Source organism: Erithacus rubecula (assembly GCF_903797595.1).
Source record: "Erithacus rubecula genome assembly, chromosome: 14".
NCBI lineage: Eukaryota > Metazoa > Chordata > Aves > Passeriformes > Muscicapidae > Erithacus > Erithacus rubecula.
Window position 1 is genome coordinate 19150010 of NC_136666.1, and position 134570 is coordinate 19284579.

Sequence of the window (134570 nt, forward strand, 5' to 3'; positions counted from 1 at the left end):
GGGACCCCACAGAGAGGAGCTGCCTCTGTGATGAGCACAGCCCCAACAGGCTCTTTTTGGGGGGCCGTGGATCTGCGAGGGACTCGGTGAGGCTCAGTGAGCTGTGTCTGCAGCTTGGCCACAGCAGGAGGGGGTCCCAGGTCCAGCCTGGCCATTCCTGCACCAGAAGCATCGCGCTCTGGCTGCAGAGTGCTAGACACAGGGGCTGCAGCTGGACCCCAGGCTGTGATGAAGGGACTGAGCTTTATGCTGTAGGAAAGGGGTGTAAGGTCCCCAGCCTTTCCACATGCACACAACCCCCCATGCAACCAGTTTCTGAATTAGCTACCCTGGATGCACATGCCCAGGTGAGAGACATCCTCTGCCTGTCCCCAGCACACCTGCCCAACCCTGGCCACAGCCCACAGCCAGGGAAGGGCAGTCCCTGGCGCTGGGGAAGGGCTGTAGGCAGGGCTCCATCCCAGCCCCACACAGAGATCTGGGTGCCCCTGAGGCCCATAGCCCCCACAGCCAGGCACTGCCCCAGCTGGGGCACCCATGGCATACAGAGCACAGGCAGCGGAGCTGGTTTGCATAGTTCTGAACATTTAATAACTCAGTCTCTCTAGCGTTATATCCACATCCATTAAATTAAAAACAGGCTCAGGAGGCAGCTCCCGGCTGATTAAATTACAAGAAAAAATTACTGTGCACCAAAAAGTTGTTATAGAAAAATAGTCCTGTGGCCCCTGGCCAGCGGCTCTGTCCGTGCTGGCGCAGGTGGAGCCTGCACCATGGCCCCGGTGTGCGGCGGCGGACGGCAGAGGGGCCCGTGGCACTGGCCCCCAGCCCACAGGGAAGGGGCAGCGAGGGGAAGGGCTCCAGCGGGGAGCAGAACAGATTGTCACCAAGTGGGGGCAAGGCACGTCGGGGGCGAGGGCTGCAGGAATGCCGGGCGCTGCCCAGCACAGGCAGGACGCAGGCAGAGCTGGGGCAGTGCTGGCACTGGCGCCAGCCGACAGTCCCAGCCAGCAGCACCTACAGCCCTGCCCAGGGGCAGAACACGAGGGGCCAGAGGCAGCCCCCACAGCAGGGATGTGCGAGGGGTCCCTGCCCAGGTGGGCGCTGTGCTGGGGCACAGGGGCAGGCGGTGCCCAGCCTGGTGCCCCCCGGTGCCAGGGCCCTGCCCGCCGCAGCAGCGGCGCTGGGACAGGCAGGCAGGGGCAGCAGCAGCTGAGGCCTGGCCGTTATTGCTGTTGAAGGGCACGGGTGGAAGCGGACAGGCCCAGGGGAGGCGGCAGGGAGCTGGGACACAACAAACTGAGCCTGGGACACAGCTCTGCAGGGGCCGAGGGTGGGAGGGGCAGGGGGACACTGTGGCACAGGCTGGGCTCAGCCCTGGGGGCAGAGCCACCCCGCCCCAGCCAGCAAACCTTGAGCCGTGGCAACCCAGGGCCATGACACGCTGCCCACCCTGGAGAATTCACAGGGCCTCAGCAGCAGCCAAGTACTCAGCAGGGCACCACTGCCACCAAACACCTGGCATGGGGCGCAGGGTGGACGCAGGGGCAGCAGAGATGGCGCAGGACTGGGACGGTGTTGTGCTGGGGATGGTGCCTGCAGGACCCTGCCTGGCCACCCAGACTGGGGCTGAGGGACGGTGCCAGTGCGTGGGAGCCCCGGGCTGCTGCAGTGCAGGAAGAGGACAGGGGCAGAGTCCAGGGCCCCTCAGCCTCACTGCGCCAGCCCTGCAGTGCTGGGCAGGGAGGAAGGAGGGGCAGGAGGGCTCATCAAAGGGCACTTTGGTCTCTGATGAAGGCAGTCCTCTCGCTGTGGGCCTCATAATCCTCACCGTCCGACTCAGAGGGACCCTCCTCCTGCCAGATGTCGGAGGGGAGCCCCTTGTAGGAGATGATCCCGCTGTCCAGGGCATACACTTTCACACCCCGCAGGCTGAAGCCTGAGCGTGCTTGCAGCACCAAGAAGATGGTGACGAAGATGATGACGATGAGGATGCAGCTGAGGCTGGCGATGAGGACAGGCAAGTTGACCGGAGGGGGGGCCTCAGCTGGTCCCTCGCCATCTGCCAGGGCGGGGGACGCACGGCTGCTCTGTGTCTGGTGGGAACAGGAGAAGTCCAGGCTGCTGAAGTGAGAGTGTGCAGGACAGGTGAGGCACTGGTTGGGGCCAGGTCCCGCACAGGTGGCACAGGAGGGGTGGCAGGGCAGGCAGAGGTGGGGTGCAATGGGCTCCACGCTGTTCTCCAGGTTGTAGTGCGTGCTCTGGACGCCGGGTGCGAAACCAGGAGGGCAGCGCTTCAGGCAGCTCTTCTGGTGCAGGTAGTAGCCCTCCTCACAGACTATGGGACAGGCAGGGTCAGCACGGGCTGGGGCTGCCTGCGCCCACACTCTCTCCCTGCTAGCCCCATACTCACCCACACAGGTCTGGCTGGGGGTCAGGGTCTTGCAGCCACTGCTCTCCAGCTGGTTGGAGAGGCTGGGGGACTCGGTGGCCGTCCCATACAGCACAAGTGTGAACTTGGTGAGTGTGCCTGCAACAACGCAGAGTGAGCACCACAGAGCTGCCCACCAGAGCACCCACGCCCACGACAGGCACAGGGAGGGGGCTCATGCTGGTCCCCCATCCTGGCTGCCAGGGTCAGCAGGGTTGTGCCCAGCACCTGGGAGAGTGCTCCTTGTGGGGCCATGCCCCTGCACAGCAGCCCCAAGGGGCACGGGGTCATGTGAGCTGGCATGGGGTCTCCTTCTGCCTGGACTCTCACTGCCCCAGAGGGGCTGCAGCACCATCCCACACGCCCAAGTCCAGCCTCTCCCCAGCCAATCACCCAAAACGGATATCCAAGATGCTACTGGCTCAGCTCAGGAGCATGGGGGGAAGCCGGGTGAGCATGCAGCTCGCATCCCACACTTGGAGGGAGGCAGTGGATGGGGAAGCACACCCCTACCGTAGTTCTTGGCATCACTGGTGTTCTCGATCTCTAGCACCCACTCCCCAGAGGGGTCCTCATCCCACGAGTGCGTTGTCATGAAGGCCCAGTCATTGAAGCCATCGGCCGAGAAGTCGTGGGGCCTGAGGCACAGAGGCAAGACGTGGGTGTTAGCACACCCCAAGCTGAGCTGTGCCAGCCTCGGCCGGGGCGCCCCGCAGCCCAGCACGCACCTGGCGGCCAGCAGGGTGGAGCGGGTGCCCATGGGGCTGACCAGGTGGATGGCCAGGTCCCCGCGGCGGTTGTAGGACAGCGTCAGCCTGGCCTGCGCGTGCTCCAGCCGGCTGATGTAGTTGGCTTTCCCCAGGCAGGCATCCACCTTCCGCCGCACCTCCAGACGCTTCCCGATGTCCCTGCCGAGGACAGGCGCCTGTGAGCCAGTCCCAGACCAGGGGACATACCACAGTCCACATTCCCTGCTGTGGGGCCCTGCAGCTGTCCTGGGGACTGGGCACCAGGGCAGCTAGAGCGGCAATCAAATCTGCACTGAGTCAGAGTGGCACCACCACTGTACCTTCCCCAGATGGGTGCAGGCAGGAGAAGGGGTGCCCCAGCTCCTGGGCATGGGGGAAGGGGGAGCTGCACTACCCCGTGCTGCCTCCCCATGCACCACTCCATGCCAGCCCTGAATAGTCCCTTTATTCAGGCTCTGCAGGCCAGCTACAGCCAGCACAGCACAGCCAGGGATGGGATGGGCAGAGCCATCCCCATCCTGCTGCTGGCCTGTGGCCGCTCCCCCCTGGTGAGCACAGGATGTGCTGCTGTATCCACACAGGGCTGGCTCCCCAGAGGGGACAGGGCAGGGCCCAGCCCTCGCTCCCTTCATGCACAGGAACACGATCCCCCCACCCCGGAGCCCCTAGGGAGTGCCCTGGCCACAGACAAGACTGCACATGCTGCACTGTGGCAGCAGCAGCCAAGCAGGAGTCAAAGGAGCTTCTGTCTGCCCCCTGAAAAGCCCCTCTGTCCAGGATGACTCGTGCTGGCTGCACCCCAACCGCAGCGCCCCAGTCTGCCCACATTCACAGCCCAGCCCCATGGCCAGGAGGCTCATTGGTGACAGCAGAGCAGGATGGCTGGAGGCGCCTTTCCCAGCTGTCCCCAGGCTCTCGCAGCAGGATGCTCCAAGGGTCCCAGCAGCAGTTCAGTCCCTGAGATTCACCCCACTCCCTGCTCTGGCCCAGAGGCTCTCAAGCCCCTACGCAGAACAGATGCTGAGTGATCCTCTCCTGGGCTCACCAGCCCATACCTGGGCTCTGCAAGGATGTCAATGACACACTTCCTCTGAGGTCCCACCGTGGTCCAGTTCTTGGCCAGGCTCACCATGGCCCCAGCATCCAGCAGGCCGTAGCCATATGAGTGGCTCACTGTGGACAAAGAGGGGGTCAGTGCCCTCCTGGGGGTACCCAGTGGGGGATGTTTGCCTGGCCACGCTGCATGCTCACTGGGCCCTCCTGCCTCCTTCACCCACAGGGCTGCCAGGGCACTCTGCCCAGCACCCTATGGCTACTGGCACACATGGGATGGGAGGCCCTGGTCCCAGCTCAGCACCGCAGTACCTTTGCGGCCAACGCCGTTGGTGACCCAGTCATTGGCATTCAGGTGAGCAGGCTTCGAGGTCTGCACCACCAGGTGCTGCATGTCCCGCCACGTCAGGTTCTTGCTGCAGGAGACACGGAGCTCAGTCAGTGCCAGGTCCAGGTCCAGGGCTGGCACAGCCCCCCGTGCAGCCCCCTCAGTGCTGCCCTTACTTGGCCTCCAGGGCGAGGGCGATGATGCCCGCGGCCAGCGGCGCCGAGGCCGACGTCCCGGTGTGCAGCTCGGTGCACTTCTGCCTGAGGTCAGTGGTCACCTGCCAGGAGGAGCACCAGGGCAGGGAATGCTGCAGGCACATCCCACCCCCCAAGCCCCTGGCCCGGGACGGCTGCAGCCCCCACTCACAATCTGCTTCTCGTTCTGGTTGCCACTGCTGTAGGTGGTGGCGAGGGTGGAGGAGCAGGCCTCGCTGTACCAGGGCACGTTGCCGTACTGGGTGGTGCTGCTGATGGACAGCGTGTAGATGCTGTTGGTGTAACCGTCACAGTTGCAGCTGTCGTGCTCGCGGCCCCCGTTCCCAGATGCCCAGACGAAGATGGAGCCCAGCCCGCCTCGGCCCTGCCAGCAGAGGCAGGGTGAGGGCAAGCACCAGCACTGCCACACACAGCAAACCCCAGGCTGGAGCTGGGGACAAGTGGATGGCGCCAGTCTGAGTCCGACAGACAGAGCAGATGCAGCTGGGACACGGGGGACAGCAGGACACCCCAGTCATAGCCCACCAACCTGGGCACCCTCACCACCACTGTGCCCAGCACCTCGGCAGAGGCTCCAGGGCTGTCCCAGTGGATGATACACCAGGAGCAGGAGGCCTAGACAATGTCAGGCTTCCAGGAACTCGAGTCTTTTTTTGCTCATAAGTCACCTGGCCTGACTCTCTCTGTGTGTGATTGCCCAACAGAGCTGTGGGAGCCCCAGCACAGTCCCATTTATGCCTCAGCACCAAAACGTGGCAGCTACCCTGGCAGAGGAAGTGACAGAGTCAGCATGGCACCACATGCATCTCTGTAGGGAATCCTGGGCAGAACATGACACAGCTCCCCAGGCAGGTGACACTGCCAGCACAAAGAGACAGTGGAGATGGGTGGGTGGAGGAAGCAAGGGTGAGCAGCTGGCACGAAACCAGACAAGAACCAGGAGAGGGCTTGGGAGAGCAGGGAGAGAGCATCCCACACAGGAGCCCTCACAGCAGTGAGATAACACCACATGGGAGTGGTCCTGACTCAGAACCATCACACAGGAAGAACAAGAAAAACTAACAGAGCCTGATCCTGGAGATGGCTCACCCTGGGAGGGCCAGGGTTACAACCAGGGCAGGCAGAGGGAAGGGAGGAGGGCAGGAGTAAGGCCAGTGTTCCCCCAGCAAACCCTCCTTCTCACCTGGTTGACCCCACGGAAGAAAGCCTCCTCTGCCAGCCGGGCCGGGCCATCCACGGTCTTGCCGTCGTCCTCAGGGCCCCAGCTGGCACTGTAGATGTGGATGTGGTTGGGGTTGAGACCCAGGGAATGGGCCTCCACAGCATCAGTCACTTCCCCATCCAGCATGCGCACACCTAGGGCCAGGGAGCAAATGTCACTGGGGCAGAGTGCCACCTCTGAGAGCCCCCCAAGCCCTGCTGCACCCGTGCCACAGGCTGTCACAGGCCTGCTGCAGCCAGCAGTGCCCCCAGCTCAGCTGCTGCTGTGGCCATCCGAGGCCCAGGGGAGCCAGGGCAGGCAGCACCCACCTCCGATCCGGGCATTGTAGGCCACGCCAACACCACAGATGCCATTGTTTGCCACAGCTGCCACCTCCCCAGCACAGCGTGTGCCATGTCTGCAACAAAGCAGAAGCGTGGTCACTCGGGCTGTGAGGAGCACAGGGGTGAGTATGGCTGCAGCCCCAGCAGCCCCACCCAGGCTGCTTCTCATCCCCTCCAACCAGGGAGCCAATGAAGGCTCCTCCATCTGCCTCCTGCTCCAGGGCCCGGCACTCAACAGCCCACACTGGCTCTGGGCAGAAAAATGATGCTGCTCATGCCAAAAAAGGTTCCCCATGGGGCTGGAGTATGCTGCCAGCCCCACAGCTTCCAGTGGCCCATATGGGGGGGCACTGCATTAACTCCCTTCTACACTAAGGCTCTGCATCTTCCCTCCCTCCTGTCTCACCTGTTGTCATTCATCTGTGTGTAGCGGGGCTGCGGGTCTGGGTCCTGGTCATTGACATCAAAACTTGCCCCTGGGTCCTGGAAGACAATGTGAACACTTGGAGACTGTCTGCCTTAGCCACCGAGCCCCAGTGCCCCTCACACTGAGGCTGAGCTCAGCAGGTGGGGCAGGCTCCAACCCCACCTCCAATGTCCCTCCATGGTGGGCACCAGATCTGTACCTCACAGCTCTGGGGCTGCCCTGCATGGACACAGGTGCCCAGAGCAGCTCCCACAGCACTCTGCCCCACACCATCACCCAAACTCACATAGTTGGCCTCCAGGTCAGGGTGGTTCTTCTCGATGCCATCATCCAGGATGGACACCACTATGCCCTTGCCTGTGTATCCCTGCTCCCAGGCCTGGCGCACGTTCAGGTCCCGCTGGTTGGTGTTGTACTGCCAAGAGAAGCCTTGGCACTAGGAGATGTGTCCAGCCATAGCCAACGTGATGGGTGTGTGCCCAAAACCCACCCAGCTCTTACCCAGCTCCTCTGTGGGCTGTGACAAGGAACCCCAGGGACCTGGGCACAGGGCTGAGCACAACTAGCTGAGAAGGGCTGCTCTGAAAGCAAGACTGAGCCCCAGACAAGGCACCCTTTGCAGAGATCAGACTTGTTCCCAAGCAAGCAGAGGCATGAATCCATTACTGGGCCAGGCTAAAGGCTGTACCTCCTAGGCCAGCTCCCCCAGCCCTCCCAGCACTCCAGCCAGGAGCCACAGCTCTGTGAGCAGAGCCCCTTCCCTGGGGTGTTCCCATAACACTCACTGGGTGCCTGCCCCAGGCTTTCCCCCTTCTCCTCCCTCTGCCTGCCAGCAGTCCTTAGGTGTCACATCTGTGTCCCCAGACTCGCACACTCCCTCCCTTGCCCGACACTCACCAGGTACCACTGCTGCGGGAACTTGGGGTCCGTGGGCTCCATGAAAACGTCTCGCTTGGTCCTGCGCTTTGCCACCTGCTGCTCCAGCCACTGCACCTGAGGGCAGAGAGGGCGTGGGGTCCCCTGCCAACCCCTCATGACACCAGCTCCTCATGACCCCAGCCCTCAGCCTGCCTGGAGGGGCTGTCCCTGGGAAGCTCCCAGTCAGCTCTGGCCCGCCAGCATATTGGACCTGTCAGAGCTGCTGCCACCCCCAGTCTGGCCCTCCAGGCCCCCTGCCTGGCTGTGCCCTGCAAAGGCACAGCAAAGGCTGTGCTCCAGTGGAGCAGGACGGTCAGAGTGCCAAGCTGCACTGAGAGCTGCTGAGAGCTGCCACACCACACGCCTTCCAGGGCCTGGGCTGAAGCCAGAGGATGGGGAAAACAGCAGCCCCCACACGCTACTGCTCTGGTATCTGTTTATTGCCCTGCACACCTCGTGCTGTGTACAGCTACACGGAGCTCTCCTGGGAACAGAGGCTCTGCTGGGCCCTGGGGCCGTAACAACCCACAGGCCACTGACACTGGCTCCACCAACCCTGCCCTTGCCAGACACGCCGTGGGCTCCCGCCTGCCTCTGCCAAGAACGGTTAAGGCAGCTCAGCCTGTCCCGTGCCCAGCAGTGGCTCACGAGCCCCTGCCAGGCGCCCCCCGCCGTACCTGCGGCTCCCGGGCCAAGCGGCTGTGCCAGGGCTGGTGCGGCGACAGGGAGCGCTTCACCACGCCTCGGTGCCGGAAGTGGTAATAGTCGCCAAAGATCTGCAACACAAAACTGCTCGTGGCACAGGCACCGCTGCCCCGGCCCTCCACACCCGCGTCCCTGGGCACCCGGGCAGCCACGCACAGGCTGGGCCCACTCCAGAGCGGCTGCTGGCGCTTGTGCCCAGTACTCTGCCAGCACCTCCTGCGAGGAGCCGCAGCTGGTCACAAGGCAGCTGGGGTAGCAGAAATGCAGCCATTGCACACCCCACTCTCCCTCAGGTCCCACATGGCAGCAAGTGTCACACTGTCCAAAAGAGCTACTGCCCTGGCAGGAAGGCCCCAGGCAAGCAGAGGCACAGAGGGACAGGCCCTTCATAGCCAGCCTGTGAGAGACACCAGACTCAGGAGACAAAACCACTGCTTCTCTCCCAGTGCCAAACAGCTCCTCCTGGAAGGAGGTCCCGGCAGCTCCAGGCCCCACACACCCAGATGTTCCCAGTCAGGGCACGGTCTGCAGCAGTCTCTGCACCTCTGGATAGGCTGTTAGCTTCTCCCCAAGTGCCCCACTGGAACAGCCACCCAGTGCCAGCCTCCACCTGGGGCACAGCCAGTTTCAGTGGGGCAGAGCAGGGGGCACGCAAGCGTCCAACCCCCAGTGCCCAACAGCCGTGCTCACCCCAGCTGCACTCCCATGGGGACACAGCCAGACTGAGAGCCCAGCACAGCCCAGCAGGGGCAGGATGGGAATCCAGCACAGCTGGTGGGGCCAGGAGGCCATGCTGCCACCCAGATGGTTATTTTTAAACCCCAAACCCTCCCCATCGCTGTCATTTCCGTATCCCCTCCCGCACGTCCTGGGGCTGAGGACACAATGGCCCCACCCTGGCTGCCCAGGGCCTCCCAGCCCAGCAGCCTGCCCCAGCTGGGGAGAAGGGGCCAAGCAGGCAGCCAGCCCCCTGTGAGTCACAAAGCCCAGGCAGCAGCCACAGGCAGGATCCAGCTGCCCAGGCTGTGCCAGAGCCGAACGGGCTGGGCTGCAAGGGCTGTAGGAATATGAGGACATCTCACCCTCCTCCATCTCAGGCTACCTCAAAACAGTCTGTTTGGGACTAACAAACCACCCCGGCTGTTTGGACAGACTGCCAAGCAAGGTGCACCCAGCTGAGCACCCCCAGACCCAGGGCAGCAGCCAGCTCTCCCAGGTACACACCTGGTACCTGCTCCTCTGGCACACTGTGCTCCCCCAGGACAGCCCAGGATGCCTGTCAGTTCAGAGCCCTGAGGAGGTGTACAAGGTACAAAGCCTCTGCACAGGCCTGGTCGGGGAATGCAGGCTGGTTGCCCTCCCACAGCATCCCTCACCCCCTCCAGGATATGGACAGAGCCCAGATTGTTCCTGCACACACCACAGCTCTGACTGGTCATCCAGCTGGATTAGGTCTGCACTGACACTGTGGTGGCAGCCAGGAGCTGGCCAGCCCACACACTTCCACCCTAATCTCCACCATCCCTGTCCTCAGCAAGGGCAAAGCCACCCCCCAGCACCACGTGTCCCTGGTGCCAGTTCAGTGCTGCTGCCCTGGCCACAGCTCCCAATTACCCCAGCCAGTCCCAGGGCTAGAGGGCTGCCTCTGTGCCTGACCATGGCTCTGGGAGTGGAGCAACATGCTGGACCTGCAGCCCAGCAGTGTGGGAGACAGGACCACCCCCTCCCAGGATGGCACTGTCCTGCCAGCACAGCCCAGGGATGGCACCATCACTGCCCTTCCTAGTGACCCCAATCCCAGCAGCGGGGGGCAACGCCTGTGCCCCCTTCTCTGCACAATCCCACAGTGCAAACACCCCCACACACCTCACTCACTGCCACACACAGCCCCCACCTCTGACCCACAAGCCCCCCACTGTCCCATGTCCTCCTCAAGCCCTCCCCACAGCCACTGGAACCAGCCATGGGCCCTCTGCCCAAAGTGCCACTGGCTCCCACTCCGCAGGCAGCAGAGGAGCTGGGGATATGCCAGGACAGCAGAGCTTTGGGGACAGTGTCCAGAGCCCAGGCTGAGGCCAGGATCCCCTCAGATAAGGGCTGAGACACAACCCCCACAGTTTACTCCTATGGCACAAACCCTGGAGGGCTTGGGGCTCCCTGACCCAGGGGCCCTGAGTACCCAGTGCCCATGCACAGGACTCCTTTTCGGCAGCAGGACAAAGTCCCTGGCTCCTGCAGCAGCCACCTTCCCACTGCCACTGCTCCCAGCAGCTGCTCACAGTGAGGTCCTGACACCACAGCCACCAGTTGTGCAATTTCCTCTGGGATTTCACCCTGCACTTCCTTCCCAGAGAGACAGCTCCCTCCCAGCACAGCCACGCACACTGCCTGCTCCCTGGCTGACGGCAGGGAAAGCTGAGCCTTGGGGGACCTGCTGACACACCTTCTGCCAAGGACAGTTTTGGGGTAAGAATACACAGCTGCTGAGAGACCCTGTCCTGCTCAGCCAAGGCCATGCTGCACTGGGCAGCTTGCTCTGGGGAGCAACAGTGGAATCTGGAAGCCTTTTCATCTACCATCACACAGCACCTCCAGTCCAGTTCCTTCACGCTAGGATGGGCTTTTCCTCCTTCCTCATCCAGCAGGCAGAGTGCTGTGCCACTTGTGCCATGCCATGTCACCAGGAGGTCACAGTGACAGGGGGAGGCTCTGGCTGCATACAGTTAATTGCCACCATCAAGTCAATTGGCTCCACACAATCAATTGCCACCATCCAAGCAAATGCGGGAAGGCCACAGCAAACAGGCACCAACACAGTGACCCTGCTGCCAAAAAAGAGGAGGCCCAAAGCCACCTCTAGGACTAAGCTCAGCACCTGCTCAGACCATGGCAGAGAACATTAGCTCCATAAGAAGAAGGAAGCAGGAGACTTACCGGGCCTAGGTTGAGGAATCCATGCTTCCTGGCCAGCCTGTCAGCCTCCTGGGGTCCTGCAGGGACGAGCACAGCCCAGGTGTTGGTATAAATATGCTGGGCCAGCACCTCCTGGTCCAGGAGAGCGAGGGCAACCACCAGAGTCCAGAGCAACAGCAGCGAGCAGGGCCTCAGATCCATCAGAGTATCGGGGTTCCTCGAGCTGGGGAGCAGGAGGGTCCTGGGAGCAGCAGGTCCAGCAGCCTCCCAGCGTCAGCACTCCGAGGCACACCGGCCTCTCTGCCCTGCTGGTCCCAGCTCAGCCCGAGCCCACATGGGGCCAAGCCCACAAAAGCACAGCAACAGACCGTCCAGGACAGAAGCACGATCTGCAGAGAGACAAGACAGTGGTCAGGCCCAGGGCACCTTTCCTCAGAGCTAGGGAGGGCAGGCTGCACCGGCTGAGATGTGGCTCAGCCACTGGGCTCAGGGGCCCTGGCACACAGCCCCCGCTGTCCCCACGGCACAGGGACAGCCACGGAGCCGCCTGGCTTGGCAGTGTGCCCACACCTGCCCCTGCACAGAGACGCTGTTTGCCTTGCCTATTACCCAATGTTTGCTTATAAACAGGGAATCAACCAGCAGGAGAGGAGGGCACCAAGAGGTGAGGCCAGGGACACTGCTCTTCCTGCTGCCACTATCACTGCTCCAACTGGGATGGGACTATCTGGGTACAGAGGTGGGAGCAAATGGGATGGGAGGCCTGCCTCTCCAGCCCCAAGGGGAGACCAAAGGAGATGTCCCCAGGTGCTATGTGAAAAATCCTCGCAAAATGAGAGACGGGAAGGAGGAAAGTCAAGGGGAGCTCCTGACCTGCAGCCAGCACAGCCCCAGGCTCTCATCTCCCCAGCCATTGACCAGACAGCGCCTGGCAGCCATGGCAAGCGCTGCGCTGCCTGTCACCAGCAGCAGCTCAGCTCTGCCCTTCCTCTGGAGCACAACATGGTGACACCGCTGTGACTCATCCCCGCAACCCGGTGGAAACCAGGACCAGGAAAAGGGGCACGCTGTCACCTCCAGCATGAACCCAAGGATGCCCAAGAACAGCTCCCACGCGTGGGAGGGCAAACCCAAGAAGCTTGTAGGAAAGAGCAGGGAGTGACCAACCCAGGGTAAGGGAGCCCACGATATGACGATGCCAGGGTGAGCTCCACAACCAGAGCCCCAGAGGGACTCTGGAACATCTGGTCATGCTTCAGACACAGCTGGAAAGGTGAGAGCCGGCAGTACCCAGAAAAAAGAGCCACATCCCGCTCCGTCTAGAAGCGGCCAGAGCGAGCCGGCAGCCTGCGGTGCTGCCAGAGGAGAGAGCTCCTGGCAGCCGCCGGAGACCCCGCCGTAGGCACGGCATAGACAGTGCAGGACTCTGGCACAACGGCGTTTCTTCATCGGCGACCACAGCTCGGCCAGCCCCGGGCCAGACCGCCCCGCCGGAGCACGCAGAGCGGCGAGCAGCCGCCGGAGCCCCGGGAGCCCCGGGAGCCAGACTGCCAATGCCCACAGCACATCACGGCACAACGGAACGCTATCCGAAGGGTCTGCCAGTGTCCGTGCCCACACCTGGCCCCCGAGCCGGGCATCTCCCCGCCTCGCTGGTACCGGCGCCAGCAGCCACCCGCTCCGGCGGTGACCGCCGCACGTGGGGCCAGCCCGGCGGCCGGGGACAGCCGGGAGCCCGCGGTGCCCCGCCGCCAGCGAGCTCCGCGTGCCGGGACAGCGCGGCCCCGCACCCCGCCCCGAGCCGCGCTCCGGCCCCGCGCCTCGGCCCAAGGACCCGGGCCCGCACAGCCCCAGCCCGGCGGGCCCGGGCCTGCGCCCGCGGGGCGGCTCCAGCGCCGGAGCTCCGGACGGCGGCGGCCGGGCCGGGCCGGGGCGGGACGCGGCCTGGCTTCCCCTCGGCCCCCGGTAGCGGCGGCTCCGGCCGCCCCCGCCGCAATCCCCAGAGCGGCCGCCTGGCCCCGTACTCGCTCCCGGGCACCGCCGGGCCCCAGATCCCCGCCGGCGGCGCCCTAAGCCTGGGGCTGCCCAGCGCCCGCGGCCCAGCCCCGCCGCCGAGTCCCGTCCGGCGGGGCCGCCGCAGCTGTCAAACCGCGGTCACCGGCGGGTCGAGCCCTTCCGGACCGGTGCCGCTCCCGCGCCCTTACCGCGCGGCCTGCCCGCTGCGCTCCGCTCCGTCCCGTCGGCAGCCGGGCCCGTCTGTCGGCGGCGCCGCGTCACGCCGCGGGGCGCCCGGAGCGCCCGCCCCGGAGCCGGGCCCGGCCCAGGCAGGGGCGGCCGGGGCGGCCGCGGGGCCGCTTGTTTACGCCGCGCAGCTGTCAGCGCCGCCCGGCCCCGCCCCGACGGCCGCGCCACCGGCCCCGCGCGGCTCGCTCGGCACGGCACCGCTCGGCACGGCCCGGCCCGGCCGCCGCTCCGCCGGGCGCCGCCGGATGCCGTCACCGCCGCCCGCCCCTCCCGGCCCGTGCTGCGGCGCCGGGGCCGGCACCGACCCCCGGCGGCCCCTCCGCCCGGGGCACCGCCAGCATCGGCGCCCTTCCCTGTCGGCAGTAGCGGGCACGGCTCGGGGCTCTGCGCGGCCTCTCCTGCAGCCGAGCATGGGGCTGTCCTTGCCGCCGGGGGTTCCCATGGCAGCCCAGGCAGGGGAGCCGCTCTGCGCTGTGGCAGCTGCCAGCCCCGCCATGGCCGCGGCACCGGCCGGGTGTCAGGCTGCCTGCCGCCAAGGGCGCGCAGAGATGCCCCGTCTCCCACCTGGCACAGCTTGGTGCGCTGGGCTGCCACACGGGGCTGGCAGGACACGAGCCCCGCCGGATGAGCCTGTTCAGCCCTGGCAGACCGCGGAGCGGGGAGCTCCCCAGCCGGGCTGCGGGAACCGCACTTCCATGAGGTCCGTATCGTGGGGCTGCAAGCCCAGGTCGGTGTCCAGCAGCCTGACAGAGAAACTGTCTGGTAAGGAACAACACAAGGAAAGTCTATCAGCCCCGTTTCTTCCACCAAGGAAAAAAAGGTAAGAAGTGAAACACAGCTTCAGTCATTTGTAAAGAAAAGCCCGCTGTGGGCACGGGACCGTGTCATTAGCAACACAAATGCAGCAGAACCCAAAGTGACCTGAACCCAAACTGACCTGAATCCTCCACACCTCGATGAGTCTGGCAGCCCTCGGCAGGAGCAGGTCCTAGTGCTCTTTACAGAGAAAAGGAAGTCACTCAGATACCATGGTCGAGATAGTGAAGCACAGCAATCACACAGGAAACAGTCACCTTGGTAACCGAGATGCTGAGAACAGCCCAGAAAATCTAGCACAGGGCAGGTTGCTGTGCTAAACTGGGTTAGTTCTGCAGGTATTTAGGATGGGCACCCAGCCCCAAGTGCTGCACCAGAGACCCCCAGCCACAGGGGCTGTGGTTGCCCAGGCCCACCGTCACGGCCACGGTGCTGCAGGGGGAGAAGGCACCCACCAGACAGGCAGCACTCACCCAGAGTCACTGCAGCACACTCAGGAGTTGTCCCTGGAGCTGGCCAGCCCAGGCCAGCCCTTGGGGAGCCAGCTGTGTCCCACGGGGTTATATAGAGGATGCATGGACAGGGAGCTGGAGCCCGGAGCCGCGGTGGGTGGGAGGATGGGAGGCAGGCTGCCTGCCCCACCCATGAACCTTACCTCTGGATGCCTCTTTTGGGCGCTGGCAGCCGTGCCTGGGCAGGTGAGGAGCTGCTGCACCCGGCCCTGTGACACGGGAGCTGAGAGGAGCTGACAAAGGGCCCTTGTCCCACGGGCAGGCAGGAAGAACCGCTCTTACATAACCCTGGCCTGGGACCCGCGCTGACCCCGCTGCCCTGCCAAAGAAAACGCCTGTGCCAGGAAGCACCTGGCTGCAGGTGGCACAGCGCCACGGACGGGAGGCAGAGCCGCTGTCCCCGAGCCCCCTGGGGCACAGCTGCACCAGGAGCAGGGCCTGGGGCCTGCCATGGATCTGAGCAGCTGCTGTGCCCCACTCACCTCAGTCTGCCGGGCACCCCTGTCTGCCCCAGCCACCACGCAGCGAGGGGGTGAAACAGCTGCTTCTGCACATCTGCCAGGATCATGAACCCTCCCCCGGAGGAAGGGACCTTGGGAACCATGGCTCAGAAGCACCAGTACAGCCCAGGAGACACCAGCAGCAGCTGCTCCATGCAGCAGTGCCCAGCAAACTGGCAGCACTACTGCCAGCCAGCCCTACTGTCCCGTCCTGGGAGGTGTGCCCTGCCTCCTCTGGGGCTCTCACTACAGCCCCAGAGGCCAAACTGCTCATGGGGGTGGGAGGGAGTCCCCCACACTGCTCTTCACTGAGCATATTCTGGTGTGGCTTGGCTGCACACACAATCAATAGAAACCCACTTTCGTGGAAAAATCAGGTTCATTTTAGCTTTCAGGTTGCAGAAGACAACGGCCCATCTGCCCAAGCTCCCTGGAAAGCAGAGCAGCCTGGGGCTGCACCCTTGCCTGCAGGCACCCCAGCCTGAGGAACCCGCAGGATTGCAAGGGAAAGCAATGAGTGGGCAAAGTGAGTGGGCAACAGCAGGGAAAGGGCAGAGAGCCCACACAGAGAAACCAGCAGAGAAAACCAAGTAACAGGCAGCAACAGCAGGCAGAAACATCTGGATGGACCAAATTAATACCAGAAGGTTTACCCAGCACAGAGCAGCCTGCTCTGCCCCCCATGCCAGCAGAGGCGAGCCCACAGCCCCTCTGCTGTGCTGTCCAGCCCCCTTCCTACACATCCTCACACTCTCCCGAAGCTAAGGCTGCAGTTTCTTCCCTGGAATCTCTCCAGTCCACCCTGGATACTAGCAGCAGGCCCTTTGGTGCCCAGGGAGCTGGGATTGCCTGGCCCAGGCAGGATCTGTGCTCCACAGGGTCCTTCTGGCTCCAGCAGCTCTATTCATCTCTGGCTCCCAGACACAACATCTCACTGCGGCCACATATGGGGACTCAGGCCCAGCCCAAACACCCTGACCTTGTCCTTGAGATACAAACAGCAGCTACTCAAGGTGGGTTCTGTAACTCCCTGCCTTAGGCTTTGTCAGCAGCAGTTGTAATGCTGCCAAGGTATCAATTCACAGCCTAGGCTGGCTCTGCCCTGCTCTGGGCTGCAGGACGTGCCCTTCATCACATGTCCTGTCATAGTACCCTGTCATCACCTGCTGTACAGGTGCAGGGATATCCTTGCCCAGCCTAAGTCCAAAAGGTGCCTGTGGCCCTTGGGGCGTGCCACATGAATTGTACACACAGGAACACAAGCACAGAGGCAGGGAACACCAGGCTGGAAGCCCACCTCCAGCCCAGCAGTAGGAATGCCACACGGGCTTCGGTGGGCTGGGGAGGGGGTGCTCACAAGCACGGACACACAAACCCAAAGAGCAGCAGGTGTGGCTGGCATCACACTGAGGGGCAGACTGGCCCTGCCCCAGGCTCACTCGTGGAATGGCTGCGAGCCTTCCATGGCCTCACACCAGCCCAGGAATGGGGGCTCAGCCCCACAAAGTGCCTCCCACCCGCTGCAGCCCAGCTGCCAAGCTCTGCAGAGCCAAGGTGTCAGCAGCACTGCACTGGGGAAAGGGAACATGGGGCAGAATCTTTACAGTGAAGTGCATCTTCCTGCCCTGGCCTCCAGCCCCTGCAGCCACAGAACTGAGCCAGGCTTGAAGGCATTTCCCTGTTTGCCCAGGTCTTTAGTTTTGCTTCACCTGTATGGGACAGTGTCTGCTTTATGTGCAATCCTCAAGCTTCCCCTTAGCTTCCGTGGCCAACTGTTCCTCTGAGCCCTGTTAAAGCCCATTCCTTGCCACGTGGCACAGGACTCACCAGGTGGGAACATACTGTGACAACCCTCAGCATTAACAACATAAACACAGAGCGGGTGCTCTGGTTGTGCCTGAACACAAAGGCCAGAAGCACACAGCTCCACTCTTGCTTATTCCTGGCGGAGGCTGTAGGTGCTGAAGGACTATAAAGGTGTTGTAGGATTATAAAGGCACTCATGCCTCAGTTGCTCAGGCAAACTACCTGCTTCAGGGCATCAAGGGAGCCCTGCAAACCATCTCACACAGGGACACACTGAAACAGGAGAGCCCTGGACAGAGCCCCCATTTCTGCCTGTGGCAGAAACTGGTCAGAATGGATGGCACTGCAGGGACATCCTTCCCCAGAAGTAGAGCAGGGACTGAGTCAGAATGCCAGGCACAGCCAACTGGGGCTGCAAGGGGCTGGGCCCACCTGCCCCCACGCCTAGACAGCCACCTCCACCTGCAGCCCAGCCAGATCGCAGCCACCCAAAGGGATCTGCCCAGCCCTGGCATCTCTATAGGCCAAGGAGAGTCCCCCAGGAGAGAGCCAACCTCCATAGTGATCTTGGCACCACAACAGGGTGGTACTGCTGCAAAAAATCGGGTCTGCTCTCCACTAGACTGCAGGAGATGCTGCCAGAGGGATGTCTCTCAGCCCAGACCAAGAACACCAAAACACTTCCCTGCACTCCCTTAGGGATCGTGCTCCAGTGCTGACCCACCAACTGGAAAAGCACGTGTGCTTTGGGCTTTGCTAGCTGCCAGAGCTGGCCTCACCGCACACGGCCTCTGCCACACAAGGATGAGACCATCTGCTCCACTACCGCCAGTGAGCTGCTAAAGCTTGGCTCTCCCTCCTGCTTCCTAAATTTCCCTGCCAGCAAGCAGATTTCATGGAAGATAAAACCTCTTCCTTTCTTCGTAGAAGAACAGAACGTGGCAGATGTGGCTGTAGTGGCTTGTGACGCAGTTTTACCCAACTTAGGAGAAACTATTATCTTGTGCGGCAGGATGCGCACACAGGGACATCCTGCAAGCAGCCACCGGCTCCGACACTGCGAAACCTCGCATGCCTCGGAAGCTGAGACATGCTGACGCAGACAGCAGCCGGCTGCTTATGGAAAACCCCCAAGAGGCAGCCGCGGTCCCAGCCTGTCCCCACGTTACCGCAGCCACGGCAGCGGGATTCCCGGAGCCGCCGCAGCCCGGCCGTGCAGCACGGCGGAGCTCCTGCTCCCCCGGCAGCGGGCACAGCGCGCACGAACCGGCCCCGCTGTGCACCGCGGCGAGCAGCGTTTCCCAGGCTGCGCGGGGGAACGCGGCACGGGAACGCGCCGTTCGCAGGACGCTCCCCCGGCTCAGCGAGTCACGGTGACCCGCGGCGCCGGCTCTGAGCCGGGCCGGCACGGAACGCTCCCTGTGTGGGGACACGGAGGGTGGGCACGCGGGCACGGCCGGGCCTGCAGGGTCCCTTCACACACGGCCGGAGCAGCGGGGCTCTATCGCGGCGCTGCCCCGCCGGCCCATGGCCCCTCGGCCGGTGCCTCGCCCTGCGCCCGCCGGGGGAAAAGCCCGCACGGTGCGGGAGGGAACGGACCCTCTCCCGGCCGAGGGCGGATGGCGAAGCGAGCGGGGACTCCGCTGCCCCCAGCCCCAGGGCCGAACACCGGCACGGGCACGACTACGAGCGCCAGGCCCGGCCCCCGGCACCGACCGGCCGAACGTCACTTCCGGCCCCGGCACGGTCCCGGTCGCGACGGAAGCGGCGGCGGTTCCGGTTCCGGGTGAGCGCTCGAGGGGCCGTTGTCAGCGGCACCGCTCGGTTCGGCACCGCTCGGTTCGGCTCGGCCCGGCGCGCCTCAGCCTCCGCCCGCCGCCACCATGGCGGTCCCCAGCGCCCTCATGAAGCAGCCGCCGATCCAGTCCACGGCGGGCGCCGTGCCCGTCCGCAACGAGAAGGGTGAGCCGGGGACCCGGGGCTCCGCGGGGTGGGCGGAGGGCAGGGGCTGAGACCGGGGCGGCGGGGCGGCGGCGCCGAGACCCCCGGTGACGCCCCGGCGCCCGCAGGCGAGCTGTCCATGGAGAAGGTGAAGGTGAAGCGGTACGTATCGGGCAAGCGGCCCGACTACGCGCCCATGGAGTCCTCGGAGGAGGAGGACGAGGAGTTCCAATTCATCAAGAAGGCCAAGGAGCAGGAGGTCGAGCCCGAGGAACAGGAGGAGGAACTGGCCAACGACCCCCGGCTCCGGCGCCTCCAGAACCGCATCGCTGAGGACGTGGAGGAGCGGTGAGTGCTGGGTCAGGTCCGGGGCCCGCGGACTGGGACTCTGCCGTGCTACAGGTAGAAACTGCGCAGGGCAGGAGCTGGGAACATTGTCCAGGCAGTGCAGGAGTGTCTGGGACTTTTCATATCCACACTGCCCTGTGCCTTGGGCTGCTTTCCAACCAGGAGCTAGCCAGGTGTAGCCCATGTCCAGGTGTGTTTGGGTGCACAGTAGATAAAACAGGCTCCCAAATAGAAATTAGTGTAGCATGCTGAGGCTCAGGGTAGTGAGGAAGGATGGTGTCTCATGAAGTGTACTCTGGGCAGGGAGCACTGAGTGCTCTTTGCCTCCTATGGAGCTGCTGTTGGTTTTGCTTACACTAACAAATAGAGTTCTCATTGGGAACTCCATTTTTCCTTGAAACATGGACAGGGAAGAGCTGCCAGTGCCCAGCCACTGCAGCCTCCTCCATCAGTTCTGGCATGTTTGGCAGTCCCAGTGCTTACCATGTCCTTGCTAGAAGTGGTTTGTGAACAGACCCTTTCCTGCAGCCCCCTTACGTTCCAAGTGCCGTGTGCTAACTGGGGTCTCTTGCAGGCTGGCAAGGCACCGCAAAATCGTGGAACCTGAAGTGGTTGGAGAAAGCGATTCAGAAGTGGAGGGGGGAGAAGCCTGGCGCCTGGAACGGGAGGACACCAGTGAAGAGGAGGAGGAGGAGATCGATGATGAGGTGTGTTTGCAGAGCCGGATAATGGGGCTGAGAAAGCTGGAAGGACACAGGCTGGGACTGCCTTGTGCATGGGTATGTGGGCTGGCTGATGTGTCTGGACAAGTGTCACACCTAGCCATGACTTAACTGGTGGGTCACCATGCTCTGGCATGGGACAGGACACTGGGGCAGGCCACACCACATCCACAGAGGCAGGTGCATCTTCTGAAAGCCAGCACTCCAGCCATGACGTGTGTTTCACAGGAGAGAAGTGGTGACAGGGCTGCCCCTGACTGCTCTGTGCTTGTCCCCTGTAGGAGATTGAGCGTCGGCGTGGGATGATGCGTCAGCGAGCACAGGAGAGGAAAACCGAGGAGATGGAAGTGATGGAATTGGAAGATGAGGGTCGGTCTGGAGAGGAGTCTGAGTCAGAGTCTGAGTATGAGGAGTACACGGACAGCGAAGATGAAATGGAGCCACGTCTCAAACCGGTCTTTATCCGCAAGTAGGTGATGGAAGTGTGTGGGCTGGCCCTGGACCGTGGTAGTCAGAAGCTGGGACCCAAGGCCTCGCTGCCATGGTGTCTTCTCACTGTGAGGAAGCCATTCATCTCCTTGGGGCGGGACGGGATGGTCACAGTCGGGCAGGGCACAGCTAGGGGCAATCCCTGCATCCACAGCCCCATATCAGCTACATTGGGTTGGTGTGGGATCAGGCTGTGGAGTCTGACCAGAGCTCTTGGGCAAAGGCCATTCAGTGGCAAAGAAATGTAGTAGTTCCCAGAAAGGGGAGAACCCTGGGACTTGACCTGTCCTTGGAGAGGGCAAAGGCTGAAAGCAGCTGCAGTGTGGGAGCCAGCGAGAGGCTGAGTGGCTGCACTCGCTCATGGGAGGGCTGAAGGCTGTCATGGCTCTGCTCTCAGGAAGGACCGGATCACAGTTCAGGAGAGAGAAGCAGAAGCCCTGAAGCAGAAGGAGCTGGAGCAGGAAGCAAAGAGGATGGCAGAGGAGAGGCGCAAGTACACACTGAAGGTGCAGAGGGGTGGGCTGGAGGCTGGAGGGGGCAGTCACTGCAGCAAGCTTAGCTTGGATCTCACTGCAGATTGTAGAAGAGGAAGCAAAGAAGGAGCTGGAGGAGAACAAGCGCTCGCTGGCAGCGCTGGATGCACTCGATACAGATGATGAGAACGATGAGGAGGAGTACGAGGCCTGGAAAGTCCGTGAGCTGAAGCGAATCAAACGAGACCGCGAAGAACGAGAAGCGTAAGTATTGTCTGGTGGGCAGGAGGCTGAGAGCCCACAGGCAGCTGAAGCACCTTTTCCTCAGGCTGCCCTTTGGCAGCAGGATCCCAGCTGGACTGAGTGCCCAGAGCCCCTCCTGCCCACCCTTGGGGTGCCTTTGCTCCCCAGCAGTAAACGTGTAAAGCCTGAGGTGGTAGCTGGTGACAGGCTCTCTCCCAGGAGATGCTGTGGGGACACGGGGTCTCAGGGGCTTTTCTCCCCCCCAGCATGGAGAAGGAGAAGGCAGAGATCGAGCGCATGCGGAACCTGACAGAGGAGGAGCGCCGGGCTGAGCTCCGGGCCAATGGCAAAGTCATCACCAACAAGGCAGTAAAGGGCAAATACAAATTCCTGCAGAAGTACTACCACCGTGGAGCCTTCTTCATGGTGAGTGTGCTAAGGGCCAGGCATGGCTGCTGTGAGACATTTTCCCTATGGGGAGCCTCCCCTCTCCCACTGTGCCCTGGGGCTGGGGGTGCCCTGGGGCCAGAGACAACCTTTAGAGGCAACATGGGGCTGAAGCTGGCCCAACTGACACCAGAGCATGTCAGTTGAAATGGAGCTGAAGCTGCAGAGATGTCCCTGTGCTGCTGTTTGGGCTGACAGACCCTGCCAGAACCAAGTCAGTTCTACATGGGCCATTGGAGAAGCAGCCTAGGGAACAATGCTCACATCCCTCACTCCAGCAGGAGTTAATAGGGCTGCAAGTACTGTGGCAGCCCTGGCAGAGCAGCAGTATGACCTTCAAGCAGCTTCCCCCACTGCTGCCAAGACTTGCTAGAGCCTTTAAGACTGAGCAGGTGTGTCCTCCTGCAGGATGAGGATGAGGAGGTGTACAAGAGAGACTTCAGTGCTCCTACCCTTGAGGACCACTTCAACAAGACCATCCTGCCCAAAGTGATGCAGGTAGGTGTGCTGGTAGAGGGTGCCCAGCCCATGCCAAGGGGGGAGTGTTGTGGGCATGGGGTGCAGCAGGTCCTGATCCCCCATGAACAGCTGCTCACAAGTTCTTCTGCTCCCCAGGTCAAGAACTTTGGGCGCTCAGGGCGGACAAAGTACACACACTTGGTGGACCAGGACACCACCTCCTTTGACTCTGCCTGGGGCCAGGAGAGTGCACAGAACACCAAGTTCTTTAAGCAGAAGGCAGCGGGGGTGCGGGACGTCTTTGAGAGACCCTCAGCCAAGAAACGAAAAACTACTTAAGGGCAGAGGCAGGAGGGTCTGGTGTGGCTGAGGCTGGCAGGAGGGCACTGCTCTGCCAGAGCCTGGGCAGGGCCAGAAGGGACATGTTCCAGGACTCCTGTGGTGGCAAGCCCTTCCCCTGCCTGTACCATGATGAGGTGTCCCACTCCCTGTGCTGAGCAGACACGGGTTCCTTGCCCACACAGTGTGGAGGATGATGGCCTGTGGTGCTGGCCAGGCTGGTGACCACACTATGTTCCAGCAATGGCCACCATGGAACTTTGGCAGTGCCTGGCACATTGCAGCAGCACCCTTGGCTCCAGCACATCCACTTCTGGAAGAATTACAGGACTTTTGCAAACATATTGTCTACAATCCCTTGCTTGTACTGTCCCTGGTATCAGTCTGGGCCCTGTTTTGGGGTGGTCAGCGGTGGCCCTACCTCCTCATGGTGGTCCTGCAGGGCTTGGCTTTTCTACCTGTGTGGGATGGGAGGGTTTGATTAAAGGTTGGATTTTCTTACACACTGTGGCTCCATTCTTCTTAAAGACATAGCCATCCTATTCTGTGCCTTCCTTGTGAGCCATGGTGAGCTGGAGCAGCACAGGAGGCACCAGCTTGGGCAGGGCATGCATGATCAGCTGCCACCACTGCCTCAGGCCTGTGCCTGGGCCTGTGCTGCCCTGGGGCAGAGATAAAAAGGGGACAGCAGCATGTCTCAGTGCTCAGGCAGGTCCCTTTGTCCTGCTCCAGTCGCAGGGGTGCCCAGCTGACACTGCCAACACAATGCCACATGGCTGGGCCCCACTCGTGGGCACCACGCACCCAAGGCCAGGGGCACGTCCTCAGCACTGTGTAGACCACAAAGACAGCCCAGTCCCAGCAGTGCCTTTATTGGTACGGCAAGAGCCCACGCCCGGCAGCCCGTGCCTCCAGCTCAGTTGGTGAGGGTGATGAGAGCCTCCACCACGTTGCCCATGTGCTCGCGCAGGCTGCGCTCCGCTGCGGCCCGGGATATTTCCATCTCCGTCATCTGCAGAGAAACGGCCACAGCCCCGTGCAGCATCGGCAGGGCCCCGCGGGCTAGGCGGGCCCGGGACACCCAGCCCGGGGCACACCGACCGGCCTCAGGCGGCGTGCCTCCATGGGCGCAGCTTCGCACCCGACACCTGGGACGCGTCACGACTGCCTGGGGTCCCGCCCCTACTCACAATCAGCTCGAGATCCTCCTTCTTGATGGTCACTTTGGCCAGTTCTTTCTCCCTAGGACAAGAGATGGACAAACCTCCGGTGAGCAACAGCCCCTGCTGGGCACTGCCCGGTGCTCCCTCGGCCACGAGGCGGGCAGGAGAGACCCCTGTGAGCAGCGCGGGGCTGGCAGGGGGCCGCATGTCGCACAGGGAAGCCGACGCCTGGGTCGTGTCCCGAGCGGTGGCGAGTTGCAAGACAGGCACTGTCCCGGAGTGAGCGCGGACGGTTACCTCTCCTGCTTGGCTTTCTGCTCCCGGGACCTCCGGTCTCCGATCACCGACATCGCCTGCAGAAGGAGCGCGGTCACCCCGCTGCGCGGCACCGACCGGGTCAGCGCCCCGCCGGCGGCACGGGCACCGGCACGGGCGGGCAGCCGCGGTGGTCAGCGCCCGGCTCGGCCCCGCTGCAGGCAGCGCCCGGCCTCCCACCCTGGCCCGGTCCCGGTCCCGGTCCCGGCCCGCCGCCGCACCGTCTCCAGGTTGGAGCTCTGGATCTCCTTCTCCTCCGCGTAGTCCGTGACGCGCTCCAGGTCCGCCGCGCCGCTGTCGTGCTTCCGCGGCTTCTCGGCCGCGCGGCCGCCCGCCCCATCGCTGCCGCCGCCGGAGCCGTTCGGCTCCGTCTCCAGCTCCAGCTCCACATCGCCCTCCGCCGCCATGCCGCCGCCGCGGCCCGCTTCCGGTCACGTGCGCCGCCGCCGGCGGTAGCGAGCGGCGCGCGCCGCCGGAACCGAGCGCGGGCGGGGCCGGTTCCGCCGCCAACCCGGGCCCGCCGAGCGCTCCCGGGGCCCGGGCAGGCCGGAGCTGGCAGTGAGGCACTCCCGGGCCGCTCGCCGCCCAGGCGCGGAGCCAGGCCGGGCGGGCGCAGCCCCGCCGTCGCATGGACGGTCGGACGAGCACGGCCCCGGGCGCTGCGGGCCCGGGCTGTGGCCGTGCTCCCGTGCCCGGTGCCGGCCCGGCGGAGGATGCGCCGCAGCACGGGCCCGGGCCCGCCCCGCCGCCTCTCCCATGTCCCGGGCCGGGCTGTGCCCCGGGCGGGATCTGTGTCCCCGCGGCCTCGCACCCGCCGTGTCGGCGCTCTGCCAGCACGGAGCCTGAAGGGCTGTGGCGCAGCTGAAGAAAGGCGATGCCAGCTCCAGCCCCTACAGCCCCTCGCCTGTCCCCAGCTCCCGCCGGCCGTGTGGCGTTCTGCTGCCCGCGGGATCTGCTCCCGCGAGCCGGCGAGGTACCGGGGTCCCTTGGGTGCCTCTGTGCCCGGGGCTGCTCCGGTAAACTCCACACCTCAGCCCCTCCACAGAGCTGTACGGTTCTGCTCTGGGATCAGATCATCCTGTGCAGACGCCCCGTGCCCCTCACGCAAGCTCATGTGCAGGCCATTGCCGGGGCCTCACCCTGCCCACGGGGCACCGGGGCCCAGGCAGGGATGCCCACGGCCGGGAGTCACTGGGCAGTGCCCATGGAGCACCCCAGGGTGGCTGCCCGAGGGAAGAGCGAGCAGATGGCAGGGCGGGCCGAGTTGACAATCCCCTAATCCCATCAAGGCCACGGGGGCTGAGCAGAGCTGAGCTGGGCCATGGCGGGCACAGCGGCACGCGGGCACCTCCTGCACCCGCTGCTCTTGCAGGTGGGACCGGGGGTCTGGCGGGGCTGGGAGGGGGCTGGGAGCGGGGCTGGGAGCGGGGCTGGAGGGGCAGGGTGGGCTGGGCAGCGCTGGCCCCTCGGGATCCCCGCTGACCGTGCCCCTCCCAGCTCTGCTGCGGCTGTCACGGGCTCCGCGTGTCCACGAGCACGCGCATCCTCTACACGCTCCTGCACGTCCTGGCCTCTGCCGTGTGCTGCCTCATGCTGTCCCGCACTGTGGCCCAGGCTATCGCCGAGAAGGTAACGGAGGGAACTGGGAGTTCTGGGGGTACTGGGGTGCCAGGCACCTCAGGGCACCCAGGGGTATACAGGGGAGCACTGGGTATGCCAGAATTGCCAGGGGCATCAAGAGCACTGGAATTCTCTGGATAATGGGACACTGGGATAGTAACAGGGCTGTTGGGAGTGCCAAGGGGGAAGTGCCAGGGGTACCAGAGATGCAGGATTTGCCTGGCATGCTGGGGCTCCCAGGGTACTGGGGAAGGTACTGGCAATAGTGGGAGTATTGAAGGTTTGGATGTGCTGGATGCCATGGGCACTGGGGGTGCTGGGTGGACACACCAGCAGCCCTGTCCCACCAACCACTGTGCCTGCCAGGTACCCTTCTCAGTGGTGCTGTGTCAGCACCTGCCCGGGGGCACAGACTGCGAGCAGCTGGTGGGCTCCTCGGCCGTGTACCGGGTCTGTTTTGGCACTGCCTGCTTCCACCTGGCACAGGCTGCCCTGCTGCTCAACGTGCGCTCCAGCTCTGATCGCCGGGCACAGCTCCACAATGGGTAGGGACGGGCCGTGGGGCTGGCTATCCTGGGGTGGGGCTGCCAGGGCCTCTGTCCTCCTGACCTGAACTGCCCTGCAGGTTCTGGCTTCTGAAGCTGCTGGTGCTGGTGGGCCTCTGGACCGCCAGCTTCTTCATCCCTGAGGACAACTTCATCCAAGGTATGTCTGTCCCTCCCCAGTCTGAGCTGGCACCCTGGGCACCCGTTTTGACCCGTCTGCCCTGTGCCATGTCTACCTCTGCCCTCTTCTCCCAGTCTGGCACTACACAGGTGTCTGTGGGGGCTTTGCCTTCATTCTCATCCAACTGGTGCTGATCACAGCCTTTGCACACACCTGGAACAAGAACTGGTGAGTGCTCGGGTGCTGGGTGGGTACCTGCCCACTGCCACCGCTCATCCACTCTTCTGCAGGCTGACAGGGGCTGCACAGGACAAGCGCTGGTATCTGGCCGTGCTGCTGGCCACAGCCACCTTCTACACCCTTGCCTCTGCCGCCTTCTCCTTCCTCTACAAGTTCTACACCCACCCAGCTGCCTGCCACCTCAACAAAGCACTGCTTGCCATCAATGGCAGCCTTTGTGGCATCATGTCCTTCATCTCCATCACGCCATGCGTGCGGCTCAGTGAGTATCACGCAGCACAACACGGTGGGGGCTGCCCTGCTGCCTGGCCAGCTGTGGTGGGGGCTGGGGGTGACTGTGGGACCCAGCTCAGGGCCAGCACAGGCACTAGAGGAGAGCCTAGCTCCCAGGGTTCCCACTGGCCCTTGCTATACCTTGGCTCAAGGTGTTAGACAGGCAGGTGGCAGGAGGGGACTGCTCAGGGCCCGCTCAGAGCCCCGCTCGTGGCACTGCACGAACTCCAGTAACACCTCTGTCCCCACTCCTGCAGAGCAGCCGCGGTCAGGACTGCTGCAGTCCTCAATCATCAGCTGCTACGTGATGTACCTCACCTTCTCTGCACTGTCCAGCCGCCCCCCAGAGAGAGGTGGGTGTCCCTGTCCCCCCAGCAGCCCCCGCTGTGCTGCATGCCCTTCTCACCTCCGCCTCCCCGCAGTGCTGCATAAGGGGCAGAACCTCACCGTGTGCTTCCCGGGGCTGCGGCAGGATGAGCTGCAGACAGAGGACACCACGGTGGCCGTGCTGGGCGCTGCCATCATGTACGCCTGCGTGCTCTTCGCATGGTGCGTGTCCCCTGCCCAGGCACAGCCTCCTGCGGTGCCAGGGGTGTCCTGAGGGCAGGTGGAGATTGGTGGGTGGACAGGGGCAGCACAGCAGAGCTCCTGTGACCATTGGGAATCCATGAGGCGGGCTAGGAGTCTAGCACAGGGTGATGGGTGCCTGTGTTATGATTTCTGCCTCTCTCCTGGGCACAGCAATGAAGCCTCGTACCTCGCTGAGATCTTTGGGCCCCTCTGGATGGTCAAAGTCTACAGCTTTGAGTTTAAAGTGAGTATGGATGCAACTGTGCTCCAGGTCCTCCTCGGGCAGCCCAAGGCCCCGTTCTAGCCAGAGAGAGGGGCAGGTCTGTGTGCCAAGCACAGAGGGCTGCCCACACCACCTGCCCTGGCATCAGGCATGGCTCAGCCTGGATCAGTGGCCACATAGCTGGGCAGTCACCACTCTGCTCTTCCTGCAGAAAGCTTCCTGCTGCTTCTGTTGCCCTGAGAAGATGGAGGAGGAGCTGAGAGGTGAGTGCAGTGTCTGTGTGGGAGAGAGGGCAGAGCCTGTGTCCCAGCCTGGGAGTGCCATGCCCCCACACTCCCCCAGGCACTGACCAGACATGTGAGCAAGCAGAGGAGAGTGCCAGGGGACAGTTCATCATCCAGGATGAGCAGGACCGGGTGGTCTACAGCTACTCAGCTTTCCACTTTGTCTTCTTCCTTGCCTCGCTCTATGTTATGATGACACTCACCAACTGGTTCAGGTAGGGCTCTGTGCTGCTGCCCAGCCTTCCCTGCTCTCGCTCCAGACCTCTGTGCCAGGCCGTGATGGCACGAGCTGGCACCTGCTGGGGATGCCCAGGGCTCTGTGCCCACAGACCTGCACTGCTCCAGTGGCAGCTGTGCAGCGCAGCAACAAGGGCTGGAGCGCCCTTGGCAGAAGGGACATGCCCAGGGGTACGTGGCCACTGGGACACAGGGCGACCTGGTAGCTGCAGCTGGCACTGGAACCCCCTGTGCTGGCATTCCTTGGGCACCCAGCCCTGCCCTCTCCCACCAGCTACGAGAATGCGGCGCTGGAGACCACCTTCACACACGGCAGCTGGTCAACCTTCTGGGTGAAGGTGTCCTCGTGCTGGGCTTGTGTGCTGCTCTACCTGTGGCTGCTGCTGAGCCCCTTCTGCCTCCACGGCTCCCCACAGCACCGGCACAGCACCGGAGCACGGATCGTGCGGCGCCGACGCACTCCACAGCGCATCAACGTCTCCACATAGTCCCTGCCAGGACAAACTGCCCAGGGCTGGTCCCTGCTGTGCCCTGTGCCTGTACCCTGGCCCTACTTGGTCCTCCTGGCCTCCCCTGTCCCAGGAGACAGCAGCATCTGAGAGACTGAGAGGAACATGGGAGGTGGATGCTCCCAGGGATACTGGCCCTGTGCTGAGCCAGGACCACCCTAAGGGCCAGAGCAAGCCGGTGGCAGGTGCTCAGCCTGCAGCCTGGTTGCCCTGGCCTCACTGGGAGAGCAGGGCTCTGCCCTGGCTGCCACTGCCATGGTGCATTCACTGTAAATACCTGCTTCAATACATTTTTATATAAACTCTGAATTGAGCCTGTGCCATTGCCCTGCACAGGCTGATGCCATGGAGATGGGGAGAAGGGCTGCGAGCCCTGTGAAACACCCCGAGCGAGCAGCACTGCTGCAGGTCCCTGCAGAGCCTGACCTGGGCGGGGGGTTCTGCCAGACCCCCATACTGCAGGCAGTACAGGCTGTCCTCACATCCGCACAGACCACAGGCGGCTGGCCATGGCGAGCAGCAGCTCCGCAGGGCCCCGCTGCCAGCCCCAGGCTACAGCTGCGTGTTCTGCGAGACCAGCGCCAAGGACGGCACCAAGGCGGAGTCGGTGCTGCATCTGGCTGGGTGAGGAACCCCGGCTGCCGCGGGACCCGGGCGGGCTGCCGCCACCCCTGCGGCCCTGCAGGGAGACGAGGAGCCGACGGGCACCGGGCTCAGCGCTAGGCTGGCCCCACCGCCGCCGGGCCGCTCGGCGCCGCGCCGGCCGGGCAGCCCCGCTGGGCCCGCCCCGGCCGTGCCGCAGCCGCAGCGCGGCTCTCCCCGGCGCGCAGGCCCGGCCGCCATCTCTCACCGCCGCCCTCCGAGCGGCCCCGAGCCCGGCTGCGCCCGGCGCCACGCCGGCCACGTTCGTCCCTCGAGGCTCCCGGCTCTCCCACCCGCCCCGCGGCGCTCGGCCCGCGGCCCCCGCGCGGATCCCCGGGTGCTGCCCGCGGGCCGCCCAGGCCCGACCCCGCCTTTGTTCCTCACCATCGAGATGCCGCTGCTGGACTCCGCCGCGGCCGCGCTCGGTCCTTCCCTCGGCGGCCGCGATGGCTCCGCCGGCAGTACCCGTGCTCGCCCACCCCCCGCACGGCGCACGGACCAGCAGACGCAGCGTGCAGGGCTCCACAGCTACTTTAATAGGGGACGGCACCGCAGGGCGCGGGGCGATACCGGGGGTCCCGGCGGGACCCGGCCTGGGGCGGCGCGGGGCATCCTGCCGGCGGGACCGGCCCTGGGGCGGCAGCCCGGCGCCTCCGCCCGCTACTTGTTGCCTTCCTTCTTCTCGTCGGCCTTCTTCTGCTTCTGCTGCATGATCTCCGAGTCCCTGCGGGGAGCGCGGCGGGGCTGGCGGCGGGGCCGGCACCGCCGCGGGGCGGGAGCGGGGAGCGGGGCGGGGGAAGCCGGCGGGGCCGGCCCGGCGCTCACCTCTGCTTGCGGGCGGCAGCCGAGAGCCCGTCGTCCCGCCGCTTGCCCTTGCCCGAGTCGCTCTGCTTCTTCAGGTTCTTCTGCCGCGCCAGTTCGCGCTGGTTGCCGCCTGGCAAGGCGCGGCCGCCTCAGCGCGGCCCGGCCCCGCTCACGGGACCCCCCCCACACCCGGCCCGACCGCTGCCCGCAAGGCGGGGCCCGGATCGCGACCTGACCCCGGCCCCGACGCACTCCTGGGCCCCAGAACAATTCCCCACCACCCCGGCCCACCACACTCGCCATCCTCAGCCCCTTTTCTTTCTTTCTTTCTTTCTTTCTTTCTTTCCTTCCTTCCTCCATTCCTTCCTTCCCCCCCAACTCACGGGTCATGGCGCCGCTCCCTCCCACCGCCACTCCACCGCCACGTCCCGCACTGACCCCCCCACGCCCCGCCCCGCGCCGCGCTTTAAGGGACGCCACAGCCAATCATTGCGCCGATCCATCCCCTTCTGCGCTCCCATTGGCGCGTCTCTCCAGCACGGCCCCGCCTGATTGGCCGCGGGCTATGGCCTCCCTTCTGCCGGCGGGGGCGAAAATCCCGGAAGGTTGGGCGCAAGCGCCGCAGCCGCCCCCGCGCGCCGGGATGCGTGGAGGGAGCCGCCTCCCCGTGACGTCACGAGGTGTGCGGGAACCCTGCCGAGCGGGGAGGGCGGCGCGGGCGGTGCGGGACGGGCGCGGCGCGTCCCGCTCCTCCCTCAGCCCTCCCTCCGTACAGTTCTCCTCCGCCCCGGGGACTGTGGGGCGATGCGGGGAGGGCGGGATGAGAGCTCTTCTATCTCCTCGGTCAGGCTCTGCGGAGCCGTTCAGATCGCTCCTTCTGCCGTGGGCGGTGCGGGGGATCTACGAAGAGACATGGCTATAAGCGCTATCCGGGCCGAGAGTGTGCGGGACGGGCATCCCTTCCTGCGTACGCACGCGGGGCTCGGCGGCGGCATCGGGTCGTGGCGGGGATTCTGCGGTGCGGTGCTGGGTGCGGGGCTCTGGCGCTTCGCCAGCCGTGAGAGCTCGGTGTGGATGACCTGCGGGCGAGGAGTGGCTGCGGTGGGCAGGGCTCCGGCGGGACATCCGACCATCCCGGTACCGGCTCCTGCGTGATCCTCTCCATCGCTCCTGGTACCAGGTCCCGCGGGACCACCGCCCGCCCTCGCCCCCCGCCTCCCGCACCTTGTTGGCCGGGTCCAGCTCCAGGGCTTTCCTCAGGATAAGCGTCGCCTCTGCGTCCCGGCCCTGCTCTGCCAGCAGCTGCGGGAAAGGAACGGAGGGTAGCTCGACAGCCGGGCCGAGGGGAGCGGGGCGGTGCGGGACGATGCGAGCCCCACCTGCCCGCGCCGGAGCAACGCCCGGTTGTTGTCGGGGCTGATCCGCAGGGCGGCCTCGCAGGCCGCCAGCGCCTCCTCCGCACGCCCCAGCTTCAGCTCGGCGGCCGCGCAGTTGTTGAGGCACTTCACGCGCTGCTCCAACAACTCCTCTTCCTCCTCGGGCCCGGGCGGAGCTGCGGTGCGAGCGGCGGCCTCAGCATCCCCAGCCCTGCAGCCCGGGCCCCTCTCTTCCGCCCGGTCTCACCGGTGGCGGGGCCGTCCAGGGCGCGCAGGGACAGCCGGTACGATCGCAGCGCCGCCGCGAAGTCGCCCCGCGCGAAGTGAAAGTTGCCCCGCTCCCGGCGCTGCGAGCCCAAGCGCAGGCGGACGGCGGGCGGCAGCGGCTGCGGGTCGGGGCCGTCCCGCACCTCCAGCAGCGTCACCTCGAACAGCAGCGGCGCCTCGGGCGGCACATCGGGCTCCCTGCTGGTACAGCACCGGCTGCCCCCGACCCTGCCCACCCCGGCCCCCTGCCCTGCCGGTCCCACCGGCTCCAGTACTCCTGCCCTCGCCTGTCCCTGTTGTCTGCCCGTCCCGGTCCCTCCGCCCTCCCGCCCCCTGCCTGCTCCAGTCCCCGCCCGCCCTACCTGCCTGGGCGGCCATAGGCGTAGGGAAAAGCGGCGAGGAAGAAGGAAACCTCCCCGGGCTGCATGGTGGGGACGCCCAGCTCCAGAGCCTGTGTACGGGCACGGCGGGGCTGGCGGGTCGGAGCCCCGAGCGGCGCTGACCCGCACGGCGTTGAACCGCGCACCGGTTCGGGCTCACCTGCACGACGTCCCCGTGACCCGGCACAAAGATGAGCCGCGGGTCCCGCTCCACCAGCCCGCCGTCCTCCAGGGCACCCAGCACCTTCACCGACACCTCCTGGCCCGGCAACGGCCGCGACCCGCCCGGCCCGGCCCGCACCACGCGCTTCCGCAGCAGCCGGTCCTCTGCGGGGAGGAGGCGCTGAGAGCCCAGCCGGGAGTCCCGCAGTTGGCGCCCCTCTCCCGACTGTCCCCGGTACCGGCCGTCCTAGATGGGCCGCCGGCCTGGCGCTCACCCGTCAAGTCGCTCCAAGCGTCGGAAGCGAAGAGCGGCCCGAAGCCGCCGGGCCCCGGCACCGCCAGCGCCTCCAGCCGCCGGTAGAAGAGCCGCTCCTCCTCGCGCACCGACGGCATCGCGATGGTGGTGTGAGGCAGCCGGAACCGCACCCGCCGGTCCCGGCCGGGCCCCCGCGGCCGCCCGCTGGCCCCCGTTTCCCTGTCCGAGGAGCCGCCGGGCGACGGGCCCGGCATGCCCGCCCCCGGCCCTCCTCGCCGCCCGCCGCTGCCTGCTGGCCTCGGTCCGGGCCCGCCCGGGGCTCGGCGGCGGGTGCGCACGGCCCCCAGCCCGCACCGGGCGTGCCGACGCCGGTCCCGCCGCGCCGCGACTCGCTCGGGCCGGGGACACCGCGGAGCGCATGCCGCCGCGCCGTTACCTAATGCCGGGAAGCGGCTCAGGGGATTAGTCCGGGCCGGCGGCAAAAATAGCCGGCCCAGGGCGAGCTCCGCCACGGGGCTGCCGCCGCTCGCCCCCCCGCTCCCCGCCGCCCCTCGGGACCGCCCGCCGCCGCGCTGTGCGGGCAATGCCGTGCCCGGCCGTCTCCGGTACCGAGCTGCGGGCCAGGGCTCTGGCTCAGCCTGCTGCACTTGCGGCTCTCGGCGGAGCAGGCAGGGCAGGCGCGGGGGAATCGAGCACCGGCAGGACTCAGCAGCTCTCGCTGCTGTTGCGGGGAGCACTGAGGCCCATGATGGCCTTCCAAGGCAGCTGGTGAGTGAATGAGGGAACTGTAGTGGGGCAAAGGGGAACCCGGGGTTGGGGACCAAAGGGACGGCCAGGGAAGCCAGGGCGGGGGTGAATGTACAGGGGAATCAGGGGAATCAGAAGAACGTCCTGGTTCCCACAGCCCAGTGTCGTGGGTGCTCCTGCCAGTGGGAGCAAGCCGTGGCAGGGAACAACTTGCAGCAGGAAGCTGCTGCCTGTGGAGAGTGGGATCCCATTGTTAGGTCTGAGGGGTTGCACCAGGACAGGGCCACCTGGTCTTAAGGGGGTCATTTTATTGTTCCACTTCTCCAAATGTACAAAAAAAATTAGAAAATAACTGTACCCCCACCCCCTCCCAAACCTCAAAACAAACCTGGAGAGCCCCACAACAGTGCAGCTAAGAGACGGCAGGAAATTAAACATTACTAGATACAGCAGCTGGGGCCCCTCAGCCTGCATGGCCACTGGCTCTCCACAGCCCAGGACTGGCCCCAGTCTGACCAGTGCTTCCCCAATTCACACAGATCTCATCCTGACAAGGTGGTAAGTAGGTATTTTACAAATCTTCCTTCACCTTCTTCTTGGATTTCTTGGATTTCTCTTCCTCTTGCAGAACGGGAGTGTTGGTTGCCTCCCGCTTTAGGTAGCTGATGAAGTCACTCACTTCTCTGCCACCCTGCAGAAAGCAAATGACAGTCAGGCAGGACCTGTACCCACCATGGGCTTCCCCTCTTCTGAGGGTGCCTGGCAGGAGACCCAGGTAACTGCAAACAGAGCTCTCCCCAGGGCCTGCAGCACAAAGCACAACACTCCCAGTAGGTACCATCAGGCACCTATGCTCAGGGTAACAGGAACACAGTGCCACCTCCAACTCCAGCACCTGGATGCTCTTCACTTCTTTACAAAGCATCAAGAACAGTAAAATACTCACCTCATACTTCTTTGGACTCTGCTTCTTGCCAGCTGGAGCAAAATAGATGGTGGGGAAACTGGAGAGAGAGAAGAAACACATGAGCTCCTGAGATGCTCTGATTTCTATCAGACCAGCCCCAACTGAAGGAACTCACGCCCCACATTGCCCTGGTGTAACATGGCACAGCTTCAGTGGCTCTGAGGCACCAGGTGTGGCCTCAAGAGCCCAGCCACACCCACAGATCTGGCTGAGCTCACAGGTTCAAATTTGCTAGATGAACTGCTTTTGGAACAGTAAGCCAAGATTTGTTTTCACATTGCCAGGAATGGAATCTCAGCACATTCCAAAGCAGCAGGACAGACCTCCAGGCAGAGCCAGGACACCAGAATCCCGGAGAAGCCAGGCAGATCAGCATATTTTGTTGTCACTGTTGATTTCTCCACTTCAAGCCATTGCCCAGCACCTAGCCGTAGCCTGGCACCCCCCATACCCCTCCCCGTGAGACTCTTTCAGCTCTTCAGCACTGTGCCCAAGGTCAGACAGAGCCTGACTCACACAGTGACATGTGTCAGAGCAGTCACACCTACCCTCGGACTTCGTAGGGAGAAGGCACATCATTGGCTGTGGCATCCATTTTGGCAATGATGATATTGGGATCTTTGCTGAGCTGTGGGTAGAAAGAACCCATCAGTAACCAATTCCAAAATCCAAGAACCCAGCAGTCAGCATGATCTGGGATAGTGGTATCAAAGGACAGTGCACAGGGGCCACTTCACCCTCTCTCACCACATGGGAGATAATCCTCATGCAGAGGGAAAAGATCTATAAAGAAACTTGGGCAGTTGAGGCCAGTCACTGAAGCAGGGAATATTCCCATGCCCTAGCCAAGAACACAGACTAAATACACCAATGTGATTGCTACCACAGATCCTGCTGCGAGATATCTGGATTCCACAAAGACACCAAAATTTGTAGTCCTCAGGAAGGCACAATTATTCCCCATTATCACAGAGGCTAGAAAAAACCTGCAGGATCATTTAGTGCTGCAAAATTCTCACATTTTCCGGAGTTTCAGACTTACCTTCTCCCCCAATTCTTTGTATTTGGGCTCCAGATTCTTGCAGTGGCCACACCACGGTGCATAGAACTCTATCAGGACATCTTTGTCTTGAGCATTAACTATTTCATCAAAGTTCTCAGCCACCACTACCTGTAAGGGTTGATCACACCAGTTAGTTCCTTCCAAGTCAGAGATGAGGCAGTGTGGTACTCATTAAATGCTCCACACACTCCACCCAAGCCTGGGTCTCCCACACCTGCACAGCAAGCAGCAGAACCAAACACAGCCCCCCTCATCTGCAGCATGCAGGTACAAACCTGCTGTAAGTTACCAGCACTACCTTGAAGTGAGGTCTGCATATAGTTTCCTCACAGGGAAATAAAGCCATTTCTTTTTAATCCCAGCAAGCAATCAGCAGGAGTGCCTGAGGCCATCCCCATTCCCCCCAAAACCATGACTTGACTCCTGTGTAGGGCTCTCATCAAAAACCCAGGCCAGGGAATGCTCTTAGTCAGGGCAGAATTGCCTGGGAGGACGAAAGGCAGGAATTATACCAGATCCCAATGATGAAATAAATGAGGAGATCCCCAAAATAGTGCAGTCACAACCAACAGGAAGACCATGCCATGAGGGAGCAAGCACAAAGAGAGCAGGCCTTTGTGTAATTCCTGGAAATCTGGATGCTGCTGCACTCACAAAGCATGTAACTGCTGTGGCTAAGCAGCAGTTACTATGCTGAGAGAAAAAATCAGAACCCAAACTGCAAACTGCAAGTCTCCCTCAGAAAGCTTCAGTGGAACAAGGGAGTGAGTAATTCCTCTATCACCACAGGCCTCTTGAGCTCCCAGCACTTCACACAGGCACAGGAAGCTGTTGCTGAGCAGTGTCTGAAGCTGTAAGCAGCACCCACCTTTACAGGGCCATCATTGCTTTCAGGGACAGGCTCTGATTTCAGGTATTTTTTCAAGTTTCCATCAAAGTAATCTTGCAGGAATCTCTCCAGAGCCTTTCCGTCACGGCTGAAAGAAAAGTGATGTTACAGCCATCAGCACACACACAGCATGAGAGGGGAAAACTTTCAAGGCTTATTTAAGCTACTTCCACCCACACAACAGATGCTACCTGCATTTCTGACAGCACCAGTCTGGGGCTGGCTTAGTAGACCCCAGAACGAGTGCAACAATATCCTTAAGGGCTCTGACAGGAGGCTGGATGCACATCCCATTCAAAGTTTTAGGCCTTCCAGCATCCTTCAGGGTTTTTTTTTTCAAAATGAAAGGTACAACTGATTCTACTGCCTTTTATTGCACCCTAATTCCTAAGCAGACATTTCAGTATTTTGAACTAAATTCTCTCCCTTTGTATAACAGGAGGGCAAGCTTTCTAGAGAGCACAACACATGAGCAGGAGCCATTTTGACCCAGCAATTACTTCTTCCAGCTGGAAGATCCACCTTTCCTGTTTCCTCGAAGCTAACAAAGCATCATCTGGTCAGAGACCTCTAGACCAAAGTCCACCAAGTGAGACCCAGTACCAGCAAGTTCAAGAACTCACGAGAACTCTTCTTGCATGACATATTTATCTCCTTTGGCAGTTCTGATGGCAACGACGGGGGCCTCACCCACACTGCTGTCCAGACCAAACTCAGAAAGCTCATGGCCAAAGGTTTTCCGACTAGCAACAGCATAAGACAGTTTGTGGCCAGCATCCAAGAACTTCTTTGCAATCATCATAACTCTGAGTGGAAAAAAAATAACAAAACCACAAAGCATTACTTCTTTCAATATTTTTTCTTCCACATGATGTAACACCCTTCAAGATGACATGCACACTGGACTACGAATTCAGCAGCACAATGTGCTCTTCAGAGCCAAGTCCTGTAGAAATGGTGGAGAAGCAGGCCAGTAAGCTTGTGGTGACTAAGCCAAGTGTTGTGTGTTTCCATCCTCCACCTGTGCAACCCCAGGGTGTCAGGGCAGAACTGCACACCACGGCAGTGAGGCAGTTTGTGGGTATGCTCTAAGTTCCTAAGGACCAGGGATCCAAGAGCAATCACACAGGATTTCAGAGGACTGTCACCCAAGCTGTGGAAGCACAGCACGAGGCTGATTTACCCGCCACCACTCCCACCTGTTGCGCCAGTAGTTGGATCCCTTCGCATTCTTCTCATAGTCAACGTCGTAGTAGGCCACCAGCAAGTCCTTGCCCTGGATCAAGTCTTTGTTGTCTTCAGTCATGTGTGGGCAGATGCCAAAGCTGTCAACAAGAGAGGTATTAGCAGAGTCCATGACCCCACAACACACTTGATACAGCACATTTGCTTCCCACCCGGGAGTTAAATGCCCGTGATCAATCAGGCCCCAGGAAGAAACACTTTGCTCATTCCTGCACCAGGTTATTCTGAGTCAAATCTCCATCTCCAGCCACATGAGTGGCTAGACCTGACCCAAGTAAGGCCAAAGGTCTCACAGGTTCAGTTTTTAAACAGGATCATGGTAGGAATATGGAGAATGCATGCCAACAGCCAGGTCAGGACTTCAGGAAGGTGTTCCCAAAGGGAAGAAGTGCCAAGACACACAGCAGGAAGTGGCAGCAATGAAAAAACAAGCTCTGACAGAGACAAAGCCAACAGGGGCCAGTCTGCCACATGTGTTGGTGAGGAATCGCTCACATGTTCTCCTGGATGAATTTCTTGATCTTTCCACTGGTGATTTTGTCTTCTGGATACTTGATAGAGGTCTCCTCAAACTTGTTGGCCAGGCGTGGAGGACGGAATAAGACTATGCCTCTGTGGGGAAGCAGGTATTGTGAATTAGTTCAAAGTGTCCCTGGGAGTCCATGAACAGCAGCCAGATGAGGCAAAAACCCACTCACCATTCATAGCTCAAACAACACTGTCTAGTTTCTTGGTGGCACTAGTGCACTAGGTGTACCTGTCAGAGTTTTCTCCATGATTCAGACAGGCAACAACGAGAAACAAACTTTTTCCATAACAAGGAGCATGGAAACAAAATGTCTCTGGTGAGATACATTCCACCCAGAGGCAGACATTTACACCTTTCTGTCTCAATTCAAAAGAAACACCACAGTCAGTTGGGGCAGAAAACAGACCTTAAGCTATGTTTAGGAACTGAAACCATTTAACTGGAATCTATGAACTTGTTCCCAATGGCTCAATAACAAGAAACCTTTGCATTAAGTAACTTACTCTGCATCCTGCCCGTGCTTCTGCACCAGCTGCTCCTCGGTGGTGTGCGCAAAGCGGTAGTTATCCCTGAGGCTGTTGGCTGCCTTCATGAACTCCGAGTAAGCATCCCCAGATGCATCACCAAAGAAACCTGCAGCAGAAAGGCAGACTGTGACCTCAAACCAGCCCAGCTGAGGACCCTCTGCAGCTCTCAGCATTCTTCTCCACAATGCACTGATCAATCCTGAATCCAGTCCTTCAGTGCATGTTGAGGTCTTTACGTTGGACAGCTTCTCTCCCATTTCTCAGGACCTCCTTGCACCCCCTCCTTTCCAGCAGCAGAAAGCTACTCAGGAGAAGCCCAACTTGGTATTTCAGCCAAGGACAACTGTCCCCTGAACACCCAGACATCCACTGGTGACTGTCTAACAGCCACTGGTACTTTAATAAGTTTAGGAATGCTGGTTAATACCCATGTGGTTATACCTACAAGACAGCACCTGATTTGCACCATGTGCTGTTGCCACGTGTAACCACGGACACACCCAAAGCCAACAGCTCGCAGATGCCACCAGAGCAAGAAATGCACCTTCCAGCAACCCAAAGCCAGCCAAGAGAGAAACAGCCTTTGGAAAACATTATGGTGCCAGGGGAGCAAACAAAGGCAGATGACCATGAGAAAAAAAAAAAAAAAAAAATTCGGAAGGAATACCCAGAAATCCTCAAACCCATCTCCCACTTGAAGTGGGACCAGCCTCAGACTAGGTTGCTCAGAGCTTTGTCAAACTAAGTTGTTGAAATCTCCCAGGCTGAACATTTTAAAATCCCTCTGGATACACATTCTAGGGCTTTGTTGTTCTCATTACCTGCAGTGGTTTTGCTCATGTTCATCTGGAATTTCTCTTGCTGCAGGCTGTGGTACTCCCTCTGATCTTTCCATACAAGCTCCCAGAGCCCAGTGCCCCCTCATTCCACGATGCACAACCTCTACTCACCCACAACAGAAGCATCTTTGTCGCCAATGAACTTCTCAAACTCAGCCACAGAACTGAGAGCCACCGAAGCAGGTCCCGCCTGTTTCTTGAGATGGCTGACAATCCCATCTTGAAAGATAAGCCAAATAATTAAAGGGATCAATAGCAAGTTCCACAAGACATTTTTCAAGCTTCCTGAACCAAAAATTGTTTCTGCAGAATCCATTCATATCTCCCATACAATAAATATGTGAACTGAAAGACTGCTCCCATCAGTTTCACACAGGAGTCTCTAGCATCCTGGGAACTAGGAGCTAATGCGGGACCTTCACCTTTAAAGGAGAGCTTTAGGGGAAAGTAAACATCCCAGGCTTTGCCAGCACAAAGAGTTCTGGAGAGGGTAAGGGGCTGGGGGGGTGTAGGTGGGAAGCTTCTCTGCATCCCTGGCTGTTACATGTTGCCTGTCACAGCAGAGCAGCAAGCCAGACACTGACAAACAGCTCTTACCTGCTGTTCTGGGCCCATCATAGGTCCCTGCCTCTTCTCCATCTCGAAAAATCTTTAATGTGGGATATCCACTGACTCCATACTTGTTACAGGTGTTGGAGTTTGCTGTACAGTCAACCTAAAGGAAAAGAAATCTTGCTAATCAGCCTGAGATCCAGCCCTAACACACCCAACCCAGCCAAGGGACTAGAGGGATCCATCACACACTGCCTGGTGCTGGACAGCCCAAACTGGGAAACAGAAATAGATCAATAACAGGTATATTGAGAGGCCCAGAAATATACTTGAGTAAATACTGGAAAGGCTAAGTAGTTTCAAATCCAACCAGACTACACACCGAAGAAATACTATAAAGGATAGTTTCTTACAATCAATCACAAGGAATTTCTCAGCACCTCATCAGTCCTAAAGTTTATATAACACTTGAAGAAAACAGGCTGACCTGACCAGAAGGCCAGAGTGCTAAGAGTCCATCCCACTTCCCGTAAAGGGAAAGAGAAACTCTGATTTTAGAAAACTCTACGAGTTTTGCGGCAGAGAGCTCCTAGTGAGGAGGCCTCAGTGGGTAGGTGCAGCACGGTGCTCGCTCTCAGCCTCAGCAGCTGCGCGCAGGCCCCGGCTGGGGCGAGCCCTCACACACCCTCTGCACAGCGGCCGCGCGGCGCGGCCCCGCAAGCACCGGCTCCCAGATTGTTTCAGGGCTCCGAGGCATCCCAGACGCCGTCCGCCAGGCCTGCGGAGCGCCAGCCCGGGGCTGGAGCCGCCGCTCACCTTCACGAGAGGCACGATCCCCTTCAGCCGCGTCGCGGCCGACTCGTACTCCGGCGCCAGCCGCTTGCAGTGTCCGCACCTAGGGGCACGGAAGGGAGTCAGAGCGGCCAAGCCCCGCTCCCGGCCCGCCCCGGCCCCGGCCCCCCGCTCCCAGCGGCCCCTCACCAGGGCGCGAAGAACTCCACGAGCACCAGCCCCGGGCGCTCGGCCAGGCCACTCTCGAAATCGGCATCGGTGAGCTCCACCACGTCGGAGGCGCGAGCGCCGAGGGCGAGCAGCACGAGCAGCAGCAGCGCGGCGGGCAGGGCGGGCCGCGGGGGCCGGGGCGCGGACATGACGGCGGAGCGGCGAGTCGGGAGCGGCACGGCCGGGAGCGGCGGCTGAGGGAGCGCCGGGGCCGCAGCCGGAAGTCCCGCCCCCGCATCCGGATCTGCCGTGTGGCAGCTCCTGATTGGACGGCGCGGCTGGGCCGCGCGCCAGAGGGGGCGGCCCGCCGGGGCCCGGCGGGGGCGGGCGGGGGCACGGGGCCGGTCCCGGTCCCGGTCCCGGTCCCGTTGTCCGTCCGCCGTGCAGTCCCCTCCCGCCGAGCTGCGTCGCGCTGACCGCAGCGCCTGCCCCTGTCCCGGCCCGTCCCGGGGGCCGTGGCGACTCCCCGGGGCCGCGCGCTGCCGAGTGCGCTGTTGGTGTCCCGGGGCTCTGCTGGCCCGACGGACGGGCATTAAGGCCATGGCCACCGTGTCCGTACCGCGCCGTGCCGGCCCGCCGGTGACGCGTGCCCAGCATATGCCTCAGGCCCACCCGCTGGACTCACGGCAGCCCCTGCCCCTCATGCTCCGGCCCTGGCGGATCCGGCGTTCCCCTCGTCCCGAGCCAAGCCCGGAGCGGGTCTTTGTCCCGTAACCCCGTCCGCCGGCACTTGCACCTTCTGCTGGGGTCTGCGGTCCGAAGGATCCCCGTCTGTGCCATCCTTGCCGGGGTGCTCGGCTCGCCGCCAGCTTCGGCCCGGCACAGCCCGCTCCCACCTCGTGCCGCCGTGGCCCGGTACCGCCAGGGCTCGGGGCTGTCCCGCACCGAACCGCGACTGGCACCCTCCAGCGCGCCGGGCAGCTCGAGTGCGCCTTGGCGGACAAGGCATCAGCTGGGGAAACGTTCCCGGTACCCCGCTTCCACCTCGCCACCCGTCCCTCCTCAGAGCCCGCGAGCCTTGTCAGCAGGTTCTCCCTCTGACCGCCGAGTTTTAGCCAGTATTCCCAGGGCTGATGATCGGGGCCAGCGCTCATCAGCTGCTCAACAGCCGCCTGGGCTGTTTCTGGCATTTTTATCACCAAAATTGAGATGCGTCAGCCAGTCGGCTGCGGGGAGTACCCGTGTGGCATCTCTGACCTGACCGTCGCCATCGCGACAAAGAGCCCTGGAGCGGGACTGCGTCCCGGGGCGCGCCGGCAGGGGGCGCTGCCCACCGCGCCTCTCCGGCCAGGCGGGGCCCCGGCCGGGCAGTGACCACAGCCCTGGGCAGTGACCGCAGCACTGGGCAGAGACCACAGCCCTGGGCAGTGACCAGAGCCCTGGGCAGCGACCAGAGCCCTGGGCAGTGACCAGAGCCCTGGGCAGTGACCAGAGCCCTGGGCAGAGACCACAGCCCTGGGCAGCGACCAGAGCCCTGGGCAGCGACCAGAGCCCTGGGCAGCGACCACAGCACTGGGCAGTGACCAGAGCCCTGGGCAGCGACCACAGCCCTGGGCAGTGACCACAGCCCTGGGCAGCGACCACAGCACTGGGCAGTGACCAGAGCCCTGGGCAGCGATCGCAGCCCTGGGCAGCGACCAGAGCCCTGGGCAGTGGCCACGACTCTGAGCAGTGACCACAGCCCTGGGCAGTGACCAGAGCCTTGGGCAGTGACCACGACTCTGAGCAGTGACCACAGCCCTGGGCAGTGACCAGAGCCCTGGGCAGCGACCGCAGCCCTGGGCAGCGACCAGAGCCCTGGGCAGTGACCACGACTCTGAGCAGTGACCACAGCCCTGGGCAGTGACCAGAGCCTTGGGCAGTGAGCACAGCCCTGGGCAGTGACCACAACTCTGGGCAGCGACCACAGCCCTGGGCAGTGACCACAGCCCTGGGCAGCGCCCTGCCGCCCAGCTGCCTCTGTCCAGGCTGGCTCCCTGTAATCAATAATGCAGAAGCTCGGCGCTGTTTGCAGTGTTGGGGCTGGCTGGCCTCGGATTAGAGCCCAGAACCTGAGCTGCTACAGACCCACCGTGGGACAGTGAGCAAGGAGGTCTGAGGGAAGGTGTGGATTGCACAGGCAATGTGATGTTGCTCTCTCCTGCAGCCTGTGCTCTGGGACCTGCTCCAGGACAGCAAGGGTGCTCCTGCCTTCGAGATTCTGGTGCAGGCACTGCCCATCCTGGATAGGCTTGTTGCAGCCCATTCACGATCCTGAGGAGCATGGGGCCCCACTGACTCCTGATCTCCCACTGCCTGGGTGCTCAAGACACATTTTTCACAGGAGTACCTTCGTTTGCCAGGGGAGGCCTTGCAGAGCATGCTGCTCAGTGTGGGACCTGAGGCCATGCAGCACTCCCTGGCTCTGCTGCACTGCTCCTGGTACCAGCTGGGAGGTGGCCAGGGTGGTTGGGATGGGGCAGAGGGTGCAGAGCCCGTGTGCAGTGATAGTGAAGCTTTGTGATGGGGGAAATCTGAGCGGTGCCTCTGCAGGGGGACAGGGTGCTGGGAGGCCAGCGGGGTGCCGAGTTCTGGGGTAAGAAGAAGCCTGAGCCAGGGCTACACTAGCGCATGTTTATGGGGTCTGACCTGGCGCATTGTGGGTTACAGGACGCAGCCACATGCTGGGCACAGAGATCGCACAAGCTACAGGGGGCCCTGGGTCCCAGAGCGCTGGCGCTGCCGCGTCCCCTCAGTGCCGGAGCTGCTGCAGCGGCGAGGGCACGCGGATGTCCTGCCCCTTCTCCAGCCGCCGCTCGCAGTCGATCAGGTAGTTCACGCCATCTATCACCAGCTGCACCAGTTCCACCTTCACCAGGAGCACATGGTGGGGATTGAGGGACTGTCCTGGGAGCCATGCTGCTTGGCCAGTCCTGCTGCACGCAGGGTAGGCACTGCTGCTCCCAGCACACGGCCCTGGGGCTGCATGGGCCCTGTGGGCCCGTCACGCATACACGTTCCAAACCTCCCTCCCCAGCTCTGTCTGGCACCCACCTCTGACTTCCCCAGGCGGTCCAGGTTGGAGATGTCAAAGACGCCACCTACGGCCGCCGTGTCCACACCACCCGTCCCACGCTTCTGTAGCCGGAGGTTCTCTAGGATCTTAGGGAAGCGGCTGTCCTGGTGCCCAGAGAAAGTGTCAGTGCTCAGCAGGACCAGCAGGGTCAGGGCTCTGTAGACAGATGCTCCCTGGGGCAGCACCCTGCTGCTCACAGGGTCCTGTCAGTGGGTCACCAGCACCACTCAGAGTCTTGCCCTGAGCAGACTCAGGCTGACACCTGGGGCTCAGACCCCTCTGGTCAGGAATGCAGGCAGGGGCTGGACCCCATTCCTCCTAGGGGAACCTGAGTGTGATCCAGAGCTGGGCCCCATGTTGTTCTGCACCTTTGTGGCTGAGCTCCCCACAGCCCTAGCCTGGCTCAACACAAAACTGGCCATGGAAATACCTTGCTGAGCAGTGGCAGCTTGATGTGGACACCTGCTCGCAGGCCTGTGCCCAGGTTGGAGGGGCAGGTCAGGATGTAACCCAGCCGCTCATTCCACATGAACTCCCAGCCTCGCTCCTGGATTAGCCGCTCCACCTGAGTTAAAGGCACAAGCAGTCATTCATCCCTGGCCAAGGAGCACCCTGCAGAGAGCCAGCACCACAGGAGCCCTGCATGCCCCTCTTTGCCTGTTTATGGGGCCAGCACAGCAGAAGCTGTTGGACACTCACCTCCTTTAGGCCCCGGCAGAACCGCTCAAAAACGCGCTTCATGTTGCCCCCCTTCTCCATGGAGATGACACGTGTGTGATCCTCCTCATTGATCCAGATCAAAAGGTCTTCTGGTGGTTGTGCCTAGGGGAAGGGCAGTGTTTGGCTGTGCTGGCAGCTTGCAGAGACCCTGTGCCCACTCAGCTGTGTCCTTTCTGGCCCCGCCACTGTGGTGTCAGCGCTGCGCTTGGTTGCAGAGTGCTGACTGTACCAGGGTGGGCAGCCAGGAGATACTCCTGGAGATGGGCCAGTGCCCCTCCACGTGTGTCACTGCTGGTGATGGGAGCTGTCTCCAGCGCCTTGGGTGGCAGCATGAAGGTGACCCAGCCTGGACTGCGGCCAGGAGCACAGCTTCTGCAGCAGGCAGGCAGCAGGAGGGGGCTTGTGAGGCGTGGGGTGTGCACTGGAGGGCTGGGTTAGGTGCAGCTGGAGCTGGGGAGCATGTGTGCTCTGGAGAAGTTTCCCATATAAAGGCACAGCATCAGCGAGGGTGGCATGGGCGGACACGTGTGCTGGCTGCTGCTCTGCGTGAGTGTGGGATGCTGCATGGCTGTGCAAAGATGCTGGCAGGGAACAGTCAGATGCGACTGTGGCAGGGTAGGCTTGTGTCACATAGAGTGTGCAGAAGCCAGGAGGAGTGCTGGGGATTGCCCTGGAAGCAGAAGGCAGTTACAGGTTTTTGGCAGCCTTAGAGTGCAAGGTGCTGCAGGATGGTGGGAGCGGGCAGGATTGACAGCTGGTACTGGCTCCACAGTCCCTCTTCCCTGTACCGTGCTGTGTTTGTGTAGGAAGCAGTAGACTGCTGACAGTGGTGCTCAAGGAGCTGCCAGGTGAGGCCACAGAGCCCAGGGTGGGCGTGGCCCGGGGGCACTGGTGCCACCTGCTAGGTCTGTGGCACAGCAAACCTGGGAAACGTGGGTGGCAGGGCTGAGGTAGATGGAGCAGTACTGTCCCCCCAGGGCAGGGCAGAATCTCACCAGATCCCTCGGGCGTCAGGCCAGTCCCGAGCCATTCCTGCTGCTGTCAGGAGCGGGGACACCGGCTTGTCAAAGAGGAAGTGGTCCTGGAGGGAGGCAGAGTTCATGAGCTCACCCAGGCTGCACGGCTGGAGCCAGGGCACCCTCACTGGTTCCAGTACTCCCTGTCCCACTGTTCCCATCTGCCATCTCTGCAGGAGATTCACCGTGGCTCTCCCAGGCAGGGCACCCGTGGGCAGGAGCCCTTGCTTTCCTGGCACGGGGGGCAGAGGGTTGCTGGTGCACAGCCCACCCTGTGCCAGGGGCTGGTGGGGCAGAGTGCCACGAGCCTGCCTGCCTCTGGCCATGGGCAGGGAAGGGGGGCAAGAGTCCGAGGTGGCCACGAGCTGCTGGCTCGCGAGGCTGAGCAGCACAGTGCTGTTGGGCTGCCTGGCTAGGGCAGGGGTCCTGCTCTGCCTGCCCCAGGGGCGGGGCGGGAGCTGCTGCTGACTCACGTCAATGAGCTGCTGCTGCTCCCGCTCCGTCATCTCGCTGAGGCGGTAGTAGCGGCCCGCCAGGTCCCCGGTGAGGCCGCTCAGCGCATCCACTGCCACCTTCTCCACCTCCCGTCGCTCGGCGCGCGTGCAGGCGGGCGGCAGGCTCAGGCCACGGATGCTGCGCCCGGTCCGGACCCGCGACGAGAGCACATAGCGCTCATCAAACTGGCCAAACTTTATCTGGAACACACAGGAGCCACGGGGTGTTGACGGGGCGGCCCTGGCGCTGCAGGGCCCTGCCCCAAGGCAGGACACCGCGTGCAGCCCCGTGCAGCTCCGGCACCTTTGAGGCGTCCAGGTCTGTGGGGTGCTTCATGGTGCGGGGGTTGTATCCGTTGTGCCGCTCCTGGATCACGGGGTCAAACAGGTCAGCAAACACCTGCAAGCAAGGGGACAATGTGCAGTGGACACAGGGCTTCGTGAAGCCCCTGCCACAAGCCTGGCAGGGCCACACTGCCAGTCTGGGGGACAGTGTGTCCTGCAGTGCAACTGCAATCCACAGGGCAAGTGGAGCAGGAGGCTGCTGGGCTCCGGGAACAGCTGCTCCAAAGGAGCCCTGTGTCCTGCAGGAGCACGTGGAGACTTTCCAGGGGTTGGAAAAGGCTCAGGCTGGGCAAGAGGAGGTGAGCAGTAGTGCCTCGGGCTGCTGCTTGTACCACTAGTGCTGGCACTCCTCTGGTTGCTGCAGGCAAGACTCTGGCTGCCACTCACCTCGTAGGTCTCTTCATCACCAGCTACGATGCCCACAGTCTTGATGAAGGGGTGGCCAGGGTTGTCAACGCCAGTCTGGATGCACTGGTCCAGGGTCCAGCCATTTGGGGTGGCCTTGTCACAGAGCCTGGCGTAGATGGCTGGCGTCAGGTTGCTGGCCATGCAGTTGTTGTGCTTCCGCAGGTCGGGGTACTCGGCGCTGCGGGAGGAGACACCAGTGAATCCTCTGGGGCCAGGGGACAGCTGGGGGCAGGCAGACAGCTGCAGCCTTGTGGGGCAAGGGCAGGGAGAGCCCAAACCCAGGGCTGGCACTGAACCAAGACGAGAGTCCACAGGCTAATCTGGCCCGGTCCTTAGGGAGCGGCTCCTTATCAAACACACAGCAGGGCCCCATGGTGGGAGAACCTGCCAGGTGAGCCATGGGGCCACGTGAGCCCAACCCCATGCTGAGCTGCCAGGGCAGCTGGGCTGCAGAGTGGGGTTCCACTCCCTGGGGTGCCCTGAGGTCAGCTCGAATGGAAGGGCATGCAGTCTGCAGGGTCTTGGCTTGTTTGAGCCCTGGACCCAGATGATGTGGGGCAGGAGATTGGCTGACCCTGATCTGCAGCCAGTGGGAACAGCACAGTCCCAGTGCAGTTTATTGTATTAGGGGGCTGCTTTCCTCTAATCAGCTTAGTGGGAGGCTGTCTCTCGACCTCATTCCCACTTTAGACAGGCTTTGTACTTGTTCTGTACTCACAGGGAAATTGGCAGGGCAGGACCCTGCCAGCGCTTGCCTTGGCCAAATCTCTCTTGAAGGTGCCTCCACTCACCTCAGTGGGACAGGACTGGCCCTTGTCAGCCCAGGAGACCACACTGGTGGCTGGAGCGAGTCCTGCATCCCTGGGGACACCCATCTGAGAGAGGCCTGCTTTGGGGGTGACATAGCCTGGGGGGATCCATGTGGGAGACAAGGTGCCTGGGCTAGTGCAGGTCTGGTTGTTGGAAGCACCAGTCAGACACCAGCACCAGTAGCAAGTCCTGGCACCCCTCTGCGCTCAGCTCCTGCTCTTGGGCTCATGCTGGGCATTGGTTCTGGCTGCCAGCACTAATCTTGTGCTGCAATGCAGAGCCCTGTGCCTGCCACTGCCTCCTCCCCTGTGTCTGCAGGCCAAGGAATGTGGCCCTTCGCCCACAGCTTGGCTACTGCTCAGGGCTTCCTGAGCTGGGCAGAAACAAAGGGAGGCAGGGCTCCCATTGCTTTGTGTGGGGCAGCACTAGCAGCTCCTGCCTGGAGGAGGCATTTGCTCTAGACAAGAACTCGTCCCATGGTTGAGTGGGTTGAGGGCTGCTCCCAACCCACACACAGACCTGTGCCCTGATGAGATGATCCAGCTAAGAGTCTGATTTGGCATGCATGGGGCACAGCCTGCCCTGGCCTCCCTCACTGCTTCTGCCCCTGTCATCTGCTGGCCACTGTCTCCCCTGGGTGACACACTTGTAAAAAGCATTTGCTGATCAGAATGGGACACTAGAACAGGTTCCTCCACTGCTCAGGCATGAGCATGCCAGGACCACTTGCTGTGCTTTGTGTGTGACAGAGGATGCCCAGGAGCCGTAGAGGCTCCTCAGGAAAGCCAGCTCACTCCCAGCAGGCAGGAGACTGCTACAGGCTGAAGCATGCTGTCTGCCACAGCTGTCTACACCTTCCCTGAAGTATTCAGCATCCAAACCCTCAGACTCCAGGCTCTGCCTGCAGCTGCTGTGCCTACTGCAGTGCTGACTGAGCATCCTCCCTGAGCAGCCCCAGACCACAGCCAGCAAAGTGGGGCAGCCTCTCTTCAGCCTTTCTAGAGCTGAACTCGGATGGATGCTGCCAGGAGCTGCTGAGTAAAGCAGGGGTGAAGCTCCTGAACACCTGGCACTGTGCTCACCATGGTGCCACAGAGCTGGTGGGGAGGCTGTGTCCAGGCTGGCACTGGAGGGCTCTGGCAGTGGCACCACACTCTCACCACGTGCTCAGGTTGTCCAGAGCTTCTCTGTCACCGTGTGAGGATGATGCTGCACCTGGGCTGCTCTGACCCCTTGGTTTTGGTCCCCAAGGCTGGTTTTAAAATTATGGCCATTTCAGCACCATGTCTTTTGTTCCCACAAAAAAAAAAATTATTTTGTGCCACAGAACCGAGTGATATCTTAAAAGTCTTTTCCCTCCTCAACAGTTCCATGATTCCACGGATCTGTGGTATTGTGGGCTCCTGCCTGGCTGCTGGGGCTGGAAGTGAGGATGACTGCCAGGAGTGAAACTCCTCACAGCAGCCACGCTGTCCTGTGCTCACCTCAGCCTGCCATCCTGCCTGTGACCCACAGAGCTGACCTCTCTGCCCTTGAGCAAGCAGGTGCCTGACCCCAGAGCACACCTGCTCAGCAGCCAGCAGGGATTATTACCCCATCATCTACTGACTGGGCAGCTTCTCCACAAGTGACAGCACCTCCCCTCAGCTCTTCACCTCCCATGGGCAGCGTCCAGTGCCCTTCTGGCATCACTGGCCTGAGGTGTCCAGGCAGTCCTGGCCCCACATGGGTTCTGGAGAGGCGTGGGGGTGTGTGGGGTGGGCAGGAGACCCTTGTGAGGCCATGGGAGTGGGAGCTGGCAGGCAGCCAAGCATGAGGCTTGCTTACACAGGGAGGAGAGGGCTTGGGCTTTGTCTGGGCTTCATCTGAGGACACTTTGGCTGAGAATCCCAAGGTGGTGGCCCAGTGTGGTGCCATGCCTGTCACAGGACCCACGTGGCAGAAGGCACAGGGTGCCTCTCTCTCCTCGAGGTGAGAGTGCCTGTACTCTCCCAGCATGGCCCTTTACACTGCAGTGCCTCTGCCAGGAGCCTGTGGAGTGTCACTCAGACCCTTCAGGGCTGCTGCCAATGTCTCTCCTTTTTTAACTTAAAAGACTAGAGAGGCAAAATCCTCGGGAGAGTCAGCTGCAGACTGAGGGATTGCAGCTCACCCCTAGGGCTCTGTCCAGGTTCTTTTCAAGTGTCAGAACTGTCAAAAAAACCATTCCCCACTGAACAGAACCCCCCAGGAGGTTCATTTTACAGCTTCTCAGCCACAGCCCCACCTTGAGTTCATCCCCTCCTGACCTGATGTCTGTATCTCTGCAGTTGTACAGAAAGCTGGAAAACATCCCCCTCTTGGGAGGTAAATAATCAATAGCATCTGCCTTTGTAATTCTATGAACTCACTCCATTTCTGTCCCCGATTTGTGCAGAGCAGCGCAGCTTGCCCCAGCCCCAGCCCCAGCTCCTCGCTCGCCCTCCACATGCCAGTCCCCAGCCTGCAATGCAGCACCGCCACACACCGCTCTGGCTGCCAGCATTTCTGCAGGGATGGCAGCAGCTGCTGCTGCTCGGAGCAGCAGCGTGCTGCCTCCTTCCACCCTGCTCCCTCCCTGTGCACCGTCTCTGCTGGCATTGGCATGGCCAGGAAAACTCAGTCCTCCCTTTCCTGGCCCACCTCTAGGATGTGCTAAGCCCAGCAGCTGTTGCCAGCATAAGGGTGGCTGGTGGCCACCGTGTCCCTCTCCCCTTCTGGCCCTGGCCCCGTTCCTGCTCTGCCGAGCTCTTGTGAGGCACAGGCAGCTACTGCGTCCAGTCCTGTGCCCCTCTGTGCTCTCAGGGCTGGCAGCACAAACACTGGGCTGGAGCAGCCTCTGTCTCCTCCACCCACTCGCCATGGCAAGCGATGGTGAGCAGAACCATGGGAATGTGAGGCACTTGCCCTCCTGACTGGGCAGCAAAGAGCGATTCGGAGGGGAGTGACATTCAGGGGGGAGTGACGTGAAAACTTCTGGTCTAGAGCTTGAACCTTAGCCTTGTGCTGCAGCTGTGACACTTATCTGGCTTAAGGGATCAGGAACCGGGTGTGCAAATAGGGCCAGGGCTCTTGCAGAGCCAGCATTACCTCAAAAGCACCCCTAAGCCAGCCTGTGGCCGTATAGGCACCCGCTTGGCCCAGCTCAACTCTGTGCCCACCTCCCAAAAGTCCAGATTGCAAATCTCATTGTCATCCAAAATCTATCCATGGGGCTGCTTGCTCAGCACCCACAGACCCCTCCAGCTCCCCCTTTAAAAACTGGCCCAGAGAGGGAAGAGCCACGACCTGCCAGCAAAGCTTTTCTTTTCAATAGAGACGTCCCTGTCCCGAAGGCAGGCGCGTGGTACAGCCAGATGAGGTTGGGCCAGGGGCTGCTCTGAAACCAGCTCCCACAGTCAGAGATCCTGGGTGTTCTGCCAGCAGAACAAAATGGACCCTTTGCGCCATCCTGTCCCTACCAGGACATTGGCCAAGTCTCCCCGGCTTCTGTTGGGCCGAGCCTGCGATATGTCCCCACCAGCGGTCCCAGCACTGCTGCGTCCTAAGCCGGCCCGTCTCCCAAACAACCCCCATCTCTGCCCTCCCTGTCATCCCGGGAAGTCCCTCGGGACCCCAATTCTACTGTCAAACATTTGTCCCCTCCCGCTCTCGCACGTTCCGGGCTGCAGCGTCTTGTCCCGATGCCCCGGGACCACCCAGGGCAGCTGGCAGCTCCGGGGCTCCCTGCCCGGACCGCGGCGCCCAGAGCCAACCCCCGGACACCGGAATGTGCCCGGGCGGCCCCCGCAGCCCTCACAGCCCCGACCAGCGCGAAGGGCCCTGCGGCAACCCCACGACCCCCGGAGAGCCAGGACCTGCGCTCTCCGGTCCCGCGGGACCGCGCCCGGTGTGCCGGTGTCCCTGTGCGCGGGACGGCGGGGCCCGCGGGGCCGGGGACCAGCAGCCCGAGGCGGGGCGGGTCCGTCCGACACGGCTGAGCCCCTGCGGCCGCTCCGTCCCCCTGATGGCCCGGGGCCGGACGGGCTCGGTTCGGGGCCTCTCGGTCCTTCCCTCCACGGACGAGCAGCGTCCACCGCGCCGCCCCCATGAGCTGCTCCGGGACCCGCCGCCCAGGCTGGAGCCGGTGCCGGTGCCGGTGCCGGTGCCGGTGCCGGTGCCGGTGCCGGTGCCGATGCCGCAGGGATAGTCCCCCGCCCGCCGCCCCCCGCCTGTGCGCCCCCGCCGCTCGCGCGCATTACCTGGGCGGGTATCGCCGACGCTGCCGGTCCCCCGCGCTGACCGAGTCCCGGGCGAGTAGGAAGCCGGCGGCGAGAGAGCCGGCGCCCACCATGGCCAGGAGGCCGGCGGAGCGGCGAGCGGAGAGAGCGCGGGCGAAGGTGCTGGCCATGGCGGAGCGGCGGAGCAAGCGCGCCGGGGCGGGCAGCGGACGTGAGGGGAATGGGAACGGGAATGGGAACGGGAACGGCGGCGGGGCGCTCGGGGGGCGGGGAGCCGGCGGGACACGGGGGGGCCTGGCGGCACCGCCACCTGCTTGGCTGCCCCGCCCCGCCCCGCCCCACCGAGGCCAACGCCGCTTTCAGCACCGCTCCCCGGACAGCGCCGGAGGGGCGGCCGCGCCCGGCCGGGCCGGCTCCACACCGGGACCCGCGCCTCGGAGCCCCGCGCCGCGCCCTGGGCCGGGCGGGCGCGGCCGGGTCAAAGTCCGTCCACCTGAAGCCGGGAGCGGTCACCACAGCTCCTCGACGGGATGCAGCCCGCAGTGGGTTGCGGGGTCAGAGCCCTATTCTCGGCGGTCACCAGCCCTCCCGCAATGCTCCGTGCCCGCCACACCGGCGGGGCCGCACTGGCGGGCTAGGGAGCGCGCCGCGTTCGCCACCGCAGAACCCCGAGGGACGGGAGCTGCTGGCGCACCGCCGGACTGCTCCGGCGCACAGGAAGCGGCCGCCCGGTAGAAGCGCGCGCCCAGCCCGGTACGGCCGCTAGTGCCGCGTGTCCCGCCCGGTGCGACCGCGCGCCCGCCGTTACCGCACGGCTCCGCGCGGGGCCCGCGCCCACGTGCGCGCGGCGCGCCCGGCCGCCATGCAGGTCCCGCCGCCGCCGCCAGGGGCCGCCACGCCGCGCCCGCTCGCGCCGCGGCCGGCCCGCCTCCTGCGCGCCGATTGGCCGCCTGCGGCCGTCAGCAGGCGGTGATTGGCCGGCGGCGCGGCTCAGCGCAGGGTGCGCTCGGAGGCCGCAGGTGAGCGGAGCGAAATGGCGGCGCCTGGCGTGGCGCCCCCTGCTGCCGCCGGCGGGGGCAGGGGCGGCCGAGGGGCCGGGGCCGCGGAGGGAAGCGAAGCGCACGGCGGGGAGGGGTAGGGCGGCCGGTCGCGCCGCTGCTGGGCCCTGCTTGCCGGCGGCTGTCGCGGAGCGCCGGGTGGGCGGCAGCGGCGGAGCCACAGCGAGGCGCGGCCCGGTCCCGTGCCGCCCCCGCCGCCGCCACTCGCCCGTGCCCGCCTGGCCCGGCGCCCGGCCCCGCACAGCGCGGGAGCTCCGCCCGGCCCCGGGGCTGCGGCGGGCGACGCTCGTCCAGGCCGCTCGGGGCCGCCGCGCTCGGCCTGTCGGTGCCGGTGCCTGCCCCCTCTCGGGGCAGCGGCCGCTCGCCCTTGGCGGCGCTGCTGGCGGTCGCGCCGCGCTCCGGCCCGGCCCCGGCCCCGCTGTCCGCGGCCGCCGTCTGTCCCCAGCCTGGCGGGCCGGTGCGGAGCCGCCGCGGTGCGGAGCGGCAGCGGCCCCCGCCATAAACTCGGGGAGCGCCAGCGTGTCGGGGGAGTTCCCTGTGCTGAGGCGTTTCACGGTTTACAGGTCTCACCAGTCCGGTGAATGTTTCGTTATGAACGATGCCGGACACGGACGGGTGTCGCCGCTCGGTGTGCGGGATAAACCGGAGCCTGCCTCAGTGCTCGCCCCCGCTCCGCCTTTGCTGCGTCCGGGCTCGCTGAAAGCGCTGCTTGGACACACTGGACTGAACTTGAGCTTCCTGGCTGTGAGCACCTGGAACGCCTGTGTTACCGGGGATTTCTCTGATACACGTGTCCAAATAGGTTCACTTACTAACCCTAAAATAGGTGATGTTTCGGTTCTGAAGCAATTAAGTGCCCATGATAAGAGTACAGCTTTCACCATTTTTAAGTATGGATTTAACCTTGATGCAAACAGCCCTTGTAACAGTGGAAGTAGCTGTCTGTGTGTCACTGTCACTGCTCAGGGTCTCAGCTTTCAGGGCTGGGTTCTTTGGACTGATGGGTTGGGTGTAGGACCATCAGTAGTTTCAGGTAGTTCTACAAGACATTGCCAGCATTAGTGTTTTAAAATACCAGCTCCGTGTGTACTTAGAAGTTGTGATCCTGCACGTACTTGACCTGGCTTGGCTAGGCTGTGGTCTCTAAGCTGGATCATGTTTGCAGGCTTGCTGCATGCCAGGGTGACCCGAATTCCTTCCACCAGCAATATGATGAGCCACGACCCTGTCTGTCAGCCCGGCAGTAGAGAGACTGCACCTGCATCTGCACCTTTTGTTTAAAAACCGGAGTGAAACAAAACCCTGACAACCCAAACACACTTTCTGGTTGGTTACTGCCACACTGAGTACAAATTTAAAACAAGACCTAATCACACCTTCACACCTTAAATGTCTGATACCTCAGAAGCAGGGAATGAAGAATCTCTTTACTTTGTGAAGAGAACAGCACTGGAATGGTCTGCTGGGGAACCGGAATACAATTATCATTTCTTATCACTAATACAGGGCAGTCTAGGGAGCTAAATCAGTGCCAGGCCATCAGAGACAAGGTCTGTGGCTCCATTTAGGGTTGTGTGTCAGCAGATTTGGACTGCTGATTGGGTAATTATGGGAACCTTTGGTATGACTGTGCAGCAGATCATAGCTGCCCTTCTTGGAAGTGCAGCAGGGAAGTCTTTAGCTGCAGTGGCTGTCATGTACTTCCTCCTGTATTTGTGACAGGACTGAATATTCTGACTCAAAGGCAGAATCATCCTTACCTTTTGTGTGCATGTGCCAGAGCCACATTAGTGCTTGTCTCCCATGGACAGCACAGTCGGCAGCATTAACTCAACACTGAATTTTCTTGCTGTGATTAATGAGAAGTGGGACCCATAGCACTCTCAGCACCTGGGAACTGGGTGAAATGCATGGCTTCTATTATCTCAGCAATCAGCAGGGACAGAACCATCAGTGTGCTGTGGTTGGTGTGAGAAGTGTGGGCTGTGTGCTCTGCAGGAACCTGCAAGGGTTCTGTAATGGCAATTGCCACCTTCCTGGCATATGAACCCCGTGCCAGTTCACAATAGAGCTGGCTCAGGGCAGGCTTCTGTCACTGTCCTTAGATACCAGAATAGAACTCCACTTGCCTGTGTCCATTTAAGAGTAGCAGTCTGAGTTTTTGATGCTTTAGTTATGCCTGTAGCTAAATTTTCTGTTTCATTGAGTCTGTAGTTGCTTGGTGTAAGTCTATGATAAGAAAAGCTAGGGAAAGGTCCCAGTTAGCTCTCTTCCCACACCTGAAATCATGAGACTTTCCTTAACACCGTGGGCATGCCTGTGCTGTCAGTGGCTCTTGGCTTCAGTAGAGCTCTGAGTTTTCACCTGATGTAAGTATGGTGTGTCGTGGCCTTGAAACAGAGCTATAGAGCAAGGAAAATACCTTTTTTCCTGGGATAGGGGGAGGAATATAGAGAAGTTGCTGCTTTCTGAGTTCTTAGGGCAAAGGTTTTCCTGCTGCTTTATCTCTATTTTTTTTTTTCCCCAGTAGGGAGGGGAAAGTAAGGGATTGGAGCAATAACCTTCCTCTTCCTTTTGCATGGTTTGCTTCACTTCATTAAATCAGCAGTCATCAAGCTGATAGTGTACTTGCTCAGGGCTCATTCTGCACTGATGTGCTGAGGCAGCAGGACACAGGCATGAAAATGGTTCCTGGGTATGTTGGGAATCCTGCTCTCCTCCTCTGGAGCTAGCAGGGCTATGTGGAGTGCACAGGAAATACCTCCATAGCCTGGGCTGTTCCTCCCACTAGCAGTGAGTGCTGATGGTGAGTATCAGCTCTGACTCTTGCTGGTCAAGACATTTCAGTGCCAGATGTGTGCTGTGCTTTGGGGGTTTTGTGGGAGCAGCAGCACTGGGCTCAGTGTATGGGGCTAGGATAGAAGAGATCATCTTGGTGTGGTGTGTACAAAGTGCAGGCTTGCTGTGTTTCCTCTGTGGTTTCTTTTGGGTTGTTGTCTGCTCCCCCAGTGGATCCAGCAGTGGATCCTTACACAGGAGGAGTGCTTTTGGCTACTTTATAATTAGAAAAGCCACAGTGAAAGATAGCTGCTTGATACTGTGTGTGGAGCTTAGGTCAGTGGTGAACAGCTGTGCCCTTGGCACGTGCAGGTCAGTTGGGTGGTGTGTCAGACTCTGTTCTCTCTGGAGCAGGCAGTGCAGCTCTTGAAGGTGACAGTGGAGGACATGCTCCTTTCCTGGTGTTTCTAACTCAGCATATATTCAGCAGCTGGTCAAAGCAGGTGATTGTTCCACTCTGTTCTGCACTGGTCACAGCACTAAGCCTGTCTGAGTTCAAGAAACATGTGGACAATGCTCTCAGGCATGTGGTGGGGTCCTTGGGATGTCTGTACAGGGCCAGGAGCTGAACTCAGTCTTGATGGATCCCTTCCAACCTGGTGTACTCTGTGATTCTATGCCAGCCTGCAAACCCAGATAACTTGACCTGCAACCTAAACTGTTGCTCCCTCTGTGTCCTCTTTCCCTGCCATTGAGTTTTCACTTGTTTTTCCTCCTCCCTGCAAACTCCTGCACCTCTCAAACTGTTCTCTCTGTTACTGTAGGTCTTCTTGAGCTGAAAGGATGAAAATTGGCAATTGGAAAATCACTGTCACTGACCTGAGCTTTATCCTGACTTCTGGAGTCCCAGTCGATGTCGTTGGCCATATGAGCCTGCAGGAGTGTCCCCTGTCCCTGTCCATGATTTAGGCAGTGGCTGGACATGCATCACTGTAAGGGTTACACTATTTCAGTGCTGGTGGTGACACTGTCCCATTGCAGGGGGGTTAGTTGAAATATGGAGCTGCTTATGTGAAATGATCCAGCATTCCAGATCCCCTCCCCTGAGAGTGCCTTTCTTGTAACGCTGGCAGCAGTGTCCCTGCCTCCCACCATCAATGCCTCCAGCCTGCAGCTGGCCTGGCGGGGCTGCAGCTGAGCTCTGTCTCCCCTGCCCTGTGATTCCAGAGCGGGATGGTCGGCCGCCGCCGCTGCCATGTCGTCCCTGACGACCTCCAGTGAGGGAGACAGCTCTGCTCCCAGGTTTGTTGTTGGTTCCAGAGATGATGAGACAGAATTTCTGGGATCAAACATGAAGACAGACGAGACAGATTTCTTTGAAGATGACGAAGAGGAGGAGTCGGTAAGGAGATGCCAGCATTCTGGGCTGGAGCACCCTGGTCTCACCAGGTTTTGCATGTTACTGCTGGGGCTGCAGGTGGTTGGGACTGCAGGGGACACAGCACCTGGCACAGCCTTGGGACAGGCGGTGCCATCTATGGCAGGACACATTACGCATGCTGCTGTGCTCACTGCCTCAGGAAACCCAGCTTTCTTTTGAAGGTGTAATCAGGAAAAAGTAGTGGATTCTTTGTTCTGGAGACTTAACCTGACACTCCTGTAAACCTTTCTGTTTCCCCGGGGACATTTTTGAGGAAAACTCTGGCACCTGTGAAAAGGGCAAAGGTGTCTCTCCAGGAAGAAAACATTCATTCTTTTCTGTAACCTCCAATAACAGGAAACAGAAAAAAATTATCTCCAGCTCCTGACTGCTTTTGGCCTCTATTCAGTATTATATTAAATGCAACTAAGCTGATCTCTCTCTTCCCCTCTCTCAGCCTCCGGAACGGCAGATTGTGGTGGGAATCTGTGCCATGACCAAAAAGTCCAAGTCAAAGCCCATGACACAGATCCTGGAACGTCTGTGCAAGTTTGAGTACATCACAGTGGTGATCATGGGGGAAGATGTTATTCTGAATGAACCAGTGGAGAACTGGCCCTCTTGTGACTGCCTGATATCCTTCCACTCCAAAGGTAACACATCTGTAGCAGCCCTTAGCCTGCTTGAGCTGTGAGCAAGGGAGTTTGCTTTCAGGCTTCCCCTCTGTCCTCACTCTGTGTTTCAGGATTCCCCCTGGATAAGGCAGTTGCTTATGCCAAGCTGTGCAAGCCATTTCTGATCAACGACCTTGATATGCAATATTACATCCAGGACAGGTGGGTGTCTGGGAGCCACTAAAGCCCCTTCCCTCTTCCTCTGATTCCTCTCAGCATGCTGTGGAAACTTCATTTTTCTGGTCACAAAGGAGTGAGATGAGGAGGAAGGGGATCTTAGCAGTGGCTTTTTGGGGTTTGTCCAAAATATGGAGGGGAATGGCTTTGAGGGTAAAACCATGGAGACCATGTAAAACCATGCTTTGTTTCCTGGTGTAAATGTCTTGTAAGGAGTGGCTGGGATGTAGGGAGTGGAAGAGTTCTCACAGAACAAGACTGCCATGACTAAAGCAGAAAAAGACTAATCTCTTAGCAGAAAAGCCAAGATGAGGCTCTGGGTCAGAAATTGTGAGCAAGACTGGGTCAGAATCTATGGAACGTGTGCTGGTCAGACTTGTGAGGTTTCTGAGTAACCTGTTGGTAGAGGCTAGCAGCAGCCACACACTTCAGCTCTTGTATCCAGCCTGCTCTGGCTGTGTGTGAGTAGGGCTCCCAACAGAACCTAAACCTCCTGCCCTGTCTTTGGGGTGATGAGGAGTGTTATGTGGGTGCTGGCAGGCATCCCAAGGTGTAATTAGTGAAAGAACTGGGGTTTGCCCCTTGACACAGGATGAAAAAAGGCTGCTGCTGCTTCTGCCAGGCCTGAGCACTGGACAGCACGTGACAGGGCACTCTCCAAGAGGGCAGGTCTGGGCAGGTGGTGTGTGTGGTGTGTATCTGGGCTCCTGTGCTTTGGGCACATGCTAATAATTGAGCATCCATGTTTAGGCCAGGTAGGGATTTACTCCGAGGCGTCTGTGTCCGGAGCAGGACTGAGGCAAACCTCAGAGCCTGCAGGACTCATCCAGACAGCACGTGCTGAGGAATACCTGCAGTCTGTCCTGGTGCTCTTTAGTGTTCATCTGACTGTGTTCACCAGTGGGAGTGAAGTCTTTCCCTTGATGTGTACTGAGGCCCTTCTAAAGCCTTGTTGACATTGCTTCTGTCCTGTACAGGCGTGAGGTGTATCGGATCCTCCAGGAGGAGGGAATAGACCTGCCCCGCTATGCTGTGCTCAATCGAGATCCTGACAGACCAGAAGGTTGGTGTCAGCTCTACCGAAAGCCATTTCCCCAGGCTCTGTTATTTGAGATAGTCTGCAGAGTTCAGATAGCTGCAGTCACCTCAAAGAGGCTGACTCATAAGCTTTTGGGTTTTTTGTGGGCAGAGGTCCCAGCAGCAAAGCTGGCTGATGGGCCTGGAAGGGGCTGTGGCTCTGCACTAGGACTTGTCAGGTTTGCTGACATGCTGCTGCTGTGCTGTGTGGTCAGAGTGCAGCCTGGTGGAAGGAGAGGACCACGTGGAGGTGAACGGGGCAGTGTTCCCCAAGCCGTTTGTGGAGAAGCCGGTCAGCGCTGAGGACCACAACGTGTACATCTACTACCCGACAGCCGCGGGCGGCGGCAGCCAGCGCCTCTTCCGAAAGGTGAGCAGGGCTCGGAGCTGCTCCTGCAGCCTGCTGACCCCTGGGCTTCAGGAGCGACTGCTGGGGCAGGTGAAGGGCAAAGAAAGGTTTGTGCTGGGGTATTCAGACCTTCCTAGAACCTTCAGTTCTGCCCCACCCACCTGGGAACCACTGAAGGACGTGTTTTAGTGGTAGTGCTGACTTCACCTTCCCCATCCTCTTGGTGACCCTTATCCTGTAGTCATGGAGCACTGTGTCCCATTCTGAACTGCATACTGATTTCTCCTGGGTTTATCAAGATGAGTTTTTCAAAAATCCTATGTTCCTGTCATGTAATGTCATTCTTGCTCTTCCCATTTAGTGTACCTTGCACACATGATAAAAGCGGTATTTATTCCTAGATTCCACAGGAAGTCTGCCCTTACTCTCTTCCCCCATTTTGCCAGTGAACAGTTATAGCTGTGATGTATCTTTTTTCCAGTCAGTTACACATCTGCCATTAATAACTCTAAAAGGATTGTTCCCTTAGGTAAGATACAGATATGCCTCTTGAGGCTGTATCCAAAGCCTTATTAAAAATGAAAACAACATCATTATCGATGTTGATAAAATCATTCATGGTCCTAGAAGGAAGTTAAATTGGTTAGATTATAATATGTCATAATTTATTTTCATTTGCATGTTAATTAGGCTCCTTACTTTGTAGGTCTTTGTTCACCTATTTTTGTTCCATATCCTTGAAGTGACTGGAAACAAATTGATGGTCTATAATAATTTTTCTCCTCTTTAAAGCCTAGAAAATGAGTTACCTGCTGCCTGCATTTTAGTCTTTATTGTCCTCCATAAATAAGTGTACTGTAATGGCTGGGAGGCCATGCTAATCAGTTAAGTCTGCTAAATTCTCTACATATGGGAGGAAACTTGTGCTCTTGTGCTTCCATCTAAGACAAGGATCGCTGTGCTGTTGCTGAGTGCTTGTTGTGTGCTCTCAGATCGGCAGCCGGAGCAGTGTGTACTCCCCAGAGAGCAGCGTGAGGAAGACAGGCTCCTACATTTATGAGGAGTTCATGCCCACGGATGGCACTGATGTGAAGGTAAGGAGGAGCCTGGGAGGGAGCCTTCCTTTGCCAGGCCCGGGGAGCTGAAGGTTCAGCAGTTGTGCTTAGTCCTGCAGAGGCTCTGCAGTGTGTGTTCAAGCTCTGAGTGCTGACCGTGCATTTTCGGCCCCAAAACTCTGCAGCTCACACCGGGAACGTGAGGCCATCTCACCTGCTTTTCTGTCAGGAGCAGCAGTGCCTTGTGGAGGCTGCAGCTGTCCTTGGTGGCCGTGTCAGGGCTGTCTGTCTGCAGGTGTACACGGTGGGGCCGGACTACGCCCACGCCGAGGCGCGCAAGTCGCCGGCTCTGGACGGGAAGGTGGAGCGGGACAGCGAGGGGAAGGAGATCCGCTACCCCGTCATGCTCACGGCCATGGAGAAGCTCGTTGCCCGTAAAGTCTGCGTGGCCTTCAAGGTCTGTGTCCTTTGCTGTGCGGGGCAGGGCTCCACGGGTGCCTGGTGTGTCTCAGGTTGGTGTTAAAACTGTCAGGCGTGGCAATCCTCCGTGCCCGGCGCCAGCTGTCGGTCCTGCTGGCTGTGGCACTTTGCTGGCCAGAGGTGCCTGGGAAGCCAGGAGGGCCTGCAGCAAATGCCCTCTGGGCTGGCAGGTGCCTGGTGTCCCACATACATCTGAGCAGTTAATCCTGCATCCTGAGCATCCTCCGCCTGACCTGTGCTCATTCTGTCTTCACTATGTCCTGCTTTTGTTTATGTGCAAAATTTGCTCTTATTTTCTTGGTTTTCTTTCTCTTTTTGCATTTTGATACTTGTGTTTGTTTCTTTTGTTTGTTTGGGCTTTTTGTTTGTCTAGTTTTGGTTTTTTCTAAGTTTTTGGGTTTTTTTTAATAACATGGCTCTGGTGCAAATTGATGTTTTATTTTACATCTGGATAGAGTATGAGTCTAGGTATGGTTCCATGACATGTTCAGCAGTGTCAGCAGAAGAAGCACTGGACTCCTTTTTCCCACCCCGCTGCAGCTGGCACCCCATGCAGTTGTGCTGATGCAGATTTGGTCCCTTTCTGGTCCTGTGTGTCCAAGTCTCATGTCCCCTGCTTCCTCCTGCAGCAAACCGTGTGTGGCTTCGACCTCCTGCGGGCCAATGGCCACTCCTTTGTTTGTGATGTGAACGGCTTCAGCTTTGTGAAGAACTCCATGAAGTATTATGATGACTGTGCCAAAATCCTTGGGTATGAACAATCTGAGTTTTGATAAGGTGACAAGGTAACTCATGGCAAAGTGAAATGAAGTGTGGAGTCCTGGTCAGTATGTCAGAGAAGCTGCAGGTGGTTCGTGTGAGTGATTTGTTCAGCAGGTGAAAGCTTGGCTCTTGGAGGAAAGGGTTATTTTCAACTCCTGGAGCTCCTGCTTGCATTGGCATTAGCTGTCTTTGTCTACAGCTAGATGTATTTTCCAGGACTTTTCATTGCATGCCCAGCTCAGTTGTGGTATTGGTGATGTGGGGGAAACTGATATCCCTTTGGGGTACCCTAACTAGCCCACAGTGTGATAGATGTCTGTGCAGTGAAAGTGAGGGGAAATTCTGTGGCTCTCTGTACATCTTTCAGCAGGACTGCTAAGGAGGAGGTGGAGAACCAAGGGAATGGATTTTCTGTGAGTGTTGTATTCTGATTCCTTCCAGAAATATAATAATGAGGGAGTTGGCTCCCCAGTTTCATATCCCCTGGTCCATCCCAACAGAGGCAGAAGACATCCCCATTGTGCCCACAACTTCAGGCACCATGTGAGTACCTGCCATCTTCTCAAAAGGATGCCAGTGGTGCCTACATGAGGGACAAGGTGTGAAAAACCCTGACCAAGGGCCTGACACCACTAGCAGCATGGCATCCTCCAGCTGCTGTGCTGCTTGCAGCCCTGAAATGTCTGTGGAAAGGCTTATGGGAGTTGTGGCAGGTTGGAGATTAGCTGTAGGTTTGATGAATGCACATGAGCAGTAACTGAAGAAATTACAGAAACTGCTCAGAAATGGCTTTCAGAGAGTCCAAATTTTTATCAGGGCAGGAAACAGAACAGGACAGATGCTGTAGCTGGCTGCTGCATGGAGAAAGTGCATGTTGAGATACCAGTGAAATAGGTGGAAACACTTAGCTGAGATATTCATATTACCATATTTATATGCTTGGCAGCCCCTCATATGATACCTTTGGCCTTACCAGTTTTCCAGCACGTAAGGCTAAAAGACCAAAGGCAAATTTCTTTGTGATCCTCAGCATATCTGTACACTGGTGTGAAACCACTCAGTTTGGTAGTGTCTGCAGAGCTTTGATTCCCTCTGTAGCTGTGGCACTTCTGTCTGGTTTAGCCTGGGAGAAATTGTTCCCCTGCTGAGGAAAGCAGCTGTCAGCAGGATGGAACTGAAGGAGCAGTGGGAAGGCACTTGCCTGGAGTGTAGGGGCAGATTTGTCACTTGTCTGGTGTTCCCCCAGGATGGAGCTGCGCTGTGTGATTGCAGTGATCCGCCACGGAGATCGCACCCCGAAGCAGAAGATGAAGATGGAAGTGAAGCATCCCAGGTGAGAGCCAGGGGAAGAAGTGCTGTGCTGCTGGGAAGGGATGAGGGCCTGCTCTAAACCAGGAGCAGGGCACTGAGTGCATAGGAGGCAGTACTTTCTCCTGCCCACCCAAGCAAATGCTCTCTGACCAGTTGAGAGAGCCCCCAAAAGTGTCTCACTAAATGAGAAGCTAGTATCTGCTTGCTGGCTGTATTTTGAAAAACAGTTGCTTTTTTCAGAATTTCTGAGGCACAGGGAAGAGCCAGCAGCCTGCTTGTTCTCCCAGAAGAACAGAGACTGAATGTATATGTAGGTCTGACACTCCTTGTATTATTGAAACAGCAGAAAATGGATTCATGTCCTATGTTGTTTCTTCAGGTTCTTTGAATTATTTGACAAATATGATGGTTACAAGACAGGGAAGTTGAAGCTGAAGAGGCCCGAGCAGCTTCAGGTGAGGAAGTACATTCTGGGTTTACTGTGTGGGATATGCAGGTGATACAGGTCCTGGTGTGAGGCATTCTTTGGGAGGGTGCAAACCTCCAAGAGGACAACAGTCTGTCACACAGATGTCCCTTGTTCATTCTGCACCCTGTGCCCACTCAGCTGGGTGACAGAAACTTCTGCTGCCTGGTGCACACACTGTAGGATGGAGAGGAGCTGGTGCAGCCTGCCCAGCAGCTCTGGCTGCCTCTGGTGGCAGGTGTGGGGCAGTTGGGGGTACCTGCTTGGCTCTCCACAGGGCTGCAGCATGGGGATGGAGCAAACTGCAGTGGGAAAGTTTGTCTTGCTGAGCTGTGCCTTGTGAAATGGCATGGCTCAGAGGAGTGTCTGTGTGCACCTGATGCAGGGTGAAGCAGTCAGGAGGCCTTGCAGGAGCACACTGGTGAGTCTGAGGCAGAATTCCTCTCTGCTTTCCTGCAGGAAGTGCTGGACATTGCACGGCAGCTTGTGGTGGAGCTGGGAACCCACAGTGACTGTGAAATTGAGGAGAGGAAATCCAAACTGGAACAGCTGAAGAGTGTCTTGGAGATGTAAGCATTCCTGTCTCAGAGCACTGTGGGTTTGCCTGAGAGCATGTGGCACAGAAACAAGCTGTACTGCTGGTGTCCTGGCCAGCTGTCCAGAAATTGGGGTCTTCTCTGTCCCCTGGTAGTAACTGTACATGAAAGGCACCATGGTCCTCACCTTTTCTCCTTGACATCAAAACCCTGCTGATCCTTGTCCCAAGTGTGTCTGGTGTTTGGCCAAACAACTTGAGACAAAGCTGAGTGTTCTTTGCTGCAAGAGAGGAACTGGGGTCCTTGAGGAACTATGTGGATATGAAGCATTTTGATCTAATTGGAATAAAACTTGTTTTAAATGAAGTTGTCCTGGTGCCAAAAGTTTAGGAAAAAGGAGCTTGGAAAACATGAGATGATATTTGTGTCCTCTGAGGTTTTGTACAGTCAAAATAAAAATACGGTAGTATTGACAACTTCTAAAGAAAGCCAGGGCTCTCAGCACTGCAGCTAGCTTGGCACACATCTGTGCTCAGGCCATGTCTCTGGAGCACAGAGGGGGTCTTTCTGCAGGGATTCCCTCCTCTGCTCTTTCTGCTCTGGAGACGTCAGTGGCTTTTTCTGTGATCTCATGAATTCACTTGTTAAAGATGTAGATAGATTTAAAGCCCTAGTGAGAAATGACAGTGCAGGGTTCTCTTGGTAGAAGAGCATGGGCATGGATCCTTGAATTTTGTTTGAGAGAGCTGTTTGGCTTTTGAGGTGTGTGCTGGGTCACAGGGACGTGACAAAAATTGTGTTCCGTGGCTGTGGCTGTTTTAGCAGAAAGTGTCTTGTCTGTGCTGTAATTCTGCTGTGTACTGCCTGAGGGCCTCTGGACAATGGGTGGAGTTGATTTGTTCCAGTTTTTTTTTTTCTCCATCCCTGTGACAGGTATGGACATTTTTCTGGCATTAATCGTAAGGTTCAGTTGACCTATCTGCCTCATGGACATCCAAAAGCTGTGAGTGAAGATGAAGGTAAAGAAGCCTGATGGTGCTACCCTGATCTTTAAGCCCAGAGTTCAGGTGTGAGTGCAGCTCCCCTTCCTGTATAGGCTCTGACATGCAACAGAATTGGTGACCCATATCTTATCTTTATTCACATCACAGGGTGCCAGTACACCCTGGCTGCCTCTGCAGGGCTTGCACTTGCAATTTGTGACTGTCAGCTGTACCTTCAGAAACTAGTGACTGTTGAGTTTCCCTCTTGCTGATTTGTTTTCTGGGCATTGTGGGTCGGGCTGGTGTTGTGTGAGGGGCTGGCGGCAGCTCCCGGTGCTGTGCTGTGGGCTCAGGTGGGCTCGGGTGGGCTCGGGTGCTGAGCGCTGTTTGTGTCCTAGGGGCGCGCCGGGAGCCCTGCCCCTCGCTGCTGCTGGTGCTCAAGTGGGGAGGGGAGCTGACCCCCGCGGGCCGCGTGCAGGCGGAGGAGCTGGGCCGCGCCTTCCGCTGCATGTACCCCGGCGGCCAAGGTGAGTCTGCACGGCCCCTGTGCCTGTGTGCCCCTGTGCCCGTGTGCCCCAGTGCCCCTGTGCCCCCGTGCCTGTGTGCCCCTGTGCCCCCCTGCCCCTGTGTGCCTGTGTGCCCCCCTGTGCCCCTGTGCCTGTGTGCCCCTGTGCCCCCCTGCCCCTGTGCCCCTGTGCCTGTGTGCCCCTGTGCCTGTGTGCCCCCCTGCCCCTGTGCCCCTGTGCCCCTGTGCCTGTGTGCCCCTGTGCCCCCCTGCCCCTGTGTGCCTGTGTGCCCCCCTGTGCCCCTGTGCCTGTGTGCCCCTGTGCCTGTGTGCCCCCCTGCCCCTGTGCCCCTGTGCCCCTGTGCCTGTGTGCCCCCCTGCCCCTGTGCCCCTGTGCCCCTGTGCCTGTGTGCCCCTGTGCCCCCCTGCCCCTGTGCCTGTGTGCCCCCCTGTGCCCCTGTGCCTGTGTGCCCCCCTGCCCCTGTGCCCCTGTGCCCCTGTGCCCCTGTGCCTGTGTGCCCCTGTGCCTGTGTGCCCCCCTGTGCCCCTGTGCCTGTGTGCCCCCCTGCCCCTGTGCCCGTGTGCCCCTGTGCCCCTGTGCCCCTGTGCCCGTGTGCCTGTGTGCCCCAGTGCCCCTGTGCCCCTGTGCCCGTGTGCCTGTGTGCCCATGTGCCTGTGTGCCCCTGTGCCTGTGTGCCCGTGTGCCTGTGTGCCCCAGTGCCCCTGTGCCTGTGTGCCCCCCTGCCCCTGTGCCTGTGTGCCCCCCTGCCCCTGTGCCCGTGTGCCCCTGTGCCTGTGTGCCCCTGTGCCCGTGTGCCTGTGTGCCCCAGTGCCCGTGTGCCCGTGTGCCCTGTGCCCCTGTGCCCCCCTGCCCCTGTGCCCGTGTGCCTGTGTGCCCCTGTGCCCGTGTGCCCCTGTGCCTGTGTGCCCCAGTGCCCGTGTGCCCCTGTGCCCCTGTGCCCCCCTGCCCCTGTGCCCGTGTGCCCCTGTGCCCCTGTGCCCCCCTGCCCCTGTGCCCGTGTGCCTGTGTGCCCCTGTGCCTGTGTGCCCCTGTGCCCGTGTGCCCCTGTGCCTGTGTGCCCCAATGCCCCTGTGCCTGTGTGCCCCTGTGCCCCTGTGCCTGTGTGCCCCCCTGTCCCTGTGCCCCTGTGCCTGTGTGCCCCCCTGTCCCTGTGCCCGTGTGCCCCTGTGCCCCTGTGCCCCTGTGCCCCTGTGCCTGTGTGCCCCAGTGCCCCAGTGCCTGTGTGCCCCTGTGCCCCTGTGCCTGTGTGCCCCCCTGTCCCTGTGCCCCTGTGCCCCTGTGCCCTGCCCTCTGTGCCTGGGTGCCGCTCTGGGAGCGGCGTTTGTTGTTTTGGGGTGGTGTGCTGGGCTAGGTCATCCAGGTGGGCTCTGCACCCAAAGCTGAGCAGACAGGCGTGCTGTTAAACTGCACTGTGTCTTGAAGCACAGCAGCTGACTTCACATAATGTGCCAGCATTCAGAAAAGACAGGTGGTTCTAATAAGGTGCATTCTGATGCAGCAAATACAAAATTTATGAATGGTTAACAAGGAATTTAGGTCAAATGTAGAGAACAGAGGAGATCTGTCTTGGAACACAGATAATTCTGCCCTGAGACAGGAGATTAGGGAGGTAACTTCATATTTTCTCCACCATAATGGTGTGATGCTGAAAAGCATTAATATGCACACAAATCAACAAGAACTAAAAGGGAAAAAACCAAAAAACATGCTGAGATTGCCTTTGAGTCAGGAGTAATACACTGGATTGATCCAGTGAGCCCAGTATTGGGTATGCTTGTCTTTGACTTGAGTGTTCAATTAATTTAGTTTAACTAATTACCATTTCAAATTAATTAAGCAAATTTAAATTGGACTGGAGAAGATTTCCTTCTGGAATAAGAAACTGTTAAGTATGGTGGAAGAGAACTGGGTAAGGGGACACTTAAGCAAGCTGGACATCCATGAAGCCAAGGGCCCTGATGGCTGCACTCAGTGCCAAGGGAGCAGGCTGGTGTCCCTGCAGGGCCACTAAGGGTTCTCTCTGAAAGGCTCTGGGTGTTGGAGCAGGTGCATGAGGACTGGAGGAGAGAAAATGTAGCTCCTGGCTTCAAAACTGATGAGAAGGAGGGCCCAGGGAATGCAGCCTCAGCAGAGTCCCTGGGCTGGTGATGGAGCAGCTAATCCTGGAGATCATTCCTGGGTGCGTGGAGGAAAGGCAGGTGACTCTGAGCAGTCAGCATGGATTCACAAGGAGAAGTCATGCTTAACTGCCCTGGTAACCTCCTACAGGGAAGTGCCCCCTGTGCTTAGATGAGTCACTCTGAACAACAGCTCTGTAGACTTCTGCTCCGTGGGGTCATTCACGGGGAGGGAGAGATGCCATTTTGCAGGGAAGTGTTCTGTTCCTGGGTAGCATTTGGTGCCTGGCAGCTTTCCCAAGCATACATCTGACTCCTGGCTGGTGCCTGACTCTGTCACATGCAGTGTGACTGGGTACTGTGCAGGGTTGCCCTGGGATTCCAGACAGCAGCAGCCAGTGACCACTGCACTGTGTTTGGAGGTCAAACTCAAGAGCTGCAGGAGTTGCATTCCTCCATTATTCATCTGACTCCTGTGATTGACCCAGCCATGAGAAATGAACTGGCAATTTGTGCCACAAGGTAATTGTAGCAGCACAGAATCTGCTTTGGAAACTCTCCTGCCCTCCCTGCAGCTCTGAGGACCCGCTCTCATGCAGAAAAGAAGCAGAAGGAATTGATTTTTTTGGGGTGCATCTTCATTCTGCACCAGGGTATTCAGGCTAGCAGAACTACTACAGGCTGTTCAGTAGAGTTTGCTGCAGAATTTGGGCAGCATCAGACTTGGCTGGTGAATGCTCATTTTCCTCAAAATTAACTTTCCCAAGTTAAGCAAAGCCTTTTTTACATTTCTAGTTCTTGTGCATAGCTAGAACAGTCTTATTTTGGAGCAGCATAAACGGTGCCTATGCAAGTGACTAATTCTCTGTGTAACTTTGTTGCTACAATAAAATAATTTTGTGTAAAGCAGTATAGGGAGGTGATGGTGTGGCAGGTGTGGGATGTGACTGTGGAGCTGTCCTTGTGCAGGTGACTATGCTGGTTTCCCTGGCTGTGGCCTGCTCAGGCTGCACAGCACCTACCGCCACGACCTCAAGATCTACGCCTCCGACGAGGGCAGAGTGCAGATGACTGCAGCAGCTTTTGCAAAGGTAGTTCTCCTCTCTTGGGCATCTCTTTGTTCTGCTTCATTCAAATAGGCTGGTTCTGGTGATGAGGAGGGATCTCTGTTGGATGGACTGGGGCACACTGTGCTGGTAGCAGCTGTATGGGGCATACTGAACATCTGGTGTATCCTGTCACCTTTACTGTCCTGCCCAGGACAGGACTCTGCCCCAAGGAGATTGTATGGATTATTGCTGGTGCTTGATGTTAGAGCACATCAGATGTGCTGCTGATTCTACTCCCTATAGAGTGAATGTTTCTGGGGTGGCTGGCCAGCCAGAGGGGTTATTCCTTGCCTGCTGGATTTAAAAGGGGAGTGGAATATCTTTTGGTGCAGTGTGGGGTGGGGACTGGGGGGAAGACAGGTTCATTTGCAGCTGAGGAATCCTGCAGTGGCCTTAGGAGTCTTCACTGTATTAACATTTTCAAGCAAACCAAGTTGCTTGAAAGCTGAGCCTGCTCAACAGTTGCCTGGACAAATCTGGGGCTGCTGCAGGGAGAGCTGTCCTTTGCTTGAACAGCTCTAGAAGCATGTCAGAGTCATCTTTGACTGGAGGGGATGTTGCTGTAAAACTGCCCTTCAAGGACAGTTGAGATTTCACTTAAGTTGCCTGGGTTCTGACAGTGAAAATACCAGAATTTCTGTAGCTTGGGTTGCACAGACCTGAAATCTTGTCCTGTGTGCTGTGGCTTTAGGGTCTGCTGGCCCTGGAAGGAGAACTGACCCCCATCCTGGTGCAGATGGTGAAAAGTGCCAACATGAATGGTCTGCTGGACAGTGACAGTGATTCCCTCAGCAGCTGTCAGCACAGAGTGAAGGCACGACTGCACGAAATCATGCAGAAGGATGCTGAGTTCTGTGAAGAGGATTTTGAAAAGGTAAAGCACCAGTCTGGCTTCATTGCTCTCTGTATCTGGAAGGAGAATATCATTGCTTCAGTGGTTTGATGTTAAGTGTGTGGCATGTGAACAGTGGTTTGGTTAGTTTGAGATCAGTTCTGGTCAGAATGACAGGATGTGTATAGAAGTGTGCTGGTTAATAGCCCTTGCCCTTCTTTAAGTGACAGTCTTCAGTGTCCCCTGCTGTCCCCTTCAAGACTGATCATGGTGCCTTCCTCTCCCTTCAGAATTCCCAGGTCATTTTGTTCTTGTGAGGGTGCTAAAAGAGCTCCTGGTGCTGCTCAGATCAATGCCAGCTGCTGTGGGCAGGGAGTGTGCCTCAGAGGGTTCCAGATCCGTGCTCTGTGCATGTCAGCTGGCCTTTGGGTTACTGATTGTTGTGTCCTGGCAGGTTCTGTTAGCTGCAGGCTAGAGAGCATGGGCTGCATCCAGCACAGCAGCCAGTGAAAGCACTGTTGCTGCTTTTCCAGCAAGTTCTCAAAATACTGTTTTTCTCAGGCTCTGAAATGTGATTACTCGACCAAAATCCTTTAAGGAACATATTTATCATCTCAAAGAACTACTTTAAATGAAGCCCTTCTGCTCAAGCACAGAAGCAAAATGAGTCAAGAGAGGATATTATAGATGGAGGCAGATCTGATCTGATGGGAGCAGTTGTTTGCTCCCTCTGAGTTTCATCCTGAGGAGGATTTTAGGACATGCCTGGCTGCTCCTAGGAACAGGCCAGCTTATTGTGCTCAGCTGGGAGCACAGCTTTTGTCCCAAATCAGAAAGCAGTATGGCTGCAAAAGGCAGACATTTTGCTTTCCCCGTTTTTGAACTCTAACTAATCTCTGCTGGAATCTTCTTTCAGCTAGCACCTACAGGCAGTGCTTCTCTACTCAACTCCATGACCTTTATCCAGAACCCAGTTGAGGTCTGTAACCAGGTGTTCACCCTGATTGAGAATCTCACCTCTCAGATACGAAAACGTCTGGAAGACCCAAAATCTGCAGGTGAGCAACAGAACTGCTAAGAGGCTGGAAGAGATTAATTTATTGTTGCATATTCAGAGCTCCCTAACACCACTAGGGCTTATGTTTGTCTGTAGTAAAGAAACTATAAAGTGCAATTCTGTATATGCTGTTGCTGTGGAAGGCTCCACTTTAAATTGCTGTTAAAGAGAGCTATAATGTACAGGAAATGATATCTGCATCTTGGTTTAGAGTAAATGTGAACAGCAGCAGTATAGCCTGGAGGGGAATGCCTGTGTTTCTCAGGCCTTTTCTGGAGACTGTAAACAGCAAGTTTTTCAGTCACAATTTTCTCATCTCGACTTTCCAGTAACAAGTGCAGAAGTTTTACAAAGGCATCTTGGGGTCCTGCCATGGGATTTGTGGCAGACCTAATCAACCAGACAAACGGTTTCACTTCTCTCAAGCATTTCAGAAGTAGCCTGTTGCTGCAGGTGGACACTCCTGCAACAGGTCCAGTGGCTTTTCCAGACTAGGATTCCTGTGGGTGATGCAAAAAGTGGGAGCCCTTTCATGCTCGGAGAAGTCAGTCACAGCTGTCACTTGCAATCTCTGCAGCAATAACCAGGGTTCTGTGATTCTGTGGTTTTAGGATGTGAATGTGGTTTGGTGTTCTCTGCTCTTAGACCTGCAGCTGTACCACAGTGAGACTTTGGAGCTGATGCTGCAGCGCTGGAGTAAGCTGGAGCGGGATTTCCGCATGAAGAACGGGCGCTATGACATCAGCAAGATCCCTGATATATATGACTGCATCAAGTATGATGTACAGCACAACTGTGCACTGAAGCTGGAAGGCACAACTGAGCTCTTCAAGCTCTCCAAAGCCCTGGCAGATGTGATCATACCCCAGGTATAGCCTGTATGATGATGCCAGCTTCTGGCCTTTGTGTTCTGTCTCGATTCCCTTGCATGTTAACTCCCAAGGCAGCATGTCACAGTAGGGTGTTTCTCAGATCTGTCTTAGTGTTTGTATAAGGCCAAAACCATTTATGACTTGAAATGTGGTAGGGCTGAGCTTCTGGTTGAGGAGTCTGGCAGGGTCAGAGCAATGAGCAGCTGCTGTAGCAGCTTTTCCGTGTTGGTTGCAGTGCATTGAGCACAGCTTCAAGCTGCCTGTGTGTGCTACAGCAGCATTCCATCCTCCTCCACATGTGGGGTGGTGGAAGTGAAGGGAGATTTGTATGTTAAAGTTCTCACAAGTTTGTTATTCTTGTCAGATTAGGACTTGTTCAGTTTACAATGTTGAGTTGCTTCTGGCAAAGTTTATTTTATATGGGATGAGTTGCTACCAGCAAAGTCCAGCTGCCCCTGTAGAGCAGAAGTGGTCTAAACTTTTTTCAGTGTTGCTGGTGAGATGCAGTCTGTCTGTTTTCAGCATAGTACTGCAATTTTTATCTTTGCCAATAGCAGTTGTTGCTCTAATGCTCATGCTGGCTCGGGGTATAAGTTTGCATGTCATGAGATCTGAGATTCACTTGTGATACTTGCACCTCTCAGCTGTTGGAAGGATACTGACAGTCATGTTCAGACATACCTGGTGTTCTTACAAGAGTCTCAGTCCTCTGTTACCCCCCGCAATATGTGGAAAAAAAAAGTGAAAAGTGTTGAGGGACATTTCTCTTCCTGTCCTTGATTAACCAGTGCTGCTGTGGACTGGGCTGTTGAAGTTAAGGAGCCTTTTATGCGAGGATGTGGCAAAGAACCACTCAGGGTATCTGTCATTTTGTTCCTGCAGGAATATGGGATTAATAAGGAGGAGAAACTGGAGATTGCTATTGGCTTTTGTCTTCCTCTCATTAAAAAGATCCAGCTGGACCTACAGAGAACTCATGAAGATGAGTCTGTCAACAAGCTGCATCCATTGTAAGGCTTGTGCTGCATGCTGCTGCACTGGGAAGGGCGGCTGTGGAGCAGTGGGTGGTTCCCATGCCAGCAGAGCATCCTGTTGTGGAAGGAGGTGCTGAGCATGCACTGCAGGAGCCTCCAAGGAGGAAGGCGTGTTGGTGCTCCCAGAACTAGAAGGCAGATGGAGAAGGAGCATTGAGACTGCTGACTAGAAGCACAGGGCCACAAAGACTTGTAGCCATTGTAGCTGGATGGTGATGCCTCATCTCCTCCCTGCACAGGGCCAGTGTAGAATGAAGAGCCACCTACTGTGTGTCTCCATTAGGATTCCACAAAACTTGTTCCTCCTGTGCCCAGTGCTCTCATTGTTTGTTCTGTCCTGCTGCCTTTGGCATTTCCCATGTGGGACTGTCATTCCACTGTGTGTACAGAAGTGCTGGTGTGTGGTGGGTGTCAGGTGAGTGTCAGACAGTGACTGTGGGCTGGTTTTGGTTTAGGTACTCCAGAGGAGTTCTGTCGCCAGGTCGCCACGTTCGGACGCGCCTGTACTTCACCAGCGAGAGCCACGTGCACTCCCTGCTCAGCATCTTCCGCTACGGGGGGCTACTGGATGTGAGTGTCCAGCAGGGCTCACAGTGACCCTCCCTGCTCCTTTCCACTGCCCTTTGCCAAGGTGGACACTGTGTGTCTGTAGGTTGCCCCTATCCCTGCTGTGTTTGCATGCTGCTGCTTCCTGCCACGTGGGAGGACAGTTCTCCCTCAGTGCCTCCCTTGCTTGCACTGTGACATGTTTTATCCAGGGTCTGTCCTGCTAGTTTCAGGTGAGCAGACCACTTACCTGTCTAGGAGAACAGCAGTATGAGGCAATGGGGATGGGTGAATTTCTTCCTTCCTGCTTCCTTCAGCTCTTTAAGAGCTTGGTCCTGTCTCTATAAGGCAATAAAATCAAGTTTTCCTACAGAGGAAGTGACTTGAGGTTGCAAATTCACAGGATGTACTGTCTACCAGAGAGGCAGATGACACATTTTTAGGGATTAATTCATCCAATTCATCCTTCACTTGCTCTCTCTTCACCTACTTCCTGAATCAATTGGCATGCAGACCCTGAGAAAAGCTCTGCTTTACTCTTCTTGAGAGGCTCTCTGATTTACCTTCCTATTTTTAAGCATGGTCTGAAATGACTTGAGAGTTTAGGCTTGCTTAGCAGGCATGATTTCTGGTGTCTGTGGCAGCTTAGCATATCTACAGGCACTGATCAGAAAAGTATCTCTGAAGTACTCACCGTATAATTATAAGATGCTCCCTCATTCCCTGACTGGAGTGCCCAAGGATGTGTGTTGCCAGCACAGGGATTTTGGGCTGCTTTGGGCTCCTTGTATTGGAGGGTTCAGCTCATACCCATCAAGGTGGTGGTTCACTGCACAGCACCATGGGTGGAACTTTGGCGTGGCCTTTCCTGGCAGAGTTGGGGGGCAGTGAGGGGTGCCCTGCTCTGCAGAGCCCAAGGGCTCGGCGAGTCTCAGATTTTTCATTCAACATCAGGTAAAAGCATTTCACTTGGACCCTTGTTTAGCACGGGTTCATGCCTTGTGCTCCTTTGTGCATTTGAGAGTGGCAGTGTTGAGAGCCTGCTGTGGGCTCTGCTTGTCTGCAGCCAGCGTGGCACAGGGCTTGCAGCCCCCTGTGTGCAGCTGCTCCTGGCTGCAAGCACCCACCTCTCTGCAGGGTCGCTCCTTCATGCGAGTCAAACCAGGTGCTCTTGTCCTGGCAGTGCTGCCTTGTGCAGAGAGGAGCTCTCAGTCCCCTTCACTGAATGCTGCAGTGTCTGCTCTTGCTTATCCCATGCAACTGTTTGTGTGTGTGCATCAGGAGAACAAAGACCAGCAGTGGAAGAGAGCCATGGACTATTTGAGTGCTATCTCAGAGCTGAACTACATGACCCAGATTGTTATCATGCTCTATGAGGACAACAACAAGGTGAGGGATGGAGCAGTAGGATGCAGTGCTTCCTGCCCCCTTGCAAGGCACAGTGCTCAGAGACAGTTCAGTTGGAAGGCTGTAACTTGAGCTTGCTGCTGGGAACAAAGGCAGATGGATCATTAACACAACTGCTAGTTTTTAGTTTATGTGGGAGTCAGTGACCCAGTTAATGCTTGTTACATGTGAGCAGTGTCACCCTGAGCAGTAATACCAAACTTATGTAATTAATACTGACTACTGTAAAGCATTTCCTAGTGCAAAGTTATTTGCTGTTATTAAGTATTAATTGCAAGTGAACAGTAGGAAAAAAAATAAAACTGAGTGATATTTGATTTGTATTTTTGAAATATTTCGAGAAAATATCCAGAAATTCCACACCCATAAAGTATTTTTTATTCTAAAACCAAACTGAATGTCCTAATGATCAGACCTTGTGATTTGGGTCTGTGCTGCAGGAGGTTGTGGTGCTGAGGGGAGCAGCCCCTAACCCCACACCTTATGGAGTGAGAGCCTTGTATTCACAGAACTAATGTTAAAAGTGATGCTTGTCAAAAAACATGTGACTAGAACTCTCATAAGTGGTATGGATGTGTCAGTCAGTCAAGATGGATTTAAATCATTACTGCCAGATACTGTAAAAGCTCTGTCTTCCTTAAAAAAAGGTTAATGAAAAATTAATAGTAGATAAAGTTACTTAAATCTTGGAACAGCCTGACTGAAGGTCCAGAAGGGACCCAGTCTCCCACTGTCCTGGCGTATGCTGGGTTTGCAGCAGGATGGGTCAAAAGGGGCTGGGGTTTAGGGGGGGGGTGTGTATAAATAGAGCCTGATTCTGTTGTATGCCTCTGTGACTGTTGTCCCAAAATAGCACCAGGCAGAATGCCTCAGCTGTGTGCTGTCCTTTTGGATGGGACAAACCTGGAGCCACTCTGTTTGTGCTGGTTGCTCCAGAGGCTGGCCCTGGGATGTGTGCTGGCACGGGGGCTGGCACCTTGCCTGGGCTGGTGGCAGGGTTAGCTGGGTTTGGTTCTTGACGTGTTCTGTGCCTGTGTTGACAGGACCCCTCTTCAGAGGAGCGTTTCCACGTGGAGCTGCATTTCAGCCCTGGCGTGAAGGGCTGTGAGGAGGACAGGACCGTTCCCACGGGGTTCGGCTTCCGACCAGCCTCAGCAGAGGTGAGCACACACCTGGGCAGGGGCTGCCAGCCCTGGGGACACTCGGGGACACTTGGGCACCGTGCTGGCAGCGCCCTGGGAGCTGCAGCCGTGCCCGTCCTGTTTGGGTTTGTCAGGGCGGCTGCTGGGGCTGGGGGCCTCCTGGGCTCGGCAGAGCAGGAGTCCAGGGCTGGGGCTGGGGCTGTGGAGCTGAGGGGAGCGTTTCCTTGGCAGAAGGAGGACAAGAAGGCAGACCAGGGCAGCCTGGAGGACCTGTCGGGCCAGAAGGGCGGCGAGGAGCCGGAGCGCGCGCGGCAGAAATCGCCCCTGGCCTCGGAGGCAGCGGGGGCCCAGAGGAGATCGCCGCTGGTCAGGAGCCGCAAGACGGGATCCATGGAGGTACCACCGCCCCTTGTTCCTCAAAAGCATTCTGCTGGGCTTGGGTTTCCTGGCATTCCTTTTGACGTGACAGAGCCTGGATTGATTCTGGGAGAGGATCTGCAGAAGGGAAAGAGGGTTTTAAGGAAAGCAGAGCTCTAAAACTCTGCCTCGTGGAGGAAGGACAGGAACACAGGGCAGAGGAACTGATGAGGAAGAGCAAGTAAGGAAATATGCTTGAGAAACACAAGCATTATTTGGATTGCATGCTCTGTAGGTGTAGCCAGTATGAGATTACGTGCAGCCTCACCACCCAGCTGTGCTGAGATCTCTGCCTTGTGTTAGGCTCCAGCCTTTGCCTGTCACAAAGGCAACTCCACGTTTCTCATCCCTCCATCCTATCTGAGATCTCACGCTTGGGTTCAGGGGTCTCTCCTCACTAGTGGATTCATCCAGGATGTTTAAACTGTCAGGCTTAGAACCGTCCCATTCACTGATCTGGTAAAGTGACAAAATTGATTTTACTGTTCTAACCTCTCTCCTTCCCAGGCTGTGCTGTGTCACAAGGCCAGTGTTACAGTCAGCAGGTGACTGTTGCTTTCAGAGTACTCTGGAATTGTCCTTCCTTTCAGAGGGATTTCACAGGCATTTTGCCATTGGTTTTCTGAGCCAGAAAACAACAGAGTTAAGGTTTGAGGTATTTGTTAGTTGTCTTCCATTGCTGTGTTACTCACAATGTCACCTGAGTGCAGCACTCAGAGGCTCTTTGTGATAGGCACATGCTATGCTAAAGGGGATATGATTTCCTGCTGCTAAAAGTCTGTGTCCCAGGGGTCTCAGCAGAGTCTTGGGAGAATAGATGTTCACTACATGAATCCCATCATACTTTTCAAATTTCCACTGTTCCATAATCCAACAAAATCTTGAAATTAAAATTGAACATTCACTGTCACAATCCTAGCATATGACTACCTTTGTGCTTCTTGAAAATGGTGATTTTAAGGAAAAGATATACTTTACCTTCAATTGGTGTATAAAGGCTTTTGATAGCAGGGGGTGACTTGGAGCATGATGCTGATTAATTACACTGTGTCTTTGCAGGTGCTGTCTGAATCTTCTTCTAAATCAGGAGGTTATCGCCTCTTCAGCACTTATTCCAGGCAGTCTTCTGAAATGAAGCAGAGTGGATTAGGTACTGTACCTGACCTGTGACCAGCCTACTCACCTGTACTTCTCTATTTCCATGGCATTAGTCTGTCTCCACATACACATTGGAGTTCCTTGAGTTCCTTTTATGTCTCTGTTCTGTCTTCTCCCAGTGTTGCTGTTGAGAGCACTGTAGAGTCTCTCTTGGTACCTTTACTGTACAAAATCTCCCTCAGCTGCTAGCAGCAGCAGATGCTGCACTTTTCATCCTTTGCAGTATGGGAGCAGCAGGGCCAGCTGCATGCCTCCAGGCTTGCCTCGGCTTCTCTGTTGCTCATTTGTTACACCGTTTCTCAGCTTAGTAGGAAGAGATGATTTTAGGTGAGAACTAGTGTGCTTTCCATTCTGTGAAACATCAGTTTATATGCAAAGCTGTTCTTTGTGTGAGACTGTTCTATTTCTGCCTTTGCTTTGTGAAGATCTCTTGTATGGAAGGGGTGTGTCACAGACAGAATGTTTGGTAGTTCTCTAATCAAGTTGAAGTCCCCGGGCAGCCATTCTTCTTGTGGCAGCCAGCAGAAGAGAGTATTTCAGGTCACTTGACATTCTCAGTCCTTGACGGTTCCATTCCATGTCATCGTAACCTAAACTATATCTGAATAGTTTAAATTCTTCCTGAAATATGTTTGCAAAAGTAAGAGCTGTTTTGAAACTGGGAAAGCTGTTTTTGCTGTCATGAGATTCAGAGATGGCTGTGAAACCTGTGTCCTGAAGAGAGGAGGTGATAATGCCCAAGTCATGCCCACTTTCTTTTTCTTTAAAACCATCTTAGCATCCTGGCGTGGCTGCAGACCTGCAGCAGTTCTGACTCATCATTCTGTTACATGGACAACCTGCAGACAAGAGACTTCTGAAAGGCCTGCTCATTTATTTGTCACATTTGAATGAGCAGCTTCTTTGGAATCTAATACTTACCAAGGAGAGGGAATTTTCTTCTGAGTGGTGAGAAAGTATCCCTGGAGTCTGCCAGCTATGCTTCCAGACATCTGAAAAAATGTAAATAGGAATAGCTGATGTATATTTTTTTTTCATAAAGAGACTGTAGCCTTGGCCATGGTAATTTTTGAATGTGTTATTTCACTTATTTCTGCCTTTCCCAGTGCCACTGTGAGATTCAGTGAGCTGTGGCAAACTGCCATGCTTAGGCTTGAAGAAACCTGTGGCTGTTCTGTGAGTCCACACAGATGAATATGGGAATTTCTGAAATGGCACATAGTCAAGGAGGTGCCCCTGCCTGGAGAATTATTGAGTACATCAAATGGTACTGCAAACTGGTTTTGCTGTTTGGGTGTGTGGCTCCAGAAGACTTGTGCTCTGGAAAGCAGATATGACAGCCCTTGGACTAAAGCCTTTCCCAGGTTTTTGAAGAATGTCTGTTTTGACAGTGGAGAAGACTGCTGCTTTTCTACATGTTTGTACAGTACTACTTTTCCTTCACAACAAAATCTGAAATATGATCCTGGCAAGTTTAGTTTCAGAATCTTGCTGGGAAGCTTGTGCTGTTTATTCTCCCACCTGTGAAGTTCTGCCAGGACAAAACCTTGGGTGGAACTGGTAGATTGCTCTGTGACACAGACCTCCAGCCCAGCCACCATTCCCTCTGCAGAGCCTTGCAGGTGCAGAAGGATTGAGCAGGAGAGACCAGCTGTACCACACCAGCTTGCACAACACTTGGTGATTAGGATATCTGTGTTTCTGTGGGTTTTTTTTCACCTGAGGCCTGCTATGAAGAACCATGCCTCTTTACCTGTACAAGTCAAGCTCTTCAATGAATCTTCCTGATTTCTTTCCTGCTTGATTTTTAGGATTTGAAATACGTTCTCTCTCTAAGAGATAATACAGAACTCTAGAAGCTTGAACTTTGGCTTTAACACTTGTCTCAGCAGCTGTCATGAGAGGGTTTGTTCAGGCACTGCCTGCTGTTTCTGAGTTTTCTGAAGATGAGTGCACCTCCTGTTGCCTGACCTTGTCAGTCAGTGCCTGGCTGTCATTACCTCTGGAAAATGGAATATCTGTCCTGGTGTAACCTGGTATGTGTAGGTGTGCAGGAGCAGACAGCACAAGAGAGCTCCTGCAATAGCTCTATCCTGCTGCCATACCTTCCAGAATGGTGCCTCTGGTAATTTAAAAACCAGGATTCCTCTTTTGAAAATAGGTGGCTACAGCTTGCTTTCTCTGTGCTTTGGAGTGTGGCACGTTTTTCTGGGCAGCATCAAGTGCATTGCTGTGGATTGTTTGCCATAGTGTATGTGCTTCTAGCTTGAGAAGCCTAGGGATGTTTCAGTGCCTTTCTTTGCTTGCAAGAACCCTGCAAAAGGGAGTAAAATCACTGCTGGCTGTTGGAGCAGCAGGGGTGGTGCACTGCCAGTGGCACGAAGCCTTGTGCTGGGATTCCCAGAGGGAAACCAAGAATAGCTGTTTTTAGACAACTGACATGTTGAATGAACATATGACAATTAAATGCACAGTAAATATCCATCACATACAGTAATTTCTAGCCAGTGTTGCTACATTTAAATCCAGATGGCCATTGTGTTCTTTAGTGTGTGTGTGTGTGTGTTTGTGTGTTATTTTGAGTACAGTGGTCTTCTGGAGTTCACTGTAGACAATTGCTGTTGTCTATAAAGTCATCTTTGTGAATTCTTTTCTGGCTTAAGGGCTCTAGCAAAATGCCTCTGTCTGCAGCAGAAACACTGGGGTATCCTTAGCTTAACAATTAACAGCACAAGGTCGCTCAAGATCTACAATCCTAAAAATCTGATGTTCCATTTTGATCTACCAGTAAATGAGTCAGTTGGTGGTTTTTGTTGTTGGAGGAGCAATTAGGTGCATCATCCTGTCTGATGCATGACAAAATTTCACGTGCATTCCAAGAGATTCCAGCTCATGCTAAGCCAGCACTTTGTGTCAATTCAAAGCATTAGGAGGAAATTTTCTGAAGCTTGTGTACCAGAGGCCCTGCAGGCAAGAGTTCTTTTGTGTCCAAGGGCACCTGTGTGTTAGTCTGTGCTGAGGAAAGCCAGGAGCAGATGTCCTCAGCTCAGCCTGAGCTTGTACAAGAACATTTCAATGCTCAGAATCTGTGTTTTTTCCCAAGAAGCTCTGTCTTGAGGATCTTGCAGAAGCAGAGCTGGGGCTGTGAAGAGGCAGGAGTGGATGTGCAGCAGCAATGTGTCCTCACAGCAGGGAGGGCTGGGGGCATGCTGGGCTGCATCAGGTGGGCACTGTCCAGCTGAGGGGCTTGGCTCTGCATCTGCTCCCCTCTGTGGGTGCCTGGGGCTCTGCTGTGCTGCCCTGGCTCCCTGGGGCATGGAGGTGTGTGTCAGGACTGTGAACCCTCTGGGAATGGGTGGCAGCCTGAAGCACACGGCATTGGAGGAGAAACTGAGAGCTCAGTGGGAACTGGAGACCTTAATGCTCTTTCAGCACCTTAACAGGAGGTTGCAGAGGGGACAGAGACAAAATATCCCCAAAGGCCTGTGCTGCTTGGTGGAGAACCAATGAACACAAGTTGCAGCAGAAGAAGGTCCAATTAGCTAGGAGGAAAACATTTTTTCACCCACCCTGAATGTTCCAGATGTTAGAGCAGGAGCCCAGAGAGGCTGTGAAATTTCCTTTCTTGGGTGTATTGACCACTTGATTGGACAAACCCTAGCAAGCTGATCCAAGTTGGTCCTGCTGTGGTGTTGAGAAAGAAGCTTTAGGCTTCTTCCAACCTAAATCATGCTGTGGTGCAGTATTTTAGGATCAGGAGCTGCTTCCAATGTAGGCAGGATTTCTTTCACAGCAGTAACAGTTGCACCGTTCCAGATAAACACTATTAGACAGTGTTGCAGATTTTTTGCCTTGGCAGATAAGGTGGAACCAGATCCATCTGCTTGTTTCTGGAAGCCTTTTGTATGTAGGTGTAATGTTGGTTTGAAGAGTCCCTGTTCTCAGTGCAGAATGCAGCAGCAAGGCCGTTTAGCAGAGAATTTACAGCCAATCAGTGGCTGTGTCTGGCCCATAATAAGGTTTTGTCTCGACTCACAATTGCTTTCCTCAGTCAGTTGAAAGAATCGTCTTTGAAATGCCTGGTGTTCTCTAAATGTCACACGAAGTCAAGTCAGTTTTCAGAGCACCGTGCCTTGGAGAAGCAAAGCCCAAGCCCCAGGAATGAGGCTGCCCTCCTTGCCTGCCACGTTCCTTGGTGCTGGCTGGGCAGAGTCCAGGCTGTGTGCACACCTGGGGCTTTCCAGGGCTGGTTCAGACCCACTGCCCCTGTGCTGGAGCAGTGAGACATGGCAGCAGTGTCTGTCTGTGAAGTACAGCTTGTGAGCACAAGCCCTCTGGACACAGCACTTTCTCTGCTTGCCTGACTAGGGGTAAATCCACACTGGCTGATGCACAGATCAGACAGTTCTTTCCTCTCCTGAGTGTCCTACACAAAAAGGAGCTTTCCAAAGAGAAGGGGCAGAAGAGCAGAGCCATGAACCTCCATGACATGAACATCAGTGGTTTGGCATCCTCACTGTTCTGACACTGGTGTGTAGCTTTGCTGACTGAAAGGGGTGAAGGTGTTTCTGCTAGGTCAGGGCAAGAAAGCCAAATGGAAACCCCTGGATGGAGTTAGGAGCTTTCCTGGTGCTGAGGATTTGGTTAGCTGCTGTGCATTTGGCACTGTGGAATTTAGAATGGAGAACACTGCCTCCTGTGCTTCCAGGCATTGTGTTTTTTCCTGAAATTGCTTGTGGTGGTCAGTTCATTCTTCATCCTTCGACTAACCCTGCTTCTCTGTAGCTGCATGCAGTGGGTATGTGTTACTAACACCTTCCTGCCTTTCCAGGGTCACAGTGCACCGGGCTGTTTAGCACCACTGTGCTGGGAGGCTCCTCCAGTGCCCCCAACCTCCAGGACTACGCACGCAGCCATGGCAAAAAGTTTGCCAGCAGCCTGACATACAAAGACGGTATGTGTGTTCCCTGGCAGCAGCTGTGTCTGTGGCCACTGCTGTCTCAAGATGTGCCTGTGGCACAGGCTTGGACTGCTGAAAACAGTGACAGATGAATGTGTGTATTCACCACATCTACAGTGATGCATTTTACCATATCCCAAGAAATCATGGTCCTTGATAGGACAGAAAGGGGCTGGCATTGTGACAGGAGTTTCAGGCTGTGCTGTGTGTTATTGCTGTGGTCTGATTTTGGTCTGATGTTTTAATAGTACTTGCTGTTGTGAAGGGGAATTTATTGGTGCAGGTGTTAAATAGTTTTTCCTGGCAGGGAAAGTCTGGTTTCTGTGTCGCTGTGCAAAAGCTGCCAGGAAGGTCAGCAAGACAATCTGGTGAAGGCACTGAGGCCAAGGTTGCAAACATTGCTCTGTCCCCATGGGTGCAGGGGCTGCAGCTGCACCCTGACCTGCCAGCAGCACTCGGTGCCATGTGCAGGGAGCCGCAGAGGGTTGGTTTTTGCTGGGAAGTTGGGCCCAGGGGCAGACTGAGCTGTCCTGAAACAGCTGGAGGGTGTAATGCTCAAGTGCAAGTGTCCACTGTGGTCCCAATAGGAAAGACACTCAGACTCTGAAGTACTGATTCCCATACCATTTGTTGGGACACTGGTTTGAGGAGCTGCATGGGCAGGGTCTGACAGCATACTCTGACAAGGCTGGAAATCCACCTAAGGTTTCCCAGCAGTTGAATGCATGGATTTAAGCTTGTCTGTCTTGGATGTCTTATGTTCTTAATCAATACAGAATCTGAGTGCCTTTCTTATTGGGATCATAAGGAACATTAACATTGCTGGATTTCAAGGTGGGAAGAGGATTAAGGTAGTAGTTTGGAGAAGACAGGAGACTGGTTCATCTGGATTTTTGCCTAGTTTTGAGGCAAGGGAAATGGCCTTGCAGATCAGAATCAAGATGTTCAATTCTCAGCCTGTTGGAACTCTGTAGGTGCCATGGTGTACACTGTCTGCCTGTCTGTTTTCCTTTTGAGAGAAAACCGAGCTGGTTCTGCCTTCCTCAGGGCACTCCCTGGGAATGACAGTGGCAGGGATGGTGGGGTGGGAGTGTTCTCAACCCCCCTGTACAGTCTGAGCTGCCCCAGGCACAAGTACTGGCTGCTCACAGGGCAGAATAAGCTGATGGAGTTTGGCACAAGACCAGGGTGTGAGTCGTGGTGGAGCCTCTGAAAAGGCCAGCAAGGGCCCTGGCTGCTCTTCTCTCCTGCCTGCAAGGAATGGTAGCCCAAGGCACACTGATTCTCAGGGAAAAGCATCAGAGACTGCTCTGTGCCCAGCTGGGCATGGGACAGACCTGCTCAGTCCTGGTGCTGGCTCTGGGACCTGTGTACAGGTTGTCCCTGCCATTCAAGGCCATGGGCTCCTCCTGCTTAAGCCTAAATTCACTGGCAAGGTGAGGTGTGCTGAGATGCACTTGTACCCTCGAGTACCTAAAATGCAGACTTAGTTGACTAGCATGTGTCTAACGGAGCTCAGAATTATAAATCTTGATGTTTTACCTCTGTTTCCATGTTCCTTGGCATGCCCTGGGACCCTGTGCTGTCGTGCCTTGCTGCAGTGAGGACAATTGGAGGGAAGGTATCTTGGGAAAATGAGAAGCAGGCATTTAGTTCTGGGGAAGGTAGTTTGGAATGTGAAATGAGCCCTTGATCTGCATGTTTCTGTTTAAATGAGCACTGTTGAAATGCTGAACAATGGAATTGAGTCCAAACATCACCACACTAGTTGCAGTCAGTGGCACTGCAGCTGCAGCAGACTCTTGGAGAACATTTGTTTCAAGACCTTTACCACATTCTTTAGACAAATAGCTTTGAAAAGCACCACATTTTTGCAGGAACTCCAATACCTGTTCATGGCTGTGATGCTCCAAGGTGCAGTGTGTGGCATACAGCACTTCACCTGTGTTACCTTGCCTTGTTCCAGGGAAGTTTCAAGGGTCCCTGTTTCTGAAGTCTTTTTTGCTTGGAGCTGGAGGAGGGCTAAGGAACACTTCAGCAGAAAGTTTTCTCAAGCTCAAGCTGAGGGAAGGTCCATGGATGGTTGTGGTTTCAAGTTGTCTTGCCTGAAGCCAGGGATGCAGGAAACTGGGTCAGTGTCGTTTCAGTTTGGGGCAGAGGCAGCTGTGGGTGGGGTGGAGATGGTCACCACTGGCTGCAGCTCCAGGCTGGGACATTTCCAAGGGATTGCATGGGTAGAGAAAATTGTCATGCTGTTTGTTGAGTTTCAAGAAAGGAAAACAGTTTTCAGGGCTGGTACACTAGAGGAGGAAATTTTAGTGAGAGTTGGTTTAGATACATGATTTGGCCAAGCCACTGTATGTAGCTGCAGGAGCACACTGGGAGTGTGGAGCATGCATTGGTGCACTGATGGGGGGCATAGACACCCTGTGGGCTAAGGAGAATGGATGCATGAAACACAAAAGAGAAATAAAAGGGGTTTCTGCTATTTCCTGAAAGATCCCCAAGAGCAGCAGGAGGTATGATGGCTGGGATCTCACATCAAATCCCACATGTAGATGGTCTGATCAAGGCCATTCTTTTTCATGGTAGCTGAGGAATTTCCAGTGTGGGAAAAAAATAAACTTTCCAGCCTTTTTTTTTTTTTTTTTTTTTTTGTGTGTGTGTGTGTGCATATGGAGCCTAATCCATGTCCTTTGAAGCTTACGTGTTTGCACCCCATTAGATGCACAGTGTCTGTCCTTGCAGAGTCTTTCTGGTTTGTGATTTGTATGGGAGAGCTGGGCCTGGCCTGGGCATGGCCAGGGGCAGCGTGAGGACCACTCTGACAGGAGTATCCCAAAGCTTCCCCTGAACTGAAACGTTACCTACGTGTTTGGAGTAGAGAACTGTAGAGCCATCATGGGCCTTTTGCTTCTTCTTTCCCTTTAAATTCATGAATAGCTGTATATAGCTTGCATGAGAGGTGGTTTTGAGCTGTTCCTGTGCTGGAGCCCCTCAGTCCCTCTGCAGAGCAGTGTTTGATTTTCCTGGGCAGGGTGAGTGCTGGGCAGTGCTGCTGTTGCTGGGGCTGTGCTCTGGGGCTGTGGGCATGGCCTGGCTGTGTTCTGCCCTGGGTGAACCTGCCTGGTGGAAGCTGTGAGCTGCTGGCTGGGGCACTGAGAGTGGCTGAGCGTGGAGTGCAGGAGAGCTGCAGGCGGTGCAGGAGCAGCTGGGGCTGCAGCAGTGCCCTGCAGCAGCTGTTGTGGGGTCAGCAAGCTGAACCTGAGAGCATCAGCAGGCTGTGGAGGTTGGGGTGTCCTTGGAGCAGGCTGTTAACTGAGATGATCTGTTTTTATTTCCTCAGAGCTCTTGTCTATGCCAGCCGTAAAACGATTTTCTGTGTCGTTTGCAAAGCATCCGACTAATGGTATGTTTGCTTTCTGGATTTGATGTTCCCTCACACTTCTAACCCCACACTCACCTTCCGTTTTCTCTGCACATATTCTCCTCTCAGCCTTCTTGTGGTTTTTGTGTCTGTGTATCTGGTGTTTAAACATGCTTCACCTTCCTCCATCGCGTCCTTGTGGCTGATGTGCTCGCTCACACCCTGTCACTGCTCAGTGCTGCCTCTGCTCTCCCTCAGGTGGTTTTGTTCCAGGTGAAAAGGCAGAAGCCCTGGCTCTGAGAGTGCTGCTGCAGCAGCCTGGAACTCTGTGGTGACATTTTGTCATGCCCCCTTTTGGGAGGGTGGGGATCAGGGGCAGAACACCACTGGGCTGGGGGCTGATGCCCACTCCATATCATGAGGCATCAGCAGCTTAGGTCCTCAGTTTCTACACTGCGGATTTGTAGGATGGAAACAAGAATACCACTGGGACAGCTGTGTGTCACCTGTAAGGGCCTAGTGAGCAGTGGGACAGTGTACCTGGTGGCTCCTGTCAGCAGCACTGGTGGCCTCATGGCCTCCTGTTGTCAAACCTCTCTGTTAGGCTGCTTCTGTGGCTCCTCCTGGCATGCTGGTGTTGGCACAGGTGGGCTCACCTTTTCTGCAGACATTACCCTGTGAATTGTGTCTCTCCAGAGCTCTTACTCCTCTGTTGGTGGATGGTGCTGGCTTGGGGCAGGGGATGGGCATCGTGCTGCCTGGAGTGGCATCACCTTCATCCCATCCTGCATCTCTGGGAACACTTGGTGACACATGTCTGAAAGAGCTTCTGCTAATGCACCATCTCTGCTCGGTGTTGCTCCTTATCTGACAGCCAGAGTGAGTCTGTGAGGTTATAGGGCACTGGCTCTGTTGTAGCAGGTGCCCTGAAACAGTGTTTACTCTCCAACTCTTGCACAGATACGTTTGAAAAGGTTTCACAGTACCCCTCCTCTTGCATGGCTCCTGCTGCTGAGACAAGCTGGAACCAAAGGAGATCACTGAACCCTACTGAGTATTTCTGCCTGATGTGATCAAGGCAGCTTGTGAATATGAAGACATCCTGCTTGGTGTAATCTGGAAGATAAATGAAATTCAGAAGACTGTTCTGAAAATCAAAGTTTTGGGAAGGATGAAATGGGAAAGGGCAGCTCACTGTGGCTTTATTGGTGTCAAATAACTGGAAGGAGCCTATTCTCTGTTTGCTTGGTTTTGGTTTTCCCAGTGGCCAGCTGCTTGGTTTGTCTGTACGTCTGGACACCACTGGAGCTCACATGGTGTGTGTCAGCAGGGTGTGTTGCTCTATCTTGCCTGCAAAGGTTGTACCAAGTTCCAGCCTTTCCTAAGACACTGCTATAGACCAGTTGCCCCTCCACCAACTATGATGGGGTGAAACCAGGCATCATGTTTCTCCCAAAATCCCAATTAATATTTCTGATGGCAAAGCGCTTCCTAATCAAGAAAACAAAGACAGGGGTCCAGCAGGTGAGACCTCAAAGTCAGGGATGTTTGATCTAGGATTAGCACTGCTTTGAGCAGGAGGGTTGTTTATCCCATGAACCACTTAAAAAACTGAATGCAAGAAGTATTCCCAGCTCTGAGTCTGGATTTTGTTTCTGGAGAGCTGCCTCTGTGTGGTGGAATGGAACAGGTGAACCAGGGTAGTGGTCAAGCACAGCATCAGGCCAGATGGTTTGTGCCCTGGGGTGGGTGATGTGGCTGTGTGTAGGGAGAAGGCATGCCTGCATGCTGGTGTCTTGTCTGCCTTGCAGGGATATCACAAAGATTGCACAGGGCTGTTCTCAAAGACAGGGAAAGTCAGTGCTTGTGTGCTGCCTGTGTTCTTGTGCACTCAGCACTCGGCTCTCAGTCAGAGCCTGCTGTCCCCCAAGCCCCTTGCACAGCCTCTGCTCATTTGCCTCTGGGCCTTTTGCTCTCTCCCCGTGCTGATGTGCTGGCTGTGCTCGGATGCAGGACTCAAACACTCTTGGCAGTCTGGATTTCTCATCTCAGCTGCGGGAGGGCGACTCGGGCCCTGAGCCTCATATTTTTATCTAGCCAAACCTGAACTGCATTGGACTTGGAACGTGTCCTAAAATTTATTCACTTGTCAGCCTTTCCCTTGCAAAGCTGAGCCCTTGCTGCCCAGGCAGTGCCCTGCCTCTGGGCGGGGAGGGGTCTGCTCTGCCCTGGTGTCACTGTGGGAGGGATTGGGCTCAGTGTGTGCTCTGGGTCCTTCTCACCCAGCAGCCCTGGTGCTGGCAGCTCCATCCCCACATCTCCACACTTTCTCTGTCCCTCTCCTCTCACTCTCTGTGGCCCCTTTCCTCCAGATGGGTTGGAGCACCAGCACGTTGCCCAGTTGCTGCGGCGTTTTTCCTCTGACTGTGCCACCAGCCGGACCATCTGCTTGGATGCCACCCTAGCCCATCACCTGCAGCAGTGCTCCTACCACCTGCGCCTCTTCAGGAGCTGGCTGATCTCAGGGCAGGATGACTTGGAGTGTCTTTACGGTACTGCACGCTGCAGCTGCCTCTGTCCCGTGCTCTTGTAGCTGAGCAGGGACCACTGTCTGCTTGAGAGCGCAGAGTATGCTTTGCTTCTAAAAACAGGAGAGCGTTTCCCTCGCTGAGTTCCCCGAGGCCTCTGGCTGCAGCAGCAGCAAGCTGCGTGTGCTGCTGCAGCAGCAGTGCTGCAGCCTTAGGCAGGAGCCTTTCCACACGGAGCCTCTGCTCCCCGTGTGGCTCTAGCTGCTCTTTCCATCTTTGGCAATCGTTTGTTGCCTCCTTCCTTTAGCCAGAGCAAGCCCTTGAGGGAAGGTGCTGAGCTGCTGTCGATGGGATGCCCTGCTAGCAGGATGCTCTGTGCAGCTCTTGGTGAGCAATGGAGGAACCAAAGGAGCAGTGAGAGTACGGGAGGAGATTAGGGAGGTGCTGCAGCTGGCCACAAGCTGAGTGAACTTGCTGTGGAAATTTCGGGGAAGTGAGTGCTTGTGGGTGTGTTGTATCTAGAGAGACTGAGTTGAGACAGGGTAGAGCTGAGCTTCTGTGTGGCTGCACTGCATGGCATCTCCTGTCTGATAGGGGCTCTCAGTGTGTCCTGTCTGAGGTGGGAAGAGGCAGGCAGCTTCAGCATTGAATCCAGATGTTGTAAATCAAAGCTTGCTGCTGTTTCTCTGGAGGTTTGAGCCTTGTCCCAGACGGGAGGTCTGGTGCAGGGAGGCCTTGGTGCTGTGTGAGGTGCAGAGCTGGGGCTGCTGCTGAGGATTCCCTGCACCCTGGCAGCTGCTGGCAGCATGTGGCTTGCTGAGCTGTGTGGTGTGATGCATGGCCCCCCTTTCCATTCAGACCCACGGAGAGGGGCACAGACAGTGCAGCTCTCTGTGTAGTGAAGCAACAGGACAGAGCACTCTCAGAGCCTGGGAGATGAGAACTTTTCTTACACAACCTGTTTTTCCTTGGTATTGCCCTTTCTGTCAGGCAGGCAATTTGGAGACAGTTGCTTTTCACATGTAATTAGTACAATTCCTTGGTCTGCTGGCAACAAATGCTAAAGGGAAGCAGAATTGCTTCAAGGGAGGAGATGCCGGATCACAGCAGACTGGTCCAGAGCCAGGGCTGAGCTTTCCCTGCTGCAAGTGTTGGCCATGCTGGTGATCTTGGGTGGGGGAGGAAGAGAGCCCAGTGCTTTGGGCACAGCAGGCTGCTGGGGTGCATCCTGCCCCAGCACAGGCTAGGTGCTCCTTGCTGAGCTCCTTAGCAGAGCAGCAGCCCTGCCAGCTGGAAATCAAATCTCCACCAGCGACTGTTTTCCCAGCCCACACTTCATTGATGTGTCTGAGTTTCCTGCTGAGGCTCTTCTCAGAGCAGACATAGTTGACAGCCCAGGTTTCTTCCTTGTGAAAAGTGCATTCTTCTGTCCTCTCTTCTATCCACACAAAGGAAACATGAATTAGAAGGTAGAATTGGTGAGTCAGAAGTGTGCAGTTGGCATCCACAGTTGGAAAGATCAACAGTGGAGCCCTGAAGGAATGTCTGGGAACCTGTGTGGTCATAGCTGGGAAAAAGAATAGTGTGAAGTTAATTCATGCTGGTAATGAATCCCACTGGTACTGGAGGCAAAGGTCAGCTGTGGACAAACAGCAGCCCTATCATGACGAGCAGGAAAGCAGCAGTGATGTCCAGTGGAAATAAATTTAAATTACAAAGGGAAACAGCCCCAAACTCTTTTATATAAAATAGTGGGCTCTGATCTGACCATCATCACTTGAGACTGTGGAACAGGTAGAAATTTGCAGAATTAGATATCTAGTGTGAGGGGAGGGGTGGGGATCCACAGCTCCATGTAACTCCAGGAGCAAAAAGGTTTCTAATGGAGTGACTTGAGACACTTTGCACAAAAGTGTTTTTTTCCAAGCTCCATACCACAGTACCTGGGGATGTTGGGAGCTTAATTGAGTTCAAGGGGAGACAAGAATGTGGAAGAGATGTCCAGAGCAATTCTGAGCTGTGGGTCACTGATGTTTGGGACGTGTGACTAGAGAGCCACAGGTGCTGTCTAGACTCAAAATCCTTCATATACAGTATACATGTGGCATGTTGGGGGTTTGCCCAAGAAAATAGGGGTGGACTGATCATGCATGTAAGAGAGGAGCCTGGTGAGTGCTTTTGTTTGTGCTGAGACTGTACAAGTGCTTCTTCAGAAGAGCTGGCACACAGAACACTGGCACACAGAGCTTCCTCTGCTGGATGTGGGTACAGAATGGCTGGAATTCTGTCTGGTTTCTTGTGCCATTGTCTGCATCACAGACTCGTGTGGGCCCCAGGGAAGAGCTTGAGGAAGCAGCAGCAGTGCCAGGTCAGCACAGGGTGGCTGTCAGCCTAGGACAGCTCCTGGGGGTTGTTCTCACATTTTATTTTTCTTGCCCCTTCCTGAAGGTGCTCTGTGCTAACTGTGCATGTTGCAGCAGTGGTTGGAGCCTCCCTGGAGACACGTAGGGATGTGATCCATGGTGGGACTGCTGCCTTGGCTGTGCTGTGAGCCATGAGCTGTGGCCTCTCCCCAGCAAGGTGTGCAGGGAAGTGGGGTCCCATGCACAGATGAGAGGGGTTCCTTGGGTACAGTACTCCTCCACCCTGAAAGAGGAAGCTTTGGCCATTTTACTCTGCTTGCTTGGGAGTGCTGCAGTGGTGCTGTGCAGAGCAGGCCCCTGGCACTTTGGGGATACAGGTATGTCATTTCACACCAGCTGGGTGTCAGTGCCTAATGTTTCTTTTAATGCTGGGCCTTTGATTTTCTCATTTTACTAGAGGGGAGCCCAAGCACTCAGATCCCCACTGATGTCCTTAAAGTATCTTGTAACAACATTGCTTTGCCCAATCTTATGTTTAAACTTTCTTTTTTTCTTTGGAGACCCCAATACCTGAGCCAACTTTGGCCCCTCTCAAACTAGATTCTGTTGTGAAATGGCATTAGCCTCAAACTGGGCTGCTCCACAGTTATCTCCTGTGACTGTTTTATGTTTTGCCCTCACCCTTTTCCTTTAGCTCTGTCTCCCAGTGGGCCTCTGAGAAAATAAAGAATGTATATTCTTCCTTCCTCAGCACTTCCACTCTCAGGACTTCTCAGCAGCAGACAGAAGAATATGGTCTTTTTCCTGTGTCTTATATTTCTTCATCCTGGCCGAGGATTTATTATCCTTCCTGTCTTGAATTATGTTTGTAGGCCCTTTGTGGCATAGGTAACCTCGTGAACTCTCTGGAGGATTCTTTATCTCCACCAGCTGTTATTTATTGCAGTGAACACCTTCAGGGCTTATGCTCCTTGCCTCTTGCAGAACTGGGTTAGGTGAGGGTGCTGGAGCAGAGCCTGTCCTGGAGGTGACTGGAGCAGCTGTCTTCCCTACAGAGTGGGAAGGGCTTCCAGGGCTCCTCCTGGGGTGCTGCCAAGCTGCAGGGGTCAGCTTTATCCTCTCAGTGTCCTGGCCACACATCCTGCCTCAGATTGCATCAAGAACTCTCTTTGCATTCCAGAGTAATTTTCCTTCTCTGTAGAAGCAATCACAGTTCCTTTCTAGGGTATTTTTGAGGAGACTGGGGGGGTCACAGAACCCCAACCCTGAGGAGTTGAGAGGCTATTGGACTTGAGATGTGCAGAGCAGGAGGCAGCCTCATGCTGTGTACCCAGGGACTCATCTGTTCCTTCCTTGCCCCTCTGACAGTTCAGGTTGGCTTGGTTCTACCAGGCATCTGCAGGAAGGTGGGATGAAGAGGAAGATGCTTTGCTCTGATTCTCTGCTGGTGTGAGCAGCAGGGGATTTATTCTGAATGGTCGTGATGCAGCTTAGCTCTGAGCAAGTCTGTTACATGCTGAGATGCCTATTTCTGCTCATTCTGGGCTTGCTGGCAGTGAAGTCCAGTTAAGGGGACAAAAAATTCAAATAATGACACAGCCTTTCCTTTGGACACAGCCTGTCAGAGGTGCACAGGGAGCTGCTGGGGCAGGGAGGTTCTGTGGCTCCTGGTGGCTGCTGCAGTGTGTGCTCCCTGCTGTGGGGAGAGGGGGCTGGGCCAGGTGGGGGGTCACCAGCCCTGGGACCTCTCTAATGGAGATTCTGTTGGCACCACTTCAATTCTGTTTGACTTCCATGAGTAGGGGCACTGTGCCAAGCTCTGTGCCAAGTTCTCTGTCATGGCTGTGTATTTTAAGTGTCCCAGGCTCAGCAGCAAAAATGGCAACTGCCAGATACTTCTCCTCCTCTCCCCTCCATGTGTACCCAGGTGCTTGCTTTCAGATCTGTTACTGCATGGAATTGCTTCGTGGTGATTTCCTTGGGCTACAGGAGATGACCTGAGGCCCGAGCGTGCCTGTTGTTTGATTCCCAGAGCGCCCAGCTCCTTCAGCCAGGAGTGCTCCTGCATGGATTGACCTGCTGTTTCCTCTGTTCATTTCCTGACTGTGTCTCTGCAGGTTTTGAGGGCTGCTCCATGGTTCCCACCATCCACCCCCTGGAGACGCTGCACAACTCGCTGTCTCTGCGGCAGGTGAACGAGTTCCTGACAGCCGTGTGCAGGAGCTGCAGCGACTCCCACGCCCAGGCCACCGCAGGTACTGCTCCCCTGGCCTGCTGCCAGGGCAGGGAGCGCTCCTGGCCTCTTGCATTCTCAGGACACATCAGGCTGACAGGGCTGGAGATTCACGTGCAGTCCCTGGAGCCTGCTCCAGACTGTTCTAGCCCAGGAACGAGCCATGGGACCTGCTCAGAGCCATTCTAGCCCACTTAATAAACCATCAGTCAGGTCTGTAGCTGATGAGTATGGTGATGAGGATACAAACTCCAGCTTTGTGAATCTTAGCCTGGGATTCCCAGAAGTGGTGGGGCAGGCACGGCTCTGAACTGGCACTGGTGTCTTTAGCTCTTCCAGGGCACCTGCCCGTGACTGCTGGGCTATGAGGCATTCCTTGATGTCTGTTGGGGTATTACTGATGAGTGCCTTTTGTTTCTTGAAGCTTTGTTTGATTCAATGATGGGCAGCCAGATCCCAGGAGACCCTTTCATGTCCCAGCCAATGCTGTCCTCGTCGTCGCTGCGCCAGCGCCCGGACAAACCCCCGTGGTGTGAGTGTGCTCCCTTCTCACCCAGGGAAAGTGCTGTGCTGGGGAGGGAAGCCTGTGAAGTCAGCAGGGTCAGGAAACAAGGCTGGCTGACAACAGTTGTTTCATTCTCCTCCTTTATTGGATTACGTACAATCTAGGTATTTCTCTAGTTTTGCTTATTGTGCAATATAACACAAGAATAAGCATTAGTAGACAATCAGTATTTCTTTCACTAGTGTTGACTCTCATTCAGCACTCAGAGACTGTGTGTGTCAGGAACCAGGAGGAGAAAATGGAAGCTGGGATTGTTCCATAATAATAAGGGAATGAAATAAATTTGTTTTCATTTTGAAGTCAAACATTGCACTTCACATTTTGTGCTGTGACAGAATCCACTCTTGGCTGTATGCCAGCATAGCCCTGGATTACAAGATGGGATTGTGCTCTGTGTGCTTGGGTTTTCATCAGCTGAACTTCCACAAATGCCTAAGACCAGCTGTGAGCCCCTGACAGGTCACACAGCATAGACAGCCCTCACCTCTTGGGTGTAGAACTGCGGGACTGTGACAGTTTGGGTGGGGAAATACCAGCTACATGTTTTAAGATTTTTCTTCCTCTTTGCAGACAGCAGTGGCCCCTCCAGTACCGTCTCCAGTGCAGGCCCGTCCTCCCCAACTTCTGTGGACAACTGTGCTCGTTTCAGCTTCACTGAGAAACTTTCCATCAGCCCCCCAAAAAGTGAGGAGCAGCTGACTGGCCGGTCCCCTGAGCAGGAGGAGAGTCAAGCTGCAGGCAGAGGGCTCCATGTGCAGGAGGACGTGCCTGGGCTGCCAGTAGCAGAGAGCCTGCTCTGGAATAAGGGCCCAGAGCCAGGCAGGGTCCTGGAGCTGTGCAAGGAGGAGCTGGCAGGGGAGGATGCTAACCCAGAAGAGAACAGCAGGGGGGAGCTGAATGAAGAAAAAGCATCTGGGGAAATGTTAGAGCCAAGTAACATAGGAAACCCAAAGCGTGGGGAAGGGTTTGACCTGAGGCCGGCTGGGGAGACGGCGAAGGCAGGTGAGGGGTGTATCAGGGGAATGGCTGGCCTGGATCAGTCAGAGGAGATCCTGGTGCCCTGTGAAGAGCTGCTGGGAGAGGTGTTGGATGCAGAGCATACAGGCAAGGAGCTGCCTGGGGACACTGCTCTGTCAGACCAGCTTCTCTCTGGTCACCTGTGCCCGGTCCAGCCATTGCCTTCTGAGAAGAATGTGGAGGAACTGCAGCTGCTGTGTCAGAAGGATCAGCAAAATTAGTGGCTTACTGGACAGCACACTGCAAGCACTTCCAGCTGGAAGCAGCCTGGCTCCCTGCATTGGACTGCACAGCTGGGGTCTGTGGCAAAGCTGGGGTCTGTGGTGTGGAAGACACTGCTTAGCTCCTCCACAAGTCAGCTCTTTGCCATTCAGCAAGAATGTTTGCCTTGTTAAATGAACAGCAATGCAGTCTTGGTGCTGGCATGGCACCTCCATGGAGCAGGGACATGGTGCTGCACTGGTGTCCCAAGGGCTTTGTGCTCACTGGGACAGCAGCATTAGAGGACTGGTACAGCCAAGGCTTTTAGGGTGGTAAAAGGGGACAGATCCTCCCACATGACTTTTTGGCCCACAGCCTTCAGAGAAAGGCATTCTGGGCCCAAATTAGTCAGATCCATCACAACCACCAGCCTCCTCTCTGTTCCTTCCTCCTTCCTCTCTCAATTCCCACTGCTGGCCACCAAAATCAGAGAGTCCATGGCAGGAAAACTAGCAGAAGCAGAAAGCATTCTGAAAGAGTGTGGAAAAGAAGGGTGGTGAGGGCATCAGGTTTGACTGCCACTTAGTAGGAAACATCCCTTTGGCGTGGCCTTGGGTGTTTCCCTGCTGGGCTGGGGCAGCAGGAGCCTGGGGATGCAGCCTGAGAGAGATGTGCAGGAGGACACACACGGCTGGTTTTTTTCCTGTCCCCAAGGATCAGGCAGGGTACAGCTCTGAAGTCTTGGTGACGGATTAAAAGAAACCGCTATTTTGACAATTCAGGACTATTAGAAACCAAGAAGGAGAAATCTTTATTATCTATAAAATGAAAAGTATTTAAAGGATATTTATGTAAATGCCTTGTGAGCACAAGCCTGAGGGCGAGGTTGATACGGGTGTCCCTGCCGCGTGCGGCCGGGGCTGTGCTTCCACTCCTCCTGTGTCTGTGGGCGAGTCTGTCTGTCTGTCTGTAGCTAGGCTCTCTGTTTTTGTGAAGCTGTGCCCAAAGATCTCTATGCTGTGTTGTGACAATGTGTGTTCACAGTAAATCTATGCTGTGGGTCCAGTGTCTCTCTCTCTGATGCTGACTTGGCAGCAGTGAGTATGTGTCAGAGCTTGCAGGTGCCTGGAACAGTAATCCCTGCTCCATTGTCCTGGAAGAGTAGCTGTAGCTGGAGTCAGACTTGGAGGACATGCACAGGCTCCAGGCTGGGAAAAAACCTCCTTTTTACTACATGGGAAAACTGGTCATACTGGGGAAGAGTTCCAGGCTTCCCAGGTCTCAGGAGGTTTGTGGTAGAATGAAGGCACTGGGATGGTGTGTTCAGCTCCTTTCACTTGGTCCACACCTTGCTGTCACTTGTCCTGGGTGTCGTGTGCTTTTCCTCCTGCCCGGTGATCCCAAGCTGCTGGGTGTGTAAGGTCACGTTTACTGGGACAGGAATGGAGCAGTCGTGCAGCTGCCCAGAGTACAGCCCTGGCTGGGGGCAGGCTGAGCCTCCCTGCGCTGCACATCTGCACACACACCTGGCTGAGGGACCCCAGGTGACTGAGCAGCCCTGCCCACAGCCCTTGCCCTGCAGCTTTGCAGTGTCTGTGGCACCTGCCCCCAGCACGGCTCCAGCAGCCCCGTCCCTGCTGAGCACCAGCCACAGCCCCTGCCAGGACCTGTGTGTTCCTGCCAGGGCCTGGGCAGGTGCTGCCAGCAGCCCCTCTGCAGGGTTCACTGCTGACAGGGCACGGGGCAGGGCCCTGGGGCTGGGCATGTGCTCACCCCTACAGAGCCTGTGCTTGTCACTGCACACCTTTGGGAAATGCACTGCACTCACAGGACCTTGGTTAGCTGGAGTAGGGCCAGAGACAATGCTCGTTTGCCTGAAAAGTAGCCGTGTGTGGAAATGGTTCCTGGTTTATGGTAACAGTCTGTGGTGCCTCCCATCAGCACCAGGCTTGGCAGCTGCCCTGAGCTCTCCATCAGGCCCTGCACAAGCTGTAGTGTGCTCTGTGGCAATGGTGGCTTCTCTCCTGAGGACTGTAGCACAGAACCTGCTTTCTTTCTCCCTGGTACCCACCTGTTCCATTATTTCCTTCTGAGGACAGGCAGAGCAGCAGCTGTCCCAGTTTTCAGGTGAGTAGATGAAAGAGCTGAAAGAAAGCAAGGTCCCTTGTTGGAGGTCAGGTCAGAGTTCTGCAGAAGTCCAAAAGCCCAGCTGCTGCAATGGGGTCAGGCAGATGGAGTCCCTGGCATGCCTGTGCCCAGGTCCCCGGCCAGCAGACCACAGGGCCAGAGGGTTTCCAGCTCAGAGAGTGCCAGCAGCACGGGGCAGGGCTGCCCTTCCCAAGAAATGCAGGGGCAGGCAGAGGGCTGCAATGGGATGCATGATTTGGGAATTGTGAGGAGTGATGGTGCTGCATGGCAGACAGACCATGCCAGGCTCCTCACTGGACTATCAGGAGCTGCTTTTCCCTGTTCAAGAGTCCCAGATGTTCCCAGGAGGGACCCACTGGTCACCGGCCGGGGCCAGGCTCTGTGGCCTTATGTGCATGTCCCTCTCCTGAGTCCCAGGGAGCTTCAGCAGCTGCTGGTGCAGGAGGGGCTCCCCTAAGCTGGGAGGCACGGGAGGCTGGCACGGCAGCCCTGCCTGGGGGCTCCTGCCTACAAGCACAGGCTCACTGAAAGAACAGCTGGAAACCACTGGACATGTTCTCGTTTGCAGTTAATGTGGCTTTATTGTTAATGTGTTGGGCTCCTCTCTTGACAGCAGTTAGTTACAGAGTGTTTCATGTGGAAATGGGCAAAAGGACAGAACTCAAGGAACTAAATTCAAATAGAAATATGATGGTGAAGAAAAGAATCAGGGCTCTCTTCATAAAACATTTAGCATAGAAGAAGCTAGGAGCACAAGATGCCATTTCAATACAGTTAAGACGTTCACTTTTTTAATTATAGGTTTAAAATAGTATTTTTTTACCTATTACATACAGGAAGATTACACGTTGTTGCCCACATGCAGAAACAAGCAAAAGCAGAGTTTAACTGTTTCTCTCTATAGTGTTCTATTACCTCTGGCTCCGGGTGGGTCCTGCTGGCTCCTGTGGCCTGAGCAGCGTCAGACTCTACAAATCAGCATTTTCATAAGTCTTTTTCCCCATAGTTTTTCTTAAGATGGAAGGAGGTGGAGGGGAGAGGGAGATAGTGAGAGAAGCTCAAGGCAGAGCAGACTGCGACAAAAACTGAAAAAAAACCCGTGGAGCCTTGAGGACAGGGAAGCAAAGTGGTGTAGGATAAAGGTAGCCAAGCAGCAGAGCTGCAGGCAGGAGCAGGGCAGCGTTCCTCCTGGAACTGCCCGTGGCCACACTCCTGCCCGGAGGATGCAGGCACCTCACAAAGCCTCACTATGACTGCTGCTTAGTCAGAATTGCTTCAAGTTTGAAATTGAGAAAACATTCATGTGTGGGTCTATCTAAGTTAGTGCATTAGCTTTGACATCTAGCTACGCAGAGGGATCCCAGGGGCTGGCAAGGGCTTGTGCCTCTGGTGCCTGGACCCTGCAGCTGCCACTGTGGGTGAGCCAGGGTGTCCCTGCAGGCACAGCCCAGCATTCCAGGGAGGGGCAGGGCAGGAGTCCCAGCGCCTGCAACTGCCAGAACAACATTCATGAATGCTGACCCCATCGGGGTACAGAGAATGACATTTATTATGCTGGCAGACACAGTGCAAGTCCATGGTTAAAATGAAGACGGCACAGGGCAGGGGTTTGCTGAAGCCCTGAGTAAGCTCACGTGCTCCTAACGAGGGCCATAGCCAGAGCTGGCTGTGCCTGGGGGAGGCTGCTGGCCTCAGGCCTTGTCCTACAGCTGCTGGGTTTTAGACATGGTCTTGCAGAGACACTTTTGCTGCCCACGGGTTTACGGTCTTCTCATTTTGTTTAAATTGCAGCATGTTAGTACCTGTACTGAGAAACCTCTGAACTGACACTAAAAGCACATGGTATCATGTTAACACGTATAAATTAAAATATTGAATCAACACAAAATGCAGCTTAACATTAAAAAAAAAATAAATATATAAATTAAAATGCAAAATAGACCATTTCCCTAGAAACTCCATTTTAGTGCTAGGAGCAGGTTTCTAAGCAGCATTTTCTTCATGTCACCTGCCAGAAAACTAGCACTGAGACTGAAGTGTCCCAGGCAAGTGCAACACAGGGTCCCAGGCTGCTCGTGGAGTCAGCCCTGTGCTCAGGGCCAAGCACAGTGGGTGTCACAGCAGATGGAAACTCTTTGTGCCGACTGTCAACAGCTGCAGCACAGCTTTCCACCTCATTCCTTCTTCCCCGGAGCACACCTGCTGCCCCTCTGTCTTGCAGAAAAGCTGTGTTTGTGTAAGATCCTCTGCCAGTTCTCTTGGACGTGGCAGAGGCTCGCGGGTGCTGCAGGCTCAGAGCACCTGAACCTCCCAGTCCCTGCAGGGAGAACGTGTCTGTGCCAGGGAGTCCTGGTGCCTGTTCAGCAGCCACAGTGCACTCAGGGCACACACTGGTGTTTCTGCCGAGATGTCCAAAGCAAGGACAGATGGCCACAGGGCACAAGCTGCAAGGTGAGCAGCACCTCACCTGCACATCAGCACATCCCTGCTGCAGCGCGGAGGAACTGAGAATGGCTACACTTGCTAAACTCCTTTCTTCCCCAGGATCTTGGGGAGGGCCTTCTCTTCCCTCACACCACACGTTCTATTCCCCACATCCCGGGCACTTGGAGGGGCAGCAGGAAGCTTGAACACAGCTCTAAGGCAGCGGGGGATGGCACTGAGTGCAAGCTGGCACCCTGCAGTGACACTGGTGGCACCAGCCTCCCCCAGCTCTCGCAGCTCCTCAGCACAGCCCTCCAGAGCCTTTGCCTTAGGGACAGGGAGCTTCCTTGTACATCCTGGGCCAACAGTGGCTAAGGTTTTTCCAGCCCTTCTGCTGTTGAGGGGGCTGAGTTGTGCGTTTGGATGCTCTTTTTGTGTGACTGTTTAGGCCACAGCTGCTCTGTGCCTCTCCTGCCATACAACTGCTGTGCAGGAGTCAGCTGTGTGTGCCAAGCTCAAGTTAGCAGGTTAGGAATGTGCTGAGCCCTCCCCTCCCACACCATGGCCTTCATCCAGCCCCTGAGCACAGCAAGCAGGCGCTGCAGGATGCCACAGGCAGGCACTGGGCACAGAATCTGCCAGGCTGGCACGTGGTGGTCGTGCCCAGCACGGTCCCCTTGCTCAGAACACCTCCTGTATGCTCAGGAGAGGAGATGGAAGAATGACCTTCACTGTCACATTACAGACAGAGGGTTTTGTTTTCCCTCATCTCCCTGGTGCAATTTCTTTCCAAGTTAGGTTTTGCCTCTGCCCCCTGCCTCCCATGCACTCTCTACATGCAGCAGCAGCACTTCAGCCCTCACCAGAAAGGTGAGGTTCTGGTGCTACAGGTTAAATGGCAAGGCAGCCAGGAAGAGAGTAGAACAAGCTCTCACAGCAGCAAGGCAGCCAAGATAGTCTACAGAAACTGTACAGGCAGCAGAATAAAGCAGGGAAGGTAAAAGTGCCCCTGGCCTGCAACTGCTCTTGCACAAACTCTTAGCTCAGTCCAGAAAATTACAGAGCCCTGCACTTCTTCCTCATGGCATCCAGTGCTGAGCAAGATGGATACCCGATTGCCTGACAAATGGGAACCATGTAGAGGACTAAACCAGAGAAGAACTGGACTGTGATTAGATGGTGTCTCTCATGTTGCATCGGTGATTGAAGAGTCAATGGATGAACACAAAATGTGGGAGATTTAGAATTCAATCTTACAGGCTGGAAAAGATTCGTCCTGCATCACAACAGTGCTGCTGCTTGCCAGTACCATGATGTTTAGCTCCTGCTGTTTCTCATGGGTCTGTTGATACCATTCTCGTGTTACCTCAGTATCGTGTGTTGGGATCAATGTCACCTGGGAAAAGAAAGCAGCAGGGATGATTGAGAACAACTGCAGTGACAAACAATGCCCATAGGAGCTGAGGCTAAAATTTCTTGTTAATTTTGGAACACTGTACCCTTGGTACTGTTTGTTCCATTTAATGTCTTTCAGATATCGGGTTCTGAGGCAGAGCTTTATTTTATACAGTGCCAGCACAATGGGGCCCTGAACTGGCTGCAGACTGGCAGCACTGACACCATAATGATGAGAATGGCTGCAGTGCAGGGCAGAGCATCATGCTCTGGAGCTCCAGAAACAGCCTCAGAAAGATTCTTCAGTGTGAAAAGGAACAATGCTGGCAGTGTCACTGTTAATGGACACTATGTGCCCATTGACCCAATGTGCAGCTCAGGGACCTTGAAATATGAGGCTGCTTCATCTGGAAGGACATGTACACCTTCCTGTACATGTCTTCAGGTGTGCCCACCTTGGGTGTCCTGCAAGCCTGCCTACATGACAACTGTGTTACAGAACACTTTTGTTTAACAGCTCTATTAGTAAGTTGCTGTCAGAAAAATCTTCAGCAAGCCAGGTTAGCAACAGATGCCACTGGGTATGGGACTCTGAGGAAAATTCAGTTTGTGTTGGTGCTTGATTTTGCTTGAGGATAGGCTTAACCTGCAGCAGGTAAGGAGCGTACCATCTCCCAGTGCTTCCTCCCCTCAGGAGGATGTGGAAAAGAGGGCATATCTGCTTCCATCCATACCATTTTGTGGGTGTTCTCCTCATCATCAGTACAAGCAATTACTCTGCTGAGACTGCAAAACAGGGTATTTTGCTTCCTCTCAGTGTACTCCCTTGGGTATGTGATACCCATCTTCTTCTGAGCACTTGTGACATCAGAAGCATGACACACCCCTTTTTTCCATCACCTACCTGCAGGTTCTCTCCCCACTGAGACTTCCCTTCCAGAAGTGCATCCAGCACTGCCCGGCTGGGCTCTCCGTTGGCCGCGTCGTTCCCACTCACGACGTAGTAAGAGGCTCGGACCCTCCTGAAGAACTCTGGGTCTGTGTTTTTCCCACTGCAGTGGTTGGGGATGTAGGCCAAGTCCACGTAGACAGGTGGACCCACAGGCACAGACAAACTGCTCTTAGGACTATTGGAAGCTTTGGAAAAAAGGAAACAAGAGGCGATCAAAACCCTTTTGTGAGAGACAAGCAGATTAACAAAGGATTCCAGAAAGACTTTTCCATTGCAGCAGTGAAGTTGAGACTTATCCACACTCCACTGCTCAGAGGTGAGCTGGGTGCATTTCTGGGCCAGGGCTGCCACAGGTCTTGGGAGGGAAAGGAAGTTCTGCTATTTTTTGGGGTGGGATTGGAAAGCTTTTGGATCAGCTTCTTTCTGGGGAACTGAATCAAAAAATCTCCATTATTAACTTTTGCAGAGTTATCCTAATTAATATTTAGTCTTAATTTTTCTTAATAACCTACATTTGTTTAAACACACACCCACACCCTCACCCATTCTGACGGCCTTTGTATGCTATCCTAGGGTATTACAGTAGTCTTTCTGGAAGGTCCATCCTCATTTCCTGCCACCCTTGTGAATTGCTGCTACTCCTAGGACTCTATTGCTCTTTCATACCAGCCTCTTGTACATCTCAGCCTTATCACTGCTTATAACTTTTTATGCCTGACTGGGAAGACCTGTTCTCTGTTCTGCTATGTTTAACCCAGTGCATTTCTCTGTGTTGGACCTATAGAGAAAATGCATTTTTCAGGAAGTATTTCTTACCAGGATTTGTTTTGATGCCATTAACAAGGCTCTTGCCAGGGTTGCTGTGACTACTCCGGGATAACTCATCCTCTGGCATCAGCACACTACGTGGTTTGGGCTTTTCTCCTCCATCTTTTTCTTTTTTGGCAGTGGCAGATTTTGGAGATTTGTCTGATGACTGTTTCACAGGAGTGGGTGATCGTTTTCCTTTCACGTCTGATTTCCGGGCAGGTGAGGAAGATTTGGATTTGCCCAAAGGCTTCCTCAAACCTTTGTTCTTTTCTTTTATGTCTTTCTTGGAAATTTTATCAGTTCTGCTCATGCTTTGCTCATTTAACAACATATCAGGGTCTACCATGCAGACATCAGGGTGAGGAGGGTGGGGATGGGGATCTACCATTGGAACAGGCTGAGGATCATGGCTGGACCTAGAACTGGCATGGTGAGCGTTCCCCACAGCTTTGTCCACTGGGAGGAAATCAGCATCTTCATCCGAGTCCATGTTGGCATCTGCTGTGATGGATGGGCATTCTTCAGTCTCAGGTGGGACATCAGAGTCTGACTGGGAGGTTCCAGAATCACTCACTGACGTTGGAGGCGTTTCCTCCACCGTGGCGCTTTGCATGGGACTGCTCCCAGCGTGGGGTGGTCTCCCCTGCACTGAAGGGTGACCCTCCTCCTGTGAGAGGTCACTGTCTTCAGAGAGCTCGTGGGGGCTCGGGTTGATGAATGAGGGAGAGAGTTCTCCCTTCCTCTGCTTGTATTCACACGAGGAAAATTTCTGTCCGCAATCAGAACTGCCTACTGAATGGGTCTCCATGTCATGGGAAGCATCTCCACAGTCCTCTGTTTTTCCACCCCTCTGCACACCTGGGAAAAATGGCTGGAAACTGTTTTCAGGGGACATCAGAGAGGAAGGACGGCTTTGCCTCTCTGTTTCCTCTTTGCCTGCACATGGAGAAAACCTGCTGTCAGAATCGGGACATGTTTTTTCATCTTTTGCCTCTGCTGCATGGTATGTGCTTTGGAAAGCTGGCAGACTGGTGCTCACCTCTGTAGGACCATTGGCTGTGGTTTCATCTTCATGCTGCTGATGAGAAAATGATGGCAAAACATCAGGGAGAGATGGCAGTGGCAGTGGCTGTTCTGCAAATGCTGCCTTCTGCTCTGAGCTGCTACCACAGTGCTGCTGCTCTTGCTCTGCAGAAAATGGTGTGGGCTCTGAGCTCTGGCACTCTTTTCTATGTGGCAAGGTGTGGTCACCCATGGGACCACAGGGAAATGGAGACCCATGCTCTTCAGCAAAAACAATGCCTTTGGTTTCAGCTGTATGTATTTTCACAGCATTATCTGGAACCTGTGGAGACACATCCCAAGCACTCCTGGTACTGGCTTCCACTCCTGCACCTGTGTATGTGGAAAGCATATGGGAATAGAAATTTTCTGCTGTAGTCAGTATCACAGGAGTGGTGGCTTCAGATGAAGGTTCCTCTGACAGGCTGGAAGAGTCATCTTTCAGCTGCTGCTGGGTCACAGACTCTTTCTCCACACCTTTGGAGAAGACCTTGTCTTCTTCATATGGACTCAGTGGTGAGAATTTAGGAAAAGATGAGTCAAGGCTGCTGATTTTCTCAGAAACCTCCAAGTACTCATCTTTGTTTCCCTGGTCTGAGAGCAAAGCACAAGGAGACTCTAAAGAAAGAGAAATGTCCCCTAAAGGGCCTGCTGAGGTTGGCTTATGTCTGAAGGTGGTGGCTGTTTTGCTCTTTCCTAGCAGGGAACTCTCAAATCCAGAAGAGCTTCCCATCCCTCTGCTCTCCACCCTTGGACCCTGCTCCTGTACCTCTGGCTGTTTGCTGGAAGCAGATTTCAGGTCTATGGCTTGCTCCTGGCACTTGGAGGCCACTGCTGCACTTGGATAATCTGCTACCCAGAAATGGGACTCCTTTGTGGATTTTTCAGCAGCCTCTCTCTTTTGTGAAGCATCACGGCACATTTCTAAAGTTGGCTCGTCTCTGTCCATGTGTGACGTGTGACTGTAACACATTTCCACAGCAGCAGCTGATGCAGCTGCCCCACTCTGGTATTCCTCTTGCCAGCCTGGACTGGAGGGAGAAGAGGCAGAGGAGCTGGGTGAGAGGGGCTCCTTGCTCTGCAGGAAGGGCTCTGAGACAGGGAACTTGCTGACGGCTGAGACGGGTGTGCAGACAGTGCCTGCAGCTGCAGCGGGGCTCTGCAGTTTAGACTCTTTTTCAGACTTCTCCTTAGCACCTTTCTCTAGCTCTGAGTCACTTGCACTTTCTTCTCCTTGACCTGCTTTCTCATAGTATGTATCTTTGGGATTTGGGATTTCAGATTTCAGGGACAAAGATACCTGGTCCTGGCTAGACAAAATTATGTTCTTATCTGGACAACCAGCATCAATATAGGTGGACGATTTTCCCTGGTAAAAGGCGTCAGTTGTGATGGTGGGAGAGGCAAATGCTGCGCTCGCAGACGATGGGTGCAGTGCAGAGTCCATTTCTCCTGGCAAAGCACAAGACACATTCAGTTTTTCCTGTCCTTCTGATGTCCTAGGCTTCCCTGTTTCAGACAAGGGCAAATACCTTTCATGGATGTCTCTATAGTCAAAGACCGAGTCTGCTTTATCCTGAGGGGATGCTGGAGATGACAATTCCTTCTCAGCAGAGGTATAAAGGCAGGACTCTTCTTCCTTTGCAGACACATGAAAATTTTGACCTTTTTGAGAGTTCAGTACTGTCACTGGCAGCTTGTCACCATGACCTGGGCTGTGTGCACCCATGGCTGTGAAGGGGGAAGGTCCCACTCCAGACACAATTATCTTCTCATAGATGTCAGCATACTTGAAACTCCTTTCATCTGGGTAGGGAGTTGGTTCTCTCTCTTCTGGCTCTTGTCTTGTGGAACTGTCATCCCCTTCCTCATAGGAATGAGGCTCAGGGGAACCCCTGGAACAGGTCTCTGGAGGATAGACCCCAGCACAGCCCACAGCATCACTGCTCTTTTGGCGTGGGCCTTGTCCTAGAGGGGAATGTGCCCCCTGCCCTGACAGCTCAGCACTCCCTGCTGTGGCCTCTGCAAGATATTCTGCTGCTCTCGTGGAGTGCCACAGAGGAGATGCTGCTGCTGTCTGCTCTTTTCTTCCTGTAGAATCAGACAGACCCTCAGTGGATTTGCAGTCATCCTCTTGCCTGCTATTTGACTTGTGTTTGCAATCTCTTTCCTGATACAAATCACTCATGTCTGGTTTCTTCCCAGCTGTCTTCGATGGCACATCCTCCCACAGAGGTGACTTGCTCAGGTCTGACTTGCAGGGCCCCTCTGCTCCTGGTGCTGCCTCAATCTCCCTTCCCACTGCAGACAGGGTAGATGTTGTCAGAACCTGGTCTAGTGACTTTGCATAGATATCTAGGACAGCTTTCTCATCATCTAAGAAGGAGCAATCTTGTTTAGAGGTCAACAACAGTTCTTGCCCTTTTTTGTTTTCAGTTAAAGCTTTGGCCTGATTTTCCTCACCAGGGACATACTGAGGAGACAGAGGAGAACCTTCCCCTTGTGTTCTTTCTGGGACAGTGATGTCAGCAGGAATCACATCCACTTTCTTTGGTTCTGATGCAGGTTTGGCACCCTTCTGTGTATCTTCTTTGTAACCAAATGACTCCATCTTCAAGCATTCAATTTCTGCTTGCAGCAGCGTGGGTTTGTCCCCAGCATGGTGAAGCTCCTCATCCTCCTCACTGGGTGATTGCCCTCCTCTCCTGCTGCCTGTCCCTTCCTGAAGATACCCAAAGGCAGAACCCCATGCTTCCCTTTCTGCTCCTCTCCAGGCAGGGCTGCCAGAATATATGTTCTCCTCCTTGCCCATTTTAGGAAGGGATTTTGTTTCAAATTCTGGTACCTCATCCAAGAATGTGCTTTCCCTCTCTTTGTCATATCTCTGCCGCCTTCCCTGAACAGGGACCTCTTCCACCTCTTCTGGAAACCACACTTTTTTCTCATAACTTAAATCTTTAATGCAAAACTTTTCCATTTGTGGAGATTTTTCTTCTTGAGCTTCCTTGAACCTGCAAGATTCTATGCCTTCAGTAGAAATGTGTGAAGATGTTTTATCTTCACTTGAGCTAGATTTTGTAAAATGTAAGTCCTTTGCATCTGGGGATGGTTCCTGAGAGTCCAAGCCTGCATTTCTTCTCTTCAACAGGCCCTTTTCTGATGCAGAAAATAAACTGCTGTCATCTGGAGACATTTCTTCAGTTGAAGAATCTCTGGGTGACGTGTCTTTAACTAAACTACTTTCTAGGCAAGGAAAAGATTTTGATGCTTCTTTCAGATCTTTGGCAGAAATTTCCACTGATTTTTCATATGTTGCTGGGCTCTGGTCTGTGAAACCCAAGGATTTCACAGCTTCTGAAGAGAATTTGTCAGTGCAATTGGACACAGTTTTTTCTTTTGTCATTATCTCTTCTGTGAAACTAAGAGCTTTGATGTCTTCTGGATAAATTCCTTTAATAAAAACATCTGAAGAGATTTGTCTGCTGGAACTATCAGTGAGAGAAATGGATTTGGTCTCTACTGGGGAAATATCTTCAATGGAAACATGAGAAGATTTCTCTTCTTCTGAGGTGCCTCCTGTGAAATATAGCAGTTTTCCTTCTTCAGTAGTAACTCTATCAGAAACATCTAAGGGCTTTTCTTTACCAATCCTTTCTTCTGTAAAAGAAGGTGATTTGATGCCATCTGGTGAAAATTGCAAAGATTCGTCATTTTTAGATTTGCTTTGGCTTGTGAACTGTGGAAGATCCACATTTTCTAGAGAAGTTCCTGTGGTTGCAAACGGCTCAAAGGACAAGTGTTTTGGAAATCCCATTAAACTTTCCGTCACGGTTTTAGTTCCTCGCTCCTCTTCTGGTTTTGTGCTGGGGTGCTCCTTGTCCTCCCCGATCACCACCGTGTCCTGCTTGTGGTAGGAGAGCCAGGGCAGCTCCTCCCTGCTCCCGGGTTCTCCCCGCACCTGCTCCTCAGGAGGCACCGGAGCATCTCTGCTCAACGCCAGCTCGTGCTGCGCAGCTCCAGCCTCTCCTCCAGGTCTGGATTGAGCCACGGGTGCCTCATCTCCTCGGGGAGGTTCGCCCCTGGCTCCCTTCTCCACAGCAGGAGTTTGGCCTTCCAGTTTCGCGGCAGCAGCGCCTGTTTGTTTTCCAAACGGGTCCGAGCCGGCCGTTTGCAGCTTCTCCTCCACGGGGGACTGGTGGAAGGGCGTGTGGCCGGCGCTGGCGGGGCCCGAGGCGGGGGGAGAGGCCATCTTCACCGTGCTGTCGTCGGGGCTGTTGCAGCGCTCGTCCGCAGGCGGCTCCTCGGCGGCGCCAGCCGCGGCACCGTAATGCCCTCGCAGCTTCTCGGGCAGCTCGCTGTTTGGAGTCCCATCCTCTTCATCTTCTTCATCTTCTGCCTCCTCCTGAAGGTCCTTTTTCTGAGCGTCCAGTTTCCTCTCTGCTTCTGCTAATGCGTGGAAATCTTCAGGGGGTGGAGATTTAAAGCACTTGTCTTCCTCCAAGGATGATGTGGGAGAAATTGTGCCAGCAGAAGGAACATAGTCAAGACCTTGGGTGGCTTCGGTCCGAGAGGAGGGCATGCTGTTCCCTGTGTCCAGGAGCAAAGAGCTTTTCCCAGTCTCTTCTGTCTGTGGTGCTGTAATGGATGCCACGGATTGATCCTCTGCTACTGACGTCGCAAAAGAGGAAAGCTTGTCGCACTCGGTGATGGAGGTAGCAGAAGATATGTGTTCCTCCTCAGCTAGAGGTGCTGCCACGATGTTTGTAGGATAGGCCAGGATTTCAGCCTCCTGCCCAGAATAGCCCTTGGCTGAAAGGTCAGCAGGGGGGATGGCCTGTATTCCATGCACTGCTTCAAAAGAGCCTGGATGGTCAGGAACAGAAATGTTATAGGCATTGACATCATACTTCAAGTGTGGGATCCTCTCTTCCTGTTCATCATGGATTTCTTCATCAGAAATGGTCTGCTCTGTTTCTGAGTAGCCAGGGATGGTTTCATCCTGGATATAGGAAACATGTTCTGCTGTTGCTCCCGGTGGGACTGGCAGGCTGCTCAGATATGACTCTTCCTTTGTTATGTCTTTTCCTCCAAGTAACTTGGTTTTCTCATCCATGAAACTAAATTCTCTTTCCTTCTCTGTAATGGTAAACAGTTTGTCTTCCCCATCATCCTGTTGCAGCCCACAGAATTCTCTACTCTTCTCCACTTTCTCCTCTGCTTTCATGCGCTGTTCTTCCTTTTCTTCCAGTTCTGCCTTTTCTATCACATCTTCTCTCTTTTCCTTCTCATTCTCTTCCTGTGCCTCTGTCCCCTCAATATACTTTTCACCAGTTTCTGCCTCCCTTTGTTTTCTGTCCAAAGATATTTTCTCCTCTTCCTCCTTTTCCTCCTCTCTGAGCAGGGGTGGCTGAGCCCCCTTTACCAAGAACTCTGTATTTGATGGCAGGTGTTCCTTCTCAGCAAACACCTGAATGTCCTCGCCCTGCTCAGCTTTTCCCTCCCAGTATCCTATGTCACGGTTTGCATTTATTGTTTTTCTTTCATCCTCTATTTTTTCAGCAGGACCTCCCCTCAGCTCCCACTGATGGACTGCCATTTCCTCTGTTGATGATTCTTCTTCCATATCAGTAGTGGTTAGTCCCTGATCAGGGGTCTTTCTTTTTAAAATCACATCCACTTCAAGGTTACTCTGACCAGTCATGTCAACAGAGTCTTTCATGTCTGCTTCAGGTGCCCTCATAATCTCATCAGTGTCCATATCAGACAGTTCTGGGGCCACCTGCAAGGTCCCTCTCTCCTCATGCTTCAGTTCCTCAAAGTCCTTTGTAAGATCTTCTGGTGAAGACAGGACCAACCTCTGTTCCACTATGGATATCTCTCCCGGGGCCTCTTGTACAGGTGCCTTCTCCATTGGTAATGTCCTGAGGTCAGCAGGTACCTTTTCAGGTTCTTTTTCAGCTTTCACTTTGATCTTCTCAGTTTTGAGTCTGCCTGGAAGTTTTGCCTTGTACAATGTTTTTCTTACTTCTGGCGTAAATGGTTTCAAGTCTGGTTTAGAAATTTTTTTCACCTCTGGTTTGTTTTCTTTCTTTTTATCATCTTTCTTTGAATCTTTTTTCTCGTCTTTCTTTCCATCATCTTTTTTTAAGTCCTTTTTCTCCTTCTTAATCTCTTTCTTTTCTTTGTCTTTCTTCTCCTCTAATTTGGATACTTTCTCTTTGAGATGCTTTTTTCCAACCTTGTCTTTTGCCAATTTTCTTTTCTCAGCTTTGAGAGCATCACTTGTTTCTGTCTTTATCTTTTCATGTTTAACAGATTTCTCAGGAACTTTCTCTGTGTGTTCTTTAACTTTTTTCTCAATTTTAGCATCCTTTACCACTTCTGGTTTTACTTCCTTAATCCCCTCCTCTACCGCTTCTTCCTTCTTGGCTTGCTTTGTCACAGATGGCTTGGGGGAAGACTTAAGACTCTCTTTACTGTCAGTTCTTTGTTTAATTTTGGTCTGTTTCAGCACAGGTGGAGGTATTCCAGAAGTAATATCTTTCTGAGTAGCCACTGGGTACCTCAGAAAATCCAGGTGCTTGAGTTTCTCAAGACCTTCCAGTATCTTATTTTGAGGAGCATTTCCAGGAAACAAAACCCTTACAATTTTCTCTGTTGGGCTGGCTGGCAGCCATACCACTAGGGCTGTGATAGATGTGAGATAGGGAACGGAAATTTCACCTTCTTTCCCACTTGCAAGAATGATGCCAGTCTTTGCTTTACTATTGCCAGCCCATTTCTGCATTAGAAACTGCATTTCTTTACTGTCCTTGACAGGGTTCAGCACATACATGTCCAGCTTACCCACTCCCATTTTGTGGAAGAGTGTGATGGGCTCAATGGTGCTGCTCACCACCCTGTAGAGAGGCTCTGATTTAATGCCCAGTCTGTTAAGGTACTGCAGTGTCATACACGCTTCTTCAATGCTCCTCTTGACTTTCATGGAGGCTTCAGGCATCTTCAGCTTTTCGGGAACATTAAAAAAAACCACCCCCAGCTCAGGGGAAATCAGGTTCTTCATCCAGTCACTGTAGTTGGTAGAGCCCTGGGACTGCTCCTCCTCTTGCTCAGCAACTTTCCTCTGCAGCAGCCCATTGATGCCAGGCAGGTTGTCTGCACCAATGTGGGTGAGCAGGATGGAGTCAATCCTGTCCAGGTGCCTGACCAGCTTCCAGAAGCAGGATTTCCTCTCAGAGCCACCATCCACAAGGATGTTAAACCCATTGACAGCAAAGAGAGCAGAATCACCTCTTCCCCCAGGGAATATGTAGCAGCAGGGCTTAGAAAGCTTCAGAAAACCCCCTGAGGTGGGTGGCTCCAGGAGATCAAAAGGAGATGGCACATCAACTGTCTCAGAGACATATTCTGCAAACTCAGACACCCCATCCATTTCTGGCAGAACTGGATCAGGATTCAGTTTCAGATTAATAATGTCCTGAAATCGAGGGTGCCCAAGGCTGCTCCAGGCTCCTTCTCCCTGGCACGACACAGTAAGAGAGGCCTTGGTATCTGAACCAGAGTTGCTCAGAATCTGGGTGACCTAATGAGACAAGCACAGACAAATAAAGGTCACATAAAGCTTTGGGACCTATATAGCACTTTGAAAAAAAACAAAACCAACCAACCAACCAAACAAACAAAAAAAACCCAAACCAAAACCAAAACCAAACCAAACCAAAACAACCCCAAAACGAAACACCAACAAAAAAACCAAACAAACAAACCAAAAACCAAAGAAGCAAACAAAAAACCCCAGCTAGTTAATACAGAAATACTGAAGATTAATGCAGAAATACTGAAGATATCATGAGCATTTTACCAATGCAAAACATTGGGGGTAGATGAAATAGTTTGAAAGGCCATGGAAAATCAGTGCATAGAGCCATGCTGTCTTTTGAAATTCTTAGTGTTGATGGGCTGTTATGGCTTCTGACTGCTGGGTGTGTATTGTGACAAGATCTCAGGAAAGAAAATAAAAGCAGGAACCACTGTGTCCTCTTCCCTTACTTCTTCTTATTCAATCAGGGATATCAGTCCCTAGCTTGGGCTCAGAAGTAGCAGGTTGGAAGTGTTTTTTTGTGATTTGTGAATTCTAACCCTGAGAAAACCTTTTCAATGCTACATGTCACTGGCTGAACTTGGCCTCACTCACTAGGCTAGTCAACCACCATTGAGTATTTTGTGCAGTTCTAGTGACATAGGACTTTCTTTTTTATTTAGATTAATTTGCTTTCCTGGGACCTATTTTGAAAGTCATTACTCCATCTTTACTACACATACAGACACATGACATGTGATTAATAATGTAGAATAAGGTCCATATAATTTCCAAGGCTCCTTGCAGCTATGCTGAACATATAATAACCAAAGAAGTATAACACCTCAACTTCCTAAGTACCAAACTGAGATTTGCATACTTCTTTACACTGTCTTCTTTTGCTTAGACAGTCATTAACTGACTAGTTCCTATCCATTAAAATGGATACCAGAGATAAATCAGAACAATGAGCTTTTAAAAAATAAAACATATTTGCTGATAGAATTACAGCAATAATAATATCAATTATTGAGGTGTCATCCAGCCATTCCTGCAGCAACTATATATTCAATCAGACAGAGACATTCTAATCAACACAATCAGTGAAAATAAAGCTTCTCAAAAACCAGAGTAGCATATCTGTATTGGCAACGAGCACCAAAAATGTAAATCTCCCAGAAAACCCATCCTATATCTAGCTGAGATAATCAGCATTGGAGCAGAGGTTCAGAGATACCCTGCAGGGCTCTCCAGGCCTCACTGGACAAATCCCTGACCAAACTTGCCTTCATTCTGCTCTATGCACAATGTAGGGCTGCAGACCTCTCATGTGCCCTTTCAAACGGAATGATGCAACAATTCTGCAATTAAATAGCAACTTTGTAGTTGTGTCACCATCATGCAGTTACTTAATCAGCATCTATCCAATCCCTCATCATCTAATGAAATCTTGTGAAATTGCTTGGTGGACTGATGGTGACATGAAGAGCAATACCCACATTTTCTAGGATGATGATGATGCCTCTCTTGGCTGTTTTGGAAGCTGCCCACAGTTATGTTTAGACCTGCTTTAAGAAATTTTGAGTGTTTGCCCCCTGCAGAGCCAGTCTGGAAGGTTATTTCAAGCTGAACACTTAAAGGAATCACCCATGCCTGCACCTTGGAAAACTTAAGACAGAGTTAAAGCAAGATTCCCAAAACAACAACATTAATTATATATAGCATGCAATTTTTGTCTGGATTTCAAACCCATGTGTCTGCAAATCCGCCTCCTGAAGGAGGGCACAGGCTGCACTGCTCTCTGTGCTCTCTCAGCAGGAGGGGATGTGCTGGATTACAGCTCCCACTCACCTCTGGGTCTGAAAGAATCTCAGCAAAGTTGTGGAAGGTGAAGGTGCCCGTCTGCAGGGCCAAGTCTCCGTCCTGCTCCGAGCTGCGGCCGCAGAGGATCAGCAGCTTGTGCGCTGCGGGGTCGCACACGAGCGAGCGCACCTGTTCCACGAGATAGGGCTGCTGTCACAACACACCTGTGCCCACACAGCACCACAGCCCCAGAACCACAGGCAGGGACAGCTCACGTTATTCACAGAGCCAGACCCCAGGTTTTCTACGTGCAAGAAAGCTGCTATTGAAGAGGGACGGCACTGCTGCTGGTGCCCAGCACAGCTCCAGTCACAGCAGTTACTGTGGGTACCCAGAGCTCCTGGCCATTCCACCACCCTTGCAGCACACTGGCAGCAGGTTTGCACTCTCCAGAAGGTGCAAAGGATGATGATCATGACCTGCACGTCAAGCAAAGGCAGGAGGGCTGACGTGGCACATCTGGTCCTTACCTCAGCCACGATGCTGTCCACATTAGGATTTACCAGGATCACTGTGTCCAGGGTGTCACTCCGGTGATGGAGAGTTCTTTGGCCTGAGCAAAGAAAAGGGATTAGGCAGGATGGGAGCAGCCAATGAGACAGCATCCAGCTACTGATGTTTTAGCCTCAAAAATGCCACTTCAGCATGGGTTTGATTGCAAGGCTTCAATCTGCATTCAAGACCCAGTTCCATACCCAGGTCTCATACAGCAGAGCAAACTCTTTACAACAACAAAGAAACAAATCCTTCTTCTGGATCAGGACACTCAGCTCCAACATTTTCTGAAGTCCACAGAGCACTCTGAGCTGCCTGCCTGTGCCAGATGGCTGTGCCTGCAAACACTGGTGCAGACAAATTATCCCTTCCAGACAGAAGTGCCCTGCCTCGTCACAGCTACCACAGGGACGTGTCTGGCATTGTCTGAACCTGAGCCACCACAGGGCTCTGTCAGCCAGGCAGTGGGTGCCAACTCAGCTTTCAGTGGAGTGCTGCAGCACTGGTAACAAGTCTCCACACATTTGTAACAGTTTTTTTCTTTAATGAAGCATTTTTCTTAATCCAAATGTGCCCTCCTAAGATGCTGCTATGGGAAGTACCTAGACAACAAGAATTCTCATTCTCCTGTCAGAGGCACAGATAGGAATCAAGACAGGACTCTGCTCTCTCTCTATATTTTGGAGGAAAAAGGAGAAACCAAAGAGCAAACAAGATCCTGGGGGTGCAAAAAAGCAATTTGTGTGCTCACCTTGACAGGGACATTGTACACATATTCGGCAAAATTGCACCATAATTCCAGGGCCCTATTAATTTATTAGACAGAAGGGTAGTGAGTGTCTGCCACACTGACAGCCAGGACCAGAGCCACTGCTGATGCCCCCATCAGATGGCTCTGGGATGCAGGACAGCACACAGCAACCTTTGTCAGCATTCCCCTGGTCACTGCACACAGCATGGAACCTTTTTTTTTATTACAGTCTTTGCAATACCTACCTCTGGACATTGCATCCTCTCAACAAGCCAGGCGCTTAGAACTTAATTGCTGGAATGAATAGTTTATAGGGTTTAAGACTTTCATAGGTTTTACTCCCTCATATAGATTGGAGGTTCATAGAACTTCAATGAAAATGGACGCTTGCTTTTATTTCACATCTTTTAGACAATTGTTGTTCGCTGCCAGTGTTGTTCTTTCCACCCTCTACCACCTCCCTCATTGCTTCTTTCTAGGCTGATCTCAGTCCTTCTGAAATAGCTCTATCAATCTGGAGGGAGGGAAGGGAAGGGAAGGGAAGGGAAGGGAAGGGAAGGAAGGGAAGGGAAGGGAAGGGAAGGGAAGGGAAGGGAAGGGAAGGGAAGGGAAGGGAAGGGAAGGGAAGGGAAGGGAAGGGAAGGGAAGGGAAGGAAGGGAAGGGAAGGGAAGGGAAGGGAAGGGAAGGGAAGGGAAGGGAAGGGAAGGGAAGGGAAGGGAAGGGAAGGGAAGGGAAGGGAAGGGAAGGGAAGGGAAGGGAAGGGAAGGGAAGGGAAGGGAAGGGAAGGGAAGGGAAGGGAAGGGAAGGGAAGGGGTAATTGTAGCAGTGGTTCCCCACAGCACCAACAGCAGCAGCCTCCTCCTGCCAGGGAGGGCTCTTGGGCACAGGGCATCCCTGAGGCTGCCCGTGGCACTTCCCAGGCACCAAGGGGGCAAGGCCAGCCTGTGGGCTGCTGGGCAGGCAGCGTTGGTGACAGTGCCAGCTGCAGAGCACGGGGCCCTTCTGCAGCACTAAGAGGCATGAAAACACTGCTGCTGTCCCCAGCAGCTGAGCTGTCCCCGCTGAGGCTGTGAACAAAGCCTGGCTGTTGGCAGCCTGCTGGCAGCCCCTCACCCCCAGAGAACGTCCCCTGCTCAGGGGAAGAAAGAGAAGAGTCAAGCTGCAGGGCCAGCAGCTGCTGGCAGATGGGACAGATGAATGGGGAAGGACTGAGCCTTGTGAAGGGCTGTGAGGATGATTAAGGGACTGAACCGTTTTCATGCAAGGCGAGGCTGAGTGTGGGGGAGGGATATAAATAAATACAAACAAATAAATAAATACCTGATGGGAAGGAAAGAAGGAGAGGAAATCAGACAGGCACTCTCAGTGGTGCTCAGTGACAGGATGTGAGGCATGAATTAAGATGCAGGCAATTTCATCTGAACACAAGAAAATGCTGTTTTTACTGTGAGAGTGGCCAAATACTGGAATAGGTTATGCAAAGAGGTTCTGGAGCATCCATCCCCACTGATACTAAAAACACAACTGGATCCAGGCCTGGGAAACCTGCTTTTGCTTACCCCTCTTGAAAAAGTGCGATTGGACTAGACAGTCCCAATAATTCCCTTCCAGCCTACAGTTTGCCAGTTCTGTGACACTGAGAAGCACTGCAGCCCTCCACAGCTTTGCTCCTGGCGTGCTGTGGGGCAGATCCCCTCTCTGCAGTTACAGCAATTGATTCTCAGGAGGATACAGGAGCAAATGTACAGAAACATTTCTAGAAACATGGGCTCACTGCACACACCCGTGTACCCACTACCCCAGACTGTTTCTACACTAGATTCAGAAGCAAAGCAGAGCAGCACATGAACTCCAGGCTGAGCTGCACACTGTGAGTAAGGCAGCAACACAGCCCTAACACTCCTTTCTCTGGTGACCAGCACTAGGATATGAGGAAATAGAATGAAACTGCATCAGAAGAGTTCAGATTGGACATTAGAAAAGGTTCATCACCAGGAGGGTGGGTATCCTTGGGAACAGGCTCCCTGGGGAATTGGCTCCAGCACCAAGCCCATCAGGTTCAAGGGGTGTTTGGATGATACTCTTAGTCATATGGTTTAATTTTAGCTAGTCCTATGAGGAGCAGGGAGTTCGACTTGGTGATCCTGTGAGTCCCTTCCAAAGAACATGTTCTGATTATGTGGCCCCTTGAGTTAGAATTACTTTGGTTATGGCAGAGGATAGCAAGTGAAGAGCCAAGTCACACTGAGTCTGGAGTGGGTGTGAACCACTCAGGGCTGCAGCTGCAAAGGACAGAGGGAGAGAATGCAGGAGCAGATGCTGAGGGTTTAGTGCTCAGCAGACAGCACAGAGGGCTCTTCTAGGCAGGTCAGGCTAGGCTGGAAGAAAGGACAGGGCACTGGGGTAACTGTGACAAACAGGATGCCTGAGAGAGAGAGATGATCCTACACACAGACAGATGGCTCTAGAGGCAGAAAAGGAGGTCATGCTGACAGCACAGATCCTTGTGTTCTGCTGCTTTAAATGGAAACACCTAAAGCCCCTGTAGCTGCAGAATAAATTCTGGGCTAGTCTGAGGAGCTGTCAAGGATAGCTATGCAAGATGCTGCTTGCTATTTTCTTTAGTCTTACAGATCACCAATCTCAAAGGTCTTATTCTGTTAATCAGGGCTGGAAGATCCACAGTTACAGCTCACCATGCTGAAATCAGAGACCAAGTGTCAGGGCAGCAGGACCCAGTTTCTCACCTTTGTGAAAAGATGTCTTAGGCACTGGGTCATTTTTGTGACTGTGCTAAAATCAGTCATGGTGCTCTGGCTGGTACAACAAATCAGAATGCATGTAAGGGCCACAAGATGATTAAAGGACTGTCATATCTTGAGAGGAGAAGTCAGGTGGGACTGCTTAGCCAATAAAAGAGAAAACTCCTTTCTGAGGGCAGGGATCTCACCCACCAGTCTGTGTACCTGTCTGACAGCAGGTGCAAATCTGGGCCTGCACAGCTCCCATGAGTTTGCCATCCAGAGGATGGGGACTGCTTTTCTGACCATACAGAAATCAGCCCTTTCCCACCCAGGGTGCATTCTCTATCCCTCATTACCTCCCTTAGGCCTTCCCACACCCTTCCTCTCCTTTGTCCCTAAAATTATTTAGGCTTACCAGGCCAGGTTCTACCTGTAAAGTGAACACCAATATCACATTGATTAAAAATACAGAAGTTTCAGAGTCTGAAACTGTTATCAAGGCTCACAAGTCACAATGATTAAAAAAATTACTCTTTCTCACTTCCAGCTATCTTAGCTGACATGAACACCCCTCTTCAAGGGGACACTGTTGGAAAGGCTCTAACAGGAAGATCCTAGATCTCCCTATGGCTCAGTACCTTTTGCTACACTTCAGCAAAGTGGTGAGCCTGGGATCACAGTCTGATGTTTATTGAACCAAGTCCCCCTCTGAAGACAGTCAAACACTGCACAGGGTTCTTAGAGTGCATATATTTGCATAATTAACATGAGCTAGTGCAAGCTGAAAGACTGCCACTTCCTTCACTCTGAAATTACAAAATAACTCTGAGATAGTAAGTGACTCTCTCATTGTGAGGCTCTGGTCTCCAACTGCAGTTTCTTCAGTGCCAATGGAAGAAAAAGGATCCAGCCCCAAATGGTGCCATTCAGAGAATGAAACAACACAGTCATTCACCAGCACTCCAGGACTGTACCAAGTACAGCAAGCCACAGCTCCTTGGGAGGGAGACTGTAAAGAGCAGAGGAAAAGGAGAAAAGGCTCTGCCTGAACTCTGAGCAGGGTCCAGCCTCTGGTGCTGTCTGTGCAGAGCCACAGAAAGCAGTTAAGGTGCCCTTGTTGAGGCAGGATCACACTCCCAGCACCCAGAGAGCACAGAGCTCCTTCCTCCAGCAGAAACCTGGGCACTGCACAGCTGGACCAGCTCTGCCATCTCAAGAGGTAAGCTCAGCAGTTAAAAAACAAACTCCAAAGCTTGCTTTGGCAGCTGGTACACAGCCAACAACTGTGGATTCACCATTCAGGTCCTCGTGGGGGCTCCAGCTCAGGAACTCAAACACAGCTCCTCACACCCCAGGGATGCACGTGGATGTATTTATCACAATGACAGGTCCCACTCTGCTCCTCCTTACCCTTTGTAAGGGCAGTGCTGTGCCAGGTGAGAGGGGACTCTCAGGCAGAAGAAGGAGAGAGACACCAAGTGAGGAATACAGCTAGAACTTGGCAGAAACCCTCCAGAAAAGGCCAAGAGAGATTCTGAGTCCTGGGTCGTGGCTGCCATGCACACTGGAGTCTGAGCTCTGCCCTTCTAGAGCCTGAGGAAATGCAGCAGCCCCAGCATTTCCAGGCACATGCAGTTCTTTGCTGCTTTTCCAGAGAGGAGCAGAGCAAAGGGCTTAGCCAGATCACTGGGAATCACAGCACAGGGCTGTCTCACTGCCTCCTTCCCTCCTGACACAACATGTGAGAGCTGCAGTAGAACTTCTTTTTATCAGATTATTGGGAAAGTACTGTAGTTTTAACTTGCTAGTGTGATTCGGCAGCTGAGAATGATGAGGAATTGGCTTCAGACAGTGTTTTGTGATCCATCAGCAAGTGCTCTGCCTCTCATAACTCAAAAAAGTGTACTGTAACGATTTATTTCACACTTTCTATTCTTAGGTCTTAAAACACACCGCAGAAATAGAGAAATATTTATTTGTCAATGGCTAAATCAAAACATCTATCCCCTTAAAGGGAATCTTTGATTTTCTCAGAGAAACTCATTGCACCAGCAAAGGGAAAACATATTTTTAACAGAAATATGAAAATCATCTGAAAATTGGGGCAAGAAACCGCAGCAAAGTGCTGAGCCTCTGTCAGGGAGAGTCAGGGCAGAGCCATGTGCTGCCTATGGAGCAGTGGAAACCATCATCTGACAGGTCACAGATGCAACCAGGGAATAAAATGAGGGATTTTGGAAAAGAAGGGTATGTCAATGGTGCTTGAACAGGAAAATACTATTATATGTATGAGTTTTTATTTTTTATAAAAATTTCAAAATAGTGTTTGATGCTTTTTCACATTGAGATACCAAGTCACAGATAAAAACACAGCACTACTGAAATAAAGCCCTGTGGATGTGCAACAGGAGATGTGCCTTATCTGGAGGAACTGAATAAACAAAGCACAGGAAAGCACAAAGCAGTGTGCAGAAAGAGGGAAGATTATTCAAACATCTTTGTAAAGCAAAGCATTCTAACAGACTGAAAACACACCCACACCAACTTCTGCCTGTTAGCAAGGGCAATCTGCAGACCCTGGCTATAGCTTTGGCTAATATTCCAGTTGCAGACTGACAAGAATTTGGGGTACACACAGTATATTGTTCATATTCCAGTTTTATTAAGCTGGCAGAGGAGCACCCTGCCCACAATACCTGCACTGAGGGTCTCCTGCTGTGCAGCTCTGGACCTGGAGAAAACAGAGAGAGGGATTCCAGCAGCCCTGGCAGGGAGCTGGGCAGTGCAGCCAGCATGTGCAGGAGCACCAGGGCAGCCAGAGCTGCTGTGACACATCCTGGGCTCCTCTGGGGGCTGCATCTCCAGCTTCCAGCCACAGCACCCACACACACTTGTCTTCAGGAGGACAAACAGGACAACAGACAGACTTCCACAAAACACTGCTGCAACCCAACTCTCCCAGTGTAAAAGAAGCTGCTAACACCAGAAAAAGAGAGAAATCTGATTTGAGACAGAAAAGGCACAAACTTCAGAACAGCTGAGAGGCAGAGCAAAAGCCTGAAAAGCTGCAGAACTCTGCAACCAGAGAACTTGGTTTAAAAAGCTGCAGAAAGAAGACAGCATCAGCAAGACAGCTCCATAAAGGAAGAAATGATTCCCAACAGGAACAAAGTGAAAAAGTGAAATTAATTGAGAATCACACTAGGAGGGACAGAGAAAGGAAAAACACAGCAGTAAACCAGTAGAAAGAATATCTCTTGGAGGACCAGGCAGCAGTGGAGAACAAGATCTGGTTTCTAGAAACATTGCTGAATCTGTCAGGATGAAGAGGGCTGAGGAATCTGAAAGGGTTCTCAGGTTTCCTTTTATGTATAGTGCTGGAGATATTTCATAACTCACCTTTCCATACTGTGTGCTGGGAGAACTGACCATGCTCTAAGGTAAGAGCAGCTGTGTGGAATCACTGACTGCTCCTGGGGATTCACTGCAAAGGTCAACCAGCAGCAGGACAAGGGAAGGAGAAGAAATATTCCTTAATGTGTGGGAGGTTGTGGGCACTTGCCACATCCCAGGAGATATTATTGCTAACTGCTTCCCTCCTCCCTGTGATATTTTCATGCCATCTACAGCTCCTCTCCCAGGCAACCTCTATTTCTATACCATGTCGACCATAGCAACCATCTCATTGCTCCCTAATTGCACATACTGTCTCACTTTTATGCTAAGGAGCAATTTAATAGCTCAGCCATTTTAGAAGCACTAATTGAACATGCAGATACTCACTCTGGAAACAGTTTCAAGTATTTCCAGAAGTTTCTGCCCCTCAACTGGAAGCTGTACCAGCACTGAGGTAATGGATAACGTGAGCACTTCTGCCTAGGATGCCAGATTGGCCACACCAAATCCTCTGTTCCTGCAGCAGCTTTGCTGACTCATGCAGCCCTTGCATCCTCCTGCTGGGGACAGTGTGAGGCTCTGCATGAACCAGGAATGAAGCACAGAGACACGGCCTCCACCTGGAGGAGCTCAAGCTGCGACTTCTTAAATATCTCCAGCTAAATCCACAAAAGAAAACCTAAACATACCTTAAGACATCCTCTTATCTGGTGTCCTCACTCCAGCAACCCCTGGCACACTTACTACAGCTGCTCCCTTTGGAAACCAAATTAATGTTTCCCTTCCTGGGTCAGCTGGACTCCAGCTGGGAGCTGCTGCAGTCCCTGCACAGAAGTTGCCCAAAACCACTGCCATTGGCACTGAGGCAGACACCCTGTCCCAGCTTCCAGAGATGAAACTCCTGTAAGTCATGAAGTTGGACAGCTTATTGTATCTTAATTTTAATAAGACTATGCATCCCAGAACACATGCTCTTACAATCAGAACACAGCACAGACTGTTTCTCTTAGCTGAGGAGTATCTGGGTAATGCTGACTCTGGCTGACTTGGAGGCACAGTTCATGGTCTGCTCTATTTATTTATCTTTTTTTTCCTTTCTCTTTTCCAGCTGATCAATATGACAAATAAACTGCCTGAGGCAAGGAGAACTTAATTGTATAAAAGAGGGGATGGCTGCACACACAGGGAAACTCTGAGATTCTTCCTGTTTGACTATTGAGGTGCCAAATTTCTGACAATAGAGTCCTGCTTGTGATTTACAGCTACTGTTTGGACTCTTGGAGCCTCATTCCTATTCCATACTGTTAACAGTCTCGTTTCAAGCAGCTTTCCTTCTCTCCCTTGCTTGTTTCTAAGATGACCTACTGAATGTCAGCCCTAATGAAGACAGATATTGAAGCAGCTGTGAACTCTGAGTGGCTGAGGTTGGTGAAGCACAGGACTGTATTCTGCCAGCCCCTGACAAACAGCAGCTTCCCTCTGCCAACAGCTTCATTTGCTGCATCCTGACTTTGCCGTCTTGGATCTTGTTGACTTTTGACAGATCCTCTGCATGGTCTGGGTTCCTGGGATTTGATTTACAGGGTGGAGTACAGCAATAATGAACGCCACACAAAAAGTTATTTTGAAGTTGAGATCTTCAAGGCCTCCTGTCCCTTCTGAGGCGCCCCTGCTGCCCAGTGCCATCCCATCTTGTCAGGTCCCCTCCAGCCTGCAGGTGACACAGTGGAATCAGGGACCGAGCTCACTAACCAGGCAGAATAGAAAGGACCAGGAGAGGCTTCCATCACCACAAACACTTCTCTCAGGACTCTTGCTGGTTCAGTTCCCTCAGAGCCATGCAGACACAAAGCCTTCCTTGCTCCTGTGCCTCAAAGGCACAACAAATAAAACTCTCACACAAATCTAGCAACCAAGAACTGGGCCAAAACACATATTATGCTTATAATTATCAGCCTGAAAGCTGGTTCTTCAGAAAGAGGCTACATGGGTCAAAGGCACAGAGAGCCACCCTAACAATGCTTTACTGCTGTGCAAAGGATTCATTTTTTATTCAAGCCATTGACTTCTTACAGGGCTTGGGTAGAGTCTGCGTTATTGCCCAAGTACTGCAACTTAACTTACCCCTCTTAATCCATTTTTAGCAAGCTTTTCAGAACATAAAACTAGTCTCCCAGAAGGTAAATCACTGGCTTCTTGCCCTTCTCTCTTCTAAGAGCATCTGGAGTGCCTGATGACAGATGGACATTCCTCAGTTTTCAAAAGGGAGGTACTAATGGCTTTTTCCTTCTAGATTTTCTCCTAAATTACTTAAAATTTTGACACTGGAGCTCAATAGAGAATAGACAGATGAGAGCTCAGTGAAATAAAAGGTTAGCAAAGTGCAAAAGCAATTAACTGAATTTCTCAACTGGAAAGTCAATAGAGAGAGTCAGTTATGCTGCCATGCTTTTTTAACAGTTCATTTGTAGCTATAGCATGTTGAGAAAAACAGCACTAAACTTTTACAACCCCAGGTAGGTTCTAGCAATTACCAAAGACTTCAGGGCTTCACAGGAAGGTGGATGAATGATAGTAACAAGTGCAAAAGACACAAATGTTATTCAGCAGCTATGTGCTGATAACAGACACGCTTATTGAATCCCACCCCTCTGTGGTTTAGGAGTTTCCTTCAGCTGGTGATTCTCAGCCTTCAACTTCGTGGAGGAAATATCCACTTGATTTTGAAAGCCTTGACTTTCAAAAGCAAAGAAAGGGTTCACTAATTTCTTTCCAAATACTGGTATTGGGATAATTCTGCTTTTCAGAAAAGCGGAAATTCATCAAAATGGTATTCTTCATTAAAAAATAAAACCAAAAAACAAGTCAACCCAGTAGTAGTCTATGCATTTGAGAGTTCAGTCTAGCAAGACTTCAAGGGCTGTCTCAGGAGAGCTAAGAACTGCTGGCCAAGGAGATTAGTGCTCACGTTCATCTGTGAATAAAGCATCAGAAGGACAGAAACTTCCTGAAGAGCTGGATACATAACTAATTTTGCCATTTGTACCAACTTTTGAGATCTTGGAGAGGAAGCTGTGAGAGGAGGAAAACTGATCTAAAGTCTCCACATGCAGAAATGTATCTCCATTTCTTTAGTGTGGAGCAGAGGTAAAAACAAGCCATAGAGCCGAGGCACAGCAAAGCATGAACTAAAGGAGACTGCTTTTTGTGCTCGGTTCCACCACCACCATGGCAGCTTCCTCCACGTTCCCTGCAGTCCAGTGCCATCCTCTCAGCTCCACTTGTGAGTCAAAACCACCAACAGTGTAAGTGGCAGCACGCTCAGGGGTCACAGACAGCCACGTGCTGACAGCTGCTGTGTGACAGGGAGTGCAGGACAAACAGATGTGCTCTGTTCTCCTGCAGGCACTGACTCTGAGCACTTGCCTGCTGCACCAACTTTCACAAAACTGGTAGAAGCTCGTTCATTTCAATGTTTTGGTAGAAGGAAAGTGTTTACTGCAAATGTAGGAGGTGAATTTGTAACAGGAATTCATACTGTGCACTCAAGCACCTCTAAGGGGACATACAAACTAAGAAGTTAGACCAAACTAGCTCAATATTTTCTCTAATCTTTCCTGTCAACAGGTACTAGGCTGGTGTTTGGAGTTCAGAAGGTTCATCACTTTTTTGGGGGAAAGAAAAATAAGTCTTCATTTTTCATCTCAGTAAATTAGGCATTCATTCACACACAGCTTGCTCTCTTTCCTGCCATACATAGTTTCTGGGCTGATAAAGAGTCTCTATCACCTGCCTTTCCTCCCCAGGTACTTTTGCCTAACTAACAGGCTAGAAGATACTCCCTGTGTTTTAAACTAACTACTGCTAGGGTCCCTGTGTGTTAACCAGACTGTCTGAACTGCTCTGGGCTCCCACAGCATCTCCTATCAAGGACTGGAACTCTCTGTCTTCTGCCCATCAAGAAGCAGTGGAAAGTCTGTGATAATGCCTGTAGCAAGCACCCTGGGCTCTGCTAGAAGCAGCACTCACTGAGGTCTCTGTACTCAGGTACCTATCACAATGATGTATTACTGCATCTTTATCTGCTTCTGAGTTTCTTCTTCCTTTGCAAGATGCACTCCAGGAGTTACCTTGGAAGGTCTGTCTGAACGTGTACAAAGAGCACAGGCCACAGCCTGCAGAGACTCATGCTGAGCAGCCACTGCTCTGCCCCTCCCCTGGTGTCCAGCCGTGCCCCTCGCAGACAGGCTGCACCTCTGCTTCACACACATGCAGCTTCCCTGCCTTCACCAAGGAGCTGACAACACTCACCATGCTCCTGTGCTCCAGTCCACCATCCATTTACCACCACGCCTGCCGAGGATGGGACTCGGGGATACCGCAAAAGACACGGCAAGAGGCGGATTAAAGGAACTGCTGCAAAGCTACACATCTCACTAGCTGCAGAATGGGAGTAGGGCAGAAGATCTCACAGCCTGGCCTTGCCAGATCGCATGAAAGGAAAGGAGGGGAGGCAAAAATGCGTCCCAATTCAATAACTACTGGAGAAATTTTAAGGACAGACATGGAGGCTGAATGCAGCCAACCAGTATGGAGCCATGAAGGGGACAGAGAGGGCAATGACTTCACACAGCAAAAGGGCCCCTACCCCATCAGAAGGAAGAGGAATCCCTGTCATTCTGGAACAGTGCCCAGCCTGCAGGGCTTTTCACAGTGGAACCAGAGCGACTTGGAATAGAAACAGCCTCGCCTCTGAGATCAGAGAGTTTAAACCGGAGCTTGTTTTCTCTGCAGTCACAAGCCAGCAGGAACCAGCTGCAGAATTTGCCGCAGTGTGTGTGTGCGTGCGTGTGCTTCTGCGTGTGTGAGTGTGCAGAGCCATGCTCCTCCCCTCCAAGCTCACTGTGTGATCAATGACACACTGATTACAGCTCCCTCCTTTTCCCCCTCCCTACATCACCGACAGTCCCGGTCTGATCACTCTCAGCCCCCTCTCTTCTATATTAAGAAAGCTTTTGTTGGCATCACTACTAACTAACTTCTTTTCATTGCTCCCTCTCTGGTCAATGAGGTTTTGCTTTTTCCCCTCTTAGCCAAGACAACAGTGTCTGACAGATATTCATGGTCACATACCCAGTCTGTGCAAAGTGCCAAACCATGCTCTTGTTCCTCTAGTTCTGAACTCTGGAGATAAAAGGCCATATTTTGAAATACTTCAACATATTTCAGCTCTAGCCTATAGATAATTTAACACTTTTAACAAGAAGCTTGCTGATGGTGACACTAATGAAGGCCAGAGATATCCTGTTTAAAATAGAACCCCATATGTCTGTGACTGCAGAGGTGTCATCATCACACAGTACCACTGGCAATGCAGGAGAGCTAATGATAAAGAGACAGCTGGCCCCTTATCCCTCTGTGTTACAAGAGCAGTACAGCAAGGTGAGGGATGACAAAGCACTACAGCTAGAAAAAAGAAATAATTTTGTTATACTCATTTCTTAATCACAAAGTCCCTGCTTAATATCCTACTAGGATGAAAATCAGCTCCAAGATCGGCCACATCTCTCTCTACTGCCACAGAAAGGCTGCATCACTCACATTTTACGGGAACCTTCCCTTTTTTCCTCCCCCACTCATTGGATGCATTTGGATGCTGTTTGGTTTCCTGTAATGGAAAAATGTAGTGTTGTGAGGCCTGAAGTCAGACTTCAGACACTTCAAGACTACTCATATGTGGGTGTGCAGCACTAATAGACAGAGAAATTGCAAAAGAAGACGGGCCTTGTATCTCTCTTCTATCAAATCGATAGCATGACAGTCTACCTTAACAACCCTCCCCCCTCCTGCCTGGCATTAGCCTCATTCCAGCATCAGCACGGAGCTGAACGGTGATACAGACGCTAATATTGTCTTTTGCAAAGCCTAGCCTAAAGGCAGCATCTGTGAGATGCTTTGTACCACCTTCTCCCTTCTTCAGCAGCACACCATCTTCCGGGAAGACTACACTAGGATAAAACATAATGCTGCAGGACCCCTTCCGTTCCTGACAGGCAGAATACTTTCTCCAGATTCTTCTCTAAACCCGTCTTCATACATCCTTCTCTGCGTTTGAGCTAAGGCCACAAGTGCAGCAAACAGCTGAGCAGCTGCGGAATTTGGGTTGTGTTCCTATACTCGCGCACAAACAGCTGAGGAGGGGCAAGGTCCGCAGATCACAGAAACCCCAAGCTCCATCAGCAGCCACCTTCCCCTCTTGTTACAAACCCGCTCAAACCCCCAAATTCCGAGGAAATAAACCCTCACGGACTGCGGCCGCTCCGCGCAGGTGCGTTTCCTCACCTGCGCCTCTGCCAGGGCTGCGCAGCCCCGGCAGCTCCCGGGACCGCGCACGGAGCGCGGAGCCCGGACGGGTCCGCTTGCCGACACCGACATCCCCCGTTACCTCCCCAGAAGGGCCCGTTCTCCCCGGCCGACCAAGGTCTTCCAAAGCAATGAGCAGCATCCGAGCGCAAACAAAGCGCCGCCGCCTCCATCCCGCAATCTCCGCGACACCGGGGCTGCTCGCCCCCGACCGCCCCGGCGCCTTCCGCCGCTCGCCCCAGGCCGCGGGAGAAGGAAGGTGCACCTACCATCCTGTCCGGGACGGCGCCGCTGGCTGCCGGGGCGCGGAGGATGCGGCGGGGCTGCGGCGGGGCTGCGGCTCGGGGCGGAGCGGGGCGGGAGCGGCGGCCGCGCCCGCGCGGCTTTAACCCGCTGCGCGCCGCGGAGCGCCCGCGGCGGCCTCGCCGCCACCGCCGGGCAGGGCGAGGACGGGACCCTGTCCCACGCTGCGAACACCGGCACGGGGCAAACCCCGGCCCGCACGGGGCAAACCCCGGCACACACGGGGCAAACCCCGGCCGGCACGGGGCAAACCCCGGCACACACGGGGCAAACCCCGGCCGGCACGGGGCAAACCCCGGCACACACGGGGCAAACCCCGGCCGGCACGGGGCAAACCCCGGCCCGCACGGGGCAAACCCCGGCCCGCACGGGTCAAACCCCGGCACACACGGGGCAAACCCCGGCCGGCACGGGGCAAACCCCGCACGGGGCAAACCCCGGCCGGCACGGGGCAAACCCTGGCCCGCACGGGGCAAACCCCGGCCCGCACGGGTCAAACCCCGGCACACACGGGGCAAACCCCGGCCGGCACGGGGCAAACCCCGCACGGGGCAAACCCCGGCCGGCACGGGGCAAACCCCGGCCCGCACGGGGCAAACCCCGGCCCGCACGGGTCAAACCCCGGCACACACGGGGCAAACCCCGGCCGGCACGGGGCAAACCCCGGCCCGCACGGGTCAAACCCCGGCACACACGGGGCAAACCCCGGCCGGCACGGGGCAAACCCCGGCCGGCACGGGGCAAACCCCGGCCCGCACGGGTCAAACCCCGGCACACACAGGGCAAACCCCGGCCGGCACGGGGCAAACCCCGCACGGGGCAAACCCCGGCCGGCACGGGGCAAACCCCGGCCCGCACGGGGCAAACCCCGGCCCGCACGGGCTCCGGCGCTGTCTAAGCACCTTTCCCATCACTCTCGGCCGCTCCTCACGGGTTCCCGGAGAGGTGCTCCCCATCCCACCTTGGGCACCTTCGGCTTAAGTGTCTCAAACTGCACCCTCCCGCCGGACTCCACCTGCAGAGCGGCTCCTCCAGTTAAAGACAAGCGACGCGAAGCACCCCAAGCAGCCCCAGCTGCCCAGGCGGGGACAAACGCGCCTGGCACCGCACACCAGCACCGGCCGCCCGTGCACATACACGGGCCAGCGGCGAGCTTGAGCCACGCTGGACAGGCAATAAACGCGAGTGAGTGAGGCAAGAACAGCAGGTATTCGACCTCTGGAGATCTATTTACAGCATGTTTTCAGATATATGTTTACACTGTTTTCTGAGAACCTTGCAACTTGTTTCATAATCAGCATCAGCTCCAAGGCACTTGGAAATACCACATAATTTTAAAGTTTTAAAAGTTAAAAAGCCCCCAAACTAGAACCTTCCTTTCTGTAGCTTTCAGATGATGCCAGTCAGTGGCAAACATCTTTAAACCTGAGGAAAAATCAATGCACTAGATCAAATATCATAGATTTCTGTATGTTTTGGACAGGTAACATAGCTGCATCTTAACATCCTATTTAAAAAGACCAAAGGTTAAAATATTCTCAAAGAACAAACTGTGAAGAAAATAGTTCTATGCTATGGGTCCCCTGTGCACTACAATGGATATTCTTCAAAACAGAGGGGGGTCATGATCACTACCCATGGTACTTGTCATCCCACTACCACCAGTATAACATGACCTGAAGAGTTTTGCACAGCCAATGTGAATAAGGAGTCAGAAGTAAAGAGTAAGAAAACTGGTGGGGATGCAGATGACTGCAAATCAAATGTGCACTCCCCTTTTTCAGGCTTTACTAGGATCTATTTAAAGAACACTCATTTTTGCTGAATACTGCATCTTTCTCTGTAACTTTTAATGAGTCTTCCTATTTCCTTTCTGATTTACAGGTATTTGTATCTTTTTAATCTATATGTTAGCTTAAATTCTGACCAAAGAGGCATTTCCCACTTTTGTCAAGTTTCCTTATTTTTAGATAACCATTTCTGAAATGCAGTGACAACCCTTTGGTTGTTGGTATAGTTTTGTTTGAAGGAACCTTTAATCCTGAAAGTATTTTATTCTTTTAGGTAGCTTTGCAGGTACAGTTATTATGTTGTTTCTTTATGTAAAAATAAAATTACATATTTAGGTTTCTCTTCCTTAATTTGAGAATGATGTTTTCATCTTTTTGATGCTTCAGGGCCCAAGGAGTGATTATCTGAGCTATTGAGAATTAGCAGCCCTAATGTGTTATTTTACAAGTTTAAAGGTGGAGAGCCCAAGTCATTCATTCCATTTAGATTTGTGTAATTTTCTTCTTCAAGAAAGGTTTTCCTTTGGTGGTAATAGCATCCCTAATGCAGGCCCAGAGAGACTGCCAGCACCTGCCACCAACCCCTTTTCCAGTTCCTACTTTAAACGAATTAATGAACACTGTGATTTTTCAGTGGTAACATTCTGGTCTTTCTTGCCCCAGAAAAGAAGGTTTTAAAAATGGCGATCCTAATTTAACTCAGCAACTGCAAATCTTTAGGGAAAACAATGCAAGATGACCTGTCTAGAACTCTCAGTGGAAAGGATAAAGAGGTTTATAAATCAAGGCTGTAAAAGTGGAGCAAACATGAGGAGTACTAAAAGGCCAGAATGAACACGAGAAGAGGGACTGAGGCAAATAGCAGAGCACAGTGGGAGCAGCAGAGTGCTTCTGTCTGTGTGCCACACAGCTCCTGAGCACCCAGAGGGGTGGCAGGGAGGGACAGGGACCAGGACCAAGCCCAGGGATTTCTTAGTGACACTGGGATAAAACCCCAGTGTTTGCCTGATGACACTGAGTCCAAGGACAGCTGTCCACGAGCACTCCCAGAGCAGCACAGCTCTGCTTCACCTCAGCCAGCACCAGGCCCCTCCAGACACAGCAAAGCTTCCCTCGCTTCCCTCAGAGTGCAGAAGGCAGCTCTATCACTGAAAGGAAGACATGCAACCAAGGCAGCATGAGAGAAGCTATGAGACAAATCCTTCTGCAAGATTCCTCTTCATGCACAGGGTATTTTTTCCTTCCAGACACGTTGAACTGCCTCAGATCACATTCTTGCTCTGGACCAGACACTAACCTGCTGGAAAAGGTACTTGCTGCCCCAAAGATGGATTTCTGGGAACGTGCTCTTCTAACACTGCCTTCAAGGCCTGAAGGGGGGTGCAAAGGCTGCCAACACCCTCATGGACCTGACAGTCCAGAGGCACCAACAGCAGGAGCCCTGCCTGTTGTTCAGGGAGCAAATGCCAAGATGCTCTACAGACAAGGAGCTGGCAGGATGGCTCTGACAAAAATCACAGCAGGATCTGGAGAGGCAACAGGCATCAGTGGCACAATGAAGGTGTTGCAGATGGCAGGCAGGAGCCAAGCCCAGCAGAGAAACCACAAGGAAGGCTGCAGAGAGGGTAGAGTAGAATTTAGAACTGGCAGTGGCACAAGTAAAATTGCCAAGACAACACACAGCTGGGAAGGCTGACAACACTCTGTAATGTAATTCCATGTTTACATGGCTGTGACATGGACTGGAGATGACCTGCTTAAAAAGAGGTACACTTTTTATTAACCCATACCAGGGGTTCATAAAGCCACCAGAGGTTCTTCATTTCTTTGTGTAATATTTAGAATTGGAAACCAAAATGTTGACATGCAGACATTTTAATATAAGAAATACAAAACAACTCTGACACATTTTGTGAGGTTGGAGAACATGTCAGATTCAGGCAGATTTAACAGGCATTGTCTGGAGGCTTCTCTCACAATGAATCCAGGTTTGAAGACAAGCTAAAAATTCTAGGAAAACCTAACAGTGACAGGATCTAGCTGCTACTACATGCAGAGATACCACAGAAATAACCATATGGTAAAATCACAGAACACAAATTGCTCTCTCAGGCATATTTTAAATTTAAAGAGACAAAACATTAGTCCCTCCAAAGAAGCACTAGTAAATTGTGTGCATGTTTAGAATGTCATGGTTTCTAGATACCTCCTGTTTGTAATTTGCTTAGTCAAGAAAAAGGTAAAATACAAGAAATACGCAAATATTCTTCCGACATGGATCAAACAGAACATCTATTTCAGGCACTACTCCCTCCTGGGTTTATGCTCTCCTGTATGATGAGATCAGCACTGCAGCACATGCTTTCCTGCAAGCATCTAGCTCAGATGAAACCAGAGAGGGAAAACAAATAGGGGGTGGGGGTATGAGAGGGGAAGAAGGGAAATCAATAATCACTTTGAATTATTCATCCCCATGAAATAGGAATAAAAATGCAAGCAAATGCCATCTTTGGAACAGTGATCCCATGAGAATTTTCTTTATAGAAGTCTGTCTACTGCAGGTTTTTCTACAGAGTCATTAGTACTCACCAAAATTTCAGAGGCAAAGAAGTAGGATTAAGTCAAACTCAAACCATTCACTTACCTGAAGACACCTAACATTGTAAATAGTCATTGTCAAGTTCCACGTTAGCTACTGTCAAAGTGAAGGCAGACAAAATCCAGAATAGACCTCACTTAACAAAAATGTCAATAAAACACTGAGATCAGGTCATCTGAAAGAAATATGTCTGTCCTATCATGCTGTTCAGAGATACTTTTCCTGTTTGTTTTTTTTTTTTTAACCATCAGAAATTTAAGTCTCATCCAACTTGACCACTCTAAAAAGTTCTACAGATGAGGACCAACATTACTGGAGCAAACCCCATTGTTTAAAATCAATTCAGAATATATTCCACTAAAAAAGGCCTGAGAAATCAAAACTGTTGAATCACTCCCACACTACTACCTTAAGGACAGCTCAGGCTCAACATTTATTTTTTAAAAGGTAACAAAGAAAAAGCCAGTCACACTGGCCAAGACAAAAGGTGTCTAAGGAAAACAAAACAAAATATGCTTGTTTCACATTGTGTCCTGAAAAAAGGTCCAACCCTTTTCCAATGATCTCATCATTTTCCTTTTTTCTCAAATTCAAGGGTTAATCTTCCCTGTAGTGTGTGTATATATATATTTATATATATGTATATATATATTTATAGATACTATAGTATACTATAGCATCAGATGCATGAAATGCAGCCCATTCTTATAAAAGAATAAATTTTTCACAGCTACTCTGGGTCTATTAAGATCCTCTGCCGAATATTGACGGGAAAGTTCCGTTTGGGTTCTTAAAAGAAGAACTCTGAGGATGTATAATGTCTAGAGGAGGTCTCTTAGCACAAAAACAAAACCACGTAAGACCATATATAAAAATGCTGCTTTTACCAACTTCAGCAGATGTTTTAATGCTATCTCATTTTAAAACTTTTTTAAGCTCTGCAAGTCCAATAGAGACAGAAACATTCAGTAAATATTTCTGCTCTGTAGTTGAAAGAAATAAAAATATATTTTAGAGACAATGAAATTTTAGCAGTAACAGGGGTGGGAGATTGCAGCACTCAGGCCAAGCCTATTGAAAAGATAATTTCTTGTCCAGGATCTAAGATTGACTAAGAAGCTCTCAGCTTCCAATATGAGTTCCACTACTCTGGCATTTAAGTCCTAGGAGACTGGAAAACCCATCAGCAGTAAAGGTTCAAATAGAATACTAAAGTAATGTCAATCAGCATAGCTTTACAGAAAATATGACCTTCCTTCTTAGTAAGAACCAAATAAGCTTGTCAAAATCTCAAAGGTTGCATTGATACAGTGCAGTTATCATTTTGTAAGTGATGTCATACATGCCTGCACCAGGGCTTGTGCTGCTCACTGTATTCACAGATGACCTGAAAAGGAGGAAAGCAGACTGCTGGCAAAGCTTATGGAGAGGACCAAGTATGGCTGCAGATAAACTGCCTGGGAAACTTCACAATGTGGAGTTTTGTTTGCTCCTTTATCAGTATAAACCACATAGAAAATCAGCTGGAAAGAGCAGTGCTTGGGATTATTGCAGCCACATGTACCAACAAGAAACAGGCCACGCCTTACAGCCTGGGAAGCTATTTTAGTAGACTGCAATTCATGGGATGCTCAGTGTGGTCACTATGCAAGTACAGACAGCCCTCAAGCACACAAGGAGCAAGCACAGAAGCTGACAAGTGCTTGCTTTTGTATTTTTCTGGTCAAAATATGTTGGCAGACAAATGGTGCAGGACAATTAATTGCTCAAGGACTAGAAATCACATCAAAAGTCCAAAGAATCACTGTTGCATCTGTGGGGGAAAAAAAAGTGGTGTTAGCCACTGCCTTTTTTTCTACCTGAACACGCAAATTCAGGATACAGCAATACTTTTATTAAAACAGCCAAGAGCTGAATGAAATCCATCACTCAATGATCTATGTTACAGAAATCTCTCTAGCAAGAGGCCACATCTGTGGGGAGCATACACTTTCACTGTAATCTAATTTTCACAAGCAATTGGTATTTTACCTCCTATCTAGAACAGCTTTAGCTTGAACACAAACTTATCTGTACTAACTAGAAGCTATAATTTGAATGAACAAGGCAGCTTATTTAACTGTCATGCACTTGAGACTCACCGCTGAAAACCAACTAAGCAGTGTAGTAGGAAAAAGCATATGGCACAAGCTGACAGTTCTTCCAAGTTCCACAGAGAAATTTAATCACTTGTACAAGTAAAACCATTGACCTATGGAATATTAATGCAAAAGGAAGATCAAATCCAGACTTTGAGATAAAGATGTGCATGGTGGGCCTGTGCATTTGCCTTTTCTTCTTACTAGATTGTGTGTAACTTAACAACCTACTTTGTGCGAGGAATAAAATTCCGTGTCCTTTCACGGCTGAAAAGCTGAATACATAGAAGGACAGAACAGTCAAGGTTTGAAGGGGCCTCAAAACATCATTTGGTTCAACTTCATGGGACATGAAACAGATTATACATCTAGCCTCCTGTCCAAGTACAACTTGAAAGCCTTCAATGATGGGACTCTACCATGTCCCTGGGAAGTTTTTCCCTGTGTCTGATTTTTCTGATGCTAAATAAAAATAAAATCCTTACCTGACTTCAATATTCTCCCAGTGCAACTTGCACTCACTGGCCCTTATGAAGGGAAAGTCTCCATCCTCTTTGTAGCTGCCAGTATATTCCAGAAAGGCAGTAAAACCAATTTCCCATTCTAGTCCGACTTAAAAGCCTTCTAGGAATGCTCATCCAAAAGACAGCTGCCTTCAGGAGCTGTAACACAACTTCACCACACTCTCAGGCAGCTGTGGCAGATACAACTGTATCCTTAATTGGCACAAAGTGGAAAACAGAGGCATCAGTAGGATGTGAAGGATGAGCGTGAGGCTGAATATGACAGGCTTCAGAGCCTGAAGGCCACTGCTGACAAGGCAGCTACTTATTCAACTGCTATTGATGGCTTTCAGAGCAAAACTTTGTTTGCAAAGGAAAATGCAAGTTAATACTTGAAAGTGTTTAATATTTCTTGTATTCATTTTACAGAGGCAAGAAAAGTATATAATCATTGTTTGATTATTTAAAAAATTGTTCCATCAAATTCAATCTGCATGGTGTTTTTAATATCTTGATTTTCAATTGTCATTAGTGACTTTTAAAAAGTTTTTTGAAGGCCAACACAAAGTATGGCATGAGAGAAAAGACCACTGGAATGGTTGTTGAGGTATTTAAAATGC

General features: G+C 54.6%; 10 protein-coding genes across 21 annotated transcripts in view; 3 read left to right on the forward strand and 7 right to left on the reverse strand.

Annotated features, from left to right (window-relative positions):
* Window positions 1-565: 565 nt before the first annotated feature.
* On the reverse strand, window positions 566-13625 carry FURIN (furin, paired basic amino acid cleaving enzyme). Of its 2 annotated transcripts, XM_079317862.1 has the most exons (16): window positions 13489-13625; window positions 11306-11673; window positions 8344-8442; window positions 7646-7741; window positions 7035-7163; window positions 6728-6804; window positions 6307-6395; window positions 5960-6132; window positions 4928-5140; window positions 4738-4838; window positions 4546-4649; window positions 4236-4353; window positions 3160-3339; window positions 2945-3069; window positions 2414-2530; window positions 566-2338 (listed from the first exon to the last, which is right to left on the reverse strand). In XM_079317862.1, the coding sequence occupies exons 2-16, from the start codon at window positions 11483-11485 to the stop codon at window positions 1770-1772; spliced, it is 2370 nt and encodes a 789-aa protein (XP_079173988.1). In that variant the 5' UTR covers window positions 11486-11673; window positions 13489-13625; the 3' UTR covers window positions 566-1769. The 2 variants fall into 2 exon arrangements, with proteins under 2 accessions (XP_079173988.1, XP_079173989.1); XM_079317863.1 differs by lacking the exon at window positions 8344-8442.
* Window positions 13626-18887: 5262 nt separating this feature from the next.
* Window positions 18888-23122, forward strand: MFAP1 (microfibril associated protein 1). The gene is made up of 9 exons (XM_079318144.1): window positions 18888-19124; window positions 19232-19451; window positions 20026-20158; window positions 20455-20642; window positions 21060-21168; window positions 21239-21399; window positions 21645-21804; window positions 22234-22323; window positions 22441-23122. Exons 1-9 carry the CDS (start codon window positions 19046-19048, stop codon window positions 22621-22623), a joined length of 1323 nt encoding a protein of 440 aa, XP_079174270.1. The 5' UTR covers window positions 18888-19045; the 3' UTR covers window positions 22624-23122.
* A 357-nt stretch (window positions 23123-23479) lies between these two features.
* HYPK (huntingtin interacting protein K) lies at window positions 23480-24548 on the reverse strand. The gene is made up of 4 exons (XM_079318145.1): window positions 24323-24548; window positions 24084-24139; window positions 23814-23865; window positions 23480-23635 (listed from the first exon to the last, which is right to left on the reverse strand). The coding sequence occupies exons 1-4, from the start codon at window positions 24506-24508 to the stop codon at window positions 23540-23542; spliced, it is 390 nt and encodes a 129-aa protein (XP_079174271.1). The 5' UTR covers window positions 24509-24548; the 3' UTR covers window positions 23480-23539.
* A 738-nt stretch (window positions 24549-25286) lies between these two features.
* SERINC4 (serine incorporator 4) lies at window positions 25287-29025 on the forward strand. Its single transcript, XM_079317758.1, has 12 exons — window positions 25287-25473; window positions 25599-25730; window positions 26088-26266; window positions 26347-26426; window positions 26522-26615; window positions 26678-26889; window positions 27158-27253; window positions 27323-27449; window positions 27642-27714; window positions 27905-27956; window positions 28036-28192; window positions 28489-29025. Exons 1-12 carry the CDS (start codon window positions 25423-25425, stop codon window positions 28700-28702), a joined length of 1467 nt encoding a protein of 488 aa, XP_079173884.1. The 5' UTR covers window positions 25287-25422; the 3' UTR covers window positions 28703-29025.
* Window positions 29026-29878: 853 nt separating this feature from the next.
* SERF2 (small EDRK-rich factor 2) lies at window positions 29879-30690 on the reverse strand. Its single transcript, XM_079318066.1, has 3 exons — window positions 30553-30690; window positions 30191-30299; window positions 29879-30089 (listed from the first exon to the last, which is right to left on the reverse strand). Exons 1-3 carry the CDS (start codon window positions 30557-30559, stop codon window positions 30026-30028), a joined length of 180 nt encoding a protein of 59 aa, XP_079174192.1. The 5' UTR covers window positions 30560-30690; the 3' UTR covers window positions 29879-30025.
* Window positions 30691-30865: 175 nt separating this feature from the next.
* Window positions 30866-32973, reverse strand: LOC306807989 (peptidyl-prolyl cis-trans isomerase FKBP8-like). Its single transcript, XM_079318065.1, has 8 exons — window positions 32630-32973; window positions 32353-32519; window positions 32175-32263; window positions 31793-32010; window positions 31549-31721; window positions 31394-31471; window positions 31145-31248; window positions 30866-31069 (listed from the first exon to the last, which is right to left on the reverse strand). The coding sequence occupies exons 1-8, from the start codon at window positions 32862-32864 to the stop codon at window positions 31033-31035; spliced, it is 1101 nt and encodes a 366-aa protein (XP_079174191.1). The 5' UTR covers window positions 32865-32973; the 3' UTR covers window positions 30866-31032.
* A 672-nt stretch (window positions 32974-33645) lies between these two features.
* PDIA3 (protein disulfide isomerase family A member 3) lies at window positions 33646-41216 on the reverse strand. Its single transcript, XM_079318333.1, has 13 exons — window positions 40950-41216; window positions 40785-40863; window positions 40014-40131; window positions 39528-39635; window positions 38554-38683; window positions 38017-38133; window positions 37476-37601; window positions 36900-37082; window positions 36252-36364; window positions 35367-35491; window positions 34873-34952; window positions 34304-34361; window positions 33646-34048 (listed from the first exon to the last, which is right to left on the reverse strand). Exons 1-13 carry the CDS (start codon window positions 41117-41119, stop codon window positions 33929-33931), a joined length of 1527 nt encoding a protein of 508 aa, XP_079174459.1. The 5' UTR covers window positions 41120-41216; the 3' UTR covers window positions 33646-33928.
* A 2353-nt stretch (window positions 41217-43569) lies between these two features.
* On the reverse strand, window positions 43570-52791 carry CKMT1A (creatine kinase, mitochondrial 1A). Its single transcript, XM_079318334.1, is given in 10 exon segments — window positions 43570-43818; window positions 44004-44129; window positions 44456-44590; window positions 44725-44825; window positions 44828-44847; window positions 45741-45826; window positions 46235-46456; window positions 46560-46655; window positions 46988-47186; window positions 52078-52791. Coding segments are annotated over 10 exon segments (1251 nt in total). The 5' UTR covers window positions 52227-52791; the 3' UTR covers window positions 43570-43701.
* Window positions 52792-52902: 111 nt separating this feature from the next.
* On the forward strand, window positions 52903-95702 carry PPIP5K1 (diphosphoinositol pentakisphosphate kinase 1). Of its 9 annotated transcripts, XM_079318324.1 has the most exons (32): window positions 53001-53075; window positions 56717-56884; window positions 57120-57294; window positions 57770-57965; window positions 58058-58148; window positions 59141-59226; window positions 59456-59610; window positions 60582-60683; window positions 60940-61101; window positions 61754-61875; window positions 62328-62429; window positions 63133-63219; window positions 63577-63652; window positions 64123-64232; window positions 65133-65218; window positions 65581-65709; window positions 68796-68917; window positions 69627-69809; window positions 70684-70825; window positions 71470-71693; window positions 72579-72706; window positions 73186-73300; window positions 74558-74665; window positions 75727-75843; window positions 76057-76221; window positions 77302-77392; window positions 82232-82354; window positions 85707-85769; window positions 88100-88279; window positions 92736-92873; window positions 93276-93383; window positions 93987-95702. In XM_079318324.1, the coding sequence occupies exons 3-32, from the start codon at window positions 57148-57150 to the stop codon at window positions 94652-94654; spliced, it is 4326 nt and encodes a 1441-aa protein (XP_079174450.1). In that variant the 5' UTR covers window positions 53001-53075; window positions 56717-56884; window positions 57120-57147; the 3' UTR covers window positions 94655-95702. The 9 variants fall into 9 exon arrangements, with proteins under 9 accessions (XP_079174458.1, XP_079174450.1, XP_079174452.1 ...); XM_079318326.1 differs by lacking the exon at window positions 85707-85769; XM_079318327.1 differs by lacking the exon at window positions 88100-88279 and having other exon boundaries at window positions 53002-53075.
* A 1635-nt stretch (window positions 95703-97337) lies between these two features.
* The window catches only part of MAP1A (microtubule associated protein 1A), a 45563-nt gene continuing 8330 nt past the window's right edge, over window positions 97338-134570 (reverse strand). For 2 of the 3 annotated variants that reach the window (XM_079318322.1, XM_079318321.1), the window contains 5 exons: window positions 113338-113420; window positions 112856-112996; window positions 102370-111007; window positions 101506-101738; window positions 97338-100602 (listed from right to left, as the gene is read on the reverse strand). In XM_079318322.1, coding sequence (XP_079174448.1) covers window positions 100447-100602; window positions 101506-101738; window positions 102370-111007; window positions 112856-112996; window positions 113338-113420 — 9251 coding nt within the window. In that variant the 3' untranslated portion in view covers window positions 97338-100446. Of the gene's footprint in view, window positions 100603-101505; window positions 101739-102369; window positions 111008-112855; window positions 112997-113337; window positions 113421-119554; window positions 119572-134570 lie in introns of those variants that run through there. The other variant, XM_079318323.1, reaches the window with a different exon arrangement.

What these genes read in the sequence shown, in the direction of transcription:
- FURIN (XM_079317862.1), bottom strand. Translation starts at nt 11,485, where the DNA reads ATGGATCTGAGGCCCTGCTCGCTGCTGTTGCTCTGGACTCTGGTGGTT. An exon ending in GCTTGGCCCGGGAGCCGCAG is followed by an intron (nt 7,742 to 8,343) that starts GTACGGCGGGGG and finishes CTCTGCCCTCAG; the next exon opens with GTGCAGTGGCTGGAGCAGCA. An exon ending in ACACAGATGAATGACAACAG is followed by an intron (nt 6,396 to 6,727) that starts GTGAGACAGGAG and finishes GCTTTGTTGCAG; the next exon opens with ACATGGCACACGCTGTGCTG.
- MFAP1 (XM_079318144.1), top strand. Translation starts at nt 19,046, where the DNA reads ATGGCGGTCCCCAGCGCCCTCATGAAGCAGCCGCCGATCCAGTCCACG. An exon ending in GACCGCGAAGAACGAGAAGC is followed by an intron (nt 21,400 to 21,644) that starts GTAAGTATTGTC and finishes TCTCCCCCCCAG; the next exon opens with CATGGAGAAGGAGAAGGCAG. An exon ending in ACCGTGGAGCCTTCTTCATG is followed by an intron (nt 21,805 to 22,233) that starts GTGAGTGTGCTA and finishes GTCCTCCTGCAG; the next exon opens with GATGAGGATGAGGAGGTGTA.
- HYPK (XM_079318145.1), bottom strand. Translation starts at nt 24,508, where the DNA reads ATGGCGGCGGAGGGCGATGTGGAGCTGGAGCTGGAGACGGAGCCGAAC. An exon ending in AGAGCTCCAACCTGGAGACG is followed by an intron (nt 24,140 to 24,322) that starts GTGCGGCGGCGG and finishes CTCCTTCTGCAG; the next exon opens with GCGATGTCGGTGATCGGAGA. An exon ending in CAGAAAGCCAAGCAGGAGAG is followed by an intron (nt 23,866 to 24,083) that starts GTAACCGTCCGC and finishes CTCTTGTCCTAG; the next exon opens with GGAGAAAGAACTGGCCAAAG.
- SERINC4 (XM_079317758.1), top strand. Translation starts at nt 25,423, where the DNA reads ATGGCGGGCACAGCGGCACGCGGGCACCTCCTGCACCCGCTGCTCTTG. An exon ending in GCCTGCGTGCTCTTCGCATG is followed by an intron (nt 27,450 to 27,641) that starts GTGCGTGTCCCC and finishes TCCTGGGCACAG; the next exon opens with CAATGAAGCCTCGTACCTCG. An exon ending in ACACTCACCAACTGGTTCAG is followed by an intron (nt 28,193 to 28,488) that starts GTAGGGCTCTGT and finishes CTCTCCCACCAG; the next exon opens with CTACGAGAATGCGGCGCTGG.
- SERF2 (XM_079318066.1), bottom strand. An exon ending in GCTGCCGCCCGCAAGCAGAG is followed by an intron (nt 30,090 to 30,190) that starts GTGAGCGCCGGG and finishes CGCTCCCCGCAG; the next exon opens with GGACTCGGAGATCATGCAGC.
- LOC306807989 (XM_079318065.1), bottom strand. Translation starts at nt 32,864, where the DNA reads ATGCCGGGCCCGTCGCCCGGCGGCTCCTCGGACAGGGAAACGGGGGCC. An exon ending in CCTGGACGGCCCCGCCACCG is followed by an intron (nt 31,722 to 31,792) that starts GTGAGACCGGGC and finishes CTCGCACCGCAG; the next exon opens with CTCCGCCCGGGCCCGAGGAG. An exon ending in AGCTGGACCCGGCCAACAAG is followed by an intron (nt 31,249 to 31,393) that starts GTGCGGGAGGCG and finishes CCTCGCCCGCAG; the next exon opens with GTCATCCACACCGAGCTCTC.
- PDIA3 (XM_079318333.1), bottom strand. Translation starts at nt 41,119, where the DNA reads ATGTCCGCGCCCCGGCCCCCGCGGCCCGCCCTGCCCGCCGCGCTGCTG. An exon ending in CAAAGATGCTTCTGTTGTGG is followed by an intron (nt 38,684 to 39,527) that starts GTGAGTAGAGGT and finishes TTTCTGCTGCAG; the next exon opens with GTTTCTTTGGTGATGCATCT. An exon ending in TGATGGCCCTGTAAAGGTGG is followed by an intron (nt 35,492 to 36,251) that starts GTGCTGCTTACA and finishes CCTTACAGGTAG; the next exon opens with TGGTGGCTGAGAACTTTGAT.
- PPIP5K1 (XM_079318324.1), top strand. Translation starts at nt 57,148, where the DNA reads ATGTCGTCCCTGACGACCTCCAGTGAGGGAGACAGCTCTGCTCCCAGG. An exon ending in GGAAGACCCAAAATCTGCAG is followed by an intron (nt 70,826 to 71,469) that starts GTGAGCAACAGA and finishes CTCTGCTCTTAG; the next exon opens with ACCTGCAGCTGTACCACAGT. An exon ending in TCTATGAGGACAACAACAAG is followed by an intron (nt 74,666 to 75,726) that starts GTGAGGGATGGA and finishes CTGTGTTGACAG; the next exon opens with GACCCCTCTTCAGAGGAGCG.